Source organism: Pantherophis guttatus, chromosome 5, assembly GCF_059756535.1.
Source record: "Pantherophis guttatus breed Tessera chromosome 5, ASM5975653v1, whole genome shotgun sequence".
NCBI classification, from domain to species: domain Eukaryota; kingdom Metazoa; phylum Chordata; class Lepidosauria; order Squamata; family Colubridae; genus Pantherophis; species Pantherophis guttatus.
Genome location: NC_142067.1, coordinates 48271305 through 48415483, shown reverse-complemented (window position 1 = coordinate 48415483; position 144179 = coordinate 48271305). Strand labels below are relative to the sequence as shown.

Sequence of the window (144179 nt, the reverse complement as noted above, 5' to 3'; positions counted from 1 at the left end):
CTATACTGACACTTTTGAAGAAGTTTTCCATTGCAAGTCTTTTTATTTTTTCTATATATAACATATTAAATCTAAACTGGTACCATCAACCAATAAAATTTTTGGCTGCAGCAGTCTTAACCAAAAACTTTATTTGGGCTTTTTTTATTGTGCAAATACTTTATAAATACGTTATATTTAATACAGCAAGCATACATATACTGTTGATTGATTTTTCTGAACTGTAACATGTAGAATAACACAGTTTGATCCAATCAATTTAAATAAACACTACTAAAAGTTTTTTTTTAAATAATTATCTGGACTATTGTTGCTAAGGAGTTCTCTGTATTGGGCACAAGTTATGAAATATACAAGAAGAGAATAATACATTGAAGTAATAACCTACGTAATGCATTGGAGTGACATATTTTATCAAATAATTATTTATCATTGGAGAATCTCCATTAAAGGGACTAAAATATATATTTTTGTCTTATAAATATTTATGACCCAGTAGTTGCCCTCATTATTATATAAATTTGCTCAGCCATCCTTAAAAAACAAATATTCATTGAAAATAAAACATAAAGTAGATTTATATCTACCTATATATTATATTTCCGGAAGCCTAAGCTTTTATGGTGCAATTTCAGTGGTTAGTCTCAGAGAAATGCCTGAATCATTCAATAGAAATAATTTCAGAATTTGCCACCCGTATTATTAGTTTTCATCTGAAAAGTATTATCTTTCTGAAGGCTGACATAATATTCATAGTTATGCAGTTAGTAGAATTTGAATTCCCATCAGTTAACATAGTGGAAATGTAATAATGTGTTTTTCAGGCTCAGAAAATATTAGATTAATACTAGAAGTCGACACAATGATTCTGTTTCATTTGTTCTGACAATGAATTATAATTTCCCTTACAGTTTATCCTGCTGTATGCAAACTTGGATCAGTGCAATCTGAATGTGGAATATGAATTATTCAGATAGTAGTTCTCTACAGGAAAAACACAAGTTACAATTACTAAAATATGTGGTAGATTTGTTTTTAATGACTTCATTTCAGGAGGGAAGCAGATGTGTTTTATAGGGTTATGTGATCCAGTTCTGATTAGATTCAAATTTGAGATCTGAGATTTCATTAGAGTTTGGTTTGATTTATGATTCAAAAATTCAATTTGACTCAATTCAGGAAGTGACTAAGATAAACAGACAGAGATTTTATTTATGGTAGAAATTGTAGCAATAAGGAAAGAACAACAAACCAGCCTATAAACTGAGAGGGGTATTTCCACAGAGACCTGGCAATGGGGCCAGGAAGATATTTTGCTAAGTTTCAGACAGATATAAATGGCTGACAGCATCTTCATCTTGACTTTGACCCATCACAAAGGCAGCTTGCATTTACCTTTCCTATTCCTCTTTCAGAATAGTGTTTTCAATGTTCTTTCAATGTACACCATGATGTTTGGATGGTTCATAGCACCTTCACTGAGGTAAAATTAGGCACCAGCTTCCCTAGTTTCTATTTTCCAGGGCCATTTATTTTTTTTAATAGTGAGAGAGTCAAAAAGACATCTCCGCCATATCCCCTGCCAGTTCTGCAGGATCCCAGAATCCCTGCCTACCAATAGAAGTCTATGGTGAGAGAGAAATAGAACTTTAGCAACTACTACTACCTTATGAAGGTTGTCTGTGGATAAGAGAACTGTACAGAAGTAGAGGAGAAGTTGCTGTTTAGCTGCCAGGCATCATAGTTAAATCTCATACTCAGGCAGAGCAGACGAGGCAAAGCAGTCCTTCTCTGCAGGGCTGTGGCAGTGCATTTTTTGATGCCTTTCTGGAAGACAATTAAAAACATATATCTATAAAAATGCACCCTACCCTTAGATCAGGTAGTGTACTGCCCAATTATCAGAAGTAAGATCAAAGATAAGGCTTGGAGCTGACTACAATAATGTTCAGATGTGGAAGTGAATGAAATCCAGAGCAATGTTAGCCTTTCTTCTCCCAAAGAATTGCTGAAAGGCAGCAAATTTAATCAGGTCATAAAAGTTATTGTCTGTCAACTCATGTCAATATCTGTGAGACCAGAACACCACTTATCAATGTCCATCAATGTCGCAACGTTATATATTGTCTGCAAAAATCCCAGACACAAGAGAAAAGCTATCAAATCTCCAAAGTGCTTCAAAAGCTAGGAAGTGCTTTGAAGCCATCTGATTTGCTTCGGTGTGTCAAAGTAGGTCTCTGCTTTGATTCACAAATCTACTTTGATGGGAGGGTTTGATTGAAGTTTTGTTAAATCAAAGTGCCTCTTTGAAGTTTTGTATAGCCCTAGTGTATTATCTCTGATTAACATAAATGAACCAACAGAGTTCTCATGCATTTAGGGCTTTTCCTGTTTATTTTGCCAAACCTGGATTTGGTTCTGTTAATATATAAATAAAACTAATACTAAATATCTAAACAGACAATGTCATTTAAGAATTCTGTCATGACAAAAAAGTGTAGACCAGGGTAATATAGGACAATTTTCACATGCTTCACTTAAAACAAAACTATACAAAAAACCAAAACAACACTTTCTTGTGGCTTAAGCTATACCTGAGATATATATTTTGTTGTTTCTAGGATATATCTTTGGCCACTAGAAAATTCTTCTGTCCCAGATTCACTTTTCCTGACTGGAACATTATAAAAGAGAAACAGAAGAGAACAAAAAAAAGTCATTGGGCAGGCACAGTTACCCAATGCAGCAGGAATTGCCCTCTTTCTTGAGATGCCCAACTAGGTTACATACCTTTCATCTGTTCATCCAATATCTAGTGCTCTTCATAAAACACACCAAACTCATGATTAAGTAGTCTTCTTGCAGCTAACAAGTTAAAATATTGTTATACGATAATATAGGAATCTCTTTTTTAGAGTCTTGAAGAGTTCCACAACACTCCTATCAGATGTTCTGCTTTTAGACACCCTGGAATGAATTTTGACAGATCATTGTACTATGAGGTCTAGCCACTGATAAAATGAAAGGTCTAGCCTCATCCATATTGAGTAGATTGATTGGTAGATGTTTTCCCAGTCACTGGTGCAATTTTGTATGAAGTGAAGAATATTCAGTGCTAGTGTATTTCACCAATCTCTTTCTGTAGAATGCCTGACATGCAGCAAATAGAAATAGTGCTATTCAGTGGCCGCATATTTGCAGCAGAAAAAGGGATAGCAATAGAATAATAAACATTTTGCTGGTTTAGCATATTATTTTGGCAATGAAGAAATGCCCTTAGAAACTAGGAAAATTTGAGTTAATGAAAAAGCTTTTTTTGAAAGCATTCTTTGAGTTTCAACAAAGTTTCTTGACTTACAGGTCAACAAAACTAATAATATAAAATGTTTATGTAAGATAACTGAGAAAATAAAATGCTACACTGGTTTTACTATTGGTATTAACTGTTATATTGGTTCAGATTTGAAGACTTAGCATGAGTGTACTAGAATAATTCTCATTTGCTTATGTAGTTCCCTCTTCCTCCCATCCCTCATCCCTTCTCCTCAACGTATAGTAGAGGACATGCTCCTCCAGCATTGCTGCTAGTTAAGCATAACTGAATAGTCTATGAGGGAAATAGCAAGTGCAAGTAATCTTCTCTCATTCGAAGTCTTGCTAGTGCATCTATAGGAGAATCATTTTGATACTTCAAAAGAAAAGCCTTAAATTTACAGCCATAAAAATCCTTGGCACATGCAGAGGCAGTGGCTGTAGTTGCACAATATTTGCCCTAAATTACTTCTCAGAAAAACATGGAGCTTAATCAAGATATTTTGATTCTCAACAGGGTGTAATAAAAAGTCAATAGAAAATTGACTGTAGCTACATTGAGTGCTTACAAACTCCTAGGAAACAGATTTGAACAGAGGGATCTGTATAGTGTTAGTGAGAGCCATCTTTTTGATACAGACAATAATGTCATTCATAGATATCTATAACATGTCCTGAAGAATTGTTTTCTTAGCCTTCTTGGTGAAAAAGCTATTTATATATTTATTGGTGGTTGTTATTGCATCATATAGTACATAGCAAAAAGCCATGGATCATACCTCATGTGGAATATTTTAACCCAAATCGTTAGATGGGTGAACTACAGGTAGTCCTCACTTAACAGTTCCAATTGATCCTGGAATTTCCATCATAAATTGTTGAGGTCATTATGTGGGTTATTTTTGTGTTTGAACGACAGATACTGAGGCGACTCACACAGCAAGGTAACACAGTGTCTTTAATAACCTCAATCTCATGAACAGAACAGAACACCAGCGATCTGACAGCTCTTTTATAGTCGGCTGTCAGATCGCTTCCACCAATCAGGAGCAATGGTAAGCCCGCGCTCAGAACAGGCTAATCAAAAACGAGTTATAAGTACGTTATAACTCGTACTTAGTTGCTAGGCAGAATTGCCGACAGAACGACCAATCATAAACAGCCATTAGAACTCGTACTTAGTTGCTAGGCAGAATGCCGACACAACACCCCTTTCCCCCAAGCTGGAGCATGCATAGTCCGCGAGATACGCAGGGTGCCTGCAGACACACTCAGAACGTCTTAGTTCAGGAACACTGGCCAGTAACACGGAACGCGGCTCCACCTGAGGATTTGCCACACGGTCTTCCAGGACTTCGGCCGGACCCGCCTCCCCTGGTAAGTCAGGCGATGGATACATGGTGTTGGGGGTCAGGGCTTCATCGTTGGTAGTGGATGGTGTCGGAAAACTGTGTGATGAATGTTCAGGGACGTATAGAGGTGGTGCGGCCCTTAGTGGCGCCAGGGAGGTGGTTTCCCTTTCCCCCGGAGTGCTATCTGGTAGTCGCCGTCGCAATTGGTCCACATGGCGCTGCCAAACCCATCCGTCCTCAAGGAGGATCCTGTAAGAGCAGGGGCCTGTTACTTGCATAATCTGTCCAGGTAACCAACGGGGTTCTCCTGCATAATTTCTCGCGTAGACCAGGTGTCCCTCTACAAATGTTCTAGATGGTAGCGACCGAACCCTAGGTTGTTCTGGCATGTAAGAAGGGTGTAACCGGTCTAGAGTCATTCTCAACAACAATTCGGCTGGGCTACAGTTCGTGGAAGGGGACAGCATGGAGTGCTGCCAGAGCAAGTATGTGGATACCCTCTCCTGCCAACCGGCGGGACCCAACTGGGCCAGGGCCTCTTTAGTGGACCTTACAGCTCTTTCAGCCTGTCCATTTCCTGCCAGGTGGAACGGGGTGACTAGAGCTTGGCGTATTCCCTGGGATGCGAGAAACAGTTAGAAAGACGCAGAAGTGAATTGCGGGCCTTTGTCAGAAACCACAACATTGGGACTGCCATGGGTGGCGAATAGGCGCTGCAGAATGTGGATAACCGCCTTGGTCGTGGTCAAGGTCATCAATGCTATTTCCACCCATTTGGAATAGGTGTCAACTAGGATAAGGAAGGTGTGGCCCTGAAACAGTCCCACAAAATCCAGGTGGATTTGCGACCATGGTCCCCTAGGGCATTCCCACTCCTGGGGTGTGGACTCAGGTTCAGCTGGCCTGGATTGTTGGCATTTCTGGCAATTCATAACCCACGCAGTAATATCCTTGTCAATTAGTGGCCACCACACATAACCTCTGCTTAACCCTTTCATCCGGACTATTCCAGGGTGGCACTCATGTAAATACTTGAGGACTGCATTCTGCAAGGAGGGAGGGACAACCACAACAATCCCACAACAAACAACCCTGTTGTAATGACAGCTTGTGCTGTCGCAGATGGAAAGGCTGGAAAGAGTCGGCCAAGGTCCAATTGGTCACCCCCGTTTAACCCAATCCAGAACTTGAGCGAGGGTGCTGTCTTTAGTTGACTGTTCCACTATGTCACGGGCCGTGATAGGTATCTGAAGCTCCTCAACGAGGAGAACTGAAGGAGACGGGGCCGGATCTAGTCCAACCAGAGGAAGAGGACATCTACTGAAGGTGTCCACGTGGGCAATCAGTTTGTCCAGGCGATAACATAAGGTATAAGTATAGGCCGACAAGAAGGCAACCCAGCGTGCCATGTGTGGGGAAAGTATTTGGGGAGTCTTTCAGTCCCTGGTCCGGAGCCCTAATAGCGGCTTATGGTTTGTGATTAACTCAAACAGCTGGCCATAGATATAATAATGGAACCTTTTAACAGTGACCACAATGGCCAAGGCCTCATGGTCAATTTGGCTGTATTTGCGCTCCGTTGAGGACAAATTCCTAGAATAGTATGCAATAGGAGCTTACCGGCCATCAGCAAGCTTATGACTAAGCACCCCCCCCCCCCGATCCCATATGGCGAGGCATCAGCTGTTATGGAGATTGGAAGAGCAGGGGTAAATTGCACAAGCACAGCAGAGGAGGTAAGCAGATCCTTGACTGCTTGAAGGGAAAGATCATGTTCCTTGGTCCAGATCCATGGGGCATCCCTATCTAAAAGATGGTGTAGGGGCTCTGCAACGCTCACCTTATGGGGCAAGAAAACACTGTAAAAATTTAAAAACCCTAAAAAGGATTGCAATTTGGCTTTACAAGTAGGGATGGGGGCGTCTTTGATGGCAGCCGTTTTAGCAGGCATGGGGTGGATACCTGAGGCATCAATGAGATATCCCAAGAACTCAACCTTTGGGATGCCAATTTCACACTTGGAGCGCTTCAGCTTGAGGCCAGCACTCCGGAAGCGAAGTAGGACCGATCATACACTCTCGACAAGCTCTCCCTGTGAGGTGGCGGATATGAGAACATCGTTGAAATAGGGTAACCCAGATAATAAATGTTCCATTAAATTCTGAAACAACCCAGGGACAATGCTGATGCCAAATTGCAGGCATTTACATTTAAAAGCTCCCTGGTGGGTTACAATGGTTTGAGCCTCAGCTGAGGCTTCATCCACCGGGAGCAGTTGATACGCCTGAGCCAGGTCTAATTTAGCAAAAATGGACCCCAGACCTAACATATGGAGTAATTGTTGGACCACTGGCAGCGGGTAAGGATGGGATTGCAACGCCTTATTTACTGTACTTTTGAAATCGGCGCATATGCGGACTGAACCATCAGGCTTTATAGGTATGACAATGGGTGTTTCCCACCTGGAATTATCAGAAGGTTCTAAAACCCCTTGCACCAACAGCTTATCTATCTCAGCATCCACTTTTGGTAGGAGGGCCAGTGGTACCCGGCGGGGCTTAAGCCTGATGGGGTGACTAACAAGTTGAGATTAAGAGAAATTGGGGAGCCATTATATTTACCCAGTGTATCGGTGAAGACGTCTGCAAACTCGAGGGATAGTCCATCAGAACTGGTGGATGAGGTGGCATGAATACCAGAAATGCCGAGGCCCAGCAAGTCAAATCAATCTAGACCTAGAACACTAGGGAGAGAACCGTTAACAATAATAAATGGGAGGCGGCCCATGAAGGAATCTTTTTCTACTAAGAAATAGCCCTTGCCAGCAATGGGAATGTGGTTTCCCTGATAGTCCCGAAGCCTTATTGGGCAGGGACGAAGTTGGCTTTTACGTAGAGAGGGGAGAATCACTTTAATCGTGGCCCATGATACGATTGATTTGGTGGACCCCGTATCAACTTCCATCGGGCAGGCAGTTCTTTCGATCTTGACGGTGAGGATGAGCTTGTTTACTTCACCAGGACGTTGGCGGGTGGTCAACTCCGTAATTTGGCGACCGCAAGAGATGGCAAAACAATTTTCGCCGCCTTCATGGGTAACCCAATACTCTTGGATTTAGGAAATGATGGTGCTTGCTTGCAAGAATGGCACACACGAGCCAAATGACCAGTCTTCCCACAACGATGGCATACAGATGAGCAGAAATGACAGGTGGCTCAGGAATGGTTTTCGCCACAGCTAAGGCAGAAAAACTTTGAGGACTTTTGACGGTCGCCCAGGCCGGTTTTCCTTCCAATGGATGTTTTGAGGCAACTGATGTCTGTTTCCTCATCTGTATTTTCACCAGAGGCCACGTCCTCAAAATGGACAGTCGCGGGCGGGGTATTCTGTGGTTGGTATTTATGAATGTCAGTAGCGGATTTGTGTGACATCTCCGCGGCTTGAGCCTCCTCAAGGGCCATAGGAAGGTCTAAATCTTTTTTAGCCAGTAACCTCCTTTGAAGCCTAATGTCTCTCACCCCGCAAACTAATTGTTCCACAAGAGCATCATCTAGATCTCTGAATTCGCAGTCCAGCACTGCTGTTCAGAGTTGGGCCATGTAGTTATTAATTGGCTCTCCTTCCTCCTGAACAATTTGCCTCAAATGGAATCTGCGCGCAATCCGGGATGGAATAGGTGAATAATGGCTCCTTAACTTTTCTCTCAGTACATCCCAGGGTGCTGTGTGAACAGGCAGGGGAGCAATTAAGGCCCAGGCTGTCGCAAAAACTTCGGGGCCACACATGTTTAGAAAATGCACCTTCTTACGGTTGCTAGAAAGGCCGGTAAAATCATTGGCCTTCAAGAAACACTCAAACCTCTCTTCAAATGCCCTCCAGGTCTCTGCAGCAGCATTGAAAGGAGTGAATGGAGGAGGAAGGGAATACTTGTCTGTGTGTGAGTCGCGTGAGGCAGGGTACCATAACTGTCTGATCAATCACATATCCTCGTCGCCAATTTTGTGTTTGAATGACAGATACTGAGGCGACTCACACAGCGAGGTAACACAACATCTTTAATAACCTCAATCTCATGAACAGAACAGAACACCAGCGATCTGACAGCTCTTTTATAGTCGGCTGTCAGTTCGCTTCTACCAATCAGGAACAATGGTAAGTCTGCGCTCAGAACAGGCTAATCAAAAACAGCCGTTATAACTCGTAACTTGCTAGGCAGAATTGCCGACAGAACGACCAATCATAAACAGCCATTAGAACTCGTATTTAGTTGCTAAGCAGAATTGCCGACACAACAGTTACTATGTGATCTGATTCAATCTTATGACTATTTTAGGATGGTCATAAAATGAGCCACTGTGGTTTCGATATTTATTTGGCATATGGCAAGTTACTATGGTAGTTAAGTGAATCACATAGTTGTTAACTGAATCACTTGGTCATTAAACAAATTTATTCTTCCAAATGGGCATTTTTTTTTTTGCCAGAACTGACAAAAAAATCACCAGAACCTGGCCAAAACATTGCAAATCACAGCTCACATATCTCAGGATGCTGCAACCAATTGTAAATGTGATCTAGTTGCCAAGTACTTGAAATGCAATCATATAATACAGAGAAGCGGTATGACAGTTATAACTTGGAGGATGGATAACTTTGGGGGAGGTCAGTCATAACTTTGAATGGTCATTAATGAATGATCGTTTTAAGAATGGACTACCTGTATAACTGGTGAATGGGAAACAATGTCTTGAAATAGGTGAGAAATAAATGCACTTGCCTGCTTCTGTGCAACTAGTTTCTTCATGGATAATATACTATAGTTTCCTTTAATATAAATATAATATGAACCTAGTAATTAACTAATTATTGCAATATTTTTTCTTACTTGGTGTTGTGAAGTACAATACGAGTAATAGAAAACACATAAATGGCTTTGAGTTCCTAAAAAAGGCACGATATAAATGTAGCACTTTGTTCTGAAATATAAATGCACACCAGTAAGCATTTTGACAGTTCTGCACTATGAATTCAACAAATCTGATGATGCAAATCAGTATATAAAATGCCCAATGATTAATGTTCTGTAGTCCAAGGCAGATTTTAATTTGGCATTTGATGGCTTTGGATCAGTGCAATTTTCAATAGATTTCTCCACAGCTTTTTAAATAGCATTGGCACATATATATCTTGTAGACATGCATATTAACATATCAATATTTTACTATGGGAGGAACTCTTGATAGTTTTAAATACTTACAGTCTGTTTTCACAACATACTTAACTGAGTCAATGGGGCAGTTAATTAGAATAAACAAGAAATATTGTGAGAATGTCAAAAATAAGGTTGACAAATCTAGTTAACTAAGAAAAGAGAATATTTGAACTATGGGGGTTCTTGATACTCCTGAGCTTGGTTGTTTGCTCTTAGACATTGCATTAGCCAACTAAGTTACAGGATTCTTTCTGATGATGTTACCTAGTTGGGTGCCTGCAGCAAATAGCTAAACTTAGGAAACTAAACCAACTATGAGAAGAATCCCAATTAACTTATTCTGTCATAATAAAAAAATAACCCAAAAGAGATCCAGTGAAGCCAAGAATTAAAATGAGATCAATTCTGAACTGCAGGTTAAGCTGATTGTTACTCATGCTACTGTTTCTTAAACCAATTTCAAAAAATTCCATGGGTTGCAGATAACCAGGCTGGACTGGAGATATTTGAGATTATAGCCATCACAAAATCTCATTGGTTGTTTCTTCTTGCTCTTTCTCTCTGTGCTCCCAGTTAGATTTTGGTTAAACTGGTCTATTACTGCCTGCTTTTCCTTTTATACTTTGTTGTCTTTTGGCTAATCTCTGGCTTTTCTTTGCTTCCCAGGGATTTGCACATATGCATTCCTTCATTCATCTTTTCTATTTTGAACATTTATGTACTTTTTTTACTAAAAGTTTTAAAAAGAAAAAAAGAAAATTAGTTTTAAAAACTAATACAAACTAATATAGAGTGGGGAAGAAAAAAGAAAAAGAAATAAAAAAGAGAGCTAAAAGTGCAAGCAAGAAAGAAAAAGAAAGGAAGATATAAAGAAGTGGCTTCCAATTTTCTTTACAACAGTTATTAATATAATTATGAATTTACCTCTTTGTTTAAACAAGATACTGTATATCTTGACTCCCTTTATTTAATCTATACTATCTAATCATCAAAACCACAGATCATTCGTTTATTTTGTTCTGTGCAAAAAGACTATAAGGATCTTCCAGTCAGCAATAAATATAGACAGTAACTTTTCTCTAATCAGACAAGTCAATTTCGCTGCCTAGGAAAGTTCCATCATTTTCAGCAAACATTATCCCATTGCAGGTATTGTTGAATCTTTTGTACAATAATTCTGTACAATAATCTTGTTGCAGTTGTCATATACAAAAAACAATGTTCCAGGACTTTTTCCAACTGTTTGTCCACCAGTACCAAGAGGAATACTTCCAATCTCAATTGCATATGCTTCTTAAAAATACTCTGAATAATGTACTTATTTGAATCCATAAGGTGTTCCAATTTTGTGAGTGGAATTGATGAATATTTTTGAGGAAGTCTAGACAAAGACATATGTTATTATCAATGAACGGGCTAAAATAAAGATCAGAAAATATGGATTAGATTCATCAAGGTATTGTATATGTATTTAAGGGTAGAAATCCATTGTTTTATGAGTGGTACATTTTATGCCCAGTGAATTACAATAACAAAAGAGCCAAGGATAAGTTTTAGGGGAAAATATGAAGCATTCTAATTTAATGCAATCTACAAGAAAATGTCATTCTGTTAGGTGACATTAATAAATATACGGAAACATGACAATAGAGTATAGAAGGGAATTAGACCTTTCAGAAACCTATTAATGGATAAGTATTTTGGGGGGGAAATAATTTAATTTTTTATGTTTGTTTATTTTTATTTAATTATTTTGAGTATTTCTTTGGAAAAGGCTTTTTTCATCTGTATGTAAAATTTTAGGCATGACTAAAACTGTACATTTCAATGAATTCCTCTGAACAGAAGCTTAATCTACTACTATATCATACAAAGAGTAAAACAACATTATTTTGCAAATTTGTAGCAACTTCTAAAACCAAGGCTTACATTCTATTTACATACAACTGTTTTCAAAAGAAGAAAACCATGAATGTAGCAAGGGTTGAACCATTTCATTCCAGTTTAGAGTTGGATCTTTCACTGTTGGTACCTAATATTACAGGTACCAAAACTTTTGTGATTTATGCATCACAGAAGTTTTTAAAAGGAACTATAAATATAAACAATATAGTATTGGTGATATAAGGGCAATCAGATAGTAAGCAGTTGGCAATTTATTAGCATATAGTACAAAGAATATTTGAAGCTAGCACACAAAGCAATAAAATTAGCAGTAATTATAAGAATTTAGTTTATCATTCAATTCAAAGAGAAAAAGGCAAGGAATTCAGAGTATAATGCATTCAGTTCAATGAGTGAAAGCAGGAAGCAATAAAAATGGTGAATATTTCAGGAAGTTTTTTTCTTTTTTTAAATACCTTAGTGTTCAGCTATGCAAAAGTCAAATTCTTGTAACAACAAAGAATTTTGGAGGCTTCCTGACATACAAAAATGAAGATACATTTACAGAAGTAGCAATCACACAATGTACTGGGCTAGGCATTTTTTTCTCGGTATAACTTTATTCCAGAAAGGAGTATAACTAGAGAGACGATTTCTAGATTAAGGTAGAGGATGGAAAAAATATCAACTGGTTCTCAAAAAGTTACTATTAAATGGATATCTCAAAAGAGGAAGTGAGTTAGGACTTACTAATTTATGAAGAGTTAGACTCTCTAGAATATTTTTGAAGTAACTGTTTATTCTTATTGTCATAGGAGAAACGCTCATTTTCTCATGACAGATTAATGAACAAATGAAAGAATATTCAGAAACATCTGTCCTGAAGATCTGAGTGACTCAGAATAATTAATAGCAAAATAGATATCAAAATAAACAATGCTTATGTTATGCTAAAAAAAACCCAGTTGTATCCAGAACAGCTTTTTCAATATAAACTTTATCTGATTTCTGAATTTTATACCAATTATTTGCTACATTTTGCCTCAGCTCCATATTTATTACAATCCTAGCTTTGAAAGATATATATAGAGAGAGATCACTAAAATACTCAAAATAGAGTATGATTACCATAATAAATCATACTGAATCCAGCTGATTCAGGAAACAATCACAACTGGAACACTAACTATAATAGTGAAAATGTATCCTTGTTAGAATTTTGACCTCTAAAGGCAGTGACAGCAGAGGATCAAGAAACTGTTGGAGTAATTTTTTATTTTTTCATAACAATGCAATCTACTCAGAATAATCTGATTCCATCTCCACCTTGAAATTCTGCTTCTCTTGGTTACTGTGATTGCTAAGTTTATGATAGTTTTCATTGTTTATGCATTTGCCTTGCAAATAAACAACAACAGTAACAAATAGGCATTAGGAGGTTATATTATGTATATATTTATATGGATCAGTGACTTTTATTTCTCTGATTTTACTGTGATCCATCTGAACTGAAAAGTATTTTAAGGTACAATCCAAAGAGGGATGTGTTGGCTCAGTAGCTAAGATGCTGAGCTTGTCGATCGAAAGGTCGGCAGTTCAGCGGTTCGAATACATAGTGCCATGTAACGCGGTGAGCTCCTGTTACTTGTACCAGCTTCTGCCAACCTAGCAGTTCGAAAGGATGTAAAAATGCAAGTAGAAAAATAGGGACCACCTTTGGTGGGAAGGTAACAGTGTTCCGTGCGCCTTTGGCATTTAGTCATGCCGGCCACACAGTGGTGAAATTCAAAAATTCTCGCTACCAGTTCTGTGGGTGTGGCTTGGTGATCATGTGACCAGGTGGGTGTGGCTTGGTGGTCAGGTGACCAGGTGGGCGTGACTCAACAACTGACTCACACACAATGCAAAAGCAGCTGGACTTCACACAAAATAGCCCCTGCAACAAGCAGGAACCTCACAGACAATCACAGCTGATTGTCTCACAGCTGATCGATAGTAAAAAATTGCTTTAATAAAGTAAAAAAAAGGTTCCGAGGGTTGCCCAGCACAGCTGATTGTTGCACAGCTGATCGTCAGAACTTTTTTTTAATTTTCAAAGCATTTCAAAGTATTTTTACTACCAGTTTGGGCGAATAGGTAGTAAAAAAAATGCTTCAAAAAAGTTTTTAAAAAGTTTCAAGGATCGTCGCACTGTTTAAAGTATTTTTTTACTACCAGTTTGGGCAAATGGTAGCATTTTTTACTACTGATTTGGGCAAACCGGACTGAACCAGTAGCATTTCACCCCTGTGGCTACATGACAACGGAGACATCTTTGGACAGCACTGGCTCTTCAGCTTTGAAACGGAGATGAGCACCTCCCCCTAGACTCTGACTAGCACATATGTGCAAGGGGAACCTTTACCCTATACAAAGACTCCAATAATTTCTCTAGCATGCATTACTTCACTTGTGTTTTAAGAATAAGCAATTTTATACAGAATGTAGATTTAGGCAAGTAGATATACCTTCAGCCGAGAGAATTACTAGGTTATAAAGCACTGAAAATAGAAAGCAATAAAATCATCAACAAATGTAAATAGGGATCTTGGGGCTACTTAAGAATACTTAAATCCCATTGAAATAAAATTGCTGCTATAGTTCTTATATTACAAATATACCAATTATTACTTCTTAATGTGAAAGTCTGACTTGTCATGCAAAATTTATCAGAACTTCTACCTACTGTAACTAGGAAAGAGACATATTACTATAGTGCTATATATGGAGAATGCAATAATCCTCTTGGGGACACCCACTGGACTCAAGAGAGCTTTGAACACCTTTGCACATCACAGTAAGAGAACCAGTTGAAAATCAACTATTCTAAAACTGAAATAATGATGTTCACAAATTGGACCCCAAATCACTCCAAGACTATTAACCATGGCCATTGAAAAAGTAGAATGTGTTTGATACCTGGGGTAATCTTCCATGTTATGGAAAATAAAAGGCCCAAGCTAACTGTACTTCACAAAATGCAGATAGGATTCCAGCAGTTATTTTAAGATTTCCTAATTCCAAAGGAGATAGATGATAGATGGTAGATAGATAGACAGATAGACAGACAGACAGACAGACAGACAGACAGACAGACAGACAGACAGACATGCAGTCTCTAAGTTCTTTGAGGCCAACTCCTTACCATAATCTCTATATGGTGCACTACTTGGACCACTACCACTACAAGCTTGCATCACTGGAACTTGTTCAATAAAATTCTTAACAGCTATTTTCCAAGTTCCTCAATGTGTCCCAATGCCTTACTATACAGGGAAGCTGGAATGGTGAGAGTGGAGACTAAAACATGACAATATACAGTGTGTTCTACTTCTGGTTGAAGTGATACTTTTTCCTATAGGCTTAGTTCCACTCATATTAGGGGATGTTTTCAAATAAGATAGAAACAAGCAATTTACAACCAGTTCTTTCTCCTACGACTCTCCCCCATGGCCTATCTCTAGGCTATGAACAAGCAAGGACCACACTTAAGCAATGGACCATCAAAAGGATGCTAGTAATACCACTCAACTTATCAAGATGGATAGCCTGAGATATCCTTTGGCACCAGCTATGTACATTACACAACTTAACATCCGTCATCAGAGAAGGGCCTTCACCTTAGCCTGATGTAATCTTCTCCCTTTAGCACTTCTATCTGGAAGGCACAAAAAGATACCACATTCATTATGAGTATGTCTTTGCAATTCAGGATAGGTAGAAATGATCAGACATGTTCTTGTGTATTGCCAGTTTTATACACAACTTTGAAATGCCCTAATTATTCCAGTCCTCACCAACATAACAATCAACAGTATAAACAGGTTGTTTTTTTAAACTTTCCAACTCTGAAATTACACACAATATTGCCAGGTTTTACTATATGTGGTGTCATGAGAAATCAGGCAAAGAATAGTTAAGAGTAATTGAACCTGTCTGAATATGAATAGCCATATTAATTCTGGCTCAAGCTCAGCATTAACCATTGGCTACTTCTTAACTTTTGTTGGTGTGCACATGCCATGTCAACTATAAGTAATCCTTGATTTACAGCATTTGTTTGTGATGGTTGAAAGTTACAATGCCTTCAGAAAAGATAACTAAATACCTGAACTTGGCATTTATGACAGTTACACCATCCTTGTGATCACATGATCACAACTCAGCATTTGAAAACTAGCTCACATTAAAAACTGGTGGCAACATTCTACAGTCATGTGAGTGTAATTTGCAAACTTTTTTGCTGATTTCTAGAAAAACCCATAAAAAATGCTCATTGGGCAAATGGATTTGTTTAATGACCAACAAAGAAATTATCATAAAATCAAGTCCAACCTGATTTACAATTACAATGACTTATGATGGAAAATTGTGGTCATAAATCAAGAATTGCATGTATTATACTATATTCTTCTGAAGTTTGAAAGGAAACTTACAATTGTTAAATTCTTTTTGGATAATTTTATTCTTTTATATATTAATAAATGTGTATGAGTGTGTATGTGTATGTGCAAGTGAGTGTATTGATATTTAAAAGTTTATATTACCTAGATTTCCAATTTTCATCTATTTTCTCTTAGCATATTTTGATTTGTTATTGTCTTTCAACCAAAATTCTTTGTTTGTATGTGTCTTCTCTAATTATCCTGATATTGTCAATTTATTGGATATTTTAATGCCAATTCTCTCATACTGGTTAATAAGAGCAATAAAGTTATTCATTTTAATTTATACATAGATTTCTGTGAAACTAGTTTTGAAATTGGATATCATTTTCATTTTTACATTATAATAAATTGGATACAATTTAAAATATCAGTATATTCTACAAGTAACAAACAATAATTCTACAAATAATAACAATAATTCTAAAACAAATATACACCAAATTTTATTATTGTATTTATATACTACATAATGTTAAACAGTTCAGTTGTATGCCTGGAGTTATTCCTTTTTTATGCTCCTAAGTATAATAGATAATAGGCCATGAGTAACTGAATGAACAAACGGAGTGAAATCATATCTTTACAATGAGATTATTGTATTGATGAGAGAAATGTTTACCAGTTGGTTTTCAGTGTACAGAAGTTTTGTGGCTATTCAGTCACAAATCTGTTTCTTAAATATTTTCATGTAAGAGTGGGAGGATCTTTGTGGCTATAAATTCCAACATTTCCTAGAATGGTCAGGTAACTATATAACATTGTATAGCTAGAGGATCATTCACAGAATAATAGGAAACTACAAGACTGTAGGGTTTTTTTTTTCTTTTTCTCCATATTGAATTCTAACACGTGTGTAATATATTCTCATGTTAAAAGCACAGAAGGGATGAATTCTAAAGAAATTATTCCAGGTAGCGACTGAAACTTGATAAATGCACAGTAATAAACTTGACAATGTGGGAAACTATGTCCACCTTTCTTTAGAAGTCATTGTAATTTTAACAGTGAAAATACTGCAGGATGTTGTTGCCAAAAATGTATTCCATATACTGTAAATCCATGCCAAATAATGTGATGAAATAAATATGGGAAGGTCTCTCAAAAATATTATTCTGTTTATTCTTTTCTGTTGTTACTAGAGCACATTTTGGGTATACTTCATCATATCTTCTGGTTGTTATAGTTCACCAATAAAATATTTATCTATATCAAAATAGGAGATACAATAAAATTTACTATTTGAAACAGGTCCTTATTGCAAGCAAATAATGAAATCAAACAAAACCACAATCCTTTACATTTTCTGAATTGCTACTGTAACTCAGTAGCATCCAATATTACAGTTTATGGAGTAACCAGACAAGGTCTCAAACTCAAGTATTAATGATGTAATGTTAGGAATTATTAGCCCTTTGAGGTAGACAAGATCAGGAAACAAACTGAAGAAGAAGATTGCCAGGTTTACTATATGTGGTGTCATCCCCCAGCACGGATTTCAGAAATGTTTCCCAACACTTCTCCACTTTGTTGGAAATGCAAAATACAAAAAGGGACATACTACCACATGTGGTGGTTATGCCCAAAAGCAAAACAATTTTGGAATAAAATTAAAATCCAACTGGAAGAAATAACAGCACAAAAAATACAATTAAAACCGGAAACATATTTATTCGGTATACTTACAAATAACTACGAAAAAGAAACAATATATTTGATTACACATATTCTGACAGCAGCAAGAATCATCTTTGCACAAAATTGGAAATCGGAAGAAATCCCAACACAAGATAAAATAATATCAAAAGTAATGGAATGTGCTGAGATGGACAAACTCACTAAAGAAATCCAAGAAAAGGAAGATTCTGAATACTATTTGGTTTGGCAAAAGTGGTATCAATGGCTAGAGAAAAGGAAAACCAAATAAAAAGATGATCCTAAAAGATTTGAACCAAATCGTGTACAAGAAAATTTAATAGAATTACAACAAAATCTCAAAAAATATCGTTATATAAGATGAAATGTGGAAATATATATTGAGAAATACAATTTACCGATGTATTTTCTTAAGAAATAAGATATTATGTTTAAATGTTGTATATGTTGTGTATTGTTTTATTTTGCACTTGTTTGTGTTCTTGTTTTTTTTCTTCTGTTCTGTGTGTGTATGTTTTTTAATTCAATAAAAATTTATTAAAAAATAAATAAATTAAAAAAAAAGAAAGTTACGATGCTTCAGAAAAGATAACTAAATACCTGAACTTGGCATTTATGACAGTTACACCATCCTTGTGATCACATGATCACAACTCAGCATTTGGAAACTAGCTCACATTAAGAACTGGTGGCAACATCCTATAGTCATGTGATTGTAATTTGCAAACTTTTTTGCTGATTTCTGGAAAAACCCATAAAAAGTGCTCATTGGGCAAATGGATTTGTTTAATGACCAACAAAGAAATTGTCATAAAATCAAGTCCAACCTGATTTACAATTACAATTACCTATGATGGAAATTGTGGTCATAAATCAAGAATTGCATGTATTATACTATATTCTTCTGAAGTTTGAAAGGAAACTTACAATTGTTAAATTCTTTTTGGATAATTTTATTCTTTTATATATTAATAAATGTATATGAGTGTGTATGTGTATGTGCAAGTGAGTGTATTGATATTTCAAAGTTTATATTACCTAGATTGCCAATTTTCATCTGACATAAAGACTTTTTCTAATGCTTTCTTCTTTTTCTGATCTTAAATCAGTTTTTCTAAATGTGTTCTCACAATTCCTCCAAGGCCATTACCTCCAAAGGTTCTCTACAGAAATAGATAGTTTCCATATCTATCTAACATATGTTATAGGACAATGATGGCTAACCTTTTTGCCATTGTGTGCCAGGAAGGGGGGTGGGGGAGGTTCACGCGCGTGCATGCCCACATCCATAATTCTATGCGCCCTCCTTGCACATACACACATGACCCCCCCTCTCCCCCCGCTCCTGGCACGCGATGGCCCGGTAGGCCCATTTTTCTTTTTCACCTGGCACCAGATCCTCTCTATGCATCTGGGCAGGGACTTCCAGAGACTCCTAGAGAGGCTCTCGAGGCTGGGGACAGCAAAAAAGTCACTTCCTGTCCAACCAGAAGTTGGGAAATGGCCCGTTTCGGGCCTCCAGAGGGCCTCTGAGGGGGTGGGGAAGACTGTTTTCTCCCTCCCCAGATGCATAAAGAGGATCTGGAGCCAGGTGAGAAAGAAAAATGGGTCTTCCCCACCCCCCTCCAGGCTCTCCAGAGGCAGGAAACAGCCTGTTTCCCTACTTCTGGTGGGCCCAGAAGGCCTGAAAATCAGCTGGCGCGCCAGAGCTCAGCTGGCATGCCAGGCGACATGGCTCCGCATGCCCCCTATGGCAAGTGTGCCATAGGTTCGCTATCACGGTTATAGGATCTAATAAAATCATATGCTTTGCCTTCTGCTGTAGATTTATTTTTTAATATGGTCAGAGAAATTATTTCTGAATATTGTTTCAGAACAAGAAACAGGATTAAATATTGAAAGTCCTTCCTTTAGCAATAATCTTAGCAAAAATTGTAAAGCAATAACTTCACATTTTTTGTACATTCAGGAAAAAGTGTAATGCATTCAAATATCTGGCAAAAGGAAAAAAGTTGACAGCTTCTCATGTGTAACACTTTGGTCACCTAAGCATTTCCTTGTATAAGAAGTCTATATGTGTGGGGAGGAAAAAACAACAACCAAAATTTAAATACATTTACAAACTAAACACTTCAGTGACCCAAAATGTGTCATTGGCAGCTTGGTGACAGACATCTGGTATGAGAAAATTCTGCCTTGCTATGAATAAAACAAGGAATGTCAATTCCAGGTCCTTTACCATTGACATGTCTCCACATCAGAAAAAGCCACTGACTATCTTTGCTGCTAGAAACACAATTGATATCAATAAAACTGACCTTCTTCACATGGAATTGTTGTTGTTGTTGTTGTTGTTGTTGTTGTTGTTGTTGTTGTTGTTGTTGTTGTTGTTTGAACACACAGGCAGCACATATTAATAAGGTTCTGACCTTAGAATTGACATGTGCTTCGGAAAGCACCAGCCAATCATTTCATAGATACCTGTTATACCTGTTATGTATCATGCCCATCCATCAGTGTAAACCAAACTGACACTATCCAGGGACACTACGCAAGGGCAGTTCCTAGAAACCAGAAATGAGAAGTTATGTAGACTAACCTAAAACAATCAATAACTCCAATTTCATATCCAATCAAATCATTATCATAAACGCTGCTAAAACACCATAAATATTTCATATAGCAAAGCTACCTGTCAGGAAAAAATGGAACATACTGCTTTAATTTCCAATCAGCTAAAAATGAAATTAAGAGGACTTACAGTATTAATGGCCTGAGACAAGGCAACAGCATGAGGAGATATCCTAAAGTACTCTATATACTTTTGTATAAAGTTTGTGAGACTTTTTTGCAACACATGGAAAATTTGATGAACCCTAAATTTCATATGGGACACGGTGGCTCAGTGGCTAAGACACTGAGCTTGTCAATCGAAAGGTCGGCAGTTCAGCGGTTCAAATCCCTAGTGCCACGTAATAGGGTGAGCTCCTGTTACTTGTCCCAGCTTCTGCCAACCTAACAGCTTGAAAGCAAATAGAAATGCAAATAGAAAAATAGAGACCACCTTTGGTGGGAAGGTAACAGTGTTCCGTGTGCCTTTGGTGTTTAGTCATGCTGGCCATATGACCACAGAGACATCATCAGACAGCACTGGCTCTTCAGCTTTGAAATGGAGATGAGCACCGCCCCCTAGAGTCAGGAACGACTAGCACATATGTGCGAGGGGAACCTTTACCTTTAAGTTTCTCATTACAGAGAAAACTCTCATTACAGATGAACACTAAGTTTCTCATTGCAGAGAAACTTCCAGGTTTTCTACCCTGGATGTGTGGTAGCGCAAAAGGGAAGGCAGCATGAAAGAAGATTATGGCACAATGTTCATTCACATTTTAATAAATATGGAACTTTTGGAATATGATTGCTACAATGCAATCAGGCCATCAAATTAAGCTTGAAAATTTGAATGTGAAATTATTCTGTGGTTCTTCAGAGAGTCTCATGAATTAAATACTTTTGCTCAAGTATTTTGTTTGATTTATTAATTAAAAAATAGATGTGCCCACTGAATTAAAAAAAAAAAATTAGAGGGCACATTATTTTCTTCAAAGGAGTGTACTGATCTCTTGTTTTCAGGAATTAATTTAAGAAATCAGATATTTAAATGCTATGAGTATCTACACCTATAATGGACAATTAAGAAAAGAAACCAATGAATCATTGAACAAATTAACCCAAAGTTCTCATTTGAGGCACAAATGAAATTATCCTATTTTAAATATATTATGCAAAGATCCAGCTATCTGAAGAGCAGTCTAATGTTGAGAAAGGTGGAAGAAAAGAGAAGCAAGGTGGATCAGCAGAAAAGTGAATCAATAACAGTGGCAATGAATATACCACTGGAAGACATGAAAGGTCATGTTATGAACATATTGTTATGTAGAAAATCTACCCATGTGCTAGAAAAAAAATGTTTGGTGCACATAATCAATCAATTGATCAATCAATCAATCAATCAATCAAAATTTATTGATTTGGGCCTGTTGGATTTTGTTTCCTTATGTTGCCAAGCCTCCGTTTCATAAAAATTGCATAGATTGCCCTTGTGACTATGTAGGACAGACGTGGAGGAAGCTAACCACCAATTGCAAGAACACAAGCAAGCAGTCAGACAAGAAGACCCAAACTCATTGGTAGCCTCTTATTGCAATAAACAGGGACATACATCCAATTTTGCAGCTACTAAGATAGTTAGACGAGCAGGCACAAAAGCAGCCAGGGAAGTGATTGAAGCCTGGGAAAAGGCCCCTTATCAATCAATAGGAGTGCTGATTTACCTTCAGCTTATCAAGTACTTAGGAGGTGGGGTCTTGGCAGCACAAGGAAACAACAGCGATGACTTAATAGCCAGCCATCAACACCAGTGGTGGGTTTCTACCAGTTTGCCCCGGTTCAAGCAAACTGGTAGTGGCGGCAGTGGGAAGCTCCGCCCACCTACCCAGATGTCATCATGGACACTCTGCGCATGTGCAGAAGCACAGCACATGAGTGAATTGAGCGCACATATACATACACTCCTGATTCTGAACCGGTAGCGAAGTTAAATGGAACCCACTACTGATCAACACCCATCTAAAAAGCTGCACACAACAGCCTTCATATAAATATCACCCAAAGAACACAGAGAAGTTCCCTGAGGATGGGCTTTTGAGTTCAAAAGCTTGGAAGACAAAACTGGTCCTGGTGACCAACGCAGATTGGATTGGATGTTGCCTTCATTCATGAAAAAGGTTTACAGCTAAAAAAAGCAGTCTAAATAGTTGTCCTATATTATAAGCACCATATTGACAAATGATTCATAGTAACTACTGGTGCTTCAAAAAGGGCATTGAGTCAACCTGAATCAGTTTATTCCTATATTAAAAACCATCAGCTACACTTTTATTAATCCATGTAAGTAAAAGTGTTGTGTCATTGCATGTACTATTGAAAAGTTTTATTATTCTTGTAGGATAATCAGTTTGGACACAGAAATGATAACATAATGTAGAATTGGCCACAGGAAGCCAAACAGAATTAGAAGTTTAAGATTAATATATTCATGGAAAAGACAAAACAGTTATTACTTTACAAATGCCAATCAGCAGCATTCATATCAAGGGTTCTGTTCAGTAAAATAAACATTGCAGACTTCTAAGAGTATCAACCATCAACCATAATATTATAAGTTCCTGAGCATCTAATAGGAAATGTGACTTTCATTATTTATTTCATTTATATCCTATCTTTATTATTTTTATAAACAACTCAAGGCAGTGGACAGATCCAATGCATGTAGAATTGTAATGCTTATGGATCTCCCTGAAAAAGCCATCTTCCCTTATTCTACACTCAGAAAACATTATTTTTGCTTTAATTTAATGAATAGATAGTAGAGCAATACATCATAAACATATTGGGGAAAATTACAATGTTAAGTGCTCTGATGTTAGTTGGAATAAAAAATAAGTTGCCTCCAGTTAACTGCCGTATTAAATGATGTGCTGAGTGAGTTAAATTTAGTTAAAGGAAGTTTTGAATGCAAATGTGACTGTCAGATTATTTTTTTTCTGTAGTCCAAACCATAAAACAGTACATCGCTCCAAAGTACAAAAGCTGAGCAATCAGGAATAATTATTGTGGTAGATACATCATAGCTATGCACAATAAGCATGAGTTCTTCCTTAAAAAATGCCATGAGAATTCTTTTTTTACTGATCATTAAACAGAATGCAGAATATACAGTAAGTAGGTTTCGTGGTAACTGGAGTCATTATTAATTAATACCATTGATCTCCACAGATGAACTTTCATGGATGTAAAGAAAATTATTCAATTTGTTACAATTTCTTTCATTTCTTAGTATAATTACATGTTAATTCCTATTGCTGAAGTAAGTGATATAATTATACTTAAATTATGGACTATTGTATTGCCCACCAGATGTAGTCCATTGTATTTCCTTTTATTTTTCTTAGCTCCATGTCCAAAGTTACTAATAATATATTTGCCTTTCAAATGTATATAAAATGAATCTTACATGGAGATATTTCAGTGGGACATATGGGAAACAAGGACAAGTGACTATTTATAATTTGTCTTGAGAGAATTCCAAGTATCCTGTGGATAGCAATATGACTGTACTAAACCAAGAAAAGAAATAAGGATACAAGTGACTCTTAACAAAGGACAAAATGAGATAACTCTGGGGAAAATGTGCTTTTGCCAAATTTAGCAAAATGGGTTTTGTTTTCTTTGTTCTTTTCTCTTAACATTGTAACTTTCTTGAGGAAAGGTCTGCTTAAGACACGAATATACACTGTTGAAGAGAACTCGTAAGTGCCACATCTGCCTCTCCCTTCTCAGCTGATGTTATATCAAAGTCAGTCCTAGTTCATTCATTATTCAGTCAAGGTGAAGAACCTAACTACTAGTCTCCAAATATTGTAAGGGTCCACAGAACTTGGTCAATGACACAAAAAACACATTAGTAATGCTCTCAAAGTGAAAGACACTGTCCCACCATTCATTTATTAGAAGTAAACAACAGAATTTCAGAAAAAGGTATTCCAAGCCACAGTTGGTTCATGAATGTTGATTCCTCTAACACCAAGATAGGGTTCTAGATACCTGGTCATCTTTTCAACGTGAACACTTTGTTCTATATAAACATCAAAACAATGTTAATTACATGCAATTAAGGAACCTATTGAATAAAGTCAAGATAGATACTTTGATTAACCTATTGTTATTTTATGATATTTTATGAGAAGAGTCCTCCATTCCTCTAACCGCAATAAAATACTTTATGCCACCAAACTCCAAATTTTAGACTTTGACAATTTAGAACTACACTGACTTCAGTCTGACCTAAGCATAGTACATAAAATTATTTGCCACAATGTCCTTCCTGTCAATGACTACTTCAGCTTCAACCACAACAATATACGAGCAAATAATAGATACAAGCTCAAGGTAAACTGTTTCAAACTCGATTGCAGAAAATATGACTTCAGTAACAGAGTGGTCAATGCCTGGAATGCACTACCTGACTCTGTAGTTTCTTCCCCAAATCCCCAAAACTTTAACCTTAAACTGTCTACTGTTGATCTCACCCCATTCCTAAGAGGCCTGTAAGGGTGCGTGCATAAGTGCACCAGAGTGCCTACCATCCCTGTCCTAATATTCCTTTTTACTTACTCTTTTCATGTATTCAAATTATGTTTATACTTTTACCTGTTATCTTATATATGCTTGACAAATAAACTTATGATTATAATGATATATGATTATGATTATTGTGCTTAAATGTCATCGATATTTTAAAGCTCTTATGCTTTAACACTTTACTTATTCTCAAAGAACAGACATAAAAAAAACTTCTAATGCAAAAGGCTATGGTCTTGTTGTGATGGGGCAGTTGAATCACTGACTTATGTATTACTAAACTATATTTTCAGGACAGGCTTTGCAACTGTCTAATAATAAGGAGAAATAACTCAGTGGCCATAGAAATTATGCTGAATTGTGAGAGGAGAAAAGGTCATCTCATGAATAGCTGCTGACTGCAAGGAATGTGTCCTAAGAACTGTTAGCTGCCCATTGTGGGTGATTGCATAATTGCTTCCTGCTGAAGGTCAAGACTATAAGGGAAATTTAGAAGCAAGGTTCCAAAAACCAAGATCATTGAGCAAATGAACAGGGACATTTAGGAAGAATTTGCCATGAATCTAACAGGAAAATTAAGGGAAAACCTTATCCATTTTTTTTCTACTTAGACCTTTGTACTTTCTCAAATGTACAATTTGAGAAAGTACAAAATGTACAAATGGAAGAGGAAACCAAAAGAAATGAAAACTTTTCAAATGATGGTGTAGTATGAAGCAAAACTGATGACAAATGGATAAGAACTACAATTGTGAGCTGTAGTACACAGAAAACATGCTTTGAAAGACTGAACTGGCAGGAGTATGGGAGTAAAATACTTGTGCAATGTAGAAAGAAAGTGTTGCTGAAGAAGTTCTTTCATACTGCTAAAAAATCTGAAAGAACACCAATTCATAAAATTCATGGTCTTCACTATTGATATACTAATTCTCTGAGTATGGAAACTGACACAATACAGAACAATAAATGTAATTGAATAAAATGTATGGGCTAAATTCCAAGACTAGAATATAGAAATTGAAGGGTGCAATTTGTGCAGAAGCAATAAAAAGGTGAATTTGCACTCTAAATTATTTCTATTTGGAAACTTGAATGAGCACCCAGATTAAACTAAGTGGGGGAAGAAATAAAAGCAGTACTGTTGTTAATATTTACTATCACCCATCCAGATAAGGAGAACATATGAATTCTGTCATCTACAATCAAGCTGCCTATTTGTTTTTTATTTGTTTGAAGGATCATCTGGATCTCTAATGATAGGAAACTTCAACTAACCTAATATCTTTTGAGAGGTAAATTTCGCAAAACATGGTCCCTGCCCAATGATTTTTTTTTTTTAGTTGCCCTGTTGAAAACATTCTGAGAACAATGAAAGATACAAGAAGATCAGCAAGTTTGGTTATAGAAGAAATTAGCTAATGGTTTGTACAAGATCTTATGTATCATTCTAAATAAATCTTGGAAAATTGGTGAAATACCAAATTATTTCTTTCTTTTTTAAAATTTCTTACATTTGTTTTCATAAACAGAAAGGAAGATCTCTTCACACAAAAAAATAAACATACAATGACCAAAAAAAAAAAAGAAGAAGAAGAAACCTATACATTTGTTTGGTTTTTTAACACAACATTAATCCTGTAACACTGATCAGACTTTCTATTACATCAGTAGACAGCCATTTCATTGAATAACGACATATCTGGGCTAGAACAACCTTTCAATTTTAAAAGTTATTTTATTTTATTTTTTTTGCTCTATCTCATATTCAGTAAATCCACAAATCTTCTTATTTCTTGCTGTGGATGAATATTTTCTACTCCTGGCTGAAGACATGTCTACAAATGAGCAAAAGGCAGACTGCCCAAAAGTTCCAAGCTACATTTATCCTGAGACTCTGGAACCAATTCCTAATTTGCCAAGGTCATCTAACTCAACAACTCCACAACCTTGACCAAGTGACACTCATCCCGATCTGCAAATGTAAACACCCATCCGTCAGGAAAGATACTGACTAAGATTACAAAGCAATAAGTCTATGCAGTTCAAAAGGGTTAAGTTGGCTCAGAAGGTCTGGCAAGAGAACAAATAACTTACTGCAAAGTTTGATGATTTTCAGCTGTATCCTGGATACAGCTGAATATAAAATGTTTCAACTCCCTTAGATGCAGTAAGTTGCTACTTGTCCAATTCAACCATTGCTGGCTTTACGATTGTTTGTTGACCACACATCCAGAATTCCTCTCCAGCTTAGTATTTTTGCTCAATTTGTTTTTGAAACACACTTTACTCTTGGTGCTGACTAAGTATGAAAACTAAGTATGAAAATTAATTGAAAATTAATCCTTTTTTCCTCTCTTCATTATATTTCTACTGCTCAGGTTCTTATACTAATGGAATAATTGTATATCCTATCTTGTGTTAGTAATTTATGAATGTATAATTAACTTTAATGACCAAACTACACCAGTACTGGGAAATACATAATAGTAGATTCCTAAGTTTGGATACGTAATTTGTAATCACATTTACAACTTTATATTGTATCACTTTTTCCCCCAAAAAAATCAAATTAAGAAATATATGGATTTTAGACACAAATAAGACATTAACGGGGAAAATACTATATCATATGATTAACCATTTTATTGTGTGGGAATGAGGAGCATGTTATTGTTAAAGAAGGAACTCTTTACTATTTGTGGTGGACTTGTGATAAAACAAAGACATATTGGACCAAGATTTACATCTTAATATAGAAGATTCTTGAAATGGATATAAGGATAAAACCAGAGACTTTTCATTTGGGCTTAATGAACAAAGAATTTTGGCCTCAGGTATAATTACCATATTGAGAAGCTGCAATAAGCTGCTAAATTAGATCACATTTTTTTCCTTCTGAAAATATACACATTTTTTAATTATTATTATTTTTAACATTTTATATTTTAAATTACTAACATTTTAAAAGGCATGTTTACTAATATGTGTATGTTACCCGTTTTCTCCATATTTTCCAGAAATAATGCATTTTACATATATCTCCATCAGATACAAAAGATACATGCATATTTTCAGCTAATATTTTATCTATAAAGAATTCAAGACCAAATATAATAAATTGTATGCAGCTTTTGGATAGAATCAATATGTAATACTTTGTTCTGATACAGTGACACTGTGAAGCAACTCCACACAGTTGTTTAAAGCACCTAGTAGAAATAGCCACTCACTTTTTGGTACCTGGAATGAACAAGAATTGCATAAGTCTTTATTTGATTTGTACTGATATTTATATGAAATACTCTTTTTTATACTTGGTACACTTTTAAAGTTAAGATGCATATTGTCTATGTATGCATGTATATTTCTGTGCATACAAACAAAATAACTATTCTATAATATTTTCAATCTGGCGTGAATAACAGCAACAACAACAGCAATAGCAATTGCCTTAACTTCTCATGGGATGAATGTATCCCATGGCTTCCTGGGGGATGACATCTGTTAAGTAGTCATTCATCACTAAACTGTCCATGTCAAGTGTTATGACTGTTTCACATTTAGTCAATCCTAAATCAGCCCTCTATTTCACTACAATTCTCCTCTCATTTTTGTCTACCTGTAAACTGCAGCCACCTGTGTATGTAACCTTTCAAGACTATAAATCTCCTGTAATAAGGGAGTTGTTGATCCTTGAGGGAGCCACAATATTTCGTATTGATTTTGCTGCATAGACCTGACAAAACCATACTTTATTTATGAGTATCTAAGCAATTTTTTCCCAGACCCTAACCCCCAAAGCAATTCTGTCTTTTCTCACCATACCTTTTCCCCCCAATAACTGCATGTGCTTCTAAAATCTCTCTTATAGAAATTTATTCCATTCAATTGAAGAATTGGATGTGTTCTTCTAAGATGATGGGATAATAAAATTGACTAGTATTTAAGGTACCACAAACACTTTGTTTTATAGTTTTTTGTATACACCATAGACAGGCATAAGTTTTGAAGGTGGACATTTGGTTGAAATGTTGGTAGAACAACACTGAAAAATTGTACAGAGGGCTTTGCTATTGAGTATAGAATAATTCTTCCCATCTAGAATAAGCCTTTAGAGTTCTGGAGATAGCAGAAAACCAAAATGTTTTAACAAGCTCCCTGGGCAGTTTATATAGCTCTCCACTTCCTATAGGTACTATACCTAACTCTACAGCTAGACAGTACAATATCAATAAATGACAGGATTGGTACAAGTAATGTCTATAGTCAAGACTTGATGTAATGGGAATAAAATACATCATTTCAACATTCTCATAGTAGGGGTTATGTGATAGCTCAGCAGGACTAAAAGGCCAACCAACTAGTAGCTAAAAATTACTGCGCTGAAGGATATAATTACTGCATAGTCCCAATCTTGTCATATTACTGAGTAAATTCCGCTGGCTAACTAGAGAAATAAACTTGAAAAGAAATTGTTCAGAGCACTTGTTAAAATTATAGGTGAGATGTTTTATAGACTTATCTGTGTTTTGTTTCAATTGTAACACAAGTCATTCCCTCTTTCTCTGGTTCTAATGGCTTTACTTGTAGGGTAGGCTAAAATTAATCAGCTATGTTTTTTTTCTAATAATGGAGAAGAGTTACTTGGCATGAAAAGAAGTGGTGTTTATCTTTTCATTTTTTTCCCATTCAAAATCCTGATCTAAGTTTCTTATCCCATAATATAGTAAGTGTGTTATATCTACAACTAGGGTGTATGGAAGAAATACACTTTAGAATTTATTGACCAGAGTTGCATCAACAATTTGGATCAAGATAACTCTTGTTTTTACACTACACAAGAGCATAATTACTGTGAAATTTTTGCTTTTTATATTTTCTAAGACTTAGATGCATTTTCATAATACATTCTCTAGAATACATTAAAATAATACATGATTAACTGGAATTTGCATCCAATAATTTGCAAGTGCAATTCAATTTCATCCCAATTCATAAATGGTCATCTTGCACTCACTAACCCATAATCTAAGGAAAGATACTGCACTGTAATCATTTGCACAGAAATTGATTTATAAAAATGTGTATACACACGCACACATATATATATATAAATATTGTGATACTATGTCTCTCTTTATGAGATCTCTATGAGATATTATGTAGATAAATAAAAGCAACTACATTACTGTGCTCTTTCTGATATGTACTCTTTAAAAATGCTCTATTACAGGAAGATACTAACACACAATATTTTTAAAAATGGTTTTAGCTTGGTTAAAATTTGTCTCTATGGATAAAAACTGGTTCATGTTACTTAACTAAAATTGAATTTAGCAATATTCCCTAGTCGTTATTACCTATATTAAACAAATAACAGTTTAAGCAAATAAATGTTTTATAATATATTTTACCCATAGTTTTATGCTGATAATGTCATCTATACAATGTTGCTGCATTGTATAATGATGTTCAGTTTTTACTGTAAATATCCTAGACTAACTTCAATTTACTAGCAGATAGAACCAGATCTACCAAAACACTTTCATTTTTATTGCGTTTCTGAACAAAATATATATCAAGAGAAAAATGACCATGACACAGTCAACACATTCTCATTTGAGATAGATTGAAAAATTTAAAAACCTATCTTCAGTGAGTTCAGGTCATAAGAACAAGTAAAATATCAGCATGTAACTACACTGGCTGCTTCCTTCAACTCAAAATTTCCATTTCTTGGTAGCAGAGAGGTAATAATGTTTTCTATAGCTGAAGCTGTCTTTTCCACCAGACTTTCCACTATGGCTTTTAGAGGCAATCTACTAAGACCTTATATCATTTAAAGTTAAATTTATCTTTGCTATTAAATGTTATCAGTTTCATGTGTGTCCTACATGAATATCCCCTATATAAAGGGAATATAAGGAAACAGGTAACTGATGTTTTGTGCTCCTTTTATTTATTACATAAACTAAGCTATCCCATATATCATGTATCAGAGAAAAAATAATTGATTCAAGTATAATATATAGTGTGTAGTATAACGTATAGTGCAAACTGGTTACACTACTTTCAATTGCAATAAATACCTCTAAACATTTACTCGCATGTTCTGTAGGAAGTTTGGCTTATTTTTTAATGGCAAACTATTTAAACACTTTAGGATTTACTAGAATGAACTGCTTGTTTCTGGTTCTATTATTTTTCTGTAGAGTTTAGGACTTGATTTTGACCTGATTATGTCTAAATACTTATTATTATTATTATTATTATTATTATTATTATTATTATTATTATTATTATTATTATTATTACTGTTGTAGCTATGTTATTTACTTGAAATTACTGACTTGCTACATTGCCTACTTGTTCAACTCTGGGAAGTGAACAACAATTCTAATACATCATAATCATAACTATTATTATTACTACAATAATAGCAACTAACTATGGTGGCCTCCCAAACACAACTAAAGGCCCCAAACCACTAAATTACTACTTATCAAGTGCAGGAAATCAGGAGTCCAGGCAGTTCAAATGAATATACAGTAGGTTTATTGCATGCTAATACTCTCTACAAGAATCTGAACTACTAATGGTCAAAGCAAATTGGTGATAGATAAGAATAAATGAAATTCAACATGGAATGGACTTAGATCTCTTATTGGACCAAAGGGACTCATGACTGACCCCCTCCCTTGGGCATAGCCTGGCCAATTCCTACACTACCATTTTAATTGGATGATTCAGAAAATGAGAGCTAAGGCCACTCTTAGCTATGGGCTAAAGCATCCTAATATAATAACTGAATAGGCTCCTTCTAGATGTCTGCAATAGAACAACCTTTAAAAAAATTGGTAGGGTGTTACCTAATGTAACCAGATGCTCCATTGTTAAGGGCTTTAAAAATAATATCCAGCTATTTGAATTAGGCATGGAAGACTATGGTAATCTATGTAGTTCCTCCACAATTACCATATACTGATATTGCCTTGTCAGCAATATTGCTGTTGCATTTTGTATCTGCTCTATGTGTAATTTGTATCAGTTATTCAATTCTCAGATGTTTACTAGTAAACACCAACTCCATATTGGAAAGATTAAATCTGAGCCTGCTTTGCTTCAACTGGATATTTACAGGTTCCATGCACTCATTCAGAACCTCCGTGACATCTTTAGCTCAGTCAAGGAATCAACATGTAAATGGTTCTTCACCATATAATGACACTTTACTCTGTTAAAGGATATATCCAAAGGATTCATGTAGCTATTTAAATAGTATGGTTGAGAGGACTCCATATTTTGCTTCCAAGCATTCAATTGCACTTTATTTCAAGACAATATCTCTAACTATGTATTGGTACAACCCCAGAGTTTATGCTCAAGTGACTTTGTATAGTGAATAAAATTTTAAAATAGAAAAACAATTAAATAATACCAAAAATTAAAATACATAGCAGCACAGAGCCAGTTCTTTAAGGACTTATGAAAAGTCAGCAGGATTAGGCCATCCTGAACTATAAAGGGAAAATATACCATAAGGATGGCACTAGGCTTGAAAAGGCTTGTCTTCTAAACTTCACCAACAGGACTCAAAGTATGTCATCCTGCCTGAATGGATTGGATGGATTGAAATGGTCCTTCAAGTAACTTGGTCACAAGTGAAGAAGGATTTTAAAAGAGACAACTAGCATCATCAATTTCACCTGCAAGCACTTTGGCAACCAGTGCAGTTCAAGGAGTAACGGTGTTATATGGATTGAATAATTGGCATCATTTACTACCCACTTTGCTGCATTCTGCATCAGTTGAGGCTTCCTAATGGTCCAGACAAGAAGTAATGAGGTACATAACCTGAGGGTGCGCAAAGATCCTCTTAACTATTGCTGCTACATACTATTTAAACATGAGCCATGATTCCAGGAGGTGTCACTTCATCCAAAACCAATGATGAAAAGTTCCCAGCACCAGAAGGTCCAAACACCCAAAGGCACTCAATCTTCCTTGATTTGAGCTAACATCTATTGTACCTTATCCAGGTCGCCACTGCCGTCATACATTAAGACATGTCAGTGGCATCACACAGGCATATGGGATACAGATATAAAGCTAAGTATCATCAGCATACTGGTGATACCTCACTATAAAGTGTCAGATGACCTCACTCAGGAGCTTCATGTATAGGAAGGAAGAGAGAACTGAGCCCTGAGGCCACCCATGAAGTATGAGCCACAGAATGGATCACTATACTCCTATTAACACTTTAGTGAAATCAGTCCCAGATAAAGGACCATAACCAACACAGTACCATACCATTCACCCCCAACTCCCAGAGCTATTCTAGAAGGATATCATAATAGATGGTATCTAAAGCTGTGAGGTCAAGAATAGTTACTATGAATGCATAAACCTTATCCTATTCCTGCAAAAGGTAATCCAAGAACACAATCAATGCCATCTCCATACTACACCCTAGCTTGAATTCTGAGTAAAAGAGATCTAGATAATCCATTTCAGATCTTTGAAGCTGCAGCATGGCCACCTTCTTCACATCTTTCCCTAGAAAGGAAAGAGATAAAAACCATCCAGACTACTTGGATCAAGCAAAGGGCCCTTGAGAAGGAGGTACACCATGGCATCCTTAAGAACTGATAGCCCCAACATACCTTTAAGGGAGAACTAACCAGTGCCTGGACCCAATCATGTATGCCTCCCCCCCAGCAGCTTCGACAAACCAGGAGGGCCACAGATCTAAAACAGATGTGGCCAAACTAACAACATGAAGAACTCTATCCATTTCCTCAGGTTAGAGTTCTTCCCAGATAATCTTGGAAAACCTACATTGCTTCCACTGGTGCTGAAAACTTTTTTTCTTGACACTTGTGAAAGATTAGGCTTTCCTATATACTATGTTTAACTACACCCCTAACCATTCTATAAACAGGCTGAGAACCTGCAGAGAGACAGGACGAATACTAATTTCCATGATTTCCAGAAAAAGAAAATTCATGAGTGGAGAAAACATTTATACAATCTCCCTCTTAAACTGCTACTAAGGAAACTTTATAACACATCCCTAGAAATATAAATTCATTTTTGCATTACAATATTATAACATTCCCACCCTGTTGATATGAGCATTTCTCATAAAGAAACAACTGAATAGAACTGTAACTGATCTTGGAATTATAATTTTTAGAGAAAAGGCTACTCTATCAGAAAATCATCTAATATGGAGAAAAGCCTAGAGGAGGATTTTGATCCCAATATTTGTTTCCAGTTAGCATTGCTATATATGTAGTTCATTGTTAAATAATTGCTTATATTTGGATAAGAAAATATATAAATTACCTTCCCAACCTGAACAATACTATTGCTCACTTTAAAAATGAATATAATTTCATCTTTCTTAAGTAAACTCATTACAAGAGGCAAGAAAAGGAATTTTATCCTAAATTTTACATATAAATAAATAGGTTTTGAAATATATTGAATATATATGCCAAATAAAGGGATTTAAGTATAGAATATAATTAAGTATAATAAATAAAAGTGTACATGAAACTTTTAAATTGATTGATTGCTGACTCCTAATTACAATGTCTCAAAAGATTGCAGTTCTACTTTAGATTTTAGTTTCTTGTGGGGAGCTTGCTATTCAATGCAGCACCTACAATTTTTGTCCCAAAGGTCAGGGATCATTTAATTGAATTTCTGGCAATGATGTATAGTGACAGGAAAACTCTTAGTAAAACAACGTTGCTTCAGGTACAGGACATTGTGACTCTGTAAAATTCATAATTGCTGTCATCCTAGGGGATAAAGTTTCCATTGTGACTACAGCATAGTCCTGATAAATAATGATTACTACTAAAATCTTGGTGGGAAGCCATAATGTAGCAATAATTCATACAACTTATTCTATACTTCAAAGGTGGACTGTGATTCTTATCTAAACTCATACTAATTTTGCAAATAAAATAACTCTGAATTTCAGCCAAGTTCCTCAACCCCAATTACATGACATACTGTTTAAAGAAAAATAAAAACTAAATTTATATGTTTTCTTTTTCTGCATGAGAATTGTTGGTATTTGTTCTTTAAAATAGCAATATCAATTAGATTTATATAACACTTCAAAGTGCTTTACAGCCCTCTCTAAGAGGTTTACAAAGTCAGCATATTGCCCTCACAATCTGGTGCTTCATTTTACCAACTTCGGAAGAATGGAAGGCTGAATCAACTTTGAGCCAGTCAGGATTGAACTCTGGCAGTCAGCAGAATTAGCCTGCAATACTAGATTGTAACCATTTCATCACCATGGCTCTTTTAAATGTCTTGAAACTGATCTGATGGTTACTTCTGAAGCCAGAGTACTATTTTCAACCCTTGTATCTTCCAGTAGGCGCACTTTTAGTTTCTGTCCAGACTTGGTGAAGCATATGCCCTTGATTTACAGTCCCTAATCACTGCAAAGTTTTTCTATCCCCACTGCTTAAAACATTTTTTTTTTGAAAGTTGAAATGTAGGAATCTTGCTACATAGTGTCAAGGAAGCTTAATGCTCATTGGTTCATTGCTGCAATTTCCCCATGAAATTATAGAGGAATGCATGGAGGAAGGAACAATCTGTTCCCTAGTGCCTTGTTGAGAAAAACTATATTAACATAAGGGGAGGGATGTAAAAGAGAGTCTTTATTGGTGTTAAAGGAAATAATATTGGAAAGAGGTTGAAGACAAATGTTTTTATACAAAAATTTGAGAAAACAAAGGCAAAGCTCAAGAACTAATGAAGACAGAATAGTTTATTATGTTTTTTGTATTAACAGGAGTTAATTAGAACTTAATGGGCAGTGATATCTATAAATCTCTAAGTCAGAAACATAATTTTTAAGGATTTATCATTATACTATAACTGATTATAAAAGTAAAGGTAAAGGTTCCCCTCACACATATGTGTTAGTTGTTCCTGACTCTAAGGAGTTGTGCTTATCTCCATTTCAAAACCGAAGAGTCAGCGTTGTCCAAAGACGTCTCCATGGTCATGTGGCCGGCATGACTAAACACCAAAGGTGCACTGAACACTGTTGCCTTCCCACCAAAGGTGGTCCCTATTTTTCTACTTGCATTTTTTTATGTGCTTTTGAACTGCTAGGTTGGCAGAAGCTCAGACAAGTAATGGGAGCTCACCCATTACGCGGCACTAAGGATTCGAACCGCTGAACTGCTGACCTTTTGATTGACAAGCTCAGCATCTTAGCCACTGAGACACCGCGCCCTTACTAACTGATTATAGTATGCTGTTATTAAAAAAATACCTAAATCAAATAGATTTTGTCCTCTTTTGGTAGGTGGAAAAAAGACTTTTCCAAACGAGACTGTATATTTATAGATACAAATTTTATGCAATTTAGATACAATCAGAACTATTGTATAAATATGGGTGCCAACAAAATGATAGAGTGAATTAGTGTTTGTGTTAGGGTGGCTTATAAAATTTATTCAACCCTATCCATGATGTTGATAGTCTATTATTCCAAGCAATGTTGTATACCGTAGATCCTGCCCATAGAATACTCTACACTGCAGATTAGAATAAGAAATAGAAACTTACTCTGCATAATGTTTTGTAAGGCTTCTATAGAAAATGTGATTGTACATGTTTTTCTGCACACATATGTAAATATGTGGTAAAGATAAAATGTCCTACTTCTTCTTTAATGCGTTTTCAGGTCAATTTCTTACGGGCTATTCAAATTATTCTGCATTGTCTGCTGTGACTAAATTCACTTCTGTCCTTAAATCCAGTGAATTAAAATATTTTGTAACACATAACTGCCACCAAGTGTCCTTACCATTCATTATTAAATTAATATTCTTCCTACTGCTCAGAGTTTTCATTGATCCAAACAACACTGTATATATTGCATACCTATTCACTTTTCACCTTGCTATAATTCAAGGGGCAGTGAAGCAGCAATAAAACAAAATGTTAATAATTGCTGCCAAAGTGAATCATAGAAGAAACACAAAGAAGGTTAAAGAAAAGACATATATGAGTACAATTTTTTAAAAATGAAGGCCTCTTATATTTGAAATGACAATATGGCCAGTGTGACCTTCACTGCAGAAAAATGGAAGAAATTCCAAAGGCATCTTAGGCCTTAATATGTTTTTGTCATTGATTCTTAGTAGTAAATTAATAAAAACAAGGTATAGTTATATTGAAAAATCCAGCAATATCTTCAGAATGTCTTTAGAAGTCCAGCATATCTACAGAATTTGCTGAATCTACTGGGTACATATCATTTTATCATCCAGGAAGTATTAAAAGCCATCATCAGGATTTAAAATCAATGAAGATTTAAAAATGACTAACAAATAAATATCTTGATTTCAAATTAAAAGAAAAGAAAACTGATAACTGAAATTATCCTCCAGTAGTTTTAGTAAAATTCTAAATCTGTTTAGGAAATGGTGTAAAATATAAAATGCAATTCCACATTTACTTAAACATGATTTCCTCAGTCTAGTAAAGCAAAGTCCCAAACATGTCTACTGCCTAAAAGATACAATCTAACAACAATTATACAGGTTGATTTATTGCACAAAGATTTTGCTCCAAATCCTAGATCTACTCAGTAAGAGATATGGGTAAAACCTACTTTGAAACAGTATTAACGTTTTGCCACACACTGAGTATCTGAAATTATATATGTCATATAAATATCTTGCCATATTCTATATGATCTGTTGTTCTGTTGTGCTTCCACCATGTTTATAAGTGTGCATGTTGCATCTGAAATAGAAATACAAGGTTTTAATAAATCCATTCTGCTCCTAGCTGCTGCTGTTTCTTGGAAAAGGGACTGGATGTTAAGTCTGTCTGTCTGTCTATCTATCTATCTATCTATCTATCTATCTATCTATCTATCTATCTATCTATCTATCTATCTATCTATCTATCTATCTATCATCTAGCTATCTAGCTTAGGAGCTCTGGTGGTGCAGTGGTTAGAATGCAGTACTGCAGTCTAACTCACTACTCAATGTTGCGAGTTTGATCGAAACGGGCCTCAAGATTGACTCATCCTTCCATCCTTCTGAGGTTGGTAAATGAGGACCCAGATTGTTGGAGGCAATATGCTGACTCTGTAAATTGCTTAGAAAGGGCTGTAAAGCACTATGAAGTGGTATACTGTATATGCTATTGCTATTATCAAGGAGAGAAGCAACTTAGAACTAAGGAGAAATTTCCTGACAGAATAATTAATCAATGGAATAACTTGCCTCCAGATGTTGTGGGTGCTCCAACACTGGAAGTTTTTAAGGAGAGATTGCACGGCCATTTGTCTGAAATGGTACAAGGTTTCCTGCCTGAGCAGGGGACTGGACTAGAAGACCTCCAATGCTGTTATTCTATTCTATTCTATTCTATTCTATTCTATTCTATTCTATTCTATTCTATTCTATTCTATTCTATTCTATTCTATTCTATTCTATTCTATTCTATCCTCTATCCTCTATCCTCTAAGCATCTATCTGTATTTTAACAAATTCTAGGCGGTTCCCAGTCAAAGACCAAAAGGCACATAAAATCAGATTAAAACTGTAAAACTGAACTAGTTAAAATATTTAAAACAACAAATGAAATAAAAATGGGCAGAATCAGGCATGGGAAGCAATAGTGCTCCTCTATTTAAAGCCTGAGCTTGGCATTATTCTGATAATTTAGTTTATGAATTTAGACTGCATGAGACTAAGTTAGTTATGGCAAATGAGAAAAAGTTCTAACAGCCAATCCCAAACAGAATTTCAATCAATTACACACTAAGACCTTGTCAGTCAGCATGCTGAATGATCCTTGGGCTATGTAATTTAGTTTATTGCACCTTTTGATTGTGCTAAATTATTTTGATAAATAAATTATGGCCCTAACATGGTGTCCTATCACAATAGTATAGATGTAAACATGAGAGTGAATAATGTTTATTGCAATGGAACTATTAACAACTTACTTCTCCCTTCTTAAATAAATGGGTGTCAAGAGAGATTAGTTTTGAGTAGTTCATGTCTGTTGCACAGGATACATCAGTTAAATTTCTGGAACATCTTTCAGTCATAGATTCAGTAAGACATCTAAGTACACATTTTTTTAAAAAAATTGATTTATATGCCGCCCTTCTCCGGAGACTCAGGACGGCTTACAATGTGCTAAGCAATAGCCTTCATCCTTTTTGTGTATTTATACAAAGTCAGCTTATTGCCCCCATAACTGGGTCCTCAATTTACCTACCTTAGAAAGGATGGAACGCTGAGTCAACCTTGAGCCTGGCAAGATTCGAACCTGCAGTAATTGCAGGCAGCTGGTCTTAATAACAGGGTGCTTTAGATCACTGTACTACCAAGGCTCCTTGGTATATTTATCTTATATACTCAAATCAATAAAATGCCTATATGCTTTCCTTTGCCTGCACACAAATATTTAAAGAAAATTCAGGTAGATCTTGATTAAACATATTGAGGAAAGACCTTTAATCACAATACTATTTTGTATGACCTTGTATATAGAGCAGATACCACAAATCTGAATTGTTCTAGCACCTTTCAATTGATGTCAGTATCATGTGATGATACTTGATGTAGCAGCTATAATTGAAGATAGATATAAAGTTATATATTTATTTAAGATATATTAGAATATTGGTTCATTTTAAGAACATTTTATTTAGTTTTGGCTGTGATTGCTAAATAATTTAGGAATTGCTCTCAAAGCAAAGCAAAGCAAATATATTGTCTTAACTGAAATAATCTTGACTTTCATTTTCAGCAAGCAAGTCTGAAAGAGGGTTGTACTAACTTCTGCTTCACCCTGACTAGGAACCCCCTTTATAATTGAAACCTAGTGAAGCATAGTTTCTAATCAAATGCATAATTTCTTTGAGAGTGTTATAGAACTAATTGCTTTATATATTATTTGTAATGTAGAAATGTGGTGTTTAAATCAAATAAATAAAATACTATATGCAGGCCAAGCAAGAAAACAAACTTTATCCTGCTGACTTACATACTTTTATGACCCCTTATAAACAATTTGTGTAAAACAGAACATTTACGCTTTATGGTTTTGATGATTAGACTGGATAGGTCATAGAAAGAACAGAGTCATGTTGCAATTTTAGAGAACTAGATAAATTTATAATTGTATTTATAACTGCTGTAAAGAAGATCATAAGTCATTTATTTGCATTTTTTCTTTCTTTCTTTCCTATTTACTTGGCTGATGTGTGTACATTAGATAGAGGAAACTGAAATTTTTTACAGGTTCTTGACTTGGAGAGTGTACCTGTGTGTGTATGTGTGTTTTAATAAATTGGATTTGTTTTATGTTGTTTGATATCCAACATTTCATTGGATATGTAGGCATCCATATGCATTAGGCAGAGATACTGTATATGGTAGATAGATTATAGGGAAAAGATAGGTAAAGTAAGGTAAGATGATAAAAGATAGATCTTATTTGGACTACTGCAATGGACTATATGGGGCTATTCCTGAAGACCATTCAGAAGCCTTAACTAATTTAACTCATGTAATAATAGGAATGTTACATTTTTCTCCATTGTAGTTGCTGCACTTACATACTTTATTCCAGGCACCATTCAATAGGTTGATTATTGCTTTGAAGCCCTACATGTCTTAGGAACTGGCTATCATGTGACTGCTAGTTTCCAGGGTGTCTGCCTGTCTGTCTAATATGGATCAGCTTGAACAGGGGTCTCAAAACTTGGCAAATTTAAGACTTGTGGACTTCAACTCCCAGAATTCGTCAGCCAGGAAAGTTTCGAGACCCTTGAGCTTGAGCCTTCAGATTATCAAAAGCTGAAAAACTTGATCAGGCTGAGTATCAATAAATATTTTGGCTATATGAACTGTGGATTTGTTTATTTATTAAAAAAAAAACAAGCCTTGCAAGCCCATGCTATATTTTTACAATGTTATTTGGATAATTCCTAGGTTTCAGGATGGTACTCAAATTCCAAGATCAAGATCAATGAAAGATGTGATTCTTGGTTCTTTGTACTCTGTGTCTGCATGGACACCTTAGGGAAAAATGTATGATATAAATTGAATGAAAGTTAAATAAAGTTTAAAGGTAAATTTTAAAAAAAGAATTAGTAGAATTTCTGGAAAGTAAAATGAAGGATTTTTGAATACTATGCCCACCCATGCATGGAATCCTTTTGGATGATGGTATATTATGGCTGCTCAGTCAGTAGTTTGCTAGTGATGAAAGTGAAGTTGATATATTAACAAAATATGGTAAGGCTAAAAATTTATAGCATCCTTGGCTTGTGATGTTAACCACAGCAGCCTGAAAGGCAAGTCATAATGGGATAGAATAAAGAAAATTCCACCGGTCCCGTCCATTATATTCCTGTGTTATCTAGAAAAACTCGTGAAATTGTAGTTTTCCTGCAATAATCCATCCAAAGATCAATTTTTAATAATATCTTTATGCTTCTGTTTTGCTTATAAGTCACCAGTATAAAAATTATTCAACATGTTCCAGTAAAATTAAGCATTCTAACCTTTTATTCAGAAGAGTTATTTTAAGAACAAAGCTGACTTCAGCAATAAAGTTAGGTTTACTTCGTGTATGATAATTTTTAACCTTTGATACCAAAAGCAAAAGTTACTTGAATGTAAGAATATTTGTATGCTTGAGTTTAAGAACCTTAACACTTCTGGAACAGAAATAGATAATTTGAATAGTTCTCTTTGAATTTTATTTTACCTGGATTTTCTCAGCAAACCTGTCTGATTCCTAGCATTATTTCAATATTTCAAAATGCTATATATTTTTTGCTTTGTCACTGTTCTAAATAAGGCATTAGACTGTTGTCATTTTTTGTTTGAACAATCTTGTAACTCAAGTATGTTACTACCTATGTTTGTGTATGCATGTGCACATGCGTGTTTGTGTATGTACACTCACACCCACTCATTTTATATTATATTTCTTAGATATATTCTTAAAAACTCATTGAAGTTGATTCTTCTAGAAATTTCAGGAAATTTCAGTGGTAATACCAATTCTTGACTTGTGTTTAGTGGAAAGGAAAATTTGATGATCTCCATCTCCAAGGAAACTCTCATAGTTTGAACACATGGTTTCATTGGGGTGTCATAATCAATGAATTAGCTACAAAAGGGCTTGTTTTATATTTACAATAGATAGATAAACAATTGCATTGTTGTTGGATATAAGATGTAAAAGAGAATTGTTTGTGTGTGGAGAGAAAATATTCATTAGCTTCAAAACCTGTCATTATTATAATTGATGCATTAAGGATCTGGAAATCAACAGGAAGGAAATTAATGGTCACAAACCTCCCACTAAATACAGAATTAGCATAGTATTAGTCAGTATTAATATTATGAAATTCTAGTGTTAGCTAAATTGTGTTTTATTTGGATTAGAAGAACTTAGATAATGCCATGAAGCTATCTAGAAAGTTTTATATCTTTTTAGCTAACTTTGGGTAACTCCAATGATGAAATGAGCACTATATGTTTTTTCTAATTTTTCTAGGAAGAGACAGTATATTTAATGAGTTAAGTGTTTATTCCAAGTGACAAACTGAGAACAGTCTAGCTTCTGGTAAAAAAAAAAACGTGAAAATTAGAAGAGATGATTAGATTAGATGATTAGAGGTGAATGACAAACTCAGAGTTTTAAAAATATTTGTGTAGATCAGTGGTGGGTTGCTCCCGGTTCAGTCCAGTTCTATAGAACCTGTAGTAAAACCAGTGGGAGGCTTCACCCACCCACTACAACATCATCATGGGTGATCTGCACATGCGCAGAAGCTTCTGCGCGTGTACAGAAGCGTGTGCTCCCACTGCAAACCAGTAGTAAAGGTAAGTAGAACCCACCCCTGGTGTAGATGTATAGAAGTAAAGAATGAATTTAACTAAAGAGTTGTTTTTTAAAAAATAGAGGAAGACAAAGAAAAATTATTTTCAGAACAAAGTTACTTTTAAGAGGCTAAATAGACCTTTTTATGCAATTGTTTATAAAGTTTTGTAATGGAATTCATGTACTGAAGTTTTATTATTAGAATAAAATTGTTATACAGAATTCTTTGTGATATTTTGTCTTGTCAAAGTAGCTAAGAGGATCTGAAATACTTCTGTTTTATCAGTAGTGTTTTCTCTTTGGTTAAGCAAAAAAAATTCATATTCATACAAACTTCTAATTTAACATGGGAAAGCAAAAATATATAAACCAATCTCTAAATTAGCTGAGTTCTCATTTTTCACTACAGTTATTTCCCTCTTGGCAATTTTTAAAAGCTCCTTCCTCAATGGTCTTTACCTTTGTGCTTTCTCAATTACTTCAAGTGCACCTTTCTTCAAATACTTTCAATCCTATGTGTAGTTCTGAAAGACCTATTGTTATCTTGGCCTCTTTTTTAAATCCTTAGACCTACATTTCTTTCAAGCATTTTTCTCCAGGAGATGTTCTACAAAGAAGGAAAAGAAAAACACTTCGTGAACTAGATGCACTAAACTGCTTTTAAATGTTAAAACTTGTACAATTATAGAGGCCCATTACTCTTAAAACTGGGGAGTGGGAGAAAGAAAGAAATATTGTTCACAACTTTCCACTATAAAGAGAAAATAGCCAACTGCTTACTTAGAAAATGCATCAGAGTAATTATGATGGGAAATATAAGGCACAGCTGCTTTATATCATGTCAAGCCATTCAGCTATTTAATTGTATACAGTCTGGCCAAGTATTATCTAGGTGCTTTAAGGCAGGACTACAAGAAATACTCTCTGAAGGCCGCCAGTATTTATTCCAAATGAGTATAGAATCAAAGACTTCTGAATCTTCCTTTGAAAATAGATACTGTTCTCCATTTTGGAGCATGTCCCTCAAAGTATCATAGAAAGTCTAGCATGGCCCTCAAACCATAGAGAAGTGCACCCCCTGCTTCAAGATTAAAATGTGCTTTGATAGCAGACACTGAAAAGCAATGCATAATATATTAATAGGTGCTTTTGTAAAAACCTGGGTAAATTCAAAACTAATTGAGGGCACGTCGAGAATAATTTTAAAAAAACCTAAATGTTTGCTTGTTTTTTCATGTTGATTCTCTCCAATATATTTTTGTTGTATATATTTTTAAATTTCACCACTCCAAATTTAATTGAACTTCTCTTTCAAAAACTGATGAGCCCTGAAGAGGTCTTACATATGGCTCCCAAAGCTGATTGTGGTACACACTTCTTTCAAATTCTGGATTCTGAATGATTTTCCTACACCTCCAGGCAATTTAGTTCCAAAGTCAAAATAGTTTCAGAATCAGAACAGTTCAACATATGCTACTATAGTTCATGTCATAGAATTAAACAAAGAATAACCTCTTTTATAACTGCCATTGCTTTCAGGATATCCTGGAAGCTAAAAAGGGCAAGTTATTTGGAAAAAAACAGAAACATTCTGAGGGGGGGAGGCGACATGAGAGATGCTATGTGAAGCCAAATCCTGGCAAGTTGGAATTGCTGCTGATACATCAGTTTCTTTTACTGTCAGAATTACTTCTTTATGGACAAGTACTACCTCCCAAAGAACAGGTTCATGATCTCACTGCTGGTGAAGAACATCCTTCGGAATTCATTTCAGCTGAATGAGCAGATGGAAATTATGGCCTGAGAATACTTAAGAATACTTAAGACTTGTTGCAGAGGATTTGGCAACTCTTGTTTGCAAAGGATTTTACAATATAATCTTATCAAGGCTTGTCTAATTATTGTGATGTGCTCTATCTGGGGCTGCCCTTAAAAATATTAGGAAACTGGCTGGTCAAAATGCAGTGGCCTGCATTCTTTTAATCTCTTAGTCCAGGAGTGGGCAACTGTGGCTCTTTTACAACCTATGGACAGCTTGGCTGTCTCAGGAATTCTGGGAGTTGAAGTCCACAGGTTGTAAAAGAGCCACAATTGCCCACCCCTAGTCTAGTCTATTGGGAGCACATGATTCTAGTTTTCCAGGCTTGCACTGGTTGTTAGTTGGTTTCCAGGTCCAATTTAAGATGCTGGTTTTGACCTGTAAAGCTCTTCATGGCCTGGCATGAAAAACCTAAAGGCCCATCTTCTCCAGGAAACTTCAGCCCATTCAATTATATCTAGCAGTATATCATAATAATAAAACATATTGTATTTTTTCACCTAGCAAATATCATATTTCGGGGGGGGGGTATAGACTTTTTTTTTAATAAGGTGGTTAAATGTCTTTTCCAGCTCCATTTAACCTTTAAAAATATCATGTGTTTCCTACACCTTTAAAATTGAAGTTTTTTCAATTTCCACAATTTTTAGCTTTATTATCCAGATTGCTTTGCAATGCTTGGCATTATCTCTTTTTCCTAGCAAGCATTGCCATTGCCATTTTTTATTTTTTATTTTTTTGCTACTATGGGAGTAGACAGAATCAAATTGTTTCAAAAGTCATAACTTGTTATAGAGATTTCTTCCACAGTACTGAATTGACCAAGCTGCTGGATTAGAAGTCCCTCCAGAAGCTTTTCTCAAATTCCACTGTGATGCTCTCATCCTGGAAGCAGCAATACTTTCACAAAAATAATATTGCTACTAAAATATTTAGCACTAAATATTATTCAATATTTAAAAAGAGGTAAACCAACCTTCCTCCAGTCCTCCTTTTCCCCTTCACCTTCTTCAAAGCATACTACATTACCAGCTTTTTCATCAGCTGAATCAGGAATGTTGTTTTCCGGGCTTTTTATTTACTCATTCATCAGCTTGCATAGATTACCTCTATCATGAAAGGGTTGCTAATGAGTGCAAGATTGTTAGTATTGAACATTCTTATTGGAGGCAATGTTTTCTGCTTAAAAATTTAAATTGCTCAATTCATTTTGCTTCTGCTAATCAAGTATAATTTCAAATTGACACCAACTGCAAAATCACCCAGCAAATTCCAGAACAATGGCCTGATTGATTTGATATGCTTCTGCATCTCTCTATCATGTCTAGAATGTTCTTCAACAATTCCATTACTCATAACAATCCATGGAAACTGCACTTAACAGCCAGTATTTGCTTTCCTAAAAGAGAGTTTGAGGGCATTAATAAATTGTCAGTAAGATTTTAAAGTAGGCTAAGCTAAAATTTGACACTCTTTGCTGAAGAAAGCAAGCAGAAATCAGACAAGGTAAGCTATTGTTCTCTCGCTTTTAATTTAATAAAATAAAACAAATTGGAACTTAAGATTCATAGTTGTTGCTATAATGATTGTTCCCATTATATTCGCTCATAATAACTAAGTCTACAAGGTTAGAGGTATCAAATGGTAGGATTCAATATTAGTAGTAATTCAAACATATCACAGAATTCATACTACATGTAGCTTATTTAGGATGCTAAAAAATCCAAAATGTTGATGGGAAATGGGAATAAATCCAGTGTTCCAGCATCAATTTCCCAAAGTTCACAATTAAGCTATAACTATATTCAGCTTAAAATTGTTATAATGTACCCCAAAGCAGAACCTCTCATAGATATAATTCCCAATTGTGTATTGTGCTGTGATTTCAGTCAAATGCAATTATAATTAGAATTACTGTATATTTCAAAACTTCCACATTCTCATATCAAGATCAAAGGTTGGGGAAGTACTGGATCTTATATTATATGAGGTGTATTTTCCTTGACAAAACAAAACTTACATACAGCAGTATCTGAATTATGTTAGTATAGTTGTAACTTGGACTTGTGCATGACTTTGATCTAGCACTTTATTACCCCAATATTGCTGAAATATAACTCTGGAATAACCAATTATGCTTAACTTAGCCAATTATGAGAAAAGTTGGGAAACATGCCCATCCATGCCATTAGACATAACATGATCATTAGACATAATATGATCAAACCTGTTTGCCCCAGCATGTCAACTTGTGTATCATTAAAAAAGGGGGGAAAACCCACCAATTTGGTACTGAATATCATAGTGATATTAGAAAAAATGTTTTTTTTAAAAAAATACAAATAAGATCTAAAAATTAAGTGAACCTAAAATGGTAATATAATGAATTTTCAAGTTTTAATAAAAAGTAAAATTCCTAAAAGTATAAAAAAATATAGTTGTTAGTAAAAAGAATTCAAAAGTAATTTTATTCAGCCAAGGAGATTTGAGGCATATTTCTCATACAGTTGTCACTGGTTCTATGATTATGAAGAGGCATAAAGAATAGAGTTAGTATCTAGATTTAGCTATATTTATTTTTCTTATCTCATGTGTTAATATCTTTGGTTTATTATTTCTTAGTCTTTGTGAGTATATGTGCTTTGCATAATATTACCTACCCCAATAGAGTGTAGTGCAATAGATAGACATCTATGTGGTAGTATAAAGGACTTCTGGCATAACCAGGTTGGAGACATTATTATATCAATGATATTCATCAAACATATGTTGCTTAATTATGCATGCATTTTGGATGGGGGGGGGGGCTGAAGAAGAATCCTGCATTTCCTTTTAAGAAGAAAAAGCTTATTCAGCAGCCACAGAGATTCTAAAATATAAAATAAATAGCCACAATATTCCTAGCAGTGTACTATTTAAAAAACAGTCTTTCCAGTTATTTGAAGCTGCTGATTTTCAATTAATGGATCATACAAGTGTATTTTCATGAATAGAGTAATGGGAAGGAAATTCAGAATATAAGTGAAGTTCCTTCAACCATGTAGTTTTTGAAATTAAAATACCTACCAAGAAAAGTTGCTCTATTTCAGCTGTCTGTCTTGTAGTGCCAACAAGAGAGAAATTGTTGTGGATTTTATAGTCATCATAATGTTGCCTAATACTCATAATTCCCATCAGTCTATAATACTGAGGTTTTAACATTACCTATCAAATAGTAAGAAAATATTATGTTGGAAAAGCAACAGCATTTGCCCTCAATGAAATTATTATGATCTAAGGACTTCTTAAAAGTGTTATTATATTGTACCAGTTTAGTTGGGAGTGAGCCATGCTAACTCTGTAGTAGGTATGTATAGAATTTACATTTTAGGAATATGGAGAACAAAAAAACCTTTAATTTTTTTCTATGGCAACCATTGCTCATCTCGGTATTTGTCAGTGCAATTAAAATTCTCCATCACTACAGTTATATGCCTCTTTCAAAGATCTGCAAATTGCTTTTGGAAGGCATAATGCATATCTTTTCCTTAGTGGGCAGGCAATAGCAAACACCAATAAGAATATTGCTTTTATTTGTTCCTCTTCTTGTAACACAGATGCTCTCTAAGCCTTGCCAAATTTACTCATTTGGATTTCTCAGTAGGAATGGATGTTTCCAACATACAGTGTAATTCATCCTCCTTTTCTCTGCATCTCTTCAATAATTATATGCTTCAGTTGCTATATTACAGACATGGGAGTTGTTACATAAGATTCCCATTATACCTTTTGCCTTGTTTTACTAACCTCTTGAGTTCCTCTGTTTTATTTGTCATACTTTAAGCATTCATATAAAGATGAAGGAGACCATGAGCTTTATGAATGTCCTTTTGATTCTTTTACTGAGCAATTTAAGAGGGCCCAAATCAGCAACATTCCAATTTTCTACAGTGCACAAGTCTTTATACATGACTGTCCTGATTTTCATTTTCATTCCTCTAAAGGATTCAATTAAATCCCTCATAATTATCCACCAATCCTTCATCTGCAACTCACACTATGGTCCCAGAAATCAAATAAGCCACTGACATTTCAATATACTTATTTCTCTTTATGATATCTTTCATGGACTGGAAGAATGGATATGAAGCTAACTGATCCTTCTTCCAAGATTTTTGAAGTTCACAATGGTACTATTGCAGCTTTTATTTGCATGTATTAGCAACAAAATATAAATGTGAAAGGGCTGCAGGGCAATCTATCCTAGTCAACTCAGCCAATTTGATCTACAGGGAAGAAAGTATAGATCCCACACTTCGGGAAGTATCAGGATAAGTGTGTGTGTGTGTGTGTGTAGGAAATCAAAAGGCTCCTTTTTTGTGTAGCACAACTATTGTGGAAAGCCTCCTATGGAGATCAGTCTGGCTTCCTCTTTGTTGGTTTTCTACTAGCTTCTAAAATCTGAGCTTTTTGGGAGAGCCTTCCCCTGTTTTGAGTTGTTGCCATCTTTTGCTCTCTATTTTTGGAATGTTGTTGTATTTTTAATTTTTATATGGGGTTTGTTTTATATCACATTTTTATGTGAGCCACTGAGAGCCATTAAATGCATAATGACAATAGAGATGAGGACATCAAATTAGAGAAAGAATCTTTAAAACAGCTTGATTTCTAGGGGTTTAAAAAAATATATCAGCAAACGGAGTAATCTAATCTCTATGGCCAGGCTTTTCCACAGCATTGGCAATGCATCACAAAAGCACACCTCCTCAGCCAAAAGCTCTGTAGGAATATTATTTGGAGTTAACAATAAATATTAACTGGACTTTGCTTATAAGTAGCTTTTTTATCATCATGGGACAATGTTTTAGTCTTGAAAACTGAACTGTTTCAATACAATATAAAACAAATGTTTCAGAGGAATGTATATTTTGTAAAAAACAAAAAAACCTACTGTGTTCAAAATTGTGTGTGAATGTATGTGTTGCTGAGATATCATATTGTATGAAATCAGCATAGAATCAGCAAGTCTTTTTAAGTTTTGTACAGGCTTCATGCTGTTTTCAAGATGTTACTATTATATGCCAAATTGATTTCCAATGTGAATATTCTAGTTTTGCTGGAATAAGATGACTTCAGTTCTACTAGTGTAGACAAGATTCTTGAGATGACAATTCTCACTCTGCTTGTACAATGTTTCCTAATGGAAATTAAATTACATAGAACAAGAACAATTTAATATATACCAGGTACACTACAGTCTCTGCTGGCTATGGGTGGTCAATATTTATCGCTACATGAGCAAACTCTCAAGTTATATTCTCTCTCTCTCTCTCTCTCTCTCTCTCTCTCTCTCTCTCTCTCTCTCTCTCTTTCTCTCTCTCTCTCTCTCTCCTTGTGCTTATGCTGTGCAAAGCATATTTGCACAGCATTTGCAAAGGAAGAGTGAAAATCTGTTAGTTTCATCACTAGTATTTTGTTTTAGTTTTGGAATGGAACTGCATGTGCAATATTAATGAGGTATATATCACTAATGTACATTGCATTAGCATTCATTAGCACATATAAAAGAGGAATATTCATGCAGATATAAAAACATGGGTTTTTTTTTTTACACACTTATTCATTGCTTACTTTAAGTAAATATCGCCTAAACAAACATTTGGGGAAAATAGAATAGAATAGAATAGAATAGAATTTTTTATTGGCCAAGTGTGATTGGACACACAAGGAATTTGTCTTGGTGCATATGCTCTCAGTGTACATAAAAGAAAAGATACTTTCATCAAGTATCATAAGGTACAACACTTAATGATAGTCATAGGGTACAAATAAGCAATCAGGAAACAATATCAATATAAATCATAAGGATACAAGCAACAAAATTACACTCATACAATCATAAGTGGAAGGAGATGGGTGGTAGGAACGATGAGAAGATTAATAGTAGTGCAGACTTAGTAAATAGTTTGACAGTGTTGAGGGAATTATTTGTTTAGCAGAGTGATGGCATTTGGGCAAAAACTGTTCTGGTGTCTAGTTGTTCTGGTGTACAGTACTTTATAGTGTCATTTTGAGGGTAGGAATTGAAACAGTTTATGTCCAGGATGTGAGGGGTCTGTAAATATTTTCACAACCCTCTTTTTGACTCGTGCAGTATACCGGTCCTCAATGGAAGGTAGGTTGGTAGCAACTTTTTTTTCTGCAGTTCTAATTATCCTCTGAAGTCTGTGTCTGTCTTGTTGGGTTGCAGAGACAAACCAGACAGTTATAGAGGTGCAGATGACAGACTCAATAATTCCTCTGTAGAACTGTATCCGCAGCTCCTTGGGCAGTTTGAGCTTTCTGAGTTGGCGCAGAAAGAACATTCTTTGTTGTGCTTTTTTGATGACGTTTTTGATGTTAGCTGTCCATTTTAGATCCTTGCGATATGGTAGAACCTAGAAATTTGAAGGTCTCTACTGTTGGTATTTTGTGGTCTAGTATTGTGAGAGGTAGAATTATGGAAGTGTTTCTCCTAAAAACTGCCACCATTTCTATGGTTTTGAGTGTGTTCAGTTTCCGATTGTTCTGGCCATACCACGAGGCTAGTTGTTCAATCTCCTGTCTGTATGCAGATTCATCATTGTCTCGAATGAGACCGATCACTGTTGTGTCATCTGCGAACTTCAGTAGTTTAACAGATAGATCGTTAGAGATGCAGTCATTGGTATACAGAGAGAAGAGAAGTGGAGAGAGCACACAGTCTTGGGGGCCCCCTGTGCTAATTGAACAGGTATCTGATGTGATTCTGTTTAGCTTCACCTGCTGCTTCCTGTTTGTTAGGAAACTTATGATCCACTTGCAAGTGTGTTCAGGTACCTATAGCTGGTTCAGTTTAGTTAGAAGAATGTCTGGAGTGGTGGTGTTGAATGCTGAACTAAAGTATACAATGTACCTTAAAAATGTACCTAAGGTTTCACTCTAAAACACAATAGTAGTGGTTCAATCATTAGACAGGACTCAGTAGTAAACATGTTGTGTAAAAAAACAACTGATGAATATGCATACATGAATTTGATTGTGAAAATTCTCAACAATTTCACTTTGGTTTTGAATAAGAGATGAGAAGAAATGAACCATGACAATTAAATAACTGGAGTGAGAATGTAATTTATTTTAGAATTCAGATAATTTATTTATTTTGCTGGGTGCTAGTATTTTATTGTATTTATTTTCTCACTGTTTTGGATTTTTCTGAATTTAATTTAATTTAATTTAATTTAATTTAATAATTTAATTTAATTTAATTTAATTTAATTTAATTTAATTTAATTTAATTTAATTTAATTTAATTTAATTTAATTTAATTATTTAATTTAATTTAATTTAATTTAATTTTTTAATTTAATTTAATTTTTTAATTTAATTTAATTTTTTAATTTATCATATTTCTATGCCACCCAACTCCCAGGGGACTCTGGGCGGCTTACAACAAAAATAATACAAACAATGAACATATTTTTTTAAAAAAAAACATTATAAAAGCATTTTAAAAACATTAAAAACACATGCACGCCATCCATGGTCGAATCTCGCAAGATTGAACAGCGAGATCAACGGCCCCAGGCCTGCCGGAAGAGCCAGGTCTTCACCGCTTTCTGGAAGGCCAATAGAGTGGGGGTAGTCCGGACCTCAGGAGGTAACTGGTTCCAGAGAGCTGGGGCAGCCACAGAGAAGGCCCTCCCCCGTGGCCCCGCCAGCTGGCATTGTTTAGCTGATGGGACCCAGAGGAGACCAACTCTGTGGGATCTTAGCAGTTGCTGGGAGCTATGCGGTAGAAGGCGGTCTCAAAGATAGCCTGGCCTGAGCCATGTAGGGCTTTAAAGGTAATAACCAACACCTTGAATTGTGCCTGGAGACCAATAGGGAGCCAGTGCAGCTCGCGGAGAATTGGTGTAATGTGGGTGCATCTAGGTGTACCCACGATAGCTCACGCAGCTGCATTCTGGACCAACTGTAGCCTCCGAACACTCTTCAAGGGTAGCCCCATGTAGAGTGCGTTGCAATAATCTAACCAGGAGGTGACAAGGACATGAGTGACTGTGAGGAGAGCCTCCTGATCCAAGTAGGCTCGCAATTGGTACACCAGGCGAACCTGTGCAAAGTTCCCCCTAGCCACAGCTGCTAGATGTTGCTCTAATCTTAGCTGTGAGTCTAGGAAGACACCCACATTGCGAACCCATTCTGAGGGGGACAATTTCTCCCCCCCCCCCAGAACCAGGAATGGACAATCTACATAGTCTTTAGGAGGCAATACCCACAGCCACTCAGTCTTGTCTGGGTTAAGTCTTTTACTGGTCATTGAATAAATAATAATTGATTGATTGAAAATTCAGATAAATTTTTTCCCCTTTCCTTTTATTATAACAGTGTGGTTAATCTCATACTACAATTAAACTATAAGGACCTATATAAACTATAAGGTTGTAAAAGAATAGTGAAGTTGCTTATAACCATAATACTATGGACCAGTAATGAACAAACAAATTGTTGTTGAGGATGTTGTTGTTGTTTTAAAGGTAGTATTAGTATCAAGGATTTCGTTACGGTAAATGAGACTTTACCTGACTATGGTCCAATCTGTACTTTTTACCTTCGATCACCAGTAGAGGCCAGTTGAAGCTCTGCTTTAAAACTATTTTTTCAGTACTTCAAAAATATTCTCCTTCTCACCCCATTCTGAGTCATCTTTCCTAACTGCAAACTTTTATTACAATCTAGCAATATTCCAAGCTTCTTTTCTGGCATATCTTTTCTTTCCAGTGTTTGCTCACTGACTTGTATGGCCATTTTATGCTGGGCCGTTTTCATTTGCTCAACAGTTTTCCTTTTTCTTTCTTCCCTTTCAACTTCAACAGTTTTCTTTCCTTAAAATAAACAAACATTAAGTTGCAATGTAGGTACATCGGAGAAAAATTACATGGTTTAAGTGAGTGAACCTGGCTGCTATAAAGTGAAATCATCAGTTGTTTTTGCTCTAAATGTTTTATGGACCAACAAATGAAGAATTGTCTCCATTGCTTTAAGGGTTTTTGTTTTGTTTTGTTTTTTGGAGTGGGGGAGACAAAGTATCATTGTAAAAAGAAAAGTGAATATTGAATACAGTATGAAGATACCTATATTTCCAAAAATATAGGAAAACAAAGAAAAGAATGGGGTTTCATGAGGAAGGAACAATTCCTAAAAAATAGCAGGTGTTAGTAAATACTAGCACCACATAGGTGCCAGACAGCACAATTTGCCTTCTCTGAATGGATTAGAGTGGCAAGAAACAAGGGAATGGTTGCTGAGGTCTATATTAACCATAGATTAGACTAAGTACCAACCTGGCCATATTATCAAATCATTATAATCTAGATAGGATTTTTTTTAAAAAAATTGGCTTTAGGAAAAGCTGAGAATAGTACTGGAGATAGGGAGCTTAGGCTGCTGTGAGGAATTATCCCATTCTAGGAGCTTTGGGTAGGATAGTGGAGATCTAAACTAAACTAGGGCTATAGCAAAATTGTGGCTTATTGGGTTTTTAATGTAACTTATTCAGGCTTTCTTCCAATGCATCATTTGTCTTCACTTGTGAAACGACCTTAGAACTCATTTGTGGCAATGTCGATTGTGATGAATTTGTCTCTTCAATTGTGAAGATAAATGCCAAATCAGGCCCAAGTCATCGTGCCTTGCTTTGACATATAAATCCAGACACAAAGGGGAAAAGGGAATAAGACTGAATAAGGGAATATTCCCTCCAGGTTTGGTTAAAGTGATACCAAATCTTTTGTTGCAAAAATTGGACAGGTCCTTTAATAAATCCTGTTTGTACATTCATCTTTTGACACTTTCCTTCAGGCAGCTGCCATTAAAACACTCAGACCTTTCGTTCAGACAACATACGGCTTCTACATTCAGTGGATACTATAAGTGATCTGTAAAAGCCCTCTCAAAATGCTAGGAGCCCTATATGAGGAAATAGCTGTGAAAGAGCCATTTTTCAGATTCACAGAACAATGTCCCTATCAAGAAATGAAACTTCAATGCCACTTAAGTGCATTTTCTATTTTATGCCCTTCAATATATCTCTTGGTGTTAGGGAGGGAAAGAAGGGAAACTGGTTCCCAAAGAAGGGGGAAATGAAGATGATGAGACCAAATAGGCAAATCTATATTCAGATACTGTGCTTTTCCCAGACTATTATTTTTATCTTTGTTTTAGAAGCACTGAATAATCTGTTGTGAAGAGTAACAACTCATGTAAATGGGGGGGGGGGTTGCTGCATGTTATTCCTAGTTTCTTTTCTTTTCTTTTTCTTTTTTTGCAAAAGTTCTGAAATTAAGTTAGTACGTGGTTTGACAGCCTGAATTAAAATCTTTTCTGATAGTTATGCAGTAGTACAGGTTCATGGAAATATCAAATGGAGTACTGCTGGTTCCCAATTTAAATTTCCATGAAACAGTCTAACAACTGGAGATATAAGAGTTGTGATATACCTACTTTTTCAAATTGCTTTTTGGAAAACACCCTACTTGTAAGTACCTTTTTGGGGAGAGGGTCTTTTCTGTGCTAAAAAAAAAAGATCTATGTGTCATTACTGTGGCAAGCATATTGTATTTGGTTTCATGAAGCATGATAAAACTATATCTGGAAAACAGTTGAATCCTTCACATGCTAGACTGAGTTCCCCCATCATGCTAAGCCAGTGATGGTGAACCTATGGCATGTGTATCAAAGGTGACATGCCCCAATGTTTTGGGTGACATGTCAGCCTTCATCAATAACTGACAACTATTCTTGAAAGCATGACTCGGAAAATGAGTTTGTTTCTCTTGCATTTCATTTTTGAAATATGTTTCTTTATATAATACATAGCACCACACATGATTGGGCTCTATTTATGTACAAAATTGTTTCTTTTTTGTTGGGGGGAATGGGGTGATATGCCAGCAGAGTCAAGTTAGGTATTTTTTGAATATTTGACATACTGAACTCAATTAACTCTTTTTCTATGGGAAGAATTTTTATAAATCTTCCCACAGAAGTCTTATTTTAAATCCATCTTTATCTGTAACTTTTAAAGTCAAAGTTCTAATCATAATTATGCTAAATATCTATGGAGATTCTCAGTCATCCCAAAGGTGCTTTTTCAAGAGGCAACTGGACTTTCTGGTTTTTCTTTGAAGTTGTTTTGCTTCTCATCCAAGAAGCTTCTTCAACTCTGATCATGGATGAGATTGGATGAGAAGCCAAATGTCTTCAAAGAAAAACCAGAAAGTCCCATTGCTTCTTGAAAAAGCACCTTTGGGATATAATTTTGCTATTTATTTTCTCCTCCCAGAAACAAACTCCTTAGACTTGTATTTAAAAAATTTTCACTAAGGATTGAAAAAAAACTCACCTGGTGTTTTCAGACTTGTGGATCCAAAGATTCCTAATTGCTGAAAAGAAGTTAAGCAATTTTAAAAACTGATTAGAAAAGGAAGCATATGAACAATGTTTCCTTTAAAGGCTCTAACATTTTTTTCAAACTACAGGTGGTTTCATTCTTTAATTTAAAAGTAATGTATCATTAGGATTTGCCCACCTATTAACATTGTTATTTCAAATATCAATGATTACCTGTGCAGTTCTTATGATGTGGTTTAAAAAAACCTGAATAAACTTGGATAATATATGTGCCTTAAAACAACAGAACCCATGTATATACAAAACACACTCTCAGAAAAAAAGAAGAATCCTTTGCAAAACTCTACATTAAAATGCAATGCCAATTAATATTAGAATCATCTTATTAACTATATAATTTTGTCATGATATTATTTTTTTGCATAACATTTGTATATACCTCATTAGCAACAATATTTTCCTGACATTTAAAGATAGACTAAGGGATAACTTTAAAATTTTAGTAAAGGATAATTATACTACACTGAAAATTTTCAACAATGAGTGACAATCATTTTTAACACTATTGACATTTCAGAACAGTATGGGTCTGATCATTTTCTCATGAATTTTTATGAGGATTAAATTAAATGAATTAACTTTAATGTTGCTTGACCTGATTAATTAGCACACACAAAACTATAAAACACTCTTGAGTTTGGATACAGTTTTCACAGTTACCTATTACCACAAAGTACTGAAATTTGACTGAATGAAAACATCATAATTAAAAATGAAGCAAGTATTTTTTTCTACCATTATACTCTTTGAAATGGACCCAAAACCAGGGGATATACTTTTGGATGGATGAATATCTAAAAGAAAACAAGCAGCAAAAGCTTCTCTCAACACTTATTCTTTTCGAAACAATGCAAACCATGTCAAAGAATTTCATCATGATTTTTAGAATGGGAAAAATGATGGAAAAGAAGAGAAAAAGAGCCAGTGTTCCCTAATATCTTTACAGTAGTTAGGGAAAAGTATGGAAGACACTATATTACATTACTCACAGTCTCTTCATCACTCATGATTTTATTAAGGGTCTATATCACATTTGCTACTAGTTAGAATAGAAATGACCATCCTATCAAAGTCAAGTCTTTTTTTTTCTCTCTCTTCTGGATGCTTCTCTGGAACTTGCTACATCATAATGCATTGGTCTTTAGGAAATGGATTTTCTCAAAAGACTTTTTTTTTCCTGTTCGTCTGCAAGTACATTACCTCACAACTCTGTGTTTCCAAATATAACCGTATGACAATTGAGGTGTTTAGATCCTTGCCTCTTTCACTGCACACAAGTTCTAGTTCGGTGAACTATGTACTCTATAGTACTTTAAGAAACCTGCTTTGTAAGCAACTCATCTGACTGAAGAATGCTTAAGAAAATAAAGGGATCATTGCTGACTACTAATGCAAAATGAATTCTAGTAAGGGGGAAAAACTATCACCAGCAAAAAAAGAAAAGTTTATTATAATATATGCAGGTAGAACTGTGCAAAAATGATAATGTGGCAATCATTTTTGTCACTCACAGTGACACCCAGGAGAATAGTAGCTGTAATTTTACACATAATCAGTAATTCTCAACATGAAGAAAACTAGATTGTTAATTTTACTTCTGCAAGTTGAAATTCTAACTACAACAACTGCATATTAATATGGCTTGAAGAATTGTCACCTAGTGGACTGTCTTTTCCAAATAAATTTTCCTGCCTGGTATGTGACGCAATGCTTCAGGTCCCCACATCTTAAGATGTTAAAGATTCAGGGTTACCTTTCCTGTAACAGCTCCAATATGTTGGAATATTCTACCTCTTAAGAGCCAGATGGCTCATATGTTTCAATTGTTCAATAAGGATATAATTTCATTGGGCATTGGTGGTTAAGGGCCCTTCCATGTGTTGTAATTTTAATTAGAGCCGATTTAATATTTAATCGTTTGAATAATAATCATGCCATTTTATCTGAGCTGCACAGATTATGTAGAAACAAACAAGATACAATGTAGACAAACAAAGATATAGATAGATGATATTTCTTATTCATTTAAAAAAGGAGAAATGTATTTTAAAGATTGTCTATTTAGGACTACACCCATAGGTCCAGTGAAATTGTTATAGGTAAAGGAGAAATGAAAGTTATTTATTTCAATCATTGCACTTCTTTACATATCCTTGAGTATTTTATGTTTAGTATAGGTTTTGGGAAGAAAGTCATAACTAATGCTTTAGATGGGATATAGTCACAGAAAACATTTTCATCAGTCATGGTAAAGTTGTTAGACAAGTTGCTACTAGCATTAATGAATATTAATAAGAAAGAACCATAAAATTCAGTATATGGCTAGAAAATAAAATGCTAAGATTTATGAAATTCAAATAACCTCTAGGAGAATATCTATAATTTCTATGTTTTTTCCTCCATTCAATGATATCCAATTCTCAGACACTGCAGTTTTCTTGGAAAGGTATTTCAGAAGTATTTTACCATTGTCTCCTTCCAAGTACTAAGAGAAAGTGATTAGCCCATGGTCAACCATGCCCAAGGCAGGACTAGAACTCACAGACTCCCACAGACTACCTGATGCTTTAATCTCTACACCAAATCAACTCTATCTAACTAGTTATTATCGATTGCAAATGCTGCATCCGCTTCATACATGTGTGCAACATCACAATATGTGTACCGATAAGGGACACAATTTTACAATGTGTTTACACCAACACAATACTGTTTTTGTCATTTGTTTTACTCCTTGGGTAATCTTTTCATCAGTTACTAAATTTAGAGTAAATCTGTTTCTGTCCCTAGAACAGTATCATTCCTAGTAAAAGTCTGAGACTATTATACTGGAAACTGTTTTCAGTATGTAAACAACATTTACACATCATTCAAAAGAGACAATAAAAAAAGCTAAAAAGGAAACAAAAAGACCAGAATACCTCCTTGCCAGCAATCAGCACCCAGATAAGTAGGGATTAATACCAGGAGCAACACCAGATAAAAAATCAAGCAGTAAACAATACCCTAATCAAGGTGCTACCAACTCAGACAAAGAATCAAGCAGCAATCAACAGCCTAATCAAGGAACTACCAAGGAGAAAACAACACCCCACCAACTGTGAAAGGCCAAGCTACTGTATATAAACAGAGAGCAAACCCTACTCCCTTCTAATAGATATTACATACCATAGTCAGGTAATGGAACATCTGCAGAAAAACAACCAAGTTCAGAGAGTATTAAGAACTTTGAACTATAAACATTTTTCTATTACTCCCAAAAATTCAGACTGATTTTTTTTTTACACTAGAACACTATTTTTTGGAAAACACACCACGATAAGGGGAGGCAATCTACAGAATATGATATTTCCTTAGCACTATCAATCTTCTATATTTTGAGGAAGGAAGGAAGGAAAGGAAGGAAGGAAGGAAGGAAGGAAGGAAGGAAGGAAGGAAGGAAGGAAGGAAGGAAGGAAGGAAGGAAGGAAGGAAGGAACATTAACAACACTATTTTATTTTTCAAAATTTCAGCTAACACGTGTTTTGATTCTTGGAGTCTCTCAAATTGAATGTCTCAGAATATATAGTCAGGGTTATAATGTTAAAACTCTTTTCATGCTTCACAACAAGTTGAAAAGCTTCTAGTCAGTGGTAGAGTACATTCTAATTCATACTAGTTCTAATGACTATATTTGTTCATTTAACCTATGTTTTTCTTAAAATGATTACTTAAATTTACTTTTAGTAATTTATTCTACAAAGCCAATCCACTTATGTATCAAATAATTGTATTTTATAACTTTCCTCACCAAAGTTTTCTTAGGCATTTTCATCAGTCTGCAGTTTTTTTGCCTTAAAAGAAATTAATTTTTAAAATACTTTCTAATTTATTTAAGCTACATATTTTGTATGCTTTTTAAAAGCCAAGCATGACATAATGGTATTAAAGTGAGTTAGCAAATCCCACTTAGACAATGCTCAATAAGTATAATTCATGTGTTTGTTCTCTCCCCCCACCCCCGTATACAAATAGACAGATGTTTAGACTTTATCCTTTCTGCAGGACCTATTATTATTTTATGTCATTTGCTGTATCTGCTTGGATTTCTTCCTAAGAATAAAGGACTTGTTTGCCTTCTGAAGTGATTCAACTGTTGACCTTAGAGCTTAGACAGAATTTAGTGGTGATGTCAGGCCAGCAGATGCTACATGATGTCAGTATGAGTGAATTCTAAATGGCCTTTTTCAACCCTTGGTGTCCTGGAAATAGCAGGAAATACCGTAGAGAATTGACATATATGACTTCTGTAGCTCAATTTTATCTGATTGCTAACTGCTCCAGAAAGAAGAATAGCTTCAATGAATTTTGTTTTTTTGTATTTTTCAGAGAAAGAAGAATGGGAGATTTACAACACATTTCAGTTTACAGAGATAAATAAAAACTGAAGATAAAAACAGAAAGGTTTCCTACATATTTTGCCACCAGAAGAAACATTGCTTTTGAGACACATATATTTTTACCAGAACTGTGAGATGAATTGTGATTTGTATGTTATGGACCCTCAAATATGCCTTTTTAAAGGCAACATATTCAACCACCCTGAATGAGACATCCCCTCAATCCTAAAAGAAATCATCCCTGACTTTTTCTTTGGAAGGACAGATACTGAAGCTGGAGCTCAAATACTTTGGTCACCAAATGAGAAGAAAGGATTCATTGGGGGAAAAAAGAAAAACCCTGATGTTGGGAAAGATTGAAGGCGAAAGGAGAAGGGACAGCAAAGAGTGAGATTATTAGACAGAGTCATCAACACAATGAACATGGATTTGGAGAATCTGTGAGAGACGGTGAAGGATGGGGAGAGGCTGGTTTGCTGTGGTCCTCGAAGTTATGATGGGTAAGATATGACTAACCAACTGAATAACAACAAAAGAGAGATCATTGACAAAACCAATTTTGGTCGCCTTTGAAAGCGAGATATATGCTTTTTCTAATTAATTCTGTCCCAAAGCAAACTCCTTGTGGATAGTCTCATAGGCTACAGAAATCTATAAATGTTCTGACTAAGTCAGCAGCGAGTAAGATTCCAGTATGAATGACAGATAGCAGGCAAATGAGCAGGCATAATGGAAAGCAACACAATGTTTAATACGCAAAAATAATTTTGCAAAAGTGCATGCAGCATTGCAACAAGGCATCAGCAAACCAAAAGATATAAGTATGCTGTTTAGGGCAGAATTATATTCGTAACATCTGCTGGCCAAGTGATGGAAACAGTCCACAACATGCTAGTACAGCTGTGGTTGGAATGCTACAGTGCTACTTAAATTAGATATGGGATTTAAGGCTAATGTTCTCCTTCAACAGATAACAAAATCAATTCCAGGGTTGGTACCAAGAAGCTTTCCATCACCAAACCTGCTGGTGTTTTGTGGATGCACTTACTGAAAAGTGGGATTACATACTTTATGAAGTAGGGATGCAAACAATATTTTTTTTTAAAAAATAAATCTTCTTTTGATCAGGATTGAAGGTCATTCACCCATTGTAGTAAAACATGCAATTCTAAAGATTCCCAAAATCTAAAAAGCAATTAAAAGGCTATTTCCAAAAGTAATTAAGAAAGGACGTATTTGAACTCAGTATCTTAAAAAAGTGCCGACCATGGTTTGCACAAAGATGGAGATCTAAAACCTATGAAAGACTGCTTTCTGTCAGAAATGCATGTAGCAGTTCCAAGTCATCCACTTGTATGGAGATGAATCCTGAAGAGCTGATCCATTTGTTTACTCTGCTTTCCATCGTGATTATCAGGTCCACCCTCAGCAGAGCTCCCTTTAATTTGCCATTTCTTTGCTGGAATTTTCCTTGACTGTCTACCTGTGAATATAGTATTTCTTTGTCATCTGAAGTGACTTATCTGACTATCCTGAAGACAGAATCATGTGACGTAGCTGAGCTAACAAATGCTGCACCAAGAATTGAAGCCCTATTGACAGACAGTCTAGTATGCAAAACAGTTTTGTTCACTTAAAAATGCAGACGAAGCAGCTATCCCTATTTCTCTCTATATATCTGATTATGATTCCTCTTCTCAAATAATACCACATGGGGGGGGGGGGGGAGACTACATCTATGAAAATTCCCATACTGTGCATACATCTATTATCAGATAAAACTGGTCTGAACTGTATAACTTGGTATTAAATTGGAGTGGATTTTCAATATCTTTGCTCAGAATGTATAACAATAAATTAGAAGTATGTGAGCCTGAAAGATGAGAGATGAGAGGTGCCTTAGCTTATGATATACTAGCTTGTTTGAGCTGTTACATGTTATATTTCCCCACTATTCAGTTTAACCATTTTGCCACTGTAGCAATCAAACAAGGATTATATTCTTGAAGCTGTCAGATATATGACTTGTTAGCATCACTTAAAATAGTGAAAAACTTGTTCTGGAAGCATTCATAAGAACTTGTACATAAAACACTAGGAATTCTCTAAGAAATGACTGATTTCTTTCCACTGTACATCATTAAAAAGACTGGGTGTAAGAAAGTTACCATAATGTACTGACTACCTAATAGACACAGCTAAATCTAGGTATTATGCTTAAGTCTCTTGGATACATTAATGCAAAAATCTAAAGCTAAACTTAGTTATAAAGCCCAGGCATGGATATTTAAGTATCTCTTTCCATCTAATTTATATTGAATTTAAGTTTGCATCTCATTCAGATATACACATGTACAAAAAAATGTCCACTTCTATCTAAGGTCATTGAACTCAGGATCTGAAGAGTTGGTTTTAATCTGAAAGCATTTCTGAGTGTCTCACCTCTAGGTCATATTCTACACATAAAGACTGGGTGCAAATTATTGAACTGTAGCAACTTCTTTCGATACTTTTACAGATTTCCAAGGATAGTATCTTGGATATATGTACTTAATATCCAAAATACACATGACTTTATGGAAACCTAATATGTGGCTGAAATTACATTTCACAGTATTAAATATATATGCAAAAGTTTTTTCCATCTTAGACAGACAAACAATAAATAATATGCTTATTTGCTATGTATGTGTTCATCTGTTATTACTTTTTGTAATTTTATTTTCTTTAAAAGATCCATGTGCTATAAAATAATCAATTTTAGTCAAAAGCTCTTTGGAGTTTGAAGACAATACCATGAAATTTTCATGAATCTTTTGATATGTAGAGCTGTCTCACACTTCTATTAACACACCTTTAATAAAATTTAGAGTTATTATAACTTAATTCTAAATGAATCCATTCAGGATATCTGAAAGCAAAGGGGACCAAAATATTTTTTTCAAGAAAGAAAAAGAACCTCTAATTTTAATTCCAGGGTTTTTTCAAAAAATTACTGAAGGAATTAATTAGCATTCAATATTGACAAAATACATTCAAATACATTCAGTAATAATGAAATTGCTCTTTGGATCTTCAGCTAAACTAAACCAGAAAAAAAGTCAAAATTATTGGCCATATTAGTCATTTAACATTGCCCAAACTCAATAACAATTAGGATTTATTAAACACATTCTTGTCTCTAATACAACTTCATATGGTAAGGCTTGTTTTCAATAAATCGTTAAATATAATGCTAAGGATTTCATTTAATCCCAGTGATAGCTCTCTGTTTACTCAGCCTTACATGTGAAATCACATTCAGAAAAGCTCATTTTCCTGCCCTCATGTAAAAGATAAAATAAATACAAAATTCAGTTTGGCCTACACATTTATTGCGTACTGAAAACCACCTTTGAGAGTTAGTTTTGTGTAATAGTTAAGTCTAGAAATTGGGAGACCATAAATTCTAATCCTATCTTAGGCACAAAGGCAGCTGGGTGACCTAGGGCTCAGTCATTTTCTCTCAGCCTTAGGAAGGAAGCAGTGGCAAACTACTTCTGAAAAAGTCTTGCCAAGTAAACTGTAGGGCCTTGTCCAGTCAGCCCTTGAGAATTGGATATGATTGAATGAATAGAAGAAAAATAAATAAATCAACCAGAGTTTCAATTGATTTGCAGGCTAGATTGTCAAAAACCCACTTTGTGATTGCTAAAACACAGAGAAAATGGGGTATATAGGATTTTTGTAATAAATTATCTTCAGTACATGAATCAAAAATATGTTCATTTGAAATGTTCCAATGTTCCTGTATGCAAATAAAAATGTTCCTCTATATTTGTACAGTAAAAAAATGATTAAAATATATGATATATCATATATTCTTTATCTGATTGGTCTCCAGCTTAACACTGACTTTTATTTTTGTAGTATTTGGAATATTATAGACATTTATGAATATAGCAATTTATGAACAACATAAAAACAGAACTGAGGAGATTACATGAACCTTTTCCCCCCTGATATTGGCCGTTCATTACCCACAACTATATAGAAGAAACCTATCTTAGTTCCTGGCTTTAATCCCCATTTTAACCCTCAGTGATTGCTTGTGTTTCTATAAGAATTCAGAAACTGACAGGCTTATCTAGATTTTGAAAAGGCATATTGTGATAGTATATACTTACATGCAAAAATGTAGGCGTCCTTGATCAAATTATATTTCAATGAGCCCATAAATGAATAGAACCTGACAGAACATCTACATGGTAGAAAAATTAAACACACCTTTAGGCAAAATTGAATCCATACTTACTATTTTTATGCAATTGTTTATAGATACAAAATAAAAGAGTAGTGATTGTGACAGGTGCAGAACTTTGGAAACCTTTCAGAAAATACTTCTGTACCATGTTATTTGGCATAAATAATAGGTTTCAACAGTTTCCTATAACACTTTGAAGTCAGTGTTTTGCTGAAGAAGTAAGTTTTGCCTGGCAGCTTCACTCTGAACCTTGTTGACAGGCAGTTGAACCACATCATGTAAGGAGCAAAGGGATGGCTTTGAGGGACAGGAGAAAGAGAACTACCAAGGACATGGACAGAAAAGCAGGACTTAAGCCTAGGACAAGAAAATAACTTGAGCAAACATCTCTGACAAGCCTTTCCTAGTTGACATAAAGATAAAAGAAGAGAGGGGAAAAGCATTCAGATTTGCAAGGTTTTGTTATAGTTTAATACCATTTCAAGAAGAACCTCAAAACTAAGTGGGAATTTCTAAGTGGGAATTTCTAGAAATGGAAACCAAGCCAATAGATATAAAGGAAATGTAGTAAACTTCTGAAATATCTCAATTCACTGTGAATAGTCAGTTAGAAGCACCATAGGATGGTGGCAAATACAGAAGCTGATTTAACAACAAATGTAAATTAATATAACTAATGTCACAGTCTCTGAGCAGATGAAGCAGCCACTATTTCTCGAAGGTAGGAAGACGTGAGATCTCAACTCACCTGCAATTAACACAATCTCCAGCCATGTTTTTGGCTTCATACTATCTGTTATGTGCTGATTCCAACTAGACATTTATTTAGCATGCTGCACTTCAATTCTTCAGCAAAGGTTTTTAGTTTTATTCAGCTACTGTGGCTTGTGGCAGAATGAGGCTTCCCTTCCAGATAGTCATTGCTCTCCTTTTTTTTTTTCCTCCAGTGGAATGATGAGAAGTTGGTTTTCTCCAGCTCACCCACCCACTATTCAAAAATTAATTGATAGATCTTTATAGTTGATATCCTTCCAATCAAAGAAAGTGTAAATTTTCCCATTTTGCCAAGTCTGTCCCTATCTGTTGTTTAAGTTTATTATAGTTGTTTTCTTTAAGCGTGCTACATCTTGCTGACAAATATATCCTCAAATATTTAACTTTGTTTGTGACCTGCATCTTTGATATATCCGCCAATTCTTCTTTTTGCTTTACCAACAGATGAATATTTTGCCTAGAATTTTATATTTGTTCCAGACAATTCCAATTAGATTGGGGAAAGACTTCTTTGAAGAATTGAATAAAATGGTGTTAAAATATATTTGGCAGGGAAAGAAGGCAAGGATAAGATTAAAGTTGTTACAAGATGCTAGAATAAGAGGAGGTTTTGGCCTACCAAACTGGGAACTTTATTATCAAGCAACAAGTTTGATGTGGATTAAAGAATGGATAACATTAAGGAATACTAGACTACTGAATTTAGAAGGTCATGATTTGTTGATGAGGTGGCATGCTTTTTTATGGTATAAGGGAACAAAAATACAGGGGTATTTTAGGAGACATCATATACGCAAGGCTTTATTACTGAACTGGGAGAAGATTAAAAAACAACATTATTTGAAAATTCCAGTCTGGGTATCAGTGATTGAAGCTTTTTCATATTCAGTAATATTTAGAAGAGAACAAATTGTTAGATATAGTGAATTAATGGATGAAAAGGGTGAACTTAAGTCAAAGCAAGAATTGGAAGAACAAGATTTTAAGATGGATTGGTTTTCTTATTTGCAATACGATATGAAGAAAACTCTAAACAAGAAGGTTTTTACAATGTTTTGACTAATTTAGATAAAATATTGGCAGGGTCTGATGTCTATGTAATTAAAAAACGGTATGTTTATTTACTAGAGGTAAAATTGGAAGAGGAACAAGTTAAAGAGACAATGATAGCATGGGGGAAAAATCTTGGTCATGGGATTGATTTAGAGAAATGGTAAAAATTGTGGTTGCAAAATTATAAAATGACAATGTCTATAGCATATAAGAAGAATTTGTAAAGGATGTTTTACAGGTTGCATCTACCCCCGACGAGAATAGCCAGAATGTTCAAGAATAAATCGGAGAAATGTTGGAAATGCCATCAGACTCCGGGATCATATTACCATATGTGGTGGACATGCACAGAAGCAAAAAGATATTGGACTAAAATCCGCAGATAGAAAACACATTGACAAAGAAACACATTGACTTTAAACCAGAGATATTTTTATTAGGGATTTTACCAGAAATATATAATAAAGAATTGAGATATTTAATTGTGAATGTTCTAACAGCGGCTAGAATTGTGTTTGCTAAAAATGGGAAAGGTGAGAAGATACCTACTGAGGATGAAGTTATTAAGAAAATTATGGACTGTGCTGAAATGAGTAAACTGACATTTGAAATTAGAGAACAGGAAAATAAACAATACTATTTGATTTGGGACTTGTTTTATCAATGGCTAGATAATAAAGCATGGAGATGAAAGATGAAAGATGAAATTAATGTAATGATAAAATATAGGAAAGGGTTTTTTTTGCTAAACAATGGCTAAATGAATATAACATATAAAATTGTTAAATAAGAGAAATTAAATAATTGGTATTTTGGGATAAAGGATTGAGCACAAAATAATTTTAACCGATCGACACACTGTTTGTAATTGTATTTGAATGATGGTGATTTTATGTTCTGTTTTTGTTTTAAATAAAAAAAAATTCAAAATAATAATAATAATTAATTGATAGAAAAGTGATACAGCAGTTTTTGTTTTTGATCAGATGACCACCTTGTAGTCCAAGAACAGAAAAAAAAGGTTAAATTGCCATTTTGTTTACTGACCCAGGAAGTATAAAAAGCAGAAAATTCCTACAGTGTGGGTTTTAATTTACACTATAAGGACATAACATCAAGTCACCACTACTTCCAAATCAAGGAAGGATTTCTTAAATCAATTACAGCTTGGACCACTTTATCCCTGGAGACAAGCAATGGAAGGCTGCAATGAGGAAAAGCTCTATGATTGCAATTCTATACCTACATACATAGAAAATGTATTCGATTCAGTAAGTCTTTTTAAAAGAGTGTATATGACTATACTGTTTATATATACAACAAATCTATACCTTTGGATATAAATTACAATGAAAATTAGTGGTTGTATCAATTATTTTTCACTTTGTTGTAGCTTAGAATAGATAAGTGTTTATATACAATATTGTAAAACAGTACTGAAAACTAAAGACTCAGATACGTACCTTAATATAATATAATACAATATTTTATTTTATTTACTTGTTTCATACTTTCTTACCCACCTCTTCATTTTAGTTTCCTGAATCTGTCTGACTACAAGGTTAATTGCTGAAACTATGGCAAATCGTTTGCATTATGAGAAATCTAAATACATTGAGAAAGGTTTCATACCTCCATCATTCTGGTTTTTTTTTTTAAATAGACTTAAATATATAATTAACATCCCATAGGATTCATACAGGATAAATGAAACCTTCAAGCCTTGGAGCCAATTTTTCTAGTTAGCAATAATATGCCTTATTATCTTGACAGGACATTTGGCACAATCCCAAATTAGAACATGATAAAGGGAAGAAGGATGGAATTTATTGTGTGTCTGCTCCCACCTCTATTTTTTTATGATCATTCTTACTAATATTCATTGGCAAACCATGTTGAGAGGTTTATTGCAGTCCTAAGCGAGGGCTTCAGGTGTTAGTCAGGCTAGGGATATAACCCAGCAAAATCTCTCCTTAAATTACACTTTGATCTAAAATGAATTAAAACCCCAGGAAAAAGAAACAAAACCCTAGATGGGAAAATATATTCAATGTAATACTATCCTTACTCTAATATTCATTCTGCTAAAACTGAACTCTTCTTTAAAAAAAAAGAAAAGAAAATGAAATCTTGTCAGTTTTTTAAAAGGTAGAACTTGAATCCTGATGATAACAGAAAGTCCTGATAATGCAAATATTACAACATGTTGAAGTACAGAGATACAAATCCTACTTCCATGTACTTGTCTCCAGCTGTCTGAAGGTATCTGTTTATGACACTAGCGTTCATATTGTGCTTATTTTTGTAACACTAGACAGGTTGGCCATTACCCTTTCCTAAGATTTTTTGTTGTTATTTCCAAGTCTAGGTTACAGACCTGGGATTTCCCAGAAGTCTCCCACTGATATATTAATCAGACATGGAGTTTTCTGTTCTCTCCCTAATTCATTGGATTTTTCTTCAGCATATAAGTCTAGCCCCTGCTATAGATACTGTAAATTCAACAACTAAAATCAAGGACATAGGGAAAAATATAGATGTAAGGAGATATGAATAGTAATGACATGTGGACAATCTATATGCAGACTGTCATTTCTTTTCAAGAAATCCTGACGTACTGTCATCTATAATTTTTACTAAGATTCTCATATAATGCTGCCTAATGCACAGAATTCTACACAAAATTTCTACTATATATTATTTTAAAAAGTATAACTACAGGGAGAAAAAAATGGGTTGTGGCTTCTAGTTATGGCTGATTGAAGATGTCTCCATGAATAAATAGAGATGGCAACCACTGTGAAGATAAAATATTAGTTTGACAAGTTGTTCAAATTTGTCCAGAGATGGGAAGCACAGGAAATTGCCCACAAGTGCTCTGTATGGCAGCTCCTCACAAGGTAAACATACTTTCTCATAGCATTTGGAAATATATGAATATTAGGGACCTTAAAACAGTGGGCTTAATTTGACACCTGGTGTATTTTGCCTTCTTTGAATGTAAGATATTTTAAACAGAGACCTAAGAATTTAAAATAAATACAATTGGCAAAATACCAATAGAATTCTGCACCAAAGTTCTACTATATACCCTTTTTAAAAGTACAACTGTATGAAGAAATTTCTCTCTATATAACTTTTGCTGAAATGTTTGAAAAATAAATTTATAATTAAATAATGTACTCATGGAAAATGTTTGAAATGGAACTAAACTTATATTAAGAACTGAGGCTTAATGAAGGTGACCAATGGACACTAAGGAGCTACTGAACCAGACAGAAAAGAGTTAAAATGGCTAAACTTGCTCTAACTATTTTTATGTTAAATAGTATTTTTGAAACATGGACTGAAATATTAATAACTATTATTTCAGAAAGGATTTCGATTTCAATGCATAAACTTTTACAAGATGAGAGAAGGTTTTTTTTTTTTTTTAACCTGACATAGACATTATAGAGTTTGGAGACATGGAAGATAACAAAATCAAGATTAGCAAAATGGGAATACAAAAGTAAAATAAAAAAAATCAAGGATCTTGACATGGAACAGATGTGACAAGAAATCCTGGTGAAAACTTGGAAGACTCCTTTTAAGAGCCAAAGTGGATGAAAGATCAACTTCTGTGATGACACAGGAATGATTTAGAGCACAGGTGTCAAACTCATGGCATCACGTTGCCATCACATGATGTTTTTTTTTTCATTCACAGAGCTGGGGTGGGCATGGCCTGTGTGTGAAGCATCCGACCCATGGGCTGCCAGTTTGACACCCTTGGTTTAGAGGTAAAGATTGTGGAGAGTAAAAAGAAGGGAATATAAAGTTGGAATATTTAACCAGGGATAATGTTTGTTTAATATTTCTAATAACTCTTTTTGCTGAACCAAGAATAAAAAGATGATTTCTGGGTTGTGTAGTGTGGAGAGGTTATGTGGAGAAGAATTTATTTGTAACTTATAGCATGGAAGAGGGTGAAAATTATTTTATTAGTTTATGCTCAGTGTGATGAAGGTTAGAAACCATTTCCTTGTTGCTATTTTCTTTTCTCTTCTGCTTCTCTTTTCCTTTTCTTTTTTCTTAACATTTATTTTTTCTTTTAGTTTAGTTTGTATTAGCTTTTACTATGTTTATTAAAAAGTATGTATGCAGGAATTCAGATACAGATTGCTAAGAATGATGATCTTTTGCCTCTCTTTCTCTATGGTCAAATTTATTGAACATACAATTGTCCTGTTTTCATTCCATGATCAATAAAGAGGAATCTAATTTCACCCCAAATTCAGTTTCTTGTTATCAACTTTATTTTGTGAACTCTTGCCAAAGCATTACCTGCTAGCAGTTCTAAGACAGAGACAAAATCCTAGACAGGCCACATGAAATGGGAGTTCCTTAAAAGCTCCATCTCTGTCTCTGTTTTACATTTGGACCTTAGAGTCAGATGAATTGATGATGAAAGAAGATCAGAAACGGGTGGAATTGAGTAAGGTTTCCTAATTGTTAACCATAGAGAGACAACTATTGCATATATTGGGGATTTTTTTTCCCTTTCATAGACTCAGAATAAATAAAAACAGGAAATCAAAGCTTTTGCAATGACTTTGGAAATTAACAACATTTTACTAAATCATTATAAATTATGTCTCCTGGAAAATATATTTCAGTTACGGTATTTTCCGGCGTATAAGACAACTGGGCGTATAAGACGACCCCCGAATTTTCCTGTTAAAATATAGGGTTTGGGCTATACTCGCCGTATAAGACTACCCCTCTTCCAACGCACACCAAATAAAAATTAAAAAACATCAACTGGCTCACCCACAATGTAAAAGCAGCTGTGCTAGACCCAAAATGGCCCCTGCAACAAGCAGGAACCTCACACGGCCACAAAAAGCCCAAAAAAACAACTTTCACACTTTACACACACACAACACAACACAACACAACTGGCTCACCCACAATGTAAAAGCAGCTGTGCTAGACCCAAAATGGCCCCTGCAACAAGCAGGAACCTCACACGGCCACAAAAAGCCCAAAAAAACAACTTTCACACTTTACACACACAAAATTCCACATACAGCTTTGTGAGATTTTGTGTGTTTGTGTAGTTAGAGTGAAACACTACAGAAACACACTAAATCTCAGAAAGCTGCACAAATATTATTTTATTTTTATTTTTATATGAAAACTAAATTTAAAACTTCCTAAACTTTAAATGGCTAGGTCTAAAAAAGAACAACTAAAAAAACCCCCAATTAACTATTTTTTTTAAAGCTCCCAAAGGGGAAAAAAACTTACCCAATAGAACAGGGGTCTCCAACTTTGGCAACTTTAAGACTTGTAGACTTCAACTCCCAGAATTCCTCAGCCAGCTTTGTTTTGCTGGCTGAGGAATTCTGGTAGTTGAAGTCCACAACTCCTGCCTGCTTGATTGCAGGCAGGGAGTGGCTTGCTGATGGAATGGATTCAGGGAAGCGAACCAAGGCAAGCGTTGCGATTAGCAGCTAAGGTAAACAAGCTGGAGGGGGAAAACTTTTTTCCTTCTCCATGGCTCTGGCGATCCCAGGTGAGTTGCCTGATGAACAGATCGTCAGGGCTTGGATCGTCAGAGCCATGTGAAAGGAGAAAAGTTTTTTTCTTCTCCATGGCTCTGGCGATCCCAACTGAATTGCCTGATTAGCAGATCGTCAGGGTTTGGATCGTCAGAGCCATTTAAGGCTAGTCAGAGCCTTTCGGGCTGGTCTGCCTGGTTACAGGAGAACGACACCCGGTGTATAAGACGACCCCCGACTTTTGAGAAGATTTTCATTTGTTCAAAAGTCGTCTTATATGCTGGAAAATACGGTAGTTAACCATGAATGAATGTTCAACCACAAACATGAATGTTCAACTGCAAAGATGAAATCTTAAACCTATGTAAGATTTCAATATATGTATATAAATATATATACAAATACTTCTAAAGATTATCTATGGTTTTGTGCTTTCAGTTTATTCATTTGAAATTGGTCTCAGGTTACTTATCATTATATTTTTGCCTTGACAAAAATAATTGTAAAAGATCAAAGTTCCATTTTGAAATATAATATAAAGCTACATTACAATACAAAACAGAATTTTAGTTTATATTCATTGTGGGATTTTAGTACTAATGGAAAAAATAATATTGGGATATGGTTATCTAAGCTCGCTGATAAATGTTTCTTGTGTTTATTTCCCTTGGTATTTATTTTAAGTTACATGGTTAAATATTTCATTATATTTAATAGGATTCTATTTTTTTATTTTTATTTCAGTCTTTTGAAGTGGGGGAGATTATTAATGATTCAGTTTTCATTTCTCAGAAGAGTATGTATTTCATTTCTATATCTTAAATGAGAAAATGATAAGTAGTATCTACATTGGAATGACTTTTTAATTCTGATTTTTTATTTTTAGGTACCGTATTTTCCGGCGTATAAGACGACTTTTTAACACATGAAAATCTTCTCAAAAGTCGGGTGTCATTCTCCTGTAACCAGGCAGACGAGCCGGAAAGACTCTGACGAGCCTTAAATGGCTCTGGCGATCCAAGCTCTGGCGATCCCAGCTTTGCCTGCTAATCAGGCAACTCAGCTGGGATGCCAGAGCCATGTAAAAGGAAAAAAACTTTTTTCCTTTTACGTGGCTCTGCAAGCTCTGATGATCCCAGCTGAGTTGCCTGCCAATCAGGCAACTCAGCTGGGATCGCTAGAGCCATCGATCCAAGCTCTGACGATCCCAGCTGAGTTGCCTGCTAATCAGGCAACTCAGCTGGGATTGCCAGAGCCCTGTAAAAGGAAAAAAGTTTTCCCCCTCCAGCTTGTTTACCTTAGCTGCTAATCGCAACGCTTGCCTTGGTTCGCTTCCCTGAATCCATTCCATCAGCAAGCCACTCCCTGCCTGCAATCAAGCAGGCAGGAGTTGTGGACTTCAACTACCAGAATTCCTCAGCCAGCAAAACAAAGCTGGCTGAGGAATTCTGGGAGTTGAAGTCTACAAGTCTTAAAGTTGCCAAAGTTGGAGACCCCTGTTCTATTGGGTAAGTTTTTTTCCCCTTTGGGAGCTTTAAAAAAAATAGTTAATTGGGGGTTTTTTTAGTTGTTCTTTTTTAGACCTAGCCATTTAAAGTTTAGGAAGTTTTAAATTTAGTTTTCATATAAAAATAAAAATAAAATAATATTTGTGCAGCTTTCTGAGATTTAGTGTGTTTCTGTAGTGTTTCACTCTAACTACACAAACACACAAAATCTCACAAAGCTGTATGTGGAATTTTGTGTGTGTAAAGTGTGAAAGTTGTTTTTTTGGGCTTTTTGTGGCCGTGTGAGGTTCCTGCTTGTTGCAGGGGCCATTTTGGGTCTAGCACAGCTGCTTTTACATTGTGGGTGAGCCAGTTGATGTTTTTTAATTTTTATTTGGTGTGTGTTGGAAGAGGGGAAGTCTTATACGGTGAGTATAGCCCAAACCCTATATTTTAACAGGAAAAGTCGGGGGTCGTCTTATACGCCCAGTCGTCTTATACACCGGAAAATACGGTAATTAATACTATATATTACTCTTTTTTCTTTATGTATGGTGTTTTAAAATTTTATTATTTATTTATTTGGGCCTTTGAATTTATTTTTGATTACCTGAGTTAATTTTTAACCATGTGAACTCATTCCTTTGCAAAATTTTAGAAGTGATTTACCGTTGCCTCCTTCCTATACTTGAGAAAGAGTGACTGGTCCAAAGTCAGCTAGCTGATTTTGTGTCTAAAGCAGGACTAGAACTCATGATCTCCTGGTTTTTAACCCATTAACCACTACACCAAGCTGGCTCTTACTGTATGTATGCAATATAGCCTCCATGTAAATACTGACTTCCAACAAATCACATATTATCCTACCTTTTAAAAAATACTATTTGGCTTTTAATATTTCTTTTCCTATTTTCCCATTGTTAGGACTCAGTGATATCCACTTTTTTTGGTCTTTTGCTAGTAGTAAGTAACTTGAATTACTCACATCATTCTCCCTGTCAAACACAATTATCTTGGACTTTGATACATTAATTTTAAGATCCATGCTTCTTATTGCATCATACCGCTAACTAGCAATTATTGCAAATCACCAGTTTCTCAGTCAACATCAGAAAATACACACACTTTGACAAACTCAAAAAATACCTCTGAATTCACCCTATGCATTCTTTATGCATTTGTTCCTAAAACTTTAACTAATGTTCAGTTTTAAATTATTTATAAGAGTTCAATTTATTCTCATATATACTTTACTTCCAACATATATATTTTTGTAGCTGCATTAAACTACTCAAATTCAAATCAATTGACATAAAAAACCTCCTAATTCAAACATACAATTCACTTCTAAATTAACAAATCAATGATACATTTTTCTGTCACTTGTACATTTTTCAATGATTATCTGAAGACCAAAAATATGTACATATTTTATGTACTGTACATACATAAATGCACACCACACTTTATTGCAACTATATTTTTCTTTATAACTTTTCTCATTTTTCTGTCAATCATCCTCTTGTATATGGTTTTTTCCTCCTCCATGGCCTCCTTCATTTCATTTTTCACTTAGCACTATTTTTTCTATTCACACACCATCATTATTTAAAATAATTAGTTTATACTGGATAGGACTGATTCTGTATTATCTTTTCCAACACCTTATTGAAAGAGTAATTTATCTAATACTTTTTCATATCAGGATATATATTTTCTCTTATGATGGCACTATCCTTCTTGGTTCTTTCATTTGTTTCTTAATCTTCCATTTCAGTTTTTTATTTATTTACGATCTTGAAAAAAATGGCTGATACCATATTCAGAACCTGTCAGCCCATATACGTTTTCTAGTTTGCATTATAAAAATCATACTTTCAGATTTAGATACATTCTTTATCATATGTACATATGAATGTAATTTTCATTTAATTTTATTTCTTTACCGCCCTTCTCCCGGAGGACTCAGGGCGGTGTACAGCCTGATTAAAAGCACAAAGACAAACATCAATTAAAAATAATTAAAATTATTAAATAGTTTCGGCTCAAATTTAAAACCCCCAAAATTTAAAACCCCTAATTTAAAATCATTACATTGATAGCCCGGCCTGGCGGAACAACAGGGTCTTGAGGGCACAGCGAAATACACGGAGGTCGGAGATCTTACGCATTTCCGGGGCAGTTCATTCCACAGGGCAGGGGCTCCCACAGAGAAAGCCCTCCCCCTGGATGTCACCAGCTGACATAACTTGGCCAATGGCACCCTGAGGAGACCCTCTCTGTGGGAGCAGACTGGCCGGTGGGAGGCTATTGGTGGCAGAAGTCGGTCTCGAAGGTACCCGGGTCCTATGCCATGGAGCGCTTTAAAAGTGGTAACCAGCACCTTGAATCACACCCGGAAGACCACTGGGAGCCAGTGCAGCTCACGCAGGAGGGGTGTCACGTGGGCACAATAGGTTGCGCCCATAACCACCCGCGCGGCTGCATTCTGGACCAGTTGGAGTCTCCGAGTGCTCTTCAAGGGGAGCCCCATGTAGAGAGCATTACAATAGTCCAGCCAGGAGGTGACAAGGGCATGAGTGACCATGTGTAAGGCGTCCCGGTCCAGAAAGGGCTGCAACTGGCGAATCAGGCAAACCTAATAAAAAGCCCCCCTGGCCACAGCCGTCATATGCTCTTCTAAAGACAGCCATGCATCCAGGAGGATGCCCAGATTGCGAGCCCTCTCTGTGGGGGGCAGAGATTCACCCCCAATAGTCAGCGATGGCACCAGCTGACTATATCGGGATGCCGGAAGCCACAGCCACTCGGTCTTGGATGAGTTGAATCTGAGCCTATTTCTCCCCATCCAGACCCGCATGACCTCCAGGCAGCAAGACATCACATCAAGGGCATCGTTGGGGTGGTCTGGGATGGAGATGTACAGCTGGGTGTCATCAGCGTACTGATGGACTCTCACCCCAAAACCACGGATGATTTCACCCAGCGGCTTCATATAAATGTTGAACAGAAGGGGCGAGAGAACCGACCCTTGCGGCACTCCCCATGCGAGGCGCCTCGAGGTCAACCTCTGCCCCCCTGCCAACACAAACTGCGAACGGTCGGAGAGGAAGGAGGAGAACCACCGCAGTATGGTGCCCCCTATTCCTAACCCCCTCAACCGCTGCAGCATGATACCATGGTCGATGGTATCAAAGCCGCTGAGAGATCTAATAGGACCAGGACAGAGGAGCAACCCCTGTCCCGAGCCCTCCAGAGATCATCCACCAACGCGACCAATGTCGTTTCTGTGCTGTACCCCTGCCTGAAGCCCGACTGGTACGGGTCCAGATAGATAGCTTCATCCAGGTGCCAGGGAAGCTGTCGTGCCACCAAACTCTCAACAACCTTCGCCACAAAACGAAGGTTGGAGACCGGATGGTAGTTAGCTAATTCAGCCGGGTCCAGGGAAGGCTTCTTGAGGAGGGGCCTCTTTCAAGGCGGCGGGAAAGGCACCCTCACTCAAAGAAGCACTTATAGTCCCCTGGAGCCAGCCTCGTGTAACCTCCCGGGAGGCCAGGGCCAATTAGAAGGGACACTGGTCCAATAAACACGTGGCGGCACTAATCTTACCCAGAACCCTGTCCACATCCTCGGGAGCCACAGGATCAAACTCCTCCCAGATAATATTCTCAAGACCTACCCTCGTCTCCTCCCCCGGACTCATCCAGTCGGAGTCCAAGCCTTCCCGAATCCGAGCGACTTTATCATGCAGGAATTGCACAAAATCCTCAGCTCGACCCTGCAAGGAATCTTCCTGCACTCCCCCCTGAAGAAGGGAGTGGGTCACCCTAAACAGAACAGCTGGGCGGTTCTCTGCAGATGCAATAAGAGTGGAAAAATGGTTAGATTTCGCCACTTTTATCGCCACTAGGTAGGTCTTGATATAAGACCTCACCTGTATCCGGTCAGAATCAGATTGACTAGTCCTCCAGATGCTCTCTAGGCATCATTTCCGACACTTCATCCCTCTCAGCTCCTCGGAGAACCAAGGAGCCAATTGAGATCGGCATCAGGTCAGAGGCCGCAACGGCACGACACGGTCCAAAGCTCCGGCAGCCACACTCTCCCAGGCGGCCACCAGGTCTTCAGTTGAGTCGTGTGCCAGAGTCTCAGGAAACAGCCCAAGCTCTGTCAGGAACCTTTCCGGGTCCATCAGGTGCTTGGGACGGAACCATCTGGTCGGTTCCGTCTCCCTGTGGCAGGGGGAAGTGGCTGGAAAGTCCAAGTGAAGGAGCGAATGATCTGTCAATGACAAGGGTTTAATGTCTAGGTCCCCTCTACCAAAATCATTTAACCACTGACCAGAGACAAAAATCAAGTCCAGAGTGTGTCCCCCTATGTGAGTGGGGCCTTGAACTAACTGGGTCAGGTCCATGGCCGCCATGGAAGCCATGAACTTCCGAGCCACCTCTGACGCCTCACCTGCGGATGGTAGGTTGAAATCCCCCATGACAATAAGTCTGGGGGTATCAACCGCCACCCCGGCAATAACATTGAGCAGCTCGGGCAGGGTCACCGCCACATGGCAGGGAGCCAGGTACGTAGTCAGCAAACCCATCTGCACCCCTCAGCCCCACTTTACAAAAAGGGACTCACATCCGGCTATCTGAGGAACAGTGGTCTCCCTCGGACAAAAACTTTCCCTAAGTTCGCCGCCACTCCCTCACCCCTCCCCTGAGCCCTTGGCCGATCCCCCTCTTGGCCCAACCAGGTCTCCATAATACCTGCCAGGTCCGCACCCCCCTCCAAAATAAGATCACAAATGAGGGGGGCTTTATTAACAACCGACCTGGCATTACATAACATCAGCCGTAACAGCCATAATGTTTAAACTATACATTTGAAATAAAAAGATTCCTTTCTAAGTAGATTTCAATCATTGTGAAGAAATGGTTATCAGAAATGTGTCATTTATTTGTTTTGGAAAACGTAATATTTTCTACCCATCAAAGGATACAGCAACATATGTTACTATAGCAGAGATTTTGTGATATCTTTAGTCACACTAGATGCTGGACCTCTTTCCAGAGCATGATACCATAGTCTTTTGAGACTGAAGGATGCCAATGGAAAACAATGTGATATCTTATAATAATATATTAGAGAAGTGAATGCATTGATAAACCAGTGATTATTGATAAATATAAAATATAAGTTTTAATTTTTTCCTCCTTCGTTTGTATTTTATTATTTTAACTACCTTTTACTTTAGAGTTAAATATTGTTCTGTTTTCTTTGTGATAATTCTTATTCCTTCCTGGGGCTCTTAATAGCCCAACCATTTTTTCTATTCTTTTCATTGCCACACTTCCATTCATGTCATTATCAGAATACCTGTTTACCCTGAATCACATTTATTCAGATTTAGAACGATGCATATTTTTCCCAAAGCTATTCCAGTCACTGTAGCATAACATGAAACTATCACCAGCATCTTATTCACACCTACTCAACATCCCCTGAAAACATCTTATATACTTTAGTGCAGGAAAACATTTCCTCTGCCACATTATGAGAAAGGCTTGGGGGAGGAGAGTTATACACACAGACACACACACATTTAGTCCTAAACCAAAAATACCATTTTCTTGGGCATTGGTGAGGTAGTTTTGTTTTGTTTTCAGTTGCAGTGATTTCAGGGAAACATTATTCATATATTTTATACTATGATTTTTTTTTCTGTAAAAAAAGAACATGTCTGAATAGATTTCAGGTAAACATATTAAGGCGTAGCTACCTCTCCTTTAAAGCAAATTTGCTGTTTTAAAAGCTTTTTTCTCTTGCAGAAATAAGAGATTGTCTCAACTGACATAAAACAGACACATTTAATATAATTTTAAATAATACTTAAAAAGCAATATGGTATTTTTCAAATTTACTACTACAAACATATTACTGCCAAACAAATTAGCTACATAACTGCTAGAAAAGAATATATATGAAAAAACACAAATATAATTTGTACTGCCTATGTAGAGAAATCTGCCAGTTTCTGTTATTTTAATCAGATACAATTAAAGAACACCAGTACACACCATACTAAAGTAATCTTGAAATTTTAGGTGGCTCCTGGTGACTCCACAAACACAACCACTTGTAATCTACTTTAATAAAATACAGAAGTATTTTGCCATTATCTTTTTCTAGGAAGTTTTTCAACTTCCCACTTAGCCTAAATTGCTGACAGTTTCATATCCAGCTATTAAGTCTAGATGACAGAATAATGTATTTTTTTTCTAATCATTTTTAAGCACACACAGAAACAGACACACACACACACACACACACACACACACAAAGAACATACATGCTGGCAGATAAAAATGGAAATGCTTTAGTGCACACAAATTGAAAAATGAAAAGTTCAAAACAGGAAATATGTAGACAGATGAGAACAATGGAATATATTGTGTTTTCCCAAAAATAAGACCCTGTCTTTTTTTTTTTTTTAACTCTGAAATAAGTGCTTGGCCTTATTGCCATGCACTCAAAAGCCCGATTGGGCTTATTGTCAGAGGATGTCTTATTTTGGGGGAAACAAGGTACAAAGATTCATGTTTTAAATAAAAAAAAGTTGTAATGAGAAGGCAGTCATCAAATTAGGAGTTTATCACTTAGCTATAATTTCAGGATACTAGGTTTATATGTTAAGAAGCTCCAAGTCCTTAAAAAAAACCTTGTATCTTGATAAATAAAGATTCAAGGAACAAATGGAAATGGAATATATATTTTGGCTTTGTTCCCAACATCCAGAATGGCATCTTTCCTGTTATCCTTGCTGGTTTGTAAGAAGCAGAGTTATATCTAATTAGAAGCAGAAGTATCAATTTAAGCAAGTCTGATTATGCTAACAATTCCACTTACACTCAAGATCAAATAAATAAAACATTGCCTATCTTAAAATAATTGTGTGAAGTTATTGATAATACAAATGAGAAAGTTGGGCATGTGATGATGGAAGTGTGTACCAAAATATTAGGATGTGGCCAGCATGAGCAACGGTCATTTAATATTGTCTTCAATTATTTACCTGTAGTATAGAATGAACATGAAATAGTTATTCACTGATTGCTCCAAAAATGGCTTTTATAAAATGTTTGTAAATGTATGTATGTATGTATAGAATTAATTAAATTTATCTGTTAACATGACACAGTTTCTAATGTTTCAAGGCTTATTTAATGTTACTGTATATCATCATCATCATCATCATCATCATCATCATTTTAGCCATTGTTTATCCAATGCAGGATGAAGGCCTCTTCCTCATGTTTCCAACCAATATGGTCCTAAGCTTTCTTTTGGCAATTGGACCCACAATCCTTATTGATGTCATCAATCCATCTTGTCTTAGGTCTCTTTCGTGGAAGCTTTTTATCAAGTGGGATCCATTCTATGATGGCCTTGGTCCACCTATCATATATCTGATTTGATGTATAAGATTTTCTTTGTAACTGTTGTAAACCAGTTTGAAATCTATTATGCAGTATATTCTTTATTTTGTTTGTAGTAATATTTATACTTTACCATTATTAATTTCTATATCTGTAGAATATAAAATCACTTAAAATATTTTCATGATGGATATTTGGCTATGATTTATCTGTATTTTTTACATTTCTTCAAGTGCAATGAAAATGTCATCATGTTCTGGATGCTCTTAAAGATAATTGTCAGGAAAGCAAACTGTCATAAACATGATTGATTTTAACACTGATTTAGACATAGAAAATCTTACCTTGAGTATTTTGATGAGATCTTCCGATTAAAAAAATTCATCTGTCTGAGAACATGCCAAAATCAATGTGATACACTACAGAGAAAATAAAAGCACCTTTCATGATAAACCAGTAAAAAGAGCAACTATATTTGATTGTTTCATACTCCTGTATGGATATTTATAACAATAGAAACTGTCCAGGTTGTTGCCATAGAAAGATCATGATGGAGAATTTAATATTCTCACCTGGCTTTTCAGGTTTTAACTATGACAGGGATTAAACATTCATCTTCAGGAACATATGGGAAAAGGTACTTTTTGTCTTCCACAGACTTGTTTAATATGTTCATTTCACTTAATCCTGTGTTATAAAATGTATTTCATTAATTAATAAGTTAAGCATGGAAGAATGAATACATGAATGAAATCACACTCATATATACATACTAAAACAATTATGGTGTTAGAAGTATCCATGCTGACTTGTTACCTGTAAAAATACATAACCAAGCAGTCACAAATGTGATTGTTTGAAAATCTATTCCCAAACCTCCTCCAATGCAGGCTTCAAGCTGAGAGGCCTTTCATTTTCTAGATGTCCCTTCTTCCTTTTTGAAGGTAGATATGACAATTGCTCTCTTAATTTTTTTTTTCTGATTTCTTAATACTTCATAATCCAGCTAGCTTTCTACACTTCAGTCTAATTTCATATTTACAGATTTATTTATTTTTCTCGTCTGGACTATTGTAATGCTCTCTACATGGGGCTCCCCTTGGGGTACACCCGGAGACTCCAACTGGTGCAGAATGCGGCTGCGCGGGGGATTATGGGAGCGACGGGGCGCTCCCATGTGACTCCTCTCCTGCGTGAGCTGCATTGGCTTCCGGTGGATTTCCGGGTGCACTTCAAGGTGTTGGTGATCACCTTTAAAGCGCTCCATGGCTTAGGGCCAGGGTACTTACGGGACCGCCTTCTGCCACCAATAGCCTCCCACCGGCCGGTTCGCTCCCACAGAGAGGGCCTCCTCAGGGTGCCGTCAGCCAGACAATGCCGGCTGACGACCCCCAGGAGGAGAGCCTTCTCTGTGGTGGCACCTACCCTATGGAACAATCTACCCCCAGAGATACGAGTGATCTCCGACCTCCGGATTTTTCGTCGGGCCCTAAAAACTTATTTTTTTCAGTTAGCCGGTCTGTCTTGATTTTAGGGTTAGTTTTAAAATTTTAATATTGATTTTAATTGACAAGTTTTAAATTATGGGCCAAATTTATAAATTATTTTAACTTTATTTTTAACTGTGATGTTATGTATAGATGTTTTTATCTTGGCTGTTCACCGCCCTGAGTCCGAAAGGAGAAGGGCGGTATAGAAATTTGAATAATAAATAAATAATAAATAAATAAATATTTATCTAACTTTTCTCCTATCCCCTAATTATTTATCATAAATCACAGTTATTGTTTTCATCCAAAAATTTAACAATGATCAGCTAGTACTCTATTTCTCTTCTGAGAGAAGACATGCAAAATAGAAAAGGTTCTACCATTCCACCATTACTAATTCATCACTTTCTCTTTGTAATAGATCTATGTTTTTCTAACATGCCTAAAGAACCCTTTTTGGTGATTTTGAAAAAATCTTTCACAAACCCCAATTTGCATTTTAACTTTTGTAATACACCTCTTGGGCATTACCTTCTATTTCCCTTTGGTTTTGTGTCTTTCTTTCTAATCCCTATACATGTCTAGTTTTCCTGTTAGCATTTTAGAGAGCTCTGCATGTAACCTTCGTAGTTTTTTGGATTTCTTCTTCATGTTCCTTCTCATAGGAATTGTTTACAATCATGCCTTTAGTAAATCATTAATAGGATTCCCATTCTTCCTAGTCACATTTCTCCTTCAGGATTTCTAGTCATTATATCTAACATACTTGCTTAAAGTTCATAAAAATTTACTCTTCTGCAATCCAATATCGAAGTTTTGATTTTTCTCAGTTCCACTTCTCCTGAATATCATACTGAAAAATAACACAGACACTCTTCCAAATGTACCAATGTCCTTCCTTTCTTCAATAGATTCCAATAATAGTCAAGATTACACCTAGAATGGTAGACCAATCATTCACTTCAACCACCTTCTGACAAATGAAGTTTTAAGCAAGAGAGATCAAGAGTTTGTTGGCCTTTGGCTTTTAGCAGAATTAAATTCAAAGTAAATATAAGGATAATTAAAATCTTAACAGAGTGTTTAAACTATTGTATAATATTCTTAATTCCACATGCTAGCAAAACAATGGGTCATACAGTGCATACACATACTATGGGCAGAACATGGTATATAGCTGTCTGATCAATTGCATAATTATAATTTGAGTGAACATGAGCCATTAAATGAAATCTCTAAGAAATTGTCAAAAATTAAAATGTATAAGCTTATGTATTCTATGTGAGTGACATGTAGCCTGAAGCAGCTTTCCCTTGTAATATACTGTAATCAAAATATTGTGTAGCAAGAAAAAGGCTATTCATAATTATTATCCCTATGGGTTTTTTTGCTTGGTTTATTATTATCCCTATGGGGTTTTTTTGCTTGGTTTGACAATAGTTTTAGCACTATTGATTCATTGTTGACTCCTGGGGACTGACTCTCTGGACTAGTCCTCACAGATTTTTTTCCAGAAATGGTTTTTCCTCTCAGGGCTGAGAAACAATTACTGACCTAAAGTCATCCAATTGGCTTTGTGCACCTAAGGCAGGTCTAGAACTCAGTCTCCTGGTTTCTAGCCTTCTGGCTTAATAACTACACCAACTGGCTCTCATAAAGCATTATGAGCCATGGTGGCACAGTGGTTAGAGTGCAGTATTGCAGGCTACTTCTGCTGATCACCTGCTGCCAGCAGTTTGGCAGATCGAATTTCACCAGGCTCAAGGTTGACACAGCCTTCCATCCTTCCGAGGCTGGTAAAATGAGGACTCAGATTGTTGGAAGCAATGTGCTGACTCTGTAAACCGCTTAGAGAAGGCTGTAAAGCACCATGAAGCAGTATATAAGTCTAAGTGCTATTGCTGTATTTTTTAAGTAGAGATAGGACATTGTCTAATTGTCTAATTGAAAGCTGTATAATGTTCTTTACGGAATTCTGTAGTTTTTAATTTACTTGGTATTTATATCTTAAATACAGATACAGATTGACACACAAATAAACATCCCCCACATATACTATTCAGCAGAGAATAGATAAAAATTAAAGCAGACCATCTTCCCATTTGAATCCCTAATTGACACACTCACCACTTTGCTGACAGAATTCCATAAAGTTATATACATACAATATAAGGATTACATTATAAAATTAGTTAAAACATAGCAACAGTGCCTTCTAGCTATAAAAAAAAAATAAAAAGGTGTATATCTACCTAAGTTCAGAATGTGTGTTGTATTCACATTTTGTTTATGTCATTATTCCAAGCTCTCCCCTAGGATTGGATAGATCAATTTGTCTATATCAATTTGCCTATATTCATGCATTAGAAAATACAGGCAGTAAGTCAACTACAGAATCCATTATGGAATATTGTTGGAAGATGTTTCTTATTATTTTTCCCCCTTTGATCTGAACTGACTAATGAAATGTTGAACCAAAGGTGATATTTATGTATTACTTAAAACATTTATATAGCCACCCAATTTTCAACCAGCTCTGGGCAGCTCCCAATCAAAAATTAAAAGATATATACAATTATTTTTAAAAATTCAACCAATGAAACATAAATCATTAACAATAACAAAAGCCATGTGCCAGGGGTTCTATTCAGCAGGTTTTGACCGGTTCTGGAGAAGTGGCAGCAGAAGTTTTGAGTAGTTTGGAGAACTGGCAAATACCACCTCTAGCTGGCCCCAGAGTGGGGTGGGAATGGAGATTTTGCAGTATCCTTCCCCTGCCATGTCCACTAAGCCACGCCCACCAACCCACACCATGCCCACCAAGTCACGCCCACAGAACTGGTAGTAAAAAAAAATGAATTCCACCACTGTCTGGTGCCCATCAGATCTAATTTGGGAACAATAATCTCCCAAGGCTTTGGCGAAAAACCAGGTCCTTAAAACTTTAGGAAGACTAAAATGGGTGACAGCCTGCTGAACTTCAGGTGGCAACATATTCCATAAGGCAGGGGCTGCCACAGAAAAGGTATGCTTCCTAGAAAATCTGTGAGTGATCCTTGACCTCTCCATGATTTTGTTCTGAGGAGCGGATCCATTCACAGGTTCCTTTTTCCACTGCAGTCATGACAGTGAATGGTCTTTAATCTGCCATTGCTGTCCCTGGAAGTCTTCTTTGAACCATACTAATACAATCAAGAAGACTTGCAATTTATATAATAATATAAATGGAATCTTACATTGATGTAATGACATTTAGACTTTTAATTGTTAGCTATTAGGATTGGCTATTGCAAAACATTGGAAGACATACACAGAAAGACGCAAGTGTGTGTGCATATTCTTTTTGGGTTCAGTAATATTTAAATGTGGAAAATTCCTTTGATCAAAAAGCTTTAAAATGCTTCATTTAGAAAATGTTCTGTGAAATTTGGTCACCGTATATTACACCTTATTAATATTTTTATAGAATAATAAATTCCTGCAGACGATTTCCAATTGATCCTGACACTATTCAGCCAAGAATTAAACTAATTTCGATAAAGTTGCTATTTTTTCCCTTTGGATGTTTTATGTATTTAATATCTAGTTGCCGTGATTTTATATGCTTGGCCAAATCTTTCTATTGTCTGTGCTTACACTGAAATCAGTTGAAATTAAAAAGTACTCTGAAAGTAAAGAATATCCTTATTTATTGCATTTCCATCTCCATCCTCTTGAGTGTATGGAGATAACAAGTGATAGGATGGCTTGCTTTTATTTTATCACAATACACAGCCCCATTCAGTCATTTTATCTTTTTAATACAAGTGCATGAATAAGACTCATAATGTATTTGCGATTTACTGGAAACGTTTTTAGACTATAATAAACTCTTTCTTTCATTAATCAGTGGCAAATCTCCCTGTTGCTTTCTGACTAGACAGAGTTCTAGAAAACCTTTCACATGGGAACTTTATTCCATTGTCTATTTTACCTTAACTTTGAGCTATCTTTTCAAAACCTTTAGGTGTATGTGAATGTATGTGTGTGATTGTGTGTGTGTTTAAGTATGAAAAAGAAGGAAAAGGTCAGTCACTTTAAACTAAACCAAGCAATAGCACCTACACTCTATTATGTATAGGGAACAGGAGTTATTGTACTCAGCATTTGATCTTTTCTTTTATTGAGTCAGCTTTTTTTCTGATGGATGGTGCCTTAGACCATAATCATAGGGGTGGGGGGGGGGGTGAAACAAGAACAATGTGTCTCACTTTGAGTTCAGCATAATCTTTGATGTTAAATTAACAGTCTCCCAAGTGCTTCAGTGGATTACAGATAATTACTATGTTAAATTTATCTGATATTATATATCAGGATCAAAGTATAATGCTTGGATGCCCTGTATCAATTTGTTGGGTAGGGTAGGGTAGGTCATTTCCTATGTTATTCATTTTATAGTTTTTTATTATCCAATTCTGAAAAGAAAGTGCATTTTCTTAAAAAAATACTCCATGGATGCTAAAGACGATAGTAAGCATTTCAAATTTCAAATGCCCCATTTTGAATTCAGTAATAGATTTCTGATGCTATTTTGATCATTCAGGAGTGTTTCAAAGGTCAAAACACCTGCTTCAAACTCAGTATGGAGTAGTTTTAAAGTTAAAGCATTTTTCAATGGTTAAAAAAAATCAGAACATTTTCAGTGAGGTCAGAACAACCTGTTTACATATAAGACAAATGCTTTTGTTCAACCCCCAATGTTTACTCTCCTATCTTTCTATTAATAAGATAGTAGAGTGTGTCTATTTAAGTTAAACATATAGCTAAATAAAAAATGTTCCCACAGTTTCTAAGATCTAACAAAGTAGGCTTTTCCAGAAATTGTTGTGAAAGACCATGGAATATTTAACCTACTTGGATGGAAATCCAAATATTTTATAATTTTCTTAATAGAAAAAACACTATTTGGGAAAGTAGAACTATTTTTTTTTTCAGATTTCAACAAGTTAACTAGTCAAAGTTAAATTTTAATCTCTTAAAGGAAATATAGTAACATACTAGTGTGGCATAATCCTTATGTGTTGAAAGTGATGTTTTTTGCTGTCCCCAGCCTCCAGAACCTCTCTAGGAGTCTCTGAAGGCTGGGAACAGCAAAAAACGTAACTTCCTGACCAACCAGAAATTGGGAAATGGGCCATTTTTGGCCTCTGGAGGGTCTCCGAGGGGGTGGGGAAGGCTGTTTTCACCCTCCTCAGATGCATAGAGAGGATCTAGAGCTAGGTGAGAAAGAAAAATGGGCCTTCCCCAGGCCCTCTGGAGGCAGGAAATAGCCTGTTTCCCTGCTTCTGGTAGGCCCAGAAGGCCAGAAAATCAGCAGGAGCTCGCATGCCCACTGATATGGCTACGTGTGCCACCTGTGGCACGCGTGCCACAGGGTCACCATCACTGCTGTATACTGTCTTCAGAACAAGGTTTTACCAAGTTTTCTCCTTTTATTCATTTAAATACTGAATGAATTCCTGAACATTGAATATTTTCCACATATCTGAATTGAACCTCTAGCATTAAAAAAAATATACTGCTAACTCTTAGTTATTAATGATTTGGACTTCAGTTATTCATAAAATTGCTATTACAATCTAAAACAGATGCTTAACTCTAGAGACATTAATCCTTATTAAGGTGCTAAACTGGTGGTCTGCTATCCAAGAGAGTTTGCTTCAACAGCCAATGAAAATTGCTAACAACAAATATAAGATAAATGTTTTCTAGAAGTTCTTTTAATTAGGACTACATTAACTTTACCTATTGTTCTTCTGAGAACAAAGGAGGCATATTTAGGTGGGACAAAATGTTTCCTATATCCCTTTTCCTGAAATCTGTTCACAATTTCTAACTTTTCTTTGTCATCTGCTATGGTTTTGTCATCATTTCAATATGGGCTTTCATTTTCCAATCTTAAATAATTACACTCAATAAAATTCATGTAGAAATTAGCATTACATTATTAGGATCTGTAGCAATATTCATCTTATCACTCCCAAGTCTTCAAGCCCTATTGGACAAAGCACTCATTTATTTCTTATAGAATTATATCTATAGGTAATATTGATTATGTGTCTTCAAGTCGTGAGAAATCCATAATTCTGGGAATGATATGTCAGTGGAATATCTGAAAGATCAAGTAGGGGATAGATTGCCTTGAAGAAAATATATCTATGGGTCACTAAGAGTTGACATCAACTTGATAGTCAGTAAAATCACATGTCAACTTGCAAAGCATGCCTGGCCTGCTCTCGAGTTGCCATAGACAAAGGGAATAGGAAAATGAACTCTGCAGCTGTGGCAAAGCAGCACATCAGTCAAAACAAAAACACATTCCAGCCATATCTCTGTCAAGGCCGTCTCCACAGTTACCTACAGTGGCCGGAGGCAAGTGATCTCTACAATCCGTGAAATTGCTTCATTGGAAAATGTGACTTATGACAGACCTTGGTGGGAAGGGGAAACATGGTCAGAACTGGAACATAAATTATGTGGGGTTAAAGTTGGCTTCACTTGGAACATGCCGACATGAAGCTCCTAATAAATAACTGGATTTCTTTTGAAGCTTGGCTTGAGGCTCATGATTTAATTATGTTAAATAATTACATAACAATTTATTATTGTTGTTAATTGTGAAGTCATGTCCAATCCATCACGACCCCATGGACAACTTTCCTACAGGACTTCCTGTCCTCTACCATTCCCTGGAGACCATTTAAGCTCACACCGACTGCTTCAGTGACTCCATCCAGCCACTTCATTCTCTGCTGTCCCCTTCTTCTTTTGCCCTCAATCATTCCCAGCATTAGGCTCTTCTCCAGTGAGTCCTTCCTTCTCATTAAGTGGTCAAAGTATTTCAGTTTCATCTTCAGGATCTGGCCTTCTAAAGAGCAGTTAGGGTTGATGTCCTCTAGAACTGACTTGTTTGTTTGCCTTGAAGTCCAAGGGACTCACAGGAGTCTTTTCCAGCACCATAGTTCAAAGGCCTCAATTCTTTGATGCTCAGCCTTCCTTATAGTCCAACTTTCACAACCATACATTGCAACAGAGAAAACCATATAGATTTTAAACCTTACATACTTTAAGTATGGTATGTACCTTGTGGTACAGCGGACTAAGTGCTGTTATGTAGCACTTAGCTGCCAGCTGTCTGCAATTAGTGCAAGTTCAAATCTCATCAGGCTCAAGGTTGACTCAGCCTTCCATCCTTCTGAGATAGGTAAATTGAGGACCCGGATTGTGGGGGCAATAAGCTGACTTTGTAGAAACACCGCCTATGGGGGACAAAAGCCCTAATAAGCAGGTATATACAAAAGAATGAAGGCTATTGCTATAAGTGCATTGTAAGCCACCCTGAGTCTTCGGAGGAGGGTGGCATATAAATTGAACTAATAAATAATAAATAAATAAATTCAGCTATGTCATAGAAGTTATTGTCATTAGTACTCTTCTATTTAATAGCATGTTTAGTGCCATCCAACCTGTTAGATTTTTCCTTTCTTTCTTTCTTTCTTTTATTTATTTATTTAATTGTTTGTCAATAAGTACAAGGAAACAAGTATCAGTATAGACATAGACATGGACACATAAAAAATAGCACAAATAAATGGATATAAATAGGCAAAACATAGCCATAAACACATAAAATGATTACATATAAATGGGGACAGTAGGACAGGGATGGTAGGCACACTGGTGCGTTTATGCATGCTCCCTTAGGGACCTCTTAAGAAACATGTAAGGTCCATGGTAGACAGTTAAAGGTTAAAAGTATGGGGGTTAGAGAAACTAACAACAGGATCAGGTAGAGTGTTCCAGACTTTTACTATTGTATTGCTGAAGTCGTATTTTCTGCAAGATTAGAGCGAATTACATTTAGTTTGTATCTATTGATAGCCCTTGTGTTATTGCGGTTGAAGTTAAAGGAGTCATTAACAGGTAGGACGTTAAGGTAGATAATCTTGTGTACTAAGCTTAGGTCGGAACGTAGATGGCATAGTTCAAGTTTATCCAGGCCTAAAATTTCAAGCCTGGTGGTATAAGGAATTTTATTGCAAGCAGATATTTATTATCATAACTTCATCTTATCTGTTTATGTTTACTTGATAAAATACAGGCATAATTTAATTTACCATTGCCTTTCCCCATACAGTATGAAATTACATTGTTGCTTTCTCTTACCGGCCTTCCTATCCCTATCTAACAATCACAGGAAACTTCCTCTACCTATTTTCTCCTCCCCCATTTCAACATAATCTTTGATTTTCTCTTTGAACCATTATGAGACTAATTTCTCAGCTAGCCAGCAGGATAACCACTAAAATTCCACATTTACTCTGCTGGCTTCTCTACCACCAGAGTTTTTAACAAGAGGAAGTAGTTTAGCTGATTATAATAAAGTCATAATAATACCCAAAGACCCATTACTAGTACTATTAGATTTTTCTTTTGAATCGAAACCTTATTTTTCATATTAATATTTTAGTTTATTTGTGCATAATGCATTAGCAGAAAGTTATTATTGTTGGTACTTCTGTTCTGGTATATGAATTTTTGTTGAGTGTATATCTACATAGATATTCTATTGGAACTGTTTTGACTGCACTCATATTCTTATTCTGGTAAAAAATAAATTTAAAAATTAGAGGCATTTTTCTATTTCTTATTCTTTTCAAGGATAGATATAAATATTATGTGTTTGAATCTAATCTTGTGTTTGGCTCTGAGACTAATCAAATAGCCTTGATTTAATCTAAACCAAATCGGGATGTTTTCTGAATCACTGGGCACTAAGCCAAATCTTATAACTTATGCACACTCCTAGTAATTGGTAGCTAGGAAACCTATCCTTCTGGTGTCAGTATAGCTGAAGCAGAAAATCTCTGCATCACTTGATGAAAGAATACATTTTGTAAATCTGAATACTGATTTTAAAAAGTGACAGTTTATAATCAACAACTGACAAATGAAAAATGAAAGTGTGGAGCTAATTAATTACAAAGCGTCTATTGTTTGTAGCAGGTCTAAAGCTTTCAGAACATCCTTCATATATATCTAAAATAATCAAATGGGAAAATAATTAAAAATGAGACATCTTGTTTTTCTGCTATAGTGCATGGGATCAATATTGCATTTTCAATATTTTGTAATAATTTGTTTCATGTCTAAATTCCTTTTTAAAAAAAACTGTGATCATGAAGTTGCTGCTAAGAATTTAATAGCTATATGAAGGCTATGCATGTATTTGCATTATTATTAATCTTATTAGCAAAATTTGAACGACTGCTTCTCTCAGATAAATGAAGTGAAATGTATCCAGTAAATGAAATGTTGATTGAAATCAGTGCTATTAAACCTATGTAACACTTCATATCTGATTCCAAAAGATGTTCCCTAATGCCTGAAAATATAATAGATCACCTGTTTGTGACTCTTTACACTAGTGGTGTCTTTTTTCAGAATTACACACACACACACACACACACACAAAACTATGTAAAGTGTTTGGCTATTTTCATGAGATGCAGAATTAAGTTTTTTTTTTTGAATCTCAAGTGCTGCATGTTTCTAACAGTGATATTATGATATTTAAAACTTTTAATTATTGCTTTAGTTCAGTGGCACATAAGGTTTCAAAAACTGGGAGCCATGTTTATGGAAATATTTTTGGTACTGCAAATGGCAGAACAACGGTGATGTTATATAATTCTGCAAGGCTGGGGCCTTCTTGTGGTTTAAAGTCCACTGAATTACTAATATCTGGGTCTGAAGAGAAAATTAATAGGAAACACAAACATTTCTTAATTGGCTATTCTTGCCTCTGTTGAGAAAAAGACAATGGCGTTGGTTTAGTTGGCCAGGTGATCTCCCTCATATCAATTCTATTAGGCTGTTTGTACTTATATATAAAACTGCCCCTTTGTTTTCAATCTTCTTGTGGTATGTCATACCATTTACCAATTGATTTTTTCATTTTGAAATAATGTCAAATATTATGCCAATAACTATGCCAGATAAGAAAGGCAATAATACAAAGCATCATTCTTGTATTTGCTTCCAAAATTTTTTATAACAATCTAATTTTCTACCATTTAGTTGTATTATCACTAAATGGTAGAAAATGTACTAATTTCTATTTGAATATTAAAAGTACCTATAAACTAATATGTCAGAGAATTCACTGTAGATTTTCTTTGTCCTTACTATAGAAATAATAGATTGATCTCAATTTATACAAGTACATTTGTCAAATGTCTAAACTTCTTGTAAAGGCAACTTTCTCTATTTCGATAAAAAGAAATCTATTCAGTGATGTGAATTTTTCTAGAATCCCTGATTTTATGTATTTGACATTAAATAAGATAGTGAAGATTTTTGTTAAAATATTCTATGTAAGTTAACAATAGCCAGTTCTATGCTCTATATATTATACTTAACAAATGCTTCCTCTCTCTCAGCATTTTGATAGGCAGGTTCCATTCTTCTATTTGCAGAAGAGAAGTTAGCCAAAGAGCCAATCTTCTGAAATGCTTTAGAATCCTTTGTAATGTAAATATATAAAGTAAATTGACTTTCAACACTGCTGCCACTAGCTATAGAAATTGCTTATGTTCAGTAGAAATCAGATTTGTTTTTAAAGTGAAATGAAATTTAATTAGTTTGGATTGATTAGGTATGCTTTCATTAATTGACTAAAATAGTTTATTTGTTATAATATTATAATATAATAATATGCTCTTGAATAAGGATTTCCACTTATTCATTAATTCATACGATTTCAACTTTGTGACTGTAAATGGCCCATGATTGCAATTAAATCTGCCTGATCCAGAAACCAACTGTGAACTAGTACAGCCTGCAAAACATTGGTATTAAATGAATGCATTTGAAACTGGACTAGTTATAGCTTCCAAATGCTTTTCAAGGATAGCTCAGATATGGTAGTCCAATATTGCGAACCAACTCTGAAGTAATGCAGACACATTCAGAGCGAGATATTGAAAATTGGGACTGAGAAAGTCTAAAACACCAAATCACTTGATGTTGTTAGGGTTAATTCGAAGCCTATTCATCTTCATCCTCAGCTTCCAGAAATAACCTTGACAGCATATTTTGGATAGGTCAGGACAGAAATATACAGCTGAGTATCATAAGCTTATGGCTGATACTTAATGTCATGCCAACAGATGATCTCAGCCAGCAGCTTCATGTAAATATTAGTTAATAGTGGGAAGAGAATCAAGTCCTGAGGCACTTCTTGAACCTGTATCCTCTATCAATAAATCAGTAGAAAGTGGGCAACCACCATAAAAGACAGTGTGTCCCCTCCAACTAATTAAGATGGTCCAGAAGAATCCAAAGTTCAATGGTATCAAAAGCCACTGAGAGATCTAGTAGTGTCAAGATGTTCATACTATCACTGTCCTATACTCATGAAACAAAATCCAAACATTGAACAACTACATCTCAACAGTGCTTACTTATAATCAATGACTAAATGTTCTTTTAATAGAACATTTGAATAGCAACATTCTATTATTGTTATTGTTGTGATGATGATGATGATGATGATGATGATGATGATGATGATGATGATGATGATGATGGTGATGATGAAGAAACAGTGAGTAACAGAATCCTCTTTCTGGTCCAAAATGAATATTGTAATACAAAAGCATGTATACAGGTTTTAAACAATGGAATGCTTCACATTTTTGATGCAAATAAAGAATTATTAAACATGGCCTTAAGCATACTGGAGTCCTTTTCCTACTGTTTGTAATAGACAACTAATCACTGAAGAATAAAACTTTATTTAGTTAAAATAATCTGGGTTAAAAAAAGAACTAGCAGCAGATTCAGGGAAGTCCCTAGATTTGCAATAACCCTTAACAAAAGATGAACAAAAGGTAAAGAAAGATCCCTACTTGCTGTAAAGAAATATTATAGTGCATTTTTCCCTAAGAGTCACTTATGGATTGATATAATTTTATCTTAGCAGTGTTAGAAAAGAAAGACTGCCAGAGTTAGAATTCATAGTCTGAGCTCTATGAACCATTGACTCAGAAGAATGGCACATCAATAAACCAAACCTTAACAATATATTATTTAATATAGTGATTTAAATGGAAAGCAAATTGCTACCTTGTTTTCCCCACTTAGGCTAATCTTTTTAAATATCACAATAGTATAGTACTGAAATGTCAAAATAATGTATTAACATAAATCTATTATTTTTCTTTCCTGTATTCCAGATTAATAACTATTCCAAACCATGCTTCCTTTTCTTTCTTCTTTCCAAAAGTTGTTCAAAGTAGCTAAGTCAATAAATTATAAGCAAAGTCAAATATAGGTGTAACTTTTTTTAAAAAAAAATTCATGGTGGTAACATTCTTACAGAGTAAGAATATCAATTAAATTATTGCATTCACGCTTAAATTATTTATTTTTCTTTTATTTTTATTTATTTATTTGTCAAGTACGTATTAGATAATATATATAAACATGAATTGAATACATAAAATGAATACAATTAAAGGGAACATTAGGACAGGGATGGTAGGCATGCTGGTGCTCTTATGCACGCCCCTTACAGGCCTCTTAGGAATGGGGTGAGGTCAACAGTAGACAATTTTGGGGGTTTTGGGATGAAACCACAATGTCAAGTAGTGCATTCCAGGCATTGACCACTCTGTTGCTGAAGTTGTATTTTCTGTAATTGAGTTAAAGCGGTTCACTTTAAGTTTGTATTTATTGTGTGCTCATGTATTGTTGTGGTTGAAGCTGAAGTAGTCATTGACAGATAGGACATTGTAGCAGATGATTTTATGAGCTCTGCTTAGGTCATACCAAAGGCAGTGTAGTTCTAAATTTTCTAAGCCCAAAATTTCAAGTCTGGTGGCATAAGGTATTTTGTTGTGAGCAGCAACAAAGAGGCAGGGGTGAAATGCTCCCGCTTCGGACCGGATCGGGCGATCCGGTAGTGATTGTGGCAGGTGGTTTGGAGAACTGGTAGCGATGAGGGCGTGAGACTCTGCCCACCTGTCCGGGTGTTGTTACTTCCTGGTTTTAACCAGGAAGTAATGTGTTTTTTACCCTCTGCACATGCGCAGAAGGTTGTGCATATGCGCAGAGGGTTTGTGTGCGCAGAAGGTCTGCACGTGCGGCATGTGCACTTCCAAACTGGTAAGGAAGGTAAGTAGATTTCACCTGAGTGGAGGACTCTTCTTGTGAAGTATTTCTGGACACGTTCAATTGTATTAATGTCCGATATGCAGTGCGGGTTCCAGACAGATAAGCTGTATTCGAGAATTGGTCTAGCAAATGTTTTGTATACTCTGGTTAGTAGTGTAATATTACCGGAAAAGAAGCTACACAAGATTAAGTTTACAACCCTTAATGCCTTTTTGGCAATGTTGTTACTGTGGGCTTTGGCCCTTAAATCATTTGACATGAGTACTCCAAGGTCCTTGACAAAGTGAGGGTCATCTACAAGGTCATGTCCACTCAGCTTGTATTTTGTGTTCTGATTCCTTTCGCCAATGTGCAAGACAGAGCATTTGTTGGTTGAGATTTGAAGTTGCCACTTGTTAGACCAATCTGACATATAGTCAAGGTCTTTTTGAATGGTAGCAGTATTGTCGGTGGTGTTGAATAGTTTAACATCATCAGCGAAGAGAACACAGATGCTTTTAATATGATTGCAAAGGTCATTTATGTAGAGTATAAAGTGTGTTGGTCCTAGAATGCTGTCTTGGGGGACACCGCTATTAACAGGTGCATTATATTATATAATATATTGCATTGTATGCTTACTAAAAGACTTTAAATACAAATCAAACAAGATGCCTAATTTTAAATATTATTCTGTGCTTCCTGGACAAGGAATCTGCTTCTTTTCAATATTTGAAGAAGTAATACTGAACTTTCATTTTCTCAGCAAACTATGATGAAGGACACAGCCATGGCTGCACAGTTGGAAAACAAAGGAAAACAACAATTGCTCTTGGCACATTTACCGGAATGGGAAACTGAGAAAAGCAGTAAAATAATAAACCTATGAACCACTGGTTTAGGAGAGGTACCAAGAGCTCAGAACTTAACATATCTGGAAAAAAACGAGAACTTATGCTTATGAAAGACAATAACTTGCTGAACAGTTAAATAGCTTCATATTGGCTTACTTTCTAGTGGTCATTTGTTTTCACGAGTTTTAAACATATGTAATAATTATTCAGAGAACTATTAAACTGAATTAAAATTCCATTGTTCTACTTCCAAAACCAACATTTAGGTTATAAAAAATTCCTGAAAATGACCTTCACACATTATACAAGAAAAGTAGAAAATGAAAACTATGAACATTGAATTACTATTTGCATGTGTTATATTGCAGAGGTGAAATCTTTTGTGAATATACATAATTTTCAAAGAAATCTTACGATATTTGTCAGATGCTTCATAGCAAAATGAATTAGTTTTTTTTAAAAAAACATACATAGATCACTAAAAAAACATATGCTTTGCTCACATAAATAGCTTTTTTAAAAAGAAAATGGTCAGTGGATTGATTATTTTTGATTGACTATTACATATGATAAATCACATGCTAGAAATAATTCTAGATATCCTTTTTGATTTTAATTATTTAAGCAATAATAATAATAATAATAATAATTTAAAAAATAATGATGAGGATGATGGCCCTTAAATGTTATTCCAATGTGTTAAATTTCCTCTTTACAGTATAATTTTAAAACTATAGTTTCAAAAATATTGCCATATGACATGAAAAAATAGCTGAACTAAATAAAATGCAAAGCTCTCTTGGCATTACTACCGTGCATTCAGAAAGAATTCAGAACCCTTCATTTTTTGTCATTTTTGTTATGCTGCAGCCTGATTCTGCTGGGGGTGTTTTTTCAGCAGCAGGGACTGGGGGACTGGTCAGGGTTGACGGAAAGCTGAATGGAGCAAAGTACAGGCATATCCTCAATTAAAACCTGTTCCACAGTGCTCAGGACCCCAATGCGGCCTGAAGGTTCACTTTCCAACATGACAGTGATGCTAAGCACACAGTCAAGACAAAATAGGAGTGGCTTAGGGATAACTCTGTGAATGTCCTAGAGTGGCCCAGTCAAAGCCCTGATTTGAATCCTATTGAACATCTCTGGAGGTCCCTGAAAATGGCTGTCTACTGATGGTTGTTATCCAACCTGACTGAGCTTGAGAAGATTTGCAAGGAAGAATGGCAGAAAATTCCCCAATCCAGGTTTGCAAAGCTTGTGGTGTCATACCCAAAAAGACTTGAGGCTGCAATTGCTGCCAAAAGTTTTTCAACAAACCTTTGAGTGAAGGGTCTGAATACTTATGCCAATGTGATATTTCAGGTTTTTTTTTTCCTGTTTAATAAATTTATAGACATTTCTAAAATTTTATTTTCACTTTGTCACTATGGGGTACTGAATGAAGATTAATGAGGAAAAAAAGGATTTCTACAATGTAGATCAGGTTGCAGCATAACAAAATTGACAAAAGGGAAAGGGGTCTGAATACTTTCCGAATGCACTGTAAATTCATGTTTAGGACAGTATGTTGCCTTTTTTTTGACCATTTCCCTAACCAGTGAATGTTTCTGCTATCAAGTCAGCAGTAGTGACTGTTAGTGACCACATAATATGTATATTTTCTTCATTATGAATGAGGCTTGTAGAAGGAAAAGTAATGCTTACAAAGATTAGAGATGCAGGAAATAATCATAGAAGAGTTAAAGAAGATATACAGTACATAAAAAGCTGCAGAGTAGTGAGTCTACAGATGCACTTACATAGGAAAGACGAGAAGAAAAGCAAAGGCAAACTTGAAAACAGGATTAAGAAAAGCTGAGTATAGAAAGGGCAGCCTTGAAGACTAAATGTTAAGTAAAGGAAGAGAAATACCCTATTTATAAGTAAGCAAAAAGTAAATCATTTTGCCAAGATGAGATTCTGTTCCATCTAGCTAACAAGTAGAGAAGAGTCCCTTGCTTTGGGAGGAAGGCAATGGATTCAGAAGTGCTAGTTGTAACTCAGATAGTGGGAACAAAAATATATTGGAAGCTTTATCAATAAGATAATCACCCAGGGAGTGGGAGAAAAACTGAGGTTTGAGATCCAAAATGTGGATAAATAAACTAGATTCAGATTGGTCAACCCAAAAGTAACTTAAGTAAGCAATTAATAAAGAGTGAATCTGCTAAAGAATTTTCTTGTGGCCATTTTTCAAAGGAATGGAGGAAAGATGTTTGTTTAAATTTGTAGTATGCATTTGAAATGTAATTCACCTTTAAAAAGGCTACTTGACCCCTAGGGAATGAACAACTAGCTATCTCTAAGAAAGGCTGTCTGCAAGACCCAAGGAAATGTGTCCCATTGAATTCAATAGCTAAGTGTTGTTTAGACCTATTTTTTGGTACCTGTGTAATGTTGCCTATAAAACTTTGTGTTTCTAGTGCAAGTAATATAATTGTTGGTGGTGAACATGAACTGTAGTTCATCTTTGTTCTTTATTGCTCTCTCACCTTCATCTTTCTCACACCACTTGATCTTTATTGCATCCTTGCATCTTCGATCAATTCAGTTACAGACTTTTACAGCTCTTTTATGCAGGGTTGAGCAAAAATGCTACTAAGCAAACTAAGGCTATGATTAATCACATTTAAATTACTGTTAGAAAATATCTAGCACACCTAATTCTGCCCATCTCTGTCTCTCCATCTCTCTCTCTCTCTCTGTCTCTCTCTCATCTATTTATTTATCATCTATTTATCATGTCCCTTCACATTGACATAATATAGCTACCGCCCTTCCCCCCCACCCAAAAAAAAGGTTATGACATAAAGAGGAATGTCATCTAGTATTTCAACGGCCAAGGGACTGGAGACATTTTGAAAAACTCTTCATAGAAAATCTCTGGATATTTACATTATTACAATTCAGCAGTTATACAATAAGCAGAGCTTGATAAAACATTTTGTAAAATGTGAAAAGACAGTAATATTGAAACACAAACTCACATTCTGTTGTATTGTAATTTCCATCTAGATACATCTAAAGATCTACTAATTCCTCTTTTAAGCCCTTTCCAAGATAAATTGGCAATTTTTACCTTCAATTTTTACTGGCAGGTAAAGGATTCCTAGGTAATTCTCCCTGTTGCAAAGTTTGTTTTCTGAGCTTATAAAATCACACATTTTGATAGCAAACTAGCATAAGCATGATTGTACATTTTTCACTTTATATGCTTTATTATGTTTGATCTATTTTCTAGGTTGCATTCTGCAGTTTTAGTCTTATTTCGTCTAGGCTGCTGGCCTGTAACAATAAGGAACTGAATTTGTAGAAAAATCTCAGCTTCCTACCACTATGTTCCCTCTTTTATATTCAACTGAATTTCTGCTGGTTATCACAACAAACATTAGTTTCCACACTTTTTCCTCAACTTGTATATTTTCTTTGTGCTTTGATATTTCTATTTCCTAAGAAAATAAATCTACAAATCCATACATATTTATTGGTACTGGCCATGAAATCACAATACATATTATCTTTAGCTATTCATCAGATATAAAAGAAGTCAGTTGACAATTGTAATATGTATTCCTCAGATTACATTCCTCCTGTATTCCTAATTCTTCTACTGTCTTTTCTTTCATTTTACTTTGAATAGCCAGAATAAAAGAATTCACATATAAGTAGAAAAATATATACAGAAAAGCTGTACATCTGGAACAGCTATTAGAACAGAACAGAACAGAACAGAACAGAATTCTTTATTGGCCAAGTGTGATTGGACACACAAGGAATTTGTCTTTGGTGCATATGCTCTCAGTGTACATAAAAGGAAAAAAAGGGGGAAAAAGGAAAAAACACATTCATCAAGAATCACACGATACAACACTTAGTGATAGTCATAGGTTACTAATAAGCAATCAAATCATACTAGGAAACAAATAGACAATATAAATCATAAAGATACAAGCAACATGGTTATAGTCATAAGTGGGAGGAGATATGTAATAGGAAGGATGAGAAGAATAATAGTAATACAGTCTTATAAATAGTTTGACACTATTGTGGGACTTAGTTGTTTAGCAGAGTGATGGCATTCAGAAAAAAACTGTCCTTGTGTCTAATTGTTATGGTGTGCAGTGCCCTATAGCGTCATTTTGAGGGTACAAGTTGAAACAATTGATGTCCAGGATGTGAGGGATCTGTAGATGTTTTCTCAGCCCTCTTTTTGACTTGTGCAATATACAGGTCCTCAAAGGAAGGCAGGTTGGTAGCAGTTGTTTTTTCTGCAGTTCTAATTATCTGTTGAAGTCTCTGTCTGTCTTGTTTGGTTGCAGAGCCAAACCAGACAGTTATAGAGGTGCTGATGACAGACTCAATAATTCATCTGTAGAACTGAATCAGTAGCTATTTGGGCTGTTTGAGCTTTCTGAGTTGGTGCAGAAAGAACATTCTTTATTGGGCTTTTTTTTAATGATGTTTTTGATGTTAGGTGTCCATTTTAAGTCTTGAGATATGATAGAACCTAGAAACTTGAAGTCTCTACTGTTGATACTATGTTGTCTAGTATTGTAAGGTAGTATAGGAAGGTTTCTCCTAAAATCTACTACCATTTCTATCGTTTTGAGTGTGTTTAGTTCAAGATTGTTCCGGTTGCACCACAATGCTAGTTGTTCAACTTCCCATCTGTATGCAGATTCATCATTGTCTCGAATGAGACCAATTACTGCAAACTTCAGTACTTTAACAGAGGGATCTTTTGAGATGCAGTCATTGGTGTATAGAGAGAAGAGAAGCAGCCCTAGAGGGCTCCTGTGCTAATTGTACATGTATCTGATGTGATTTTACCTAGCTTCACCTGTTGCTTCCTGTCTGTTAGGAAGCTTATGATCCATTTACAAGTGTGGTCAGGTACAGCTAGCTGATTTAGTTTAGTTAGAAGAATATCTGGAATGATGGTATTGAATGCTGAGCTGAAGTCTATAAAGATGACCCTTGCATAGATCTTTGGAGATTCAAGATGTTGTAGGATGTAGTGCAGAGTCATATTAACAGCATCATCTGTCAATCTATTTGCTCAATAGGCAAATTGCAAGGGGTCTAACAGCAGATCTGTGATGATTTTCAGGTGGGCCAGCACTAGCCTTTAAAGGTTTTCATAACTACAGATGTTAGAGCAACTGGTCTGAAGTTGTTCAGTTCCTTGATAGAGGGTTTCTTTGGCATTGGGATGATAGTAGACCATTTGAAGCAAGAAGGAACATAGCACATCTCTAGTGATTTATTAAAGATGCAGGTGAAGATGCGGGCCAGTTGGTCAGCACAGGCTTTTAAGCAAGAAGGAGTTATCTTGTCTGGGCCTGGTGCTTTTCCTGGGTTTTGTCTGTGAAATAGACCTTGCACCTCATTTTTTGTAATCACCAGAGGTGTTGGGCCCAATGAGATGGGGTCAGTTGTAGGAGGCTTGGCTGTTGTTGGTGTGTCTGAGACGGGGATTGTGGAGGTAGGTGGCAGTAGTTTTCTTTCAGACCTATAGTAAAACACATTCATCTGCCAGTTGTTGATTTCCTTCAGCATGGGAAGGAGGTTTGCTGTAACCGGTGATATTTTTAAGAGTTTTCCACATGTTTGCTGGTTCATTTAGCTTTTCAGGGTAGCTTCTTTTTGCAGCTTTGAACTCCCTTGTTAATACATTTCTGGCCTGATTGTACAGCATTCTATCACCTTTTCTGTAGGCTTCCTCTTTGGTACAACATAGCTGCTTAAGTTTGGTTCACATAGCTGTGAACCAAGGTTTATTGTTACTGTATATTCACAGGTTTCTGGTCAGCACACATAGGTCTTCACAAATACTGACATATGATGTTACTGTATCTGTGAGTTCATCCAAGTCTGCAGAGGTATCTTCAAAAACATTCCAATCAGTGCAATCAAGGCAAGCCTGTAGCTTTAGCTTTGCCTCCTCAGTCCAAGTCCTTATTGATTTAATTATTGGTTTCATGGTTTTAAGTCTTTGTTGTAAATAGGTACAAGGTGAATCATGCAATGATCACAGTGTCCCACAGCTGCTTGTGGTAAAGACCGATAAGCATCTTTTAATGTTTTGTAGCAAGGTTCTAGAATATTCTTGCCTCTAGTGAGACAATTGACATGCTGAAAATATTTTGGTAGCTCTTTCCTTAAGTTATATTTGTTGAAATCTCCTAAAATAATTGAAAGTGAATCTGGGTATTTAACTTCAGGCCACATAATCTGATCAACTAGAGTTCATAATGCATTGTTTATACAAGCTTGTGGAGAAACATACACAGCAATTAGGAGAAATGAGGATAACTCTCATGGAGAATAAAATGGTTTGCAGTTGATAAAATGTCTCTAAGTCCACATCACAGAATTTCTTTAGTATAGTTACATCTTACGACCAGCAGCTGTTAATATATAAACATAAGCCTTCTCCCTTCTTTTGACCAGATGTTTCTGCAATTCTGTCTGCTCTTTGTATTTGAAACCCTGGGGTATGCAGGCTGCTATCATCAATTGACTCATTTAGCCAGGTTTCAGTGAAACAGAGAGCTGCTGAATTGTAAAAATCAGAATTGCATTTTTGAAAAGAAGTATTTCATCCATCTTATTAGCAAGTGAGTGTAAATTAGTCAGAAAAAGTGAAGGGAGAGGGGTTTTCCTTAGTCTATTCAAAATTCCCACTCGTTTACCCCTTTTTCACCTCTGGCATCTCTTCCATTTGTTTTTGTTTATCCGTTGTTCAGAGAAAGTTGCTTCTTCCTGTGTTAGAAACTCTTCTGCATTTGTAAAGACTCTCTCTCTCTCTCTCTCTCCCTCTCCCTCCCTCCCTCTCTCTCTCTCTCTCTCTCTCTCTCTCTCTCTCTCTCTGTGTGTGTGTGTGTGTGTGTGTGTGTGTGTGTGTGTGTGTGTGTGTGTGTGAAGTCACAGAAACCTGCCGATGAAGGAAACACTTCTTGATGCTTAGTTGTTAGTCTCTTGAGTATGAAATCCATAATGAATCACAGAGAATGATAAAAACCAGCAAAACTATCAGAGCATTTCACCAAGGCTGCCCTTGGTGGTACCATCTTGAGGAGTCAACATTAAATATCTTATATGAATGCAAATATATTTTATATTCAGTGAAAACCTACCTACCTATCTACCTCCTGGTTTCCGCGCATTTCATCAACTGAGGTCACAGGGTAGGGGCGGGGTGGCGGCGGTCGTTATAAAAGAATCTGTTCCTCAGATTGCTGGTCGTGAGTCCCTCCTGGTGAAGTGGGGTCATGGGGTACAGGTGGGCTTGCTGATCACATACCTGGCTCCCTGCCACGTGGTAGCAGCCCTGCCCGAACTGCTCAACGTTATAGCCAGGGTGGCAGTTGATACCCCGAGGCTTATGGTCATGGGGGATTTTAATCTGCCATCCATCAGTGAAATGTCTGAGGCAGCGCGGGAGTTCATGGCTTCCATGACGGTTATGGACCTGACCCAGTTAGTGCATGGCCCTACTCCCACGGGGGGGGGGAACACTCTGGACTTGGTTTTTGTCTCTGGTCAGTGGTTGAATGATCTCGATATTGGGGATATAGTGACTGAACCCTTGTCATGGTCAGATCATTCCCTCCTTCTCCTTGACCTTCGAACCGCTACACCCCGCCACAGGGAGGCGGAACCGATGAGGTGGTTCCGCCCCAGGCGCCTGATGGACCCGGATCGGTTCCAGACGGAGCTTGGGCCGTTTCCTGAGGCTCTGGCTCATGGCTCGACCGAAGACCTGGTGGCCGCCTGGGTTAGGGCGGCTGCTGGAGCTTTGGATCGGGTCGTGCCTTTGTGGCCTCTGACTCGGCGCTGATCTCGCTTGGCTCCTTGGTTCACCGAGGAGCTGAGGGAGATGAAGCGCCAGAAAAGATGCCTGGAGAGCGGTTGGAGAGCCAGCCGGTCTGAATCTGACCGAACACTGGTAAGGTGTCATATTAAGACTTACCTTGTGGCGATAAAAGCGGCAAAATGTAACTATTTTTCCACTCTTATTGCGTCATCAGATAACTGCCCAGCTGCCCTATTTAGGGTGACCCGCTCCCTGCTCCTTCAGGAATCATGGGAGGACCCCTTGGAGGGTAGACCCAAGGACTTTGTACAGTATCTGTATGATAAAATCGCTCAGATTCAGGAAGGTCTGGACTGTGGTGAGACCTCTCCTCAAGAAGCCTTCCCTGGACCCGGCAGTATTGGCAAATTACCGTCCAGTCTCCAACCTTCGCTTTGTTGCGAATGTGGTGGCATGACAGCTCCCTCAATACCTGGCTGAATCGGCTTATCTGGATCCATTCCAGTCAGGCTTCAGGCCTGGGTACAGCACGGAAACGGCATTGGTCGCATTGGTTGATGATCTCTGGAGGGCTCGGGACAGGGGTTGCTCCTCTGTCCTGGTCCTATTAGATCTCTCAGCGGCTTTTGATACCATCGATCATGTTATCATGCTGCACCGGCTGGAAGAGTTAGGGATGGGAGGCACTGTGTTGCGGTGGTTCTCCTCCTTCCTCTCCGACCGGCCGCAGTCAGTGTTGGCAGGGGGGCAGAGATCGACCCCCCCTGTATGTGGGGTGCCACAAGGGTCCTCTCGCCCCTTCTGTTCAACATCTATGTGAAGCGGCTGAGTGAGATCATTTGTGGTTTTGGGGTGAAGTACCACCAGTACGCTAATGACACCCAGCTGTACATCTCCACCCTGGACCACCCCACTGATGCCCTTGAAGTGATGTCCCGGTGCCTGGAGGCTGTACAGATCTGGATGGGGAGGAACAGACTCAGGCTCAACCCATCCAAGACCGAGTGGCTGTGGTTTCTGACATCCCAATATAGTCAGTTGGTGCCATCACTGACTATTGGGGGCGAGTCGTTGGCCCCCACAGAGAGGGCGCACAACCTGGGGGTCCTCCTGGACTCACAGCTGTCTTTAGAAGAGCACTTGATGGCTGTGGCCGTGAGGGCGTTTTATCAGGTTCGCCTGATTCGCCAGTTGCGTCCCTCTCTGGATCGGGACTCATTAAATACGGTCATTTATGCCCTTGTCACTTCCCATCTGGACTACTGCAATGCTCTCTATATGGGGCTCCCCTTGAGGAGCATCCGGAGGCTCCAGCTGATCCAGAATGCAGCCGTGCGGGTGGTTATGGGAGCAATGGGGTAATCCCATGTGACCCCCCTCCTGCGTGAGCTGCACTGGCTCCCAGTGGTCTTCCAGGTGCACTTCAAGGTTTTGGTTACCACCTTTAGAGCGCTCCATGGCTTAGGATCAGGGTATCTACGAGACCGCCTTCTACCACCAATAGCCTTTCACCGACCAGTATGCTCCCATAGAGAGGGGCTCCTCAGGGTGCCGTCGGCCAAACAATGTTGTCTAGTAGCCCCCAGGGGGAGAGCCTTCTCTGTGGGGGCACCCGCCATCTGGAACGAGCTCCTCCCGGAGATACAGAGGATCCCGGAGCTGCGCGCTTTCCGCTGTGCCATCAAAACATTTCTTTTCCAGCAGGCCGGCCTGGCCTAAGCTCTCTTTTAAACTGTTTTTTAAAACTTTAAAATTTTAAATTTGTCTTATGAATTTGGGGTGTTTTAAATTTTGTTTTCTGGGCCAATTATTTAATTGTATTTTAATGGTTTTTTAACATGTATTTTATTTGGCTTATCTGGATCCATTCCAGATAAGTCTTTCCCTGAGTCCTTTGGGAGTAGGGCAGTATACAAATTCAATAAATAATAATAAATAATAATAATAATCTACCTGGAACAGGCTGTACATGAAATACTAAGTTCTTCACTGAAGATCTTCAAATAGAGCAGGGCTGTCAAACTCCCAGTCCATGGGCCAGATGCATCACCTGCTGGCCACACCTGGTTTAGCGATATGTCACATGATGCTGCTGTGAGAACATGACTTTGACACCCCTGAAATAGAGACTAGATGGTGATCCATCACAGATGCTGTGATAGATCTGGCACTGTTGGAAGTATGGTAGTTGGAATAATTTTCTCTAATGTCTCTTCCAATTCCAATGATTATCATTATCATTAATAATCAATTGTTGTCATGATTTTAGAGTAATCATGTAACTCTCAGAGCAAAATGCAGTAGTAATACTTCATTTTAAGTGCCTTTTCAGTAAACCAATACCACATTTATCATCAGTACAACTTCATCTTCATTCTGAAACAATCCAATGTAGGATGAAGGACTCTTCATTGAAAGTTATGGTTTATAATCTGTCGTGCTGGGTCCAGTGTGAGTAGTAAATATTTAATGACTTTCCAGTTTAAGACTGAGAGAGTACAATTGGCCAAATTACTGGCTTCCACACCAAAGGAAAATAATAGAACCTGGGTTTCGCTATTCTTAATCTATCATCTGAACTGTCACACAACCCTTGCTCTTAGTACTAGAAAATATTAATATATAAATTAATATTAATAGAAGAGAAATATAATGGAAAGCCAATTTGGTCTAGTGCTTAGGCATCAGCCTAGAAACTAGAAGAGTATGAGTTCTAGTTTTAGGCATGAAATCTATCTAAGTGACCTTGGGCCAGCCTGGGGTTTGCCATACCTGGAGGGGGGTAGTTGGGCAGCCGGGCTACGGGACCAATATGGACAGTGTAGCAAGTAGCAGGTGAGCCCTCAGCAGCAGCAGTTACTTCCAGTGATTCCAAACAGCTGTTCATCGGGTCCCTGGTGTGGGTGTGGAGATGCTGGAATGACATTGCCTGTTCGCGACCGGCCAGGAGGTCTCTGCCCACCTGCCTACCAGCTGATTGGGCAGGGATGGCAGACACACTACCGCCACCAGAGAGAGGTCCAACTGCCATGCCTCAAGCATCCTGCACAGCTGCAGCCTCGCATTTCTAGCCCTGGAATGTTCGCTGGATGGGAGCTGTCAGGCTGGGCATACCTGGCCAACCGGGGGGTGTGGGCCTATGCCATTAAAGCATGCTGGAAGGCGGATACTCCCAGTGCTGACTTTACACCAGACTTTGCATTGGACTCATTGTGTACCGAGGCTCTGACCTGATTAAAGTTTTTGCTGGCTTGATGGTTCCTGAGCGTGCTTGCGGGTGCAACCCAGCCCACTTCACAGGTTGCTAATGTGAGAAAATTGGAGAAGGGAGAATGAATTCATTCATTCATTCGAATGAATGAATGAATGAATGAATGAACGAACGAACAAATTAAAAAATATTACTGGAATCTTTTTTGGTTTTACTAATATGTTCCAAATAATGCTGTATCATTTTCAACAAGGCAGAACTAACTGTAACAATAGATATTTCACACTTTTGTGTCTTTATATTAGTAGTGCTGAAGATTGGAGGGATTGTGAATGTAGAGGAGGCCCAATGTACTATGAGTGGTTCTTTCATTTTCCTAAACTCTGTGCAATAGTGGAATCAACATAACTTTTGAAATTGCCTGTCTGTTTCATGTTGTATCATGGTTTTTTTCCTCCCAAAAGTTAAGTTTTTGCTGCTTTCAAATGCAGTTTAATTCTAAATTAGTGTTATTAGAAGCACTACATTAGTTACAGTTCAGTGGTTTGGGAACAACTTTTTTTTTTTTTTTTGACACAGCAAGACTCAGAATTATAGAGTTTGAAATCTCCAGTTTTACAGTCAATAAAGCTCGTTATAATTAAAGACTACTGATGCAAGCTGGAACTGGGTTGCTAATCCAGAAACAAGAACTCCAAACAAAACACTTTATAGATTCCTGTGATAAATTGCATTGTGTTTTTAATTATATCTATATCTTCCTTCAAAAAATATTCATGAGATATCTCAAGGATAAGGAAGATAAGTCACATAAATATATTATTTCTATATTTTTGCCCAACATATTATTTTCCCCTCAAAACACTCAGCATTGCAAATTTGAGAAGTCCTTGTATAATAAACCAGCTTGTTTACTGTTGTAATCAGCAACTTGAGAAAAAGATAATCTTTATCTCTCTGTGTACAAACTGATAAAGATATTTTCCAGTTGAAAAAATAATCAATCTGAAGAGTGTTGGAAGCTAACAGTTATAACTATGAAGATTAAGTCCATGATTCCTGTTGCCGGATACATTTCTTATAACTTCCTAAGAACAGAAACAGAACCAACCATCCAGCAACATCAATGTGTCCAATGGCATCTCTTCATTCTTGCTAAATTTCTGCCAGACTTTTTAATTTAAACAATCTTTTTAATTGAAAAACCAAAAGTAAATAGCATGCTATAAAGAAAAATATCAGGATTGATATTGTTTGACTTAAAAAAGAAAAAAAAATGAAGATTTCAAATTGTTTGTAAGGGCATTAATACATCTATATAGTCAGAAGTAAAACAAAAGTAAACCCCTGTTGTATAAAGAAATGGGTTTGGGTGGGATGCTGCCAGTCATTGTGCCTCCAAACTATTGACCCATTAGATTTCTTATAAATGAAGTCATGGAAGTCATTTTGTGACAAGTTCTCAAATCTTAAATTTTTTCAGTTGATCAAAACTACCTATTAATAAAATTGCTGAAACATTGTGTTATTAATATAAACTCTTTTGCATAATAGGGGTTATAAAATGTGATCTGCATGTTAATAAATTCTGATTCATTATACATAATCATTGTGCTGCTTGTTATATTGCAAACCACTAAAACGCTCCAGGAAAAAGATAGGTTTTTATAAATGAACTTGTTATTAGGAAACCAGAAAAAGAAAAAGAGACAAAGCCACTAAAATTATTTAATTAACAATTAATATGTAGTGACATGTATCACTCCACTAGATTATATCTACTCCACTGTAGTTTTGTGAAATTTTGAGAAAGCCATTAAAACTCGTTAATCAACAGCAGGTAATAAGGAATCTCCATTATCCCTAGATAGTGGGTGCAGAAACAAGGGCTGGAAGTATCTGAATTTCAAGATATCTGGAAAAGATCTATCTCCTACAAATAGTTTTGAACATTGTTTCCTGTGCTAGCTCTTTAAATTACACATTCCCATTTAGCAAATTTAATTTGGAAACCACAAAGTTGCCATATTTGGGCTTTGAAAATGTTGATGACCACTAGATGACTGCAGAGAAATACAAGAAAATTTATTTATTTATTTAGTCATCTTTATTATTTTTACAAATAACTAGAGGTGGTGAACATATCCAATGCACCTTGCTCCTCCTATTTTCCACACAACAAAAAACTTGTGAGTTTGGTTGGGCTGATAAAGGGTGATTGGCTCAAAGTCACCCAGCTGGCTTTTATGCTAAACTTGCTTTTTACTAGTAGCCTTCAGATTTTGCTGCTCAGATTTGTCTCCGTATTTGACTTTACAACAAAATGCATACATCTGGAATTTATCTTTTGCTTAGAAGAACTTATGATGCAAACAGCTCAAGGCTAAGTCATATTCTTTGTGAGGTCCACCTGGAATTAAATCAATTTAGTTTACCCTAAGGCCATTGGTGCATTCTGAGCCAGCTCCAGTAATTACGGACAGAACTCAGGTAAAGTATCTCTCTCTATCTGTCTCAGGATTCATTAGAATGCTAGGTAGGAAAATAACTAATTGTTTAACGTGTGCTAGTTTTGATCACCCACTCACAATTTAACATACCAACGATCTTTAATCATGGATAATCCCACTGGGGAAAATAATCCTCTCAAAGGGCTCTTAACCTTTGGTTCTTGGCACCAGTAATCAGTTATTCTAGCTGTTACATAGCTTCAGCAACTGCTGTTTATGCCATACCATAAATGCTGACCTATTCCCATGGAAGAGGAGATGAGAAGCAGGAAATTCTGTTTTGCCTTAATTGCAGCTCAGTGGTTGCAATAGAATTTGAGAGTAATTAAACTTTTATGCAAACTAGTAGAAATTTGCCAGAAGGATGGGATAGAATAATATCTTAATGTAAAGAGACTGTGTATAGAACAAGAAGTCAAAAGTCAGTACTGCTGTTAAAGAATCAAAAATAGGACTCTTCAAGAACAAATATATAGAGATCAGAACAAGCAATACGAAATTGCTGTTAGACCCAGAGGGATCAATGAGGAAATCAACAAGCTCAAAATATATGGGCTATTTGTCTAAGGAATGAAATTTTTACAAAACTTTACCATTTAGAAAGTATTGCAACCTATGGTTATACCAGAAATACATGAAGGTAGAGAACTATGGGGTAGAAATACATCTCGGCTAATTAATAAAAATAAGGTGATATAAGGGAAATAGCCTAAATAGATAAGCAATAAAATTGGAAAATAGTTTACCGGCTGACATAATATTGAAGGAAAGATAATAGTTGAACAACTTAAAAACCCAAAAGGAGAAGATTTGACAGGATTTCACTCTGTATTAAAATAGGGTCGAAAAGGAAAACCTGTGGATAAAAGGAATAGCTGGCAACAATGAACCATTGGAGAAATTTGAAGCAGATTGCTATGGCTATGGGAAAAAAATGTCCACCTGTTAGAGAGATGGGAGAGTGTCTGGCAGGTTACCAGTAAGGAAAATGTCAAGAAGAGTGTGAGTAGCAGTGGAGAACAGAAAAATGGACTGTTAGATAGGCTAGGAACCAATAGGGTAGAGGAGAATGAGGAAAGGAGCTCCATATGACTTTTACAGGTCCAACAACTGAGTATTCAACATGTTTACTGTACCCTTAAACTGCTCAATTTGCAGGGAGAGGACAGTAATTCAGACTGGGCATGTCTATGAGTGAAAGGAAAGAAGGGATTTGTGTCTTTCAACACAACATTATACCTTGATTTGGTTTTAATTTAATCCTCACATTTATGCCCATGCAGCATTCTTAACAACCATGTCACTCATTTCACAACTGCTTGTCTTCACCATGGTGACAAGATAGGGCAAAAACATAAAATGTGAGGACAGTCGTAAGTTCGAGGACTGGTCAAAAGTGCGAGGACCAGTCAGAAATAACTTTTTCAGCCCTCTGAGTAGTCCATATGCACAAAAGGACTACCCAGAGGGCTGAAAAAAGTGATTTCTGACAGGTCCTCGCACTTTTGACTGGTCTTCGCACTTATGACTGGTCATCATTTATGCCCATTGTAGCATTCTTAACAACCATGTCACTCATTTCACAACTGCTTCTCTTCACCATGGTGACAAGATAGGGCAAAAACGTAAAATGTGAGGACAGTCATAAGTTTGAGGACTGGTCAAAAGTGCGAGGACCAGTCAGAAATAACTTTTTCAGCCCTCTGAGTAGTCCATATGCATAAAAGGATACAGCAATAGAGAGGGATGAAGGAAGGGAAGGGAAATTAGAGTAGGAGTGAGGGTAAGAGAGGGAGGAAGAGAGGAGGAGAAGGAGAAAGGAAGAGGAAGTAGGGAGGAGAAGAAGAGGGTAAGGAAGTAAGAAGGAAAGAAAAGAGAGAGGTAGTAGGTTTGAGGAGAAAGATTGCTGTACAATAAAAAAGATGAAAGGGAAGAAAGCCAACCCCAAACAAATATAAAGATATTAAGATAAAGAATGAATTGTTAAACTTTAAAGAATAAAAGAGAACAAATATGAATAAATAACAATAATTAGAAACACACATACAAACATACAATGTATTTTCTTTGAACAGAGTATTTGGCTGGTTCATAAATTTAAACAGTGTTTAGTCATTTCAATTAAATTTACAATTTCTATATTTCCTTTTTGCCATATTTATTCCTCATCTATTTTTGTAAAAAATCAATATTACCCTTCATCCTCATCTCTAATCTTAATCAAATTCAATTTTTCCCTTCTATTCTATATTATACCCCTTCCCATTGTCATCTATTTTTATATCCATCCTCACATTGGTTAATTATGTAATATTACAGTTGTTTAATATAAATTCAACATTTTAATATAAATCAATTAGTTATATAACTATCTTTTTTGTATATTAATCAATATGAACATGAATATTCCAATTATTTCCATGCAATCCAATTTCTTACAAATCAATTAATTATATTTACCAATAATAATAAACCAAATAATTTCCCCCATATATTCCTCCAAACCACAACTTAACCATTTCTGCTTTCAACACAATATACAATTAATAGTATCTCAATTATTACAATTCCCTAGTTAAATAGAGCTTTTTTTCTTTTGTGTTTTAAAATCTTGAACTCTCTTCTTTTTCCCTAAATTTCCCATTGTTTGCACCTACCTTTTTTGGTGAGGAACAAGAAAAGAAATCTGCCTGCCTAATTTTCCAACGTTACAGCAAAGCCAACAGCCTGCTTTACTTCCAGTTTCGTTTTTCAGCATAGCTAGGGAAAAAAAATCTGCACTCTTTGCAAGCAAGCAGCAGAGCCCTGAGCAAAACAGCTGAGAGCAAATCAGCTGAGGGTTGGGAGCCGATCTAATCAAGGGCTAATTAGCCTATGCTGAAGCTCCGCGGACCAATAAAATTAGAAAAAAACACCGAACCATTTGTTAAATTGCTGGCTCCCCCGCCCATCGCCCACCATTATTTATTGGCAATAAATAGTGGTGCGGAGGGGCGGGGCAAGCCAGCAATTTAACAAACGGTTCGGCTGCATCACTGGTTATAGGGTGGCCCTTTGAAGCCCCACGACAAGAATTTAAACTGTTTTTTTTCCTCTAGCCATTGGAGGCAGCAATAGATTGGGAGTGGGCGGGGTAAACGAACGGCCGGTGAGCCAACAGAGCAGAGAGTGAGGGTGAGTGAAGGCATGGGGGGTCGAGAGAGGGCTTTGGCGACCCCTGTGAAATGGCCGTTCGACCCCCAAAGTGGTCGCGACCCCCAGGTTGAGAACCGCTGCATTAAATGGACAAACCTACTTCACATTTTCCAAAATTAATTCTGTACTTTTTTCATGAAAGAGATAGCAGGGATGGTGAAACAACGGAACAAGAATCCCTACTACTTTTCCATCACAGATTAGGTGAGAAAATGTCTAAATATCATTTGAGATACATTTCAACCCATTAAAAAATGGATGATATATTCAGAAGCTATACTGAATATGAGATGATGCATGCCATAAATTGCATAGGGAAGAGTTGGCTTTTAGGGCAGGACAATTTGTTCAGATTTATGGTATTCAGCAGTGATGCCAGTTTGATGAACATGCTATGCAATCTCCATTTCATGGGTATGAGTTGTGGGGATGTTACCATAGCTCATTTGATGTGCCAAGGGAGGAAGGGGGAATACTGGGGAAGCAGTGGAGACTGAAACATAGTTACCTTGCAAAAACTCACATTAATTTTGCAGCATGAAAAGTGATAAGTTGCTGGAAGAGAAGCAGTGTGGTGGAATATTCAAATCAGTGACCATTTGGCATAATCATATACTTTCTTTCTACATATTATCTACTGATAAAGCTTCATTCGTCTAGCTCAAGGAATTGCTTAGCTATAAGAGGTTATGTGACAATGGAAGTAGGCCTAACAGCCAGCCCCAAAGCCTTTTCTCATCTATATTCTCATCTAATACACACCTGTCTGCAAACTAGCCGGTCTGTCTATGATTATGTTACCTTGTGCAGCTGCAAAACTCAGAGACTTCAGCAATAAGAAACCTAAGTCAAGTAGCCTTTGAGCAATTCTCACACCTTTCTGCAGTAACCTGGCATATATAGAGTATTATTAGCAACAAAGAGCTCTGTAAGTTTACATCACATTGAGACTTTCACTGGGATTCTTTCTGTCTCATTTTTATAAGGATTCATGCTTGCCAACCGTAAAGAAAGCATGTCAAGCCTGGCACTCAAGAAAGCAAGTAGTCAAAGGGTTATTCTAAAACCAGACTGACCTGTTGTCATGCCTGCCCAGTAAAGCAAGTGATCAGAGGAATACTATACTCTTTTATCTTTCTGATCTTGGGGTGGTTTTTTTAAAAAAAACTCTGGAAGCTATATATAACAAGGAATGTCAAAAGAAAGAATGTCAGATGGCATTCTCATTCCACAATGATTTCTTCATCCATTGTCATTACTGATCTTAAAAGAGGTACAGAAAAAATGTTCCAGAAATATATGTGATGAAACAAAGTTATTTCACTGAAATGTACAAGAAATGGATCACGATCCGAAAGCAAATAATGCTAACTTTCTATCCTGAATCTCAAATTCAAAAAGGATTTCGATTCCCTATACAGCAAACTACCAAAAAGTCATGAGAGGTTTGAAGGAAGAAACAGGAAGGCAAAGGATCCCCAATGAAATATAAAGGAGCCCCTTTTCTACCTATTCTTTTGAATTTCTGCAGTTTATTTTATATATTATTTCCTAACAGTTATAAAATAGGGTGGTGTAAGGATCATTTTATAAAATATGCTTATTGCATACAATGCCTTTAATCTAGATATTGGAATCACGTTCCTTTAAGGATCAGCAACATTTTCTGTCTTCCAGGTAATTCTCTTTTAACATATCCACCCATCCACCCATCCATCCACCCACCCACCCACAATCAAATCTTTTTTCTGGTCATATTTTATTTAAAATACAAAATGTCATCAAACAAACAAACAAACAAACAAATAAATAAATTTCAGCTAAAGGGCTCACAAAATATTGGGTATTTAATTCCAACAGCATTTACTCCAGGGGTGGGTTCTAAAATTTTTTACTACTGGTTCTGTGGGTGTGGCTTATTTTGTGGGCGTGGCTTGATGGTCATTTGACAATTCTTTAGGATTTAGCAGAGGTACTGGTTTACCAGGCTTTTCACTGCTTGCAGAGCTGTACCGGTCTACTCATTTGTTTTTGGAGGCACCGGTCTACTCATTTGTTTTTGGAGGCACTGGTCTACCCATTTATTTTTGCAGGCACCAGTCTACTCATTTGTTTTTGCAGGCACTGGTCTACCACCACACTGCCTTTTAACACTGATCAGCTGTAGGGCAGCCCTTTGAAGCCCTGCGGCAAGAGTTTAAACAGTTTTTTTTCCTTCTAGCCAATCAGCTGGGACTCAGAAGGCAGCAATAGATTGGGGGTGGGGCCAAATAAAAGGTAAGAATAATGCAGGGGAGGAACCCACCACTGATTTACTCCTTACTCTAATTGGAAGGGATATCTATCAGCATTTTTGTGGTGAATAATGCTGTTTTGAAATCTGTTTTTAAGTAATTTGAATGTTTATTCTCCTTGGAAAAGAAGATACTGTTTTTTAACCCCTCTTATATAGTTATCTGGACTGCCAAAAGAGGGTAGTGACAAAACACATAAACCCATTACGTGCTTGCTGTTCCTTTTTGGTCATTCCAAACTTTTGCAGCCCAGATCTCATGTTCCTGTCATTCTTATAATGCTTTAGAATCTTTAACATTTTCTTTTAATTGTATTCCCCCCCCCCCCACACACACACTTTTTATGGTTGCTAGATAGCAGACAATGATACTGGTTGCTAGGTAGCAGAGGTTGTTAATTTGTATGGAGCTTTCTTAGATTCCCATGCGATTCCAGGTTTCAAAATCATGATAAAATAGCATATATTCTTTGACCTCTTGTGAATAAATCTGAAATTGCAAATCTCAAGCATAAGAACTAAATGCCCTTGTACCCTTATCATAAGTGTGAATTAAAGAAAGCTTGATAAGTAATTAACACCTCATTTTCTTGACAGGGACTCATCCATTATCACTGAAGTAGTTTAATTTCTGTACAGAAAGTTGAGCCTGCAAATCCTATCAATTGAAATGAATGTTTTCTATAACCCTATCTTGCTCTTTATTGCCCAGTTCTCAATTAGAATATTCAATTATTGAACCTTTTGTTGGCCACAAACATTGTCTGAAAGGGTAAACTGTGAGAGAAGCATATGAAATTATATGCTGTGATTCATAAGCAAGTAATCTTTCACTTTCGCTTAGTAACTGATTTTGAATTTTGTATGTATGATTAAAATTGTTTCCCCTTCATGTTTCGTTTGATAATTCTCAGATACGTTACTTTCTTTGAAGAACAAGAGTTGTATATAAAATAGTATTTTCTTAAACAAATTCATCAAATCAAATGGAAGCAAAACTGTTTGCATTTCTTACATAAACCATTTTCCATATCAGTAAAGCGAATCACAAAGAACACAGGAACGTATTTTTAAAATGAGTTCAAAACTTATCTCTTCAGTGTGGGCTCTTTTAGCCCTCAAGCATTCTTTTCAATCCTTTAGTTTGTTACAGGATGAGGCAAAGTGCAGATTGAATCAGGCACTTGGGGGAATTTGTGAAGATGAAAGCATAGGCTTTCGGTAATCTAATTCAACTAGATTGTGACAGGAGCTGAATAGTTTAATTAAATGAAAAATATTGACTTATCTTTAGGGTACACCTTTGCATACCCTATTTTGCATAACACTTTTGAAACATCCTCTGTGCTATTCTCATGTGCTTGGTATTCTGTTCCAGTTTATATACTTCTCATAATAGTATTATGGATTTGAAAATCTGTCACACTAATCAATCAAATTGAAACAGGTTTATGTAGTAAGCTTAATTTGTAAATTTTGCCTACATAAAATACATTTCTGTATTTGTTCATAGAGTAACTATACTATTTTACTTAAACATAGCATATTTGGGGATATTTTTTATTTTTATTTTATTTTTATTTTAAATTACATCTACTTATATGTAAAGCTAGTTTGGTGTAGTGGTTAGACTGTGGGTTATAATCCTGCCTTAGGAACAAAGCCAGTGGGTCTGGGACAACCCACTACTAGCTCACTACCACCAGCTCCTGCCACTGCCTTGCCCCAGCCATCTTATTCCAGTCATCTCACCCCACCTGCCTCACCCTGGCTAACTCACCTCAGAACAACTCACTGCAGGAGAATGTCAGAGGCAAGGGGAACCTCCTCCTCCTCTATAATTTGGACTGGAGAAAAAAAATGGGGAGGATGAAGTGGGGAGGGGAAGAGTGACTCTCCCCCCCCCCCCGAAAAAAAATATCACTTGGAGAGAGTTACACAGTTTTCATTGCACGGGAGTTTTTGCCCGCAGAGTTCAAGGGATATGGGAGGAGGAGGAGGAGGAGGAGGAGGAGGAGGAGGAGGAGGAGGAGGAGGAGGAGGAGGAGGAGGAGATGGTGACTTGAGCATTCTCCCATGGTGAGTTGTTAATGGCAAATTGTCCCATGGCAAGCTGGCTGGGGTGAGGCAGTTGCAATGAATTGGCTGTAGTGAGTTGTCCCATTCCAAAGCCAGCTGGATCATGTTGGGTCAGTCACTTTCTCTGAGTCCTAGGAAGGGAGCAATGCCAACCACTTCTGAAAAACCTTGCCAAGAAAACTGAAGGAATTGTCCAGGCACTCTCTTGAGAATTTGACACGATTTAATTGAAGTCAAAAAGGGAAAAGAACTTATATGTAACCTTTGTACTAAACAAAGAAAATTCTTATTGAGTTTTTATAATAATTTTTATTACAAAGTGAGCACAACCAAATATTTATTTATTTATTTATTTATTTATTTATTTATTTATTTATTTATTTATTTATTTATTTATTTATTTATTTATTTTTCAGATTTCTATACCGCCCTTCTCCTTCCGGACTCAGGGCGGTGAACAGCCAAATATAAAACATTCATACACAAAAGTTAAAAATAGATTTAAAATAATTAAATAAAATTTGGCCCTTAATTTAAAACATTTCAATTAAAATCAATATCAAATTTTAAAACCAATCATAAAATCAGGATAGCCTGGCTAACTGAAAAAAGTAGGTTTTAAGGGCCCAACAAAAAGTCCGGAGGTCTGGGATCACTCGTATCTCTGGGGATAGATTGTTTCAGAGGGTAGGTGCCACCACAGAGAAGGCTCTCCCCCGGGGGTTGCCAGCTGACATTGTCTGGCCGACAGCACCCTGAAGAGGCCCTCTCTGTGGGAGCGAACTGGCTGGTGGGAGGCAATTGGTGGCAGAAGGTGGTCCCGTAAGTACCCCGGCCCTAAGCCATGGAGCGCTTTAAAGGTGATCACCAACACCTTGAAGCGTACCTGAAAGTCCACCGGAAGCCAATGCAGCCCGCGCAGGAGAGGAGTCACATGGGAGCGCCCCATCGCTCCCATAATCCCCTGCGCGGCCGCATTCTGCACCAGTTGGAGCCTCCGGGTGCACCCCAAGGGGAGCCCCATGTAGAGAGCATTACAATAGTCCAGACGAGAAGTGACGAGTGCTTGAGTGACCGTGCGTAGGGAGTCCCAATCCAGAAAGGGGTGCAACTGGCGTATCAGGTGAACCTGATAGAAAGCCCCCCTGGCCACGGCCGTCATATGCTCTTCTAAAGACAGCTGTGAGTCCAGAAGGACGCCCAAGTTGCGGGCCCTTTCCGTGGGGGCCAATGATTTGCCCCCAATAACCAGCGATGGCACCAGCTGGCTATACCAGGACGCCGGCAACCACAGCCACTCGGTCTTGGAAGGGTTGAGTCGAAGCCTGTTTCTCCCCATCCAGACCTGCACGGTCTCCAGGCACTGGGACATCACTTCCAACGCATCGTTGGGATGGTCTGGGGTGGAGATGTACAGCTGAGTATCATCAGCAAACTGATGGAACTCCACCCCAAAACCACGGATGATCTCGCCCAGCGGCTTCACATAAATGTTGAACAGGAGGGGCGAGAGGACCAACCCTTGTGGCACCCCACAAACAAGGCGCCTCGGGGTCGACTGCTGCCCCCCGTCAACACAGATTGTGGCTGGTTGGAGAGATAGGAGGAGAACCACCACAAGATGGTGCCCCCCACTTCCAGTCCCTCCAGCCGGCGCAACATGATACCATGGTCGATGGTATCAAAAGCCACTGAGAGATCTAACAGGACCAGGATAGAGGAATAACCCCTACCCCGAGCCCTCCAGAGATCATCCACCAACGCGACCAATGCCGTTTCCGTGCTGTACCCAGGTCTGAAGCCGGACTGGAGCGGATCTAAATAGACAGCTTCATCCAGGTAATGGGGAAGCTGTCGCGCCACCACACTCTCAACAACTTCGCAATAAAATGAAGGTTGGAAACTGGACGATAGTTAACCAAAACAGCCAGATCCAGGGAGGGCTTCTTGAGAAGGGGCCTCACAACCGCCTCTTTCAAGGCAGCCGGCAGGACACCCTCACTCAAAGAAGCATTAATAATCCCCTGGAGCCAGCCTCGTGTAACCTCCCGGGAAGCCAGCACCAACCAGGAGGGACACGGGTCCAATAAACATGTGGTCGCATTCAGCAGTCCCAAGATCCTGTCCACGTCCTCAGGAGCCACAGGATCGAACTCCTCCCAGATAACACTCTCAAGGCCTGCCTCAGTCATCTTGTCTGAACTAACCCAGTTAGCGGCCAGTTCTTCCGGAATCTGAGTTATTTTATCATACAGATACTGTACAAAATCCTCAGCTCAGCCCTGCAAGGGGTCATCCCTCGCTCCCAGATGGAGAAGGGAACGGGTCACCTTAAACAGGGCGGCTGGGCGGTTATCTGATGACACGATAAGAGTGGCAAAATAGCTAGATTTCGCCGCTTTTATCGCCACTAGGTAGGGCTTAATGTGAGACCTTACCAGTGTCAAGTCAGATTCGGATTGGCTGGCCCTCCAACCGCTCTCTAGGCATCTTTTCTGGTGCTTCATCTCCCTCAGCTCCTCGGAGAACCAAGGAGCTAAGTGAGTTCGGTGCCGGGTCAGAGGCCACAAAGGCACGACACGGTCCAAAGCCCCGGTGGCCGCACTGTCACAGGCAATATAAACTATAATATAAACTTGTTTTTATATTAAAATTAATGTTTCCAATCTTTCTTTTCCTAAATTTTGATTGTCTTTTCTCTGTTAATAGTCAGCTTTCTGTAAGTAATTAGCCTACCTACTTTGACTTGGAGCTGTAGAAGAATGTGTTTCTTTTTTTTTAGGCAATAAATTTCCCCAAGCCTTCTGATACTTCCTTCTTCTGATTGTATCAATTGTATTTTAATTGCATAGGGAATTATCCTTGAAAGTGTGATAAAGCACCAGACCAAAGATAGGAAGCCAGATTATAATTGTACTAATAATCGTTTATGATGCAGCTATGATAGAACATGGTGAATATGCCACCATGATGAACATGGTGAATATGCCACCATGGTGAACATGGTGGCATATTGTTAGAAAGGAGAAGTTACCAAAAGCAGACAATTTGAAATGAAAAGCAATTTTTTAAAAAAGGATGTAGTGCTGGCAAGCAGGAAAAGGGGATGAATTGAATATCTACTGGCTCTGTAGGTTAAATTGGGTGTCTGTGTAGTAGTGCAATCATGGTTTCTTTGGCTAATTCTGTGAAAAGTGCTGTGACATCAAATGGGACTATGATTTCATTCTTCATCTATGACCACAACTTTGATTCTTTGGAGACACTGTAGTGGGGAGTTGATGGAGTACAATCCATAGACAGACATTAACACCAAGGTTAACATTAGACCAACAATCAAGAAGTAAGCCATACCCCAATCAAGAAATTACCAATTTAGGCAAACAAGTTAACATTACACAACAACCCGTTCAAGGAACCACCAAGACCACTCCCACTAACATTGACAGGGCAAGCCACTAGTATATCAAATGAGAGCAAACCCCGCTCCATACTAGCATTGATGATCTTATGGTATTTGAAATGAAATCTCTGCAAGAAAACAAGCAAAGTCCAAGAGCATCAAGAACCCCACAGAATTAGATTGTGTATGGTTTCCAATAAATTAACCCATTGTACACCATCATGTGTAGTGGTAGTGTGGAAGACCATGGTTATTTTGAGGAGTTTAGTGACATATTTTTATTTCTGCTTTGTATTAAGAAAGGTTAGAGCACATTTAGAGCTAACCTGCTGGTTTTTACTCTTGTTAAATAAACGGGAAGGGGGAGACATTTTCACATAATTATAAACTTGTGAAAATCTCTGTTTTTCAATTCCCATCCCCAAGTCGTGTGTCACTTAGACAATGTCAGATCTTGCAGTCGCATGACCATAGAATTGCCATGAAGTCATGGTGTCAGGTTTTGATGAAAACCTTGAGGCTGTTATTCTTTTGGGAGTTTCTGTACAGAACCTAACACTAGGTACTGTGGAAGAGTTATCTCTGTTGCCATTATTAAGGAGCTCCTGGCAGCTTGTCAGGAAATTGGATATCAATACTTTTTATGTTATGCTTTTAAATGTTTGTTTGATCTAATAAGAAACCTTAAGATCTTTTTATTTACTGTTTATTGTCTCTGGATCCAAATAACTAATTGTCTATGCATCTGATCACTGCCCTGACACTTTGCAAAACAGCACCCAGACTCATAATTCTCTTAAATGCCTCTGCTCTTTAGCTAGGCAAAAGCTGATGATACTTAGAGTCAAATACACAAGGAGGAAAAGTTAGTGCTTGTGCCTCTATGGTCAATGGTATGGTTTCCAATAGCATGGTTTCCAATGAATTAACTCACTGTACACCAGCATTGGGGGTCACAGGTCTCTTACCTACCCTTAGAATCAGAAATAAGAGAAGTTAGCACTGTGTCCCTACAGTCAGCATACTATATATGTCTAGGAGTAGGATATAGAAAAGGATATAAGAAAGTAACTATATCACTAATATAGATAATACAGCATAATTAAAAGCAATTGGCTACAAAGTAAATTATGATACTGATTTTCATCAAATAGTTGTCCTGCTCATATGCATGAGATTTGTTGGTGGTTAGCTTGTACAATTTTTAATCAGCATGTCCTTTGATAGACTGGTTCTGTATACATTTACAAAGTTATTGGCTTAATTTTCTCTATTTCGCTCTTGCTCTCCATTTCTCCCCTTTTGTGTGTGTGTGTGTATATGTGTATATGTATACACACACATATATGAAAGAGATAACTTTGATAACTATGTAATAAAAAGGAATAATCTCAGACTTCTTTGCATATATATATATATATATATATATATATATATATATATATATATATATATATATATATATTTGTTTTCTCAGGTTTTCGCGGGTGTTTGTATGTAGGTCTTTGGTTATTCGGGTCTTCTCCCACATAAAATTGGAAGTGTCTTGGCGACGTTTCGACGAAGTCTCATTCGTCATCTTCAGGCTGGTGTTCTCGGCTTCTTTGCTCCTGGAAGCACGAAGCCGAGAACACCAGCCTGAAGATGACGAATGAGACTTCGTCGAAACGTCGCCAAGACACTTCCAATTTTACGTGGGAGAAGACCCGAATAACCAAAGACCTACATATATATATATCACTTTTTTAGTCAGGGTTTTTTTTTTCTCTCTCTCTCTATATATATATACAAGAAAAAAAATACATTTATGCAAATCAAAGGAGATTTTCCTGTTACACACATTATAATATCTTCTGTGGCTATCTTTTTTTGATAATTAGTCACTATCTAATACAGATATTTAGAAAGGAAAGGCTGTGAATTCTAGATGTTTCTTCATTGGATTGATAGCAGACAGAAGCTTCTAAAGCAGTTTAAAAGTATATGTTTTAAGAACAAATAACTTGAAAACAAAAAAATGGGGGACAGGCATTTCCCAGAGATTTTATAATCTATGTTTCCTTTTACCCTAAATTATCTAGAAAGCTATTACCAGTAGTGTTACATTCTTTTCTGTTTTATTCTTTTCTATATTCAGATACTTTGGATACTTACGCATGAGACTTCTATTACATTGTATTTCATGCTGAGTATTTTGTAGGACAATATCATTTTCATTGCATAGTATTCTTGTTTTTCTATTGTTTTAATTTCTTTTGTTTATGTAAAAAGTCCATAAAAGCTGGAAATAGAAGGAAGCTGCAGGGTTTTTTTTTTTTTTGCTAGAAGCCATCTAACTAGAAATATACCTCACAAATCTAAAGGCTGTTTTTATCCTGTACAAGTGGCTTACATCTATAAAAGGTCATGGAAATAGCATTAGTTCAATGAAGCCAAGCTCTCGCTTGTACATGCTTCATTCCAGCAACCTAAGATTATTTTTCTCCTTGATAATTACAAATTTTTAAATAGGATGAGCTTACAAATATGGACAAATTTCAAGAAGTTAAAATGCACCGTTGAAATCTATCTGTCTGTCTGTCTATCTATCTATCTATCTATCTATCTATCTATCTATCTATCTATCTATCTATCTATCTTACTTTTCTCACACCATGGTTCTAGTATTCTGTTCAATTTTATGCACTTATTATAATAGTACTATGAATTTGAAAGTGTCTACTAATAAATCTGAAATAAATTTATGAAGTACCTTTAATTGGAACATTTTAAGTTCTTGAATATATATTTCTGTATTTGCTAATAACATAGCTATACTTTTTAAATTAGGTATAACATTAACCATTACTTTCATTAAAATGCAGAATGTGATGCTTTAATTGCCTCACCAGGGATTTAGCCAGAAAATCATACAACAGTATAATGGAACATAATGAATTATTGGTTCATTTGGCCAATAGCAAAAATACAATTGCCCAGTTCTTTTAACTACAGTTAATATATCCATTGCAAGTGACAGAGGGATATTGGATAATGACTGGATTGAACTTCTTCCCAATCTGCTCCAAAGTTTGGCCTAGTGGTTAAGGAACTATACTAGAAAGCTGGAGACTGTGAGTTCTAGTCCTACCTTAGCCATGAAAGCCAGTTGGGTAACATTGGGCCAATTACTTTCTCTCTTAGCCCAATTTACCTCACAGGATTATTGTTATGGAGACAACTGGAAAAGAAAGATATGTTGGATGTATTTTCTGCCTTTAGTTATTTGTAAAAATAATTAAGGCAAGAGATAAATAAATAAAGAGTAAAAAGTAGCCAGTCCTATTTCAAAATTCTGAAATCTTTAATGCAATCTTTCAATTTCTTCATAATACACATTCTACTGTTGAATTGTTAAGTAATGCCAAATACTTTCATATTTAAATAGTTCTCTTTAGATTGTGTACACCAGCATCAAAATTTCTTTCATGATTTACAATATGATTCTTTTCTGATTCAACTAACTTATTATTATTAAGAGTCATGTTCTATTTTTAAATTACTGTAATCACTCAATAAGATTAAATGACACTACATTACTCAGGGTAGATGATTAATGCTAAAAAAAACCCCACCAAGTCTTTTACTGCTAATCCTTTTCAGTTGTCACAGGTATATTTTTTCAGTGAGAATTTGAATTTACAAGCATGGCAGTGAGAAATGCAAATGTCTACACTGCCAATCAAGCTTAATATGTGAATGAAAACTGGATTATGATTTAATTCAATCCAATCCAATCCCTATACATTTATTTCTCTGCCATGTTTATTAGCTAGCATGTGCAGCCATATTGTAAAATAGGTTTAACTCTGGTTTGCCTATTGATATCTAGGTTACTTCAACTGCAATAAGGATATTTATCTAACATGAAAAGACTTTTCTGAAATTCTTCAAATACTTCTGAGTGGACATCTTTGAAATCTACTCCAACATGTTACATCAAGTGAAACTTAATGAATACTTGGAGGATTGACAACATCTACTTGTGTCATATATTAACTGGATTGACTTGCTTTCTTTACAGAAAAAAAAAATGCTAAAAATTGAAGGTTAATGAATAAAATAGGTTGGCTAACAGCTTTTACTGTAATTGTTGTCATGCAATTATGTTGGTCTCTGTTTGTGCCTTCAGGCAAAAATATCACTAGCACAAATGTGCTAGTGCATGGATGTCAAACTTGATTGCATCACATGATGCCATGTGACGTATCGTGATTTTTTTGCATTTGCAGAGCCAGTGGGCATGGCCTGTGCATAATGCATCCGACCCATGGGCCGCCAATTTGACACCCCTGTACTAGTGTATAGCTTGGATTAGGTTTCAAAAGAGGTGTTAAACCACAAATATTGTCCATGGTTGCAAATCCTTAAGGGAGTAATGTCTTTTCCTGAGATTGCACCACTGAAGCTACTATTTAATCCTGAAAAAGGATATGGCTTGTTTACAAAGTTGTAAACAGATATTCACACCCCCTACATCCTCCAAAGCACTTTGTAAATTGAATCTAAAGTATTGCAGACCCTTTAAATTAATTTATCAATTGGAAAAAAAAGCCTAATAAATAATCTCCCTCGAAAAAATCCTCATAGTTTTAAAAGAGTTTAATATGCTTGATGGATGATGAGGATATAAAACAGTACTGAATTTCATATAGTTTATTATTTTTACATAAAGAGATATCCTATCTAAATAATATTAAGAAACACACAAATGCTAGAATGAAAGAGCAATATAATTTCAGATCATTTTACTAATAATTTCTAATAATGTGAAATATACCTTCTTTTTTTTTACCTAAAAAGAGAACCAGGAATGGGCCAAAAAGAAAACCAGTAGGAGGAGGAGTGACTTCCTTCCTTCCTTCCTCCCTCCCTCCCTCCCTCCCTTCTCAGTGGTGGGAGGATGTGACTCCTAAAAAGAATGGCTTCAACAGATTCCAGGAATAACATCAAGGTTCTCTGTCCAGTGGAGTGCAATGTTAGGAACAACTAAGATACTCACAGAGCCCTGAAACCCGCAGGCCTCACAATAAGAAGGGAATTTTTATTTAATGTTAATGGATACCATTGTATAACTAGACGATATATCTACATTGAACTAAAATATGGATGTAGATGGATATGTATACATACACGTTTCTTAGCTATATCTACACCATCTCTCTCTATGTATAAGAAACAGTGACAGAATGTGTTTATCAAGGAAATGAAAAATAATCCATGAGCAGGAACACTGGTCCTACCATGACTGTATGATATAAAAAAATCTTGGTTATAAGAAAATTAACATATCCTGATTATTATTATTATTTTTACCTTGAAAAATTCATTGCAATTGTTGGAGAATTGTAGTTTTGCAGTTTCCTGTTTTGAAGCTTACAGTCAAAGTTAAATAGAAACATTGCCTATATTTTCCAAAATTTGAACTGCAAGATATTTCAATTTATTCAATTTACTAAATATTTCAATTTAGTACCCTGCAAGCTAAGTTAGTATTTGACCATGCTGTTTGCTGCAAAGTATATTACAACCTAGATTGGCAGAATGTTAACCTGCTGCTGGGTGCAGAAATGCTTCAGTGGTCTTTGCCTAGGTAACAGTTCATACAAATTTCTGTCATTTTTGACAGAACCCTACAACCTCTCTGATCCTTGAAAACTTGCAGATTGTACACTTACACTTACATGTACGTATTAATTTTCTCCAATCTTTCTACCAGATACCATAAGTTGTTATAACACTGATTCAATTTTTTTCCACAAATATATGAGAGTAGCAAATAATTGTGATTCATAACAGGGAGATCAAAATTTGTATCCTTAGAATCTCAGGGTCAAGGAATTCTGTTCCATTATATGTTTTTTGTCCATTTTGTTACTTTTTTAAAAAAATTCCTTATATTTGATAATTACATGTAAGTAATATATAGCTTGTCTGTCTTCCTAAAATGTGCTACAAATGTGATAAACAAAAACACTCCTTTTTTTCTGCCTGCAAGGCTTCCTTTTACATTTTTATATGATACCACAAGACAGAAGGAGGATTGAGATTTAGTCCCTTAGGATATTTTACTGTTATAATGGAATTAATAGACCTCATAAAATGAATGATTCATGAAGGCTATACTGCTTGACATAGCCTCCCAGCTGACTTCAGCACAGAACAAGAAACTTTTGGCAATTATTGGTATTATCTTTTCTTTGGATCATTATTCCTGTCTTTCTTGTTATTATCATTAATTGGGGAAAAAAAACCTTTCTAAAACTGATTTTTTAATATATATATATATACACCTAACAATATTATGAATAAAATTGAGTGCCAAGTTTTTCACCTTCTTAGTAAAGTGAAAAACAGAAAACAAGTTTGCAGTATAAAATATGGTTGCTCACTCTTCAGTGAAACTGACAAGCAAAATAACTTTTTATAAAAAGTAATGGCAAAAGTTTCTATGCTTCATCTACTCACATCTATGGAGTGAATCACAAGGTGACAATACTACTTTTCCAAGTCACTACATGCAGGTAGTCCTTGATTTACGAGCAAAATTGAAAATGGAATTTTGGTCATATGTCAGTCTAATCATGAGGTGTGTCACCATGTGACCAGATTCAATTTTACATTGTCATAGAGTGTGAATCACCATTAAGGAAATGGCCAAAGGAAATCACAGGGTCGTTAAGCAAATCCAGCTTCCCTAAGTGTTATTTTTTTACTGTTTTTTTTTTTGTTCTGAAAACCAGCATAAAAATTGCAAATGGTGATCTCATATGACTGCAAGACGCTGCAACCAGTTGTAAATGTGAACCATTTGCCAAGCATTTGAATTGTGATATGTGGCCATGTGGATGGTGAGTTGGTTGTAAGTGTGAATATATGTTGTGAAATACTTTTTCCAAAACTGTTACAACTTTGAACCATTGTTAAATGAACAGTTGTAAATCAGAGCTACCTGTATCAGGTATAATCCAAAGAATTTTTCTCCAAAATTTAGCAAATGGAACAGTAACTGAGTTTACACATATTGCCCCAGTCATACTCGATTTTTTATGCTATTGTTTTATTATATTATTATAAGACATAAATAATACTTTATATTATTTTGACCCATTGGTGGCTTTACTGTATTAACTAGATTATTATTAACACTCTAAGATTTAGGTAATGTAAACCTTTAAAGAACAATGTAAGGTTTATATCATTGTTAATTATTATTTGAAATATCCATGTTATTATATAAATATGTTTGAATTTTATTTCCAAAGGTAAATATAACATTAAAAAAGAATTGTAAGCTATATCATAATATTTTTTCAACAATCAATGTTTGTGTCTTAAAATGAATATATAGTAAAACTAAGGCCTCTATTGTATGGCTATTATTATTGTTTGTGCATATTAAATAAAAAGAAAAAAATAGAGGGAAAGAGAAAGAGAAAAGGGAGGAAATGTTATTTAGTATTTTTCTACCTTTACCAAATGGTGGTGTTTATGAATATTTAGGCCCTTTAGAAGTGTTTTCATTTGCTGTGCTCTATGCATATGATACATTATGTATTGTACGTTTGTGAAATATTTTTGATTGACTTTGGTTAAACTTTATGTTCTGAATATATTTAATTCATCACTCTTGTATCTTCAAAATTGTACTTCTCCCATGATACAAATTTTATTCTTGCTGCTATAGCATATATATCATTAAATTATATTTTTTGTTGATGTTTTCTGGGAATATACCTTGCCATTAATTAAAAATCTTGCCATTCTAAAGAATAGAATAGAATAGAATAGAATAGAATAGAATAGAATAGAATAGAATAGAATAGAATAGAATAGAATAGAATAACTTCAATAACATTAAAATTAAAATGAAATTTCATTGGATAAAATTCTCAAAGGGTCACCACCTCCAATATATACTACACAATCATGACAGAATAAATATGAATGAATAAATAAATAAATAAATAAATAAATAAATAAATAAATAAATAAATAAATAAATAAATAAATAAATAAATAAATAAGCATATACCCCCATATATTATATGACACAGAAACAACACGGTCTAGTTGGGACGTATACATGTACATGATGAGAAAAACAAATCTTGTGAGTTTACCAGATGGATGGCATAGGGAACAAAGCTGTTATAGAATCTGGTAGTTCTGCTAGAAATACTCTGAAACCTCGTAGAGGTTAGAGGGAGTAGGGCGGTATACAAATTCAATAAAACCTAAAGCCTAAACCTCGTCCCAGAGGGGAGCATCAGAAACAGACCATAAAGTAAGTGTGTGGGGTCTATAACAATGCTCTGAGCTCTAAGCACATAGCAATTATAAGCAGTATAATTTTTTTCTGAGATTGTAATTGATGCCATTTTGAATAAATAATTTATTTTGAGTAATACATTCATTTTAATAATTGTGATTAATCCTAACCAGGATGGATTTAGATTCCTCTATCTTTCAAGGTCTCTTTTAATTTTTTTTCTTATATATAACTTTGTTACTATAGTCAGAATGTTCCTGAGTTTATTATAAGTCTGAATTCATTCTGAATTTTGGCAAGCTAAATAAAGTCTTTTCAGATAAGATTGAAATATATATATATATGTACCTCTGAGTTTATTCATGAAGACTTTATCTAATGATCTGGAATACCAAAAATCTAAAGATTAAATAATAGTGTTTTATTTTTGGACTACAGATATTCTTTTTTTAAAAAAGAAATGCTTTATATTAATACTTTCATATTTTCTCTTCAGCAATTATAAGATATAATTCTGGTGCTGAAGACAATGAACAAGTCTTATTTATTTCTTTTAGGATTATTTTATAAAATGATTGGCCACAAATTTTAGTGACTAGACTACATGCTTTTCTTTCTGACTTAGACTTTCTTTGAATTTTGTGCATTCCTTTGATCCAATTTTAGAAGATTCTGTAACCCACCAGATGGCTGGCATGTTAACGTGTCCCCAAAGCATATATACATTTGCAGCATATATGAGTGTTGAAAGGAAAAGATAAATTGGGTTTTGAGATTCTATACCTTTGTGTACAGGTAATGCTACCTGCTCATGATGACCTGTGTTGCACTTAGTTGACTGAATTTTTTTTCAGATGGTAGAAAAGGAATTTATTTTTGATGGTAGGTGGAAGAAAGGAAAAGGAAAAGCTTCACTCTGTGCATGCAGAATATATTCAGGATTATAGGACCTACTTAAACCTGCAGTAGATTGGGGTGCTATTTATTATTTATTTATTTATTTATTTATTTATTTATTTATTTATTTATTTATTTATTTATTTTTTCTTTCTTTCTTTCTTTCTTTCTTTCTTTCTTTCTTTCTTTCTTTCTTTCTTTCTTTCTTTCTTTCTTTCTTTCTTTCTTTCTTTCATGTATTTATATGCCGCCCTTCTCCAGAAGGACTCAGGGCGGCGAACACAAGTTAAAAACATGTACAACAAAATCCCATTTTAATCCAAATTAACTAATAAATAATAAATAATAAAACCCAGAATCAGAGTCAGCCTATTTGCTTGAACAGCCAAGTCTTCAGGTCCCGATGAAAGGAGCGGAGATCAGGAGCCATCCGGAGCTCGGTAGGCAACTCATTCCAGAGGGTGGGAGTACCCACAGAGAACGCCCTACCCCTGGGCACCACCAGATGATATTGGCTTGCCGTTGGAACCCTGAGGAGAGCAGCCTTATGTGAGCGAACAGGACAGTGGGAGGCAGACAGGAGAGGGTCCTGCAAATATCCCGGACCTAAGTCATGTAGGGCCTTATAGGTGAGAACCAGCACCTTGAAGCGAACCCGGAGAACCACTGGTAACCAGTGCAGCTCATACAGGAGAGGTGTTATATGGGAGTAACGAGGGACTCCCGTAACAACCTGTGCGGCTGCATTCTGGATCAGCTGGAGTCTCCGGGTGCATCTCAGGGGCAGGTCCATGTAGAGGGAATTGCAGTAATCCAAGCGGGAAGTAACCAGGGCATGAATGACAGTGTGAAGGTCATCTCGGTCCAGGAAAGGGCGCAACTGGCACACCAGGAGAACCTGTGTGAAGGTCCCCCTGGTCACGACCATCAGGTGGTCTTCTAGGGACAGCCGAGCATCCAGGAGGACACCCAAATTGCGAGCCCTATCAATAGGAGCAAGTTTTTCCCCACCCATCAAAAGTGATGGGGTCTCTGAAACCCGAGATGCCAGCATCCACAGCCACTCAGTCTTGGAAGGGTTAAGTCTGAGTCTGTTTCTACCCATCCAGGCCCGCACCGCCTCCAGGCAATGGGACATCACGGAAAGGGCATCTCTGCCCTGGGGTGGTCTGGGGTGGAGATGTATAACTGGGTATCAGCATATTGATGATATCTCACCCCGAAGCCACAAATGATCTCATCCAGCGGCTTCATATAGATGTTAAAGAACAGGGGGGAGAAAATCGATCCCTGAGGCACTCCACAATTTAGGGGCCTCGGGGTGGACCTCTGCCCCCCCGCCCATACAAACTGCAAGTGACCTGAGAGGTAGGAGGAGAACCACTGTAAAACAGTGCCTCCCACCCCCAACCCACAAGTCGCTGCAGTAGGATACCATGGTCAATGGTATCAAAAGCCGCTGAGAGGTGAAGTAGGACCAGGATGGAGGAACAACCACCATCCCGATCCCACCAGAGATCATTCACCAGAGCGACCAATGCCGTTTCCATGCTGTGTCCGCATTGGAAGCCCGATTGGTACGGGTCTAGGTATTCTGTTTCCTCCAGGAACTGTGGGAGCTGTTGCGCCACCACAGTCTCAACAACCTTTGCAATGAAGTGAAGGTTGGAGACGGGACGATAGTTATTAAGTGAGTCTGGATCCAGGGAAGGCTTTTTGAGGAGAGGTCGAACCACCGCCTCCTTAAGAGAGGCGGGGAAGACCCCCTCCTTCAATGAAGCATTGACAATTGCCTGGATGTAGTCTCTAATCACCTCCCTTGCAGCCGAAACCAACCAGGAGGGACAAGGATCCAATAAGCAAGTGGAGGAACCAAGTTTACCCATAATCCTGTCCACTTCCTTGACAGAAACAGGGTCAAACTCAACCCAGATATTACTCTCAAGACCTACCCTAGTCTCCACATTGGATTCTGCCCAGTCAGAGTCCAATCCGATCCGGATCTGAGCGATTTTATCATGGAGAAACTGTACAAAATCCTCAGCTCTGCCCTGTAAAGGGTCTTCCCTCGCTCCCTGATTGAGGAGGGAGCAGGTCACACGAAACAGGGCCACTGGGCGGTTTTCTGCAGATGCAATGAGGGCGGCAAAGTAATCTCTCTTCACCGCTTCCATCGCCACTAGATAAGACCTAATATGGGTTCTTAACTGTGTTCAATCAGATTCAGACCGGGAGGACCTCCAACTCTCCTCTAGGCGTCTTTTCCGATGTTTCATTTCCAGAGCTCCATGGAAAACCAAGGAGCGACCTGAGATCTGTGTCGGGTCAGAGGCCGCAAAGGTGCATTTCGGTCCAAGGCGTCGGCAGCTGCCCGTTCCCAGGATGCCACCAGAGCCTCAGCCGAATCGCAGGATTGAGAGGTGGGGAATGTCCCAAGCTCCGTCAAGAACCTCTCTGGGTCCATCAGGCACCTGGGGCAGAACCATTTTATGGGTCCCGCCTCCCAGCGGCAAGGGTTGGCAGATTGAAAGTCCAGCCTAAGGAGGGAATGGTCAGTCCATGACAGGGGGACAATGGAAAGTTGCCCCCTACCATAACCATTTATCCACTGCCCAAAGAGAAAAGCCAGATCGAGTGTGTGTGTCCTCCCCTATGAGTTGGGCCCTGAATAACCTGAGTCATGTCCATGGCTGCCATGGACGCCATGAACTCCCGGACTGTCTCAGATGACTCGCCGATCGAAGGCAGATTGAAATCTCCCACAACCAAAAGGTTGGGGAGTTCAAGTTCCACTTCAGTCAAGACATCGAGCAGTGCGGGCAGGGCTGTGGCAACGTAGCTGGGAAATAGGTATGTGACCCACAAGCCCGACTGAACTCTAGGGTCCCACTTCAATAGAAGAGACTCACACCTGCCTATCTGAGGGGCAGTGACCTCCTTAGGACTAAGACTTTCTCTAACAACCACTGCCACCCCTCTGCCCCTTCCCTGGTGTCGCGGCTGGTGCAGCACACGAAAGCCCGGGGGGCATAAATCAGAGAGAGGGATTCCCCCCTCCTGCCCCAACCAGGTCTCTGTGATACAGGCCAGGTCCGCACCCTCCTCATCAATAAGATCTCGTATGAGGGGGGCCTTATTCACCACGGACCTGGCATTCACATACACCAGATGGAGACCAAGGTCCCTTGCTCTCGCATCCTCAGGAAAGCAGGGTGAGCAGGAGGCATGGAGGAAGTCACCACCCGAATGCATCTGGTGTGATGCTCCTGACCCCTACTTCCATTTCTTCTGCCCCATCCCACCATCACAGGTATAGAATGTCCCACCCCTCTCAGAACATCCTCTATGACTCCCAACCCCCCCAATCCGCCGGGACTGTCAGAATGGCATGGCTGCTGATCCTTAAGAGACCCCACAGTCTCATTTTTGTTGTTAAAAACCACCCTCCTCCAGGATCCCCTTAAAATTGGATCTAAAAATCTATTTAAAAAACCCCAGAGCCTCCGTTTTTTAGCATACCACCTCTCAGGGTTCCAAAACCCGTCATCAAGGGCAGCCCTCAATAGTTGAGAGGGCCAAACCTGCGAGAGGGGGGAGTCTCGCAGTGCAAGGAGTTCCGCAGCTGAGTACACCGTAAACAGAAGAAAAGGTTGGAGGGGATGAGAGACAATCTTCTGAAGGTGTTGGAGATGGTCATAGTAGAGGGGAAGAAGATGTTATGTAGAGCACCAACATACTAGAACAATAACCGCCCTCTCATAGCGATGAGAAATCTGAAAATTACAATTCTGTCCAGGGGGGAATAAGGGTCTCAATGGCCGCCCTCTCATGACGACCAGTCCAGAGTCCAAAAGGATTTAAGAGAAGATGGTCCATTCCCCAACAAAATAATCAGGGGACAAGCAGGATTCATAGTGTTTTTTTTATTTAAAAAGTTTTAACAATAATTACAACAATTTTTCCCCCTCCCACCCCTCCATCCCCCCTCTCCCTCCAACCCCCCTCCCCCCACCCACCCCGTACTTCCCAGAGCAAAAACAGGGTATAGCATAACAAACATAAACTAAAATAATCTAACTTTCTGTAATCTCCAAACTCCCCCTTGCTCTTTAACTCCCCCTTCAACTAACTAAACATATTCAAAAAGGAAATATAGGTTTCATTCATAAGCTATTTGTAACTTTTTAGTCCAATATTTGTTTTGAATATAGTCAATCCATCTTCTCCATTCCGATATATATATCTTTCATTTGTATGGTCCTTCAAATATGCTGAAATTTTGGCCATCTCAGCTAAATTCGCTACTTTTAGTATCCATTCTTCGATAGTAGGCAAATCTTCCTTCTTCCAGTACTGTGCCACCAAGAGTCTGGCTGCTGTTATTAAATTTAAAATCAACTTAGTCTCTATAACAGTACAATCTGTAATTATGCCTAACAGAAAAAACTGTGGAGTAAATTTTATCTTCTTTTTGAGAATATTTTGAATAATCCACCATATTTTTATCCAAAATGCCTTAATTTTTTTACATGTCCACCATATATGATAATACGTAGCATCATCACATTCACATCTCCAACACTTAGGTTGCATACTTGGATACATACAGGCTACCTTTTTAGGATCCAGATGCCATCTATAAAACATTTTGTAAAAATTCTCTCTTAAGTTTTGGGCTTGCGTGAACTTCACATTTCTGACCCATATTTTTTCCCATGTTTCCATCATTATTGGTTCTTCAATATTTTGTGCCCACTTTATCATACAGTCCTTTATTATAATAAAAAAATATTTCATAAATTTTTTACATTCTTTTACATTTTCCTCATATCTAAACAAATTTTCATTTAACCTCCAAGACCTCTTAGATCCCCTTCCATACTCTAATTCCATCCAGACTGGACTATGATCGGTTAAAACTCTTGGACAAATCTTCGTCTTCTTCACTCTGGAAAAGAAATCATTTGTAATTAAAAATCAAATCAATCCTTGAGAAAGATTGATGTCTATCAGAAAAAAAGGTAAAGTCTTTTTCTTCGGGGTTTCTCTCTCGCCAGATATCTCTCAATTCCATGTCTTCCATCATTTCAAAAAACGATTTTGGCAATCTGTCACGCGTTGAAATGTTCTGCAAAAGCCCCTTCTTATCTTTTTTAGTGTCCAAAACTCCATTCCAGTCGCCCAATAAAATACATGATTTATAATCCCATTGTAATAACTTGGAATGTAAAAGCTTATAAAATTTTTCCTGTTGTTGGTTCTGTGCGTAGACTCCAATTAAAAGTATTTTTTCTCCTTTTATTAACAGTTCAATTGCTAAAAATCTTCCTTGATCATCTGCTTCAATTAATTTGGCAATTAAGTCTTTTTTTAGGTATATAACTATACCATTCTTCTTCTCAGGAGCAGATGCGACAAAATGTATACCTAACCTTGCATTTATTAAATATTTTTGATCTTTACTTCTAATATGAGTCTCTTGTAAAGAAATTACATCATTTTTAAACTGTTTCAAATAATGAAATATTTTTCTCCTCTTTTGTGGTGAATTTAGCCATTAACATTCCAGGTCAAAAATTTAGTTGCCATTCTTGGCCCCCTGAAGCTTTTGGAGCATCTGCTGGAAATCTCCATGCATTTTATTTTTTGGTCTTTTACTTTTTGGTCTTGACGCTTGGCTGCCGCTCGAGTCTGTCTTTGATCCTTAGGTTCTTCTATCTCCAAAGCTTGAACAGTAGTCGAAAATTGTATTAATTCTTCTTGAATAAGCAAGTCATCCTTTTGGCCCTGTGCCAACAATTCTTCTTTCTCCCCCTTTCTTGCCCCCTCTATTTCTGTCTATACCAACACATTGGTATAGAAATCTCTTGCCTTCCACACTGAATTGAGACGATATCTTTCTCCTGAATAGTTCACCACTAGGCCAGCTGGAACTTCCCATCTATACTGTATCTGATGGTTTCTGAGTTCTTCCACCAGAAAGGAATACTCCTTTCTGGCTCTCAACATTTTGGGGGGGATTTCTTTCAATGTTAAAACCTCCTGCCCCTGCACTTGAAGTTTATTTTTAAACGTGATTTATAAGATTTTGTTACATAATCTCCTTGTTGTAAAATAAACTACAATGTCTCTTGGTAGATGTTTCTGTCTGGCCATCCATGAATTGACATGATAAATTTTGTCAATTTGCCATTCAAAATTTGCTTTTTGATCTCCCATTATCTGTGCAAATGCTTCTGAAAAGATCTCTCTCAAATTCTCTTGCTTATTTTCCTTGAGGCCTCTTATCCTCAGAGCAAATTCCATGTCTCTATATTGTATCATTATCACATCAGCCTCTGCTCTTTCCATCTTGTCCTGGACCTCCCCCATTTTATTTTCCAAGTTCTTATTAGACTGCTTAATTTCTTCCACTTTTTCATCTATTGCTTCAATATGTCCTGCCAATCCTTGTACTGCAAAGATAATATCTTCTCTAATTTCTTGGTTTCGTTTTTGGATAGTCTCTTTGACTTGCTCAATTTCTTCAGCAACCTCCCGAGTTTGCTCCTGAAACATTGAAGCATTTTTTTTTCTGTATCAGAAGCTTGTGTTTTGAGGGCTTCCTGCAAAATTTCAAGTGTTAATATTGTTGATTCCGTTGGAACAGAGAGAGATTGCAATCTGGACATTTGAGCTGGCGAAAACCCAGCACTTTTGGGACAATAGCCTTAATTTGTTTCGAAGCCATCTTTAATTTCCAATTTAAATTTACTCAGCTGCCAGAACAATAGATCCACCAAATCCAAAAATCAGTCTTTAAATAATTCTTTGATCTTCTCCCCCCCCCCCTTTTTTTAAAAGCACAAATCTCTAATTTTGCATAGGGGCTGCCAATGCTGAAAAAAAAAACCTTTCCTTTTTAACTTTTGCTTTCACGCCCCATTAAAACTCAGTCGCCATCTTGGTTTCACTTTCTCCCCTTAATAAGTCAGAAGGAAGTAATACACATTTGGAGTTAAAATTCAGTACTTGCAGTTCTAATCTCTCCTGAGTTTGCTCAGCCTGCTTCTGAATGATGTTTAATCCAAGCGTTGTTTGCAGGGGTGGTTGCGGCGTCTTCCGGTGGCACCGCAGGCACTGAGGACGCTCTTCTCTTGAGCACCAGCCCCGCGATCTTGTAAAGCCGCTAGAACAGCGCAAATCAGCTGTCTAGCGGCTCGGAAACTTTCTCCCCAGGAAAAGGGGAGGAAGAGAGCAGACGGGCATAGGTAGAGATCCCCAAGGAGCCCCAGGAACAATTCTGGGGCTCGAAGGGTGAGAGCTCCCTGGAAGCCCGACAGAGCTCCGGATCCGGGACATTTCTGCTTTAAGCAGGATTCATAGTGTCAGTGTCTTCATTCCCTTCATATCTGTGAAAGCCGGGATGGAATTAAAGGGGTAGGATTGTTCTCACAGTATAAGTATCTGGAAATCCTGATTTCAGTCCAGTTATTAAAAGCTCAAAAAAGGTGGAGGGGAAGGCCATCAGGTTTGTTAGTAGTTGAGCCAATAAATTGGACAAGTTTAGAAGTGGTACAAGTGTACATATAATATTATCCTAATAAACAATGGGATATAAAGCACATCATATCATTCTTAACAAGATAATAGTAAATTATACATTGTTCATGTTCAGTGTGACAAGCAGACTAGATGTTGTTTTGTAAAAAAAAAAAGACAATCAACTTTTATATTTATAAAGTGCAAAAAAAAAAAAAGAACCCAAAATATATTCATTAAACAGTAAAGCATAGAAACATGTGGCTTCAGTGAAACTGTCATGATTTTCAAACTCTCTTGAAAATCTTCTCTTACAAGACAGACTTGATAAGTGTATATTCAATCTCTTCTCTCTCTCTCTCATTTCATTCTGATACACAGATTGACATTAATATAATTTATCTGAATTTGTAATGGGCACAAGATGCATAGATCTGAAGTATAGCAATAAATTGCTGTTCTATTTAAGCCTTGGCATGAATTTTAAAATGCTTAGATATGCAAGTAATATTTTTCATACCGGTATTATAGATTTTTTTTTTAAAAAAAATGTCAGGATGAATAAAATCAAATAAGATTTATTTGATCAATATGACTAGAATGGCTGGGAATTATTTAAATTATTCCTTAAAGTTATATCCTTTAGGTCTTCCCTATATCATAATAGTATTTCATTAGATGTCCTTTGATCTTCCTGAAGTCAATGGCTAAGAGGCAGAGGGTTGATCATTTATTTGATTCTTTTTCCACATACATACACACAACACCAACACATTAAAAGCTTTTCAATGTAAATGAAGTATTTCTTTTTTTCCAGGAGTTTCTATAGTTTTGTATTCAGATTAATTTAAGGTGCCCAGGCTATAATTGGAATGATGGATTTTATGTTTCTCAAATATTTACTAATTGCATTTTACTGTTTTCTTTCTTTTTAAAAAGTGCTTAGAAATATTATAATTAAATAAGGAGTATTGTAATCTATTCTTTTCTTTCACTTTTTAAATTCATTTTTGTAAATGATCTTTTTTGTTAATTAATAGTGAATCTTCTTTTGTTCTATTGGGAAAAATAATAAAATAAGCATATATCAGATTCATTATACAATCATTATATTATATTATTATATAATAATATTGTAATAAGTAGTTCTCTGGGTTTGAAGAAAACACTCTGTTCTTTAATTCATCAGTGAACATGGAGTTGGTTCTGCTGTCTCAACCTGGAAGTACAGAGTCTAGCATAATAGGGGCAAGTGCATTCTGTGATTCTGCTCAGATGTTGGTGATGCCAGCCTTCAAAGTTTGTGTAGACTTCATAGCACAGAGCTTGCCAATGAGTTCTGATAGCAGTCACAGCTTTTGTCTAGATATTACAGTGCCATAGGTTTTTGTTCATGGCATTTTGAAGCACTTGCATGCATAGCCTTCAGGCATCTTTCTTATCTCCAATTGATACATACACAAGAATAAATGACAAGGCATGGTGTTGTCCATTTTGATTATGTGACAGACCCCATTGCATATGATGCAATGATAAAGCTCATGAACTCCACATGATCCAAGATCTCCAGATTGGAGACAAGGTCTAGCCCAGGGGTGTCAAACCTGATTTCATTGAGGGCCGCATCAGGGTTGTGTTTGACCTCGGAGGGCTGAGGGTGGGGATACATGCCTGGGTATGTGTGGGCATGTTGGGCATGGCTGGGGGACATGGCCATGATGAGCATGGCATGGGACTCATGGAGGGGCACCTGTGGTGGCCAAATGCTAAGGCAGGACTTCCCTGAAACCTTCTCTCACTCTCATTATTCAGATAATCCTCGAGTTACAAATGTAATTGAGCCTGCCAATTACATTTGTATCCTGAGGATTTGTTTGATTGGATCATGTTAAATGAATATGATCACTCCCTGTTTTCCCCAATATATTTGTTAATCAAATGTGCAGGTCATTAAATGCACATGAGGTATCTCAGAGAGCATGCGGGGCTTAGTGCTGAAGCAGGCCATCCGAGGCTTCCCCCAATCCACTGAGATATCTCATGTTCCCCTGGGATTCCCCCCCCCAATCCTGCCCTGCCAGGTCTCCACAGACTGGGCCTGCTTTGCTAGCATCCAGTATTTCACTTATTCCTTCCCACCCCATTTCCCATAGATTACTTACTTTTTGAAGAGTTCCAGAGCTCCAGAAGAGGCTGACCCACTGGCAGAGAAGCCAAAGTGTTTTATTCAGATGATAGCAAAGCTGTAAGAATGTGAAATCTAAGGAAAACATTTTTTCCAGCTGCTGAGTAAAAGACTTTGGCTGGGGCCATGAGGCCAGCAGGCCTCTGGTAGTAGAAAAGGCCTCCTGCTTCAGAGATTGAGGCAGCAGCAGCAGCCAATCAATGAGGAACTTGCTTCCTTTGTGTCATCAGACTGAACTGCAAGCCCCTTGTTGATTGGTTGCCACGCTCCAATCCCTGAAGCTGCTCATTCAAACCAGCAAGTCAGCAGCAAGCAGGAGGCTGCTGCTTCCCAGCCAGACAGGGCCCAAACTAAGCTTGCCATGCCCTCATGGCAGAGAAGCTGGTCTTTTATTCAAGTGGGGAAAGCTGTTTTCCTTACATATCTCAGTTTTTACAGCTTCACAGGCTTCTGAATAAAAGACTTTAGCTTCTCTGCCACGTGGGTCAACCTCTTCTGGAGCTCTTCAAGAAGCAAGCATAGTAAAGCCATGGGAAATGGGGTGGGGAAGGCTGGATATGGCCCATAGATGCTCCATTTTGATCTGTAAAAGGTCTGGGGAGGCCTCCGGAAGCCCAGATGGAGCCTCGAAGAGCCAAATGCAACCCATGGAGGCTCCATTTTGGCCTGTAACAGATCTGGAGAGGCCTCTGGAGGCCTGAACGGAGCCTTGCAGAGCCAGATGCGGCCAACAGATGCTCCACTTCAGCCTGTAACAGGCTGGGGAAGGTCTTCAGAGGTCCAAATGGAGCCTCAGAGGGCCTGATCCAGCCCACTGAGACTCTATTTTGGCCTCTAACAGGCCTGGGAAGGCCTCTGGAGGCCTGAACAGAGCCTTGGAGAGCCAGATGCAGCCCATGGAGGCTCCATTTCAGTCTGTAACAGGCCAGGGAAGGCCTTCTGAGGTCCAAATGGAACCTGGGAGGGCCAGATGCAGCCCATGGACCATTTTGGCCAGCAATTGGCCAAGGAAGGCCTTTGGAGGCTCCTGCGGCCTGTTTTGGCCAGCAGAGTGCTGCAGGAGGCTGTCCAGGCCAAAAACAGGGTGTGGGGGGATGCTAGCAAAGGTACTGTGGGCCGGTCCTTTGCTATTTCCAGACCAGCCCCATGGGCTGGATCTAAACACCCCATGGGCATTGAGTTTGACACCCCTGGTCTAGCCAATGAATTCCAAGGATGCAGTGGAGGGTATGCAAGTGAAATTTATCTAATTGTTTGATATGTCATCAATATAGAACACAGGAGTCACATCTATTCAACAGCAAACAGATAACCACAGCTCTGTAGTGATCTTATCTGATCACTGATTTCATGTCTCAAAATTGTCTTCTTCAGAATGAATATCACAATTTTTCTTCAGCCTGTCCTCACAAGAGAACAAAAATAACTCCATGCCTCTTTGATGCAATACTTTTTCACTGCATTACTTCTAATTTTAGAAGTGTCTCACGCTGCTGGTTGTCATTAGTCATACTCAAGTATTTCTATAATGTAGCAATTCCAAAACATTATATGTGCTAGCCTATATGTGTGACCTAGATTTTTGGTCCTTAATTGGATTCCTTATATATCTTATTGGTGCATTACATCATTCTCCTCTCAACTGAATCTTCCAACCTGTACAATTTAGATTACGATTCTGTTTTTTTTTCTTGGGTGTTTGCTGGATCTCCTAATGTTATGTCTTGTGCACATTTGATAATCAGGCTATTATCTCATGTTATTAATAAAAAAACATTGAATAGCATTGGCTCCCAGTCAGATTCCTATGGAACTCCACTGGCTAGTACTCTTCAATTCAATGTAGAACCACTAGTGCTGATTCTCTTGAGTACAGTTAGCAAGTGAATTGATAAATTGGTAAATTGATTGCCTCCCAATCATTTATTAATAATTTGACAATTAGACTATCATGTGGAAAGTTTTCAAAAGTTTTGCTGATAGATTATAGATTATATCTACCTATAGGTAGATTATATCCAAGAATTCTACTTTATCAAAGGAAATGAAATTTGTCTCATGTAATGTATTTTTGACAAAGCTATGTTGACTCTCAATAGTGATGATATTATATTCAATATGCTTACAAATGGCCTGTTTATTCTCTGAACATAATTTTAGGTACTTCTATAAGGTTCTATTATTTGAATAATTTGTCATACTTTCTTGAAGACAAGGACCACATTTCTCAGAAATAATTGAAAAAATGTCCTTCGAGTTCTCCAGCCAGTTCCTTCCTTTTAGTGTATATTTTTTAATGAGAAGAATACTTTTTAGAATTTAACAGTTTTCCAAACTTGTTTGAACTTTATTTATAAATGACAATTTGTACATCCATATAGGTATGCATGTACCATACACCAACTGAAACCAGTGGAATTTACTTCTAAGTTAATACCTTATAATTCTAACGATTATCAAATCTAGTGCTACTGAAACTGTGTTCAAGTGATATGAACCTTGACAGAATTAATAAACTTCTTGTTGCAAACAGCAGAACTCTTCCAAGCTTAGCACAGATGAAACATTTGATGTCTTGCTATGCACAAGAACATACACCATTGCTATCAGCACATTCTGTTTTATTTCTTTCAAGCATCTGACATGTATATATAAAAGAGAAGAAAAGAAAATATACCAATCCCTGCAACTAAAAAAATGAATAAAGGATGTGACAATATATCCACTAGATCAGGCCAAAGGAATATTTAATTCAACATTTTAGGATACATTGTTACATTGTGGTCAAAAAAAGTTCATAGCCCTGGCATTTTAGCGATAGCTCTCTTCAGTGTTGTATAACTAATATTGAGCTATACTGCATGTAATTCAGAGGATAATATCCATTCATCATGTTTAACGCATTATAGCCTTGTTCTCTATGTTATTAGTCTAGTACTTTTTAAAAGTATATAAGCTGATGGCTTTGATCACAGTAAATTCCATAGTTTGACTGTGTGAGGCAGAAAATAAATACCATTTTGTCAGATCTGAATTTTTCCATATTTAGTTTTGGTGGATGAATCTCTGTCTCTCCCATGAGAAATTTATATTTATATGAGCATTTACTGTGCAGTGCATGATTTTATAAACTTTTATCATCTTCCCCTTAATTCACTTTCTTTGTAAGCTAAAACGTGTTAAACATAGTGCTATTTCATTGCAGAAAAAGTCGTCGTACCCTTTCAACATTTTGCTAAATCTTTTCCAGCTGATATCCTTTTTGAAATGCAATATTAAGAATTCTAGGATTGGTTGCAGGACAACAATCCTCACATTATATTCTGCTGTGGTTGGAGAATAGTTCATGAAATTTGTATAAGATAGGGAAAAAACATGCTTTCTTGGAGAGAAGATAGACATATGAGCCATACTGACAGTAAACAGGAAGGAAGGGAGTTTTGTTTTTGTTGTTCTTTGACTAACAGCAAATTAGTCACTTTGACTAACAACAATCTAGACAATGTTTTTAATTCTTTGAACATAAGGTTTATTTGTAGTGTATGTGTGTAAAGAGGCTGGAGAAAATCCTCTGAAATGTGTTTAGGGGGTATTAAACGCCTTATCAATTAATAGAATAGAATTCTTTATTGGCCAAGTATGATTGGACACACAAAGAATTTGTCTCTCATGCATAAGGTCTCAGTGTACATACAAGCAATAAGTGATAAATCATGATCATAATCATAAAATACATTCATCATAAAGCAATCAACAAATCATACTAGGATATTAAGCAAAACAATTAATATAAATTTTAAGATACAATCAACAAAATTATAGTGATAAGAAGATAAGAAAATAGGTAATAAGAAAAATGATAAGGATAATAGTAATATAGCCCTACTACATACTTTGACAGTGTTATGGGAATTAGTTGTTTAGCAGAGTGATGGCATGG

General features: G+C 36.7%; 1 protein-coding gene across 1 annotated transcript; it reads right to left on the bottom strand.

The window, feature by feature from the left end:
• Nucleotides 1–53128: 53128 nt before the first annotated feature.
• Nucleotides 53129–140428, bottom strand: LOC148113353 (uncharacterized). The gene is made up of 3 exons (XM_087895048.1): nt 140217–140428; nt 56249–56288; nt 53129–53729 (listed from the first exon to the last, which is right to left on the bottom strand). The coding sequence occupies exons 1-3, from the start codon at nt 140325–140327 to the stop codon at nt 53506–53508; spliced, it is 375 nt and encodes a 124-aa protein (XP_087751174.1). The 5' UTR covers nt 140328–140428; the 3' UTR covers nt 53129–53505.
• Nucleotides 140429–144179: the final 3751 nt, after the last annotated feature.

What these genes read in the sequence shown, in the direction of transcription:
- LOC148113353 (XM_087895048.1), bottom strand. Translation starts at nt 140,327, where the DNA reads ATGTTTTCCTTAGATTTCACATTCTTACAGCTTTGCTATCATCTGAAT. An exon ending in GCTCTGGAACTCTTCAAAAA is followed by an intron (nt 56,289 to 140,216) that starts GTAAGTAATCTA and finishes ACTTCTTTTCAG; the next exon opens with CAATTAGGAATCTTTGGATC. An exon ending in CACAAGTCTGAAAACACCAG is followed by an intron (nt 53,730 to 56,248) that starts GTGAGTTTTTTT and finishes GTTTATTTTAAG; the next exon opens with GAAAGAAAACTGTTGAAGTT.